Source organism: Bos grunniens, chromosome X, assembly GCF_055505025.1.
Source record: "Bos grunniens cultivar Pamir isolate PY7600 chromosome X, Bosgru_T2T1.0, whole genome shotgun sequence".
NCBI classification, from domain to species: domain Eukaryota; kingdom Metazoa; phylum Chordata; class Mammalia; order Artiodactyla; family Bovidae; genus Bos; species Bos grunniens.
In genome coordinates, this window is record NC_141194.1 from 79,604,406 (window position 1) to 79,748,584 (window position 144,179).

The 144,179-nt window shown below is 36.2% G+C and overlaps 1 protein-coding gene and 1 non-coding gene across 5 annotated transcripts; both read left to right on the plus strand.

Annotated features, from left to right (window-relative positions):
- The first annotated feature begins 14,371 nt into the window (after window positions 1-14,371).
- LRCH2 (leucine rich repeats and calponin homology domain containing 2) lies at window positions 14,372-118,927 on the plus strand. 4 transcript variants are annotated; one of them, XM_086386836.1, is made up of 22 exons: window positions 14,372-15,117; window positions 47,437-47,581; window positions 51,240-51,366; window positions 55,654-55,759; window positions 55,842-55,978; window positions 65,972-66,105; window positions 72,471-72,558; window positions 72,886-72,997; window positions 73,154-73,282; window positions 73,442-73,539; window positions 73,636-73,694; window positions 75,613-75,720; window positions 81,341-81,406; window positions 94,060-94,108; window positions 94,187-94,303; window positions 103,852-103,896; window positions 105,920-105,970; window positions 108,229-108,286; window positions 109,030-109,142; window positions 109,315-109,452; window positions 109,605-109,682; window positions 116,179-118,927. In XM_086386836.1, exons 1-22 carry the CDS (start codon window positions 14,697-14,699, stop codon window positions 116,296-116,298), a joined length of 2,499 nt encoding a protein of 832 aa, XP_086242962.1. In that variant the 5' UTR covers window positions 14,372-14,696; the 3' UTR covers window positions 116,299-118,927. The 4 variants fall into 4 exon arrangements, with proteins under 4 accessions (XP_086242962.1, XP_086242965.1, XP_086242963.1 ...); XM_086386839.1 differs by lacking the exon at window positions 73,154-73,282 and adding an exon at window positions 79,449-79,526 and having other exon boundaries at window positions 14,682-15,117; XM_086386837.1 differs by lacking the exon at window positions 73,154-73,282 and having other exon boundaries at window positions 14,682-15,117.
- On the plus strand, window positions 106,301-106,429 carry LOC147340752 (small nucleolar RNA SNORA35). Its single transcript, XR_015160010.1, has one exon. It is a non-coding gene; the product is annotated as a small nucleolar RNA SNORA35 (small nucleolar RNA).
- Window positions 118,928-144,179: the final 25,252 nt, after the last annotated feature.

Here is a 144,179-nt window from a genome sequence, read left to right on the forward strand (position 1 = left end):
CTGGTGTAATAATCCAAGAGAGAGATGACTAGGGTCTATTGAGGATGGCAGAAAGGGAATGGATTTGAGTTTGAGACTATTTAGAAAGAGTTTTGTTGTTGTTGCTCTTTTGTTTTGATCCAAGACTGAGTGTGACCTTGAGGTCAAAAGGGTTAATGTGGTGGCAACAGAAAAAGAGTAATGGGGTGGCGTGATGCAGCATCAAAAAAGATTATTTCAGAGAAGATATTTGTTGAAAATTTCTTCTGAAAGTGTTATTTTCAAAAAATATCCTTCTCAGCTTTCGAGGTAACCATTTACTGGAGATTGTTGCTTAATCTGTTGAGGGTTAATAACTCACATGTTTTAGCATGCTTTAGGCTAAATTGTACAGTGGGAATAAAGAAAGTTAGGGTTAGTATGAGGGAGACAGGCTCTGTCAACTATCTCTTTTCCTTCTCTCACAAGGCACAAATATCCTGTAAGCGATCTCACACACACACAAAAAGGAGCTTTCTGTGCCAGAAATGTTTATTTTGCAAAGGGAGAGTCCAGAAGACCATATGGAATGCAATAGATAATGATATCAGTTCAGAATGTACAAGAACAGTAAGAAGTAACTAGAATAAAAGGTAAATTGTTAGTGATTTGCACTGAATCACAGAGAATAAACTTTAAAATATTAACTTTTTTAAGATAAAGGTTGATATATACATTGGAAAATGAATCTTGTGTAAGAAAAAAATCAGAATAAGCAGTGTATCAGATTGTGAAATAAGGTTATAATAGAACATAATTATACAAAGCACATCAATGAAACTGAACTCAGAATTCTTAATACTGAATAAATTAATCAAGAAGAATTAGATGATATATTATGCTTGGATAAGAAGAGAAAAGATCCCAGGCTTAGACTGCATAAATGTGACTATGCAATTATTCTTGAATATAGATGTGAAAGGAGATGTAAATGTTAAATTATCACTAAATATCTATTAATGTCAAGGAAACAAGGAATAGAACTAGGGAATAAATGTCTAATCCATCTCCAAATCCTGTTAAGTCTTCCTGTAAAACCTCTTTTAAATTTGTCTCCTAAACATTTCTCTAACACCACTACCTTAGTCTAACATCACAATTAATTTCCCCCACTCCAGTTTCCTTCTGCCTAAAATCATCGAGCATAATGATGCCAGATCCTCTGAGAAATTTATCTAATGAATCCAACCTAATCACCTCTTTCTGACTTTAAGACCAACCATAATCCAGTTCCATCTTACTTAGGTAAGCTTATTTTCCATTATCCCCAATATGTCCCCTTTGCTCTGGTCAGGCCATGTTGAATACTGTTCCTAAAACACCACATGTTTACTTCTGTGTTTGCCCTTTCCTGAGATGTCATGTCCCTTCTGCTCTGTCTAGGCCATCACTCTTCAAGATTCAGATCAAGTTCCTCCATAAATATTTCCTTAACTCTATTCTCTGATTTCCCAGTACCATTATAAATGGAATCAATTATTACATGCAAGTTTTGCTTCTACAACTACACTGCAAACTCATCAAAGGGATATAATTGACAATTGCCTCAATAATCTCAATTGGAGCTAAACCATTTTTATTCAAATATTTTGGGCCATATTGATACAGTAGATATTTGGACTCTAAGGACATATTCATTTCTTAATTATATACAAACATTTAATTCAGAATTACATTTCATTATTTTTGTCAAGAAAGCATATTGAGAGTAAACTCACATGGTTGTATGGCATAAACCAACACAGCACTGTAAAGCAATTATCTTCCATTTAAAAATAAAAATTAAAAAAAGAATAAACTCAACTCACTAAATTTAATTCTTTGGTCAATTTATATTAAATGCTACTAAAACATGTAAATATTTTTGTATTCACTTTCAGTTCAGTTCAGTTCAGTTGCTCAGTCGTGTCTGACTCTTGCAACCCCATGAATCGCAGCACGCCAGGCCTCCCTGTCCATCACAAACTCCCGGAGTTCACTCAAACTCATGTCCATCGAGTCGGTGATGCCATCCAGCCATCTCATCCTCTGTCGTCCCCTTCTCCTCCTGCCCCCAATCCCTCCCAGCATCAGAGTCTTTTCCAATGAGTCAACTCTTCGCATGAGGTGGCCAAAGTACTGGAGTTTCAGCTTTAGCATCATTCCTTCCAAAGAAATCCCAGGGCTGATCTCCTTCAGAATGGACAGGTTGGACCTCCTTGTGTCCAACAGACTCTCAAGAGTCTTCTCCAACACCACAGTTCAAAAGCATCAATTCTTCGGCTCAGCCTTCTTCACAGTCCAACTCTCACATCCATACATGACCACAAGAAAAACCATAGCCTTGACTAGATGGACCTTTGTTGGCAAAGTAGTGTCTCTGTTTTTCAATATGCTATCTAGGTTGGTCATAACTTTCCTTCCAAGGAGTAAGCGTCTTTTAATTTCATGGCTGCAGTCACCATCTGCAGTGATTTTGGAGCCCCCCAAAATAAAGTCTGACATGGTTTCCACTGTTTCCCATCTATTTCCCATGAAGTGATGGGACCAGATGCCATGATCTTCATTTTCTGAATGTTGAGTTTTAAGCCAACTTTTTCACTCTCCACTTTCACTTTCATCAAGAGGCTCTTTAGTTCCTCTTCACTTTCTGCCATAAGGGTGGTATCATCTGCATATCTGAGGTTACTGATATTTTTTCCAGCGATCTTGATTCCAGCTTGTGTTTCGTCCAGTCCAACGTTTCTCATGATGTACTCTGCATAGAAGTTAAATAAGCAGGGTGACAATATACAGCCTGTATTAACTTTAAATTTATTGAAATTTTAATCTTAAAAAAATCTTTTCCATGTTCATTTTGCAATGAATAATTTGTCACTTTAACATTTTTCTAGAGGTATAATTGACATCAAATAAATTGCACATATGGAATATGTAAATTTGATAATTTTTGGCATATATACATACCCATGAAACTATTATCACGATTAAGATGTGAATATTCCTATTACCCCCAAGAATTTTTTAATGCTCCTTTGTGATTTCTCTTCCCATGCTCCCCACTTCTACATGCCTCCAGAAAACCACTAGTCTGCTTTCTCTCCATAGAGATTAGTTAGCATTTTTTGAGTTTTATGTAAAGGGAATCATACATTATGTACTCTTTTTTTTCTGGCTTTTTTCATTCAGCATATTTATTTTGAAATTCATTCACATTGTTATGGTGTATCAATAGTTCATTCCTGTCTATTACTGAAAGGTATTCCACTGTATGGAAATAATCCAATTTGTTTGTCCATTCTTCTATTGATATACATTTAAGCTGTCTTCAGTTTTTGACTATTTGACTAACAGTTTTTACTATTCCAGACAAATACTCTGTTAACATTCATATGTAAATCTTTGTATGTATGTGAGCTTTCATTTCTCTTGAGTAAATATCTAGAAGTGGACCAACTGAACCATAGGGTGGATGTTTGTTAAACATTTTAACAAATTGCCATACTGTTTCCAAAGTGGTTTTACCCTTCTACATTTCCAACAGCAGAGTATGAAGGTTCCAATTTCTCCACCTCCTTGTTAACATTTGGTATGGTCAATGTTTTTAATATTAGTAATTCTAAGAGAGGTATAGTAGTATCTCATAGTTTTATTTTTCATTCAGTAATGAGTAATGATGTTGAGCACATTTTCATATGCTTGTTTGCCATCCAGATATTTTCTTTGGTGAAGTATTCAAATCTTTGGCTCATTTTTTTATTGGGTTGTTTGTTTTCTTAATATTACTTATGATTCTCATTACTCTGGAGAGTTATGTACATAGTGTAATCATGAGTCTTTATCTTATGTATGGTTTGAAAATATTTTCTCTCATTCTGTGTGTTTTTTTTTATTCTTTGAACAATCTCTTTCAAAGAGCAGAGGTTTATAATGTTGATGAAGTCCAATTTATCAACCATTTCTTTTATGGATTGTGCTATTTGTGTTATATTTGAGAAGTCTTTGTCTAAATCAAAGCCAGAAATATTTTCTCCTTTGTCTTAACTTTTCGATTTTACATAAGTCTATGATGGATTACTGGTAAATTTTTAGATGTAATGTGAAGTATGGATTCAACTTTGTCTTCTTTTGCATATGGATATTCAATTGTGCTAACAGTATTTGCTAAAACTGTCTTTTTCCTACTGACTTGTCTTTACACCTTTGTCAAAAGTCATTTGCCCATAAACAAGACATTATTTTTGAGCTTTCTATTCTGTGCAATTGATTTATGTATCTATATTTATACCAGTACGACACTATCTTAGTGTAGCTTTGTAGTAAGTCTTGCATTTTCATAGTCTTAGTCTTCCAATTTTGTTTTATTTTTCCAAATTGTTTCCACTATTCTAGATTTTTTGCATTTTCATATGAATTTTAAAATTAGCTTATCAGCTTCTCCTAAAAAAGGCCTGCTGAGACTTTGGAGAGAACTGGCATCATAGCAATATTGTCTTCTAATCCATGAAGATGATATATCTCTCTATTTATTTATTTATGTCTTATTTAATTTCCTTTAGCCATGGTCTGTAGTATTCAGTGTGCAGGTCTTTCACATCTTTGTCAGAGTTTCTATCCTTTATCTTTGCCAAACTCATTTATTTGTTCTTGTAGCCTTATTATAGATTCCATTTATTTTCTAAATAAATGATCATATTATCTGTGAATAAAGACTCCTTTCCAATCTGGATGCCTGCCTCCTTCCCTTCCTTCTTTCCTTTCCCACTTCCCTTCCATCCTCTTACCCTCCCTTCTCTCTTTTCTTTACCTTCTTCCCTTCTTTCTCTCTTGCTTTCTTACTCCATCTGGAAACTTTAGTACATTATTCATGAATTGGACACCCTTGAACACCCTTATTTTGTTCCTGATCTTAGAAAGAAAGCATTCAGTCTTTTGCAATCACAGCTCAGTGGTCAAGAATCTGCCTGCCAATGCTGGAGACATAAGAGAGGCAAGTCAGTCCCTGGATTGGGAAGAACCCTCAGAGAAGGGAATGGCAACCCACTCCAGTATTCTTGCCTGGAGAATCTCCTGGACTGCAAAGCACGGTGGGCTACAGTCCAGGGGGTTGCAAAGAGTCTCACACGACTGAGCACACACTCATGCACATTTCCACCATTAGGTTTATTGTTAGCTGTAGGTTTTTCATAGATCCCCTTTTTTCCAGCTGAAGAAGTTTCTGGAAACTCACTCAAAACACTAAGATTGGGCATTTGCAGGCCTTACTTCTTTTGTGTCTCATACCAGTATTACTGTTTTTGTTTAGTGATACTCAGTATTTTGAAAGTCATCGTTCTATATACATTGTCCAAATTTTTGATGGTTTCAGGTGAGAGGCTAAGTTTTGTCTTTAAAGCAGAAGAACTAACATTTTTTTTTTCTGTGTCATAATATACTAAAGATATTTACAGATAAAACTGACCATTCCCACTACTGGCAAAGATATTCTTAGAAAATTCCCTGGTGGTCTAGTGGGCGGGACTCTGTACTTTCACTAATGAGGGCATGAGTTCAGTCCTCGGTCTGAGAACTAAGATCCAACAAGCCATGTGGTACAGCCAAAAAAAATTTTTTCTTGCTTATATTGTTATTGACAATGTAAATTGGTACAAGCATTTTGGAAATGACTTGGCAATGTTTATTAAGAGGATTAAAGTACTTCTACTCTATGATTGAATAACTTAATTTTTTGGACTCTAACATAAAGGAATAATAAGAAAAATTCTTTATTAATAATAATATTAATAGAAAGCTTATATATAATAAAGGAATATTGGTAAGAACCTAGCTATCCCATAGCAGGTGTACATATCAAGTGGTATGTGGTTATATAATATAGAGTGTTATACAATATATAGTATCTAGCTATAATATCTATAAAGAATGTATAATAATAAAAGTACTTAAATAATTTCATAAAATAAATAAGTTTTGTAAATATTTATAAATAAAATAAAGGTTTGTGTTAATAGGAAAGCCTGGAATCAAATACATAAAAAACTTATCACTAAATATATCCCTTTGGCTGTCTTCATGAATTAGGATTATGAGAAAATTTTCATAATGAGAGAAAAACCTTTAAAAAGGCTGTTATAATAATTTGGTTTATGGCATTTTGAAAAAGAAGCCAGTCAATAGAAGCCCATATAGAAAAGTAAATTGGTCATCATCAAAAAGTCTACAAATAGTAAATGCTGGAGAAGGTGTCGAGAAAAGGGAAACTTTCTACACTGTTTGGTGGGAATGTAAATTGGTATAGCCACTATAGAAAACAGTATGGAGGTTCCCTAAAAAACTAAAATAGAATTAGTTACCATATGATCTAGTAATCCCACTCCTGGGCAAAACCATAATTCAAAAAGATACATGTACCCCAATGTTCATAGCAGCACTATTTACTATAGCCAAGACATGGAAGCAATGTAAATATCCACTGACAGATGAATGAGTAAAGAAGATGTGGGGTGTGTGTGTATATGTGTGTGTGGTGTGTGTGTGTGTGTATATATATATATATATATATATATATGCATGTGTGTGTGTATAATGGAATCTTAGTCTTTTAAAAGTATGAAATAATGCCATGTGCAGCAACATGGATGGACCTAGAGATTATCATACTAAGTGAAGTAAGCCAGAGAAAGACAAATACCATATGATATCACTTGTATATGGAAGCTAAAAAAATGGTGCAAGCGAACTTATTTTAAAAACAGAAATAGACTCTCAGAAAAAACACTTTATGGTTACCAAAGGGGAGAAGTGGGGGGAGGGATAAATTAGGAGTTTGGAATTAACATATACACACTAATATATATATAAAATAGTTAAACAACATGGACCTACTGTATAGCACAAGGAACTATATTCAGTATCTTGTAATAATCCATAGTGGAAAAGAATCTGACAGAGGAGCCTAATGGGCTATAGTCCATATGGTTGCAAAAATTGGACACGACTGAAGAGACTTAGCATGTGTGTGTGTGTGTGTATATATATATATATATATGGTGTGTATATATATATATGTGTGTGTGTATATATATAACTCAGTCACTTCGATGTACACTTGAAACATAAATTATATTTCAATTAAAAAAAGGTTGATTTGAAACTTGATGAAAGTTGTTAATGAATAAACTTAATAATTTTATATAAGTTAACCAGGCAGCACTTAGCAACTGTTTTTTGGAGATAGTTTGGAAGGAATTAAACAGCTAAGAATTTTTGGATTGAGAAAAGATACAAGGCAAATATCAATAGATTACTGCCAGAAGTTACAGTGGTTAAGAGCCTCAATTTAGCAGTCAGGTATGTTTCTATTCAAAGTTTTGCTGTGCCACTTCTCAACTGAGACCTTGAACTAGTTACTTAATTTCTCTGGAGTGTAGTATCCTCACATGTAAAATGGGGATAATAATGTCCACTGCACAAGACTCTTGTGCAATTCAGAGAGATAATTTACCTTTCACTGCTAGATATTATTAGCCAGTGGAAAATTTTAATGATAACAATAATGACAATTATACTAGCTAAAGTTCTTACCATATGCTAGACATGTATTAATTCTAATCCTCATAATATCCCTATAAGGTAGGTAGTATTATCATTCCTATTTTTCAGATGAAAATGAAGGCATGAAGAAACTAAGGTTCTTGCCCAAGGCCACATAATTATTAAGTGGTAGAAGGGTAGGAGTAGAAAAGTCAATTAGGAGACAACTGTAGTAGTCCAGAGAAAATAGTGACTTGAGTTAAGGTTGTGGCAGTGGAGATAATGCTAGTAGTCAAACAGTACGGTACATTTTTATCTTTGGTTTTGTCAGCTTATCAAAAGTCTATTGTCTATGACCAGTGGGAGAAATCACAACCATCTCAGGAAATTTTAAAGTCCTCTGAAACTTTAAGTATGTGTCCTGGAAAAAAAAGAATTTATTCTAAGTAGAGGTATTTAAGATGAAGATTTTATTAAGGAGAGTTTAAGAAATACAAAATGGAAGAAGGGGATGAAGTCATCAAGGATAACCTAACACTTTACTAATTAGTACCTTAGAATTATCTACTCCATTATTTAAGGACTATGGCTAGCTGTTTTAAGAAAGAGATTTTTAAAACCACAAAAGAGTGGCAAAGTATGTTAGTTTCCTACATCAATACACCTATTAAAACCCGGAAGTGTGAAACATGAGGTCATCAGAACCAATATATTTTCTCCTACTTTGTAGAATCATACCATAATTGTAGACAAAGTACTTAAGCAGAAGTAAGTTTCTTCTTAAGGGTCAGCATTGCCAACCTAGACTTATAAGTGAAGGCTGAAATTTCTGACTGCCACACCAAAACAAAATACATCTAAAATATCCTGCAATATTTCATAACACACTCTCTTATTGGAACAGAGCTTTGACTCTTCTTTCTGACAACCCACCAATAGGCTAACTGGGGTCACGATCATGACCATGGTTCAGAAGAAATAGTCTTGTTGCCACATAGAGAGAAGCACTGGATTTTAAGGTCATGTGTGACCCAGTTATCACTTGAGAGCTTCAGGTTAAAGATTCAGCCTTTTAAAGAAGTTGCATCATAAATTAAAAACAAAACAAAACAAAAAAACCTTATAATTTAGGCACACTGCCACCAGGCCTGAAGTCACTTCAGTCACACTCCCACAGAGATTTATTTCATATGTTTATTTGATTTAGAGAAAGAAACAAAACCCCATAAACCTCTAACAGACACACTTTCCCATATATAGTGATGAAGATTTGAAGCAAAATTTAAGGTAAACAAATATAATTAGACTTTGGTAGATGCCCAACTTGATTCTTCATCATTTCATTCCAACTTTCATTTTGTACACAGATTTTGGTCCAGTATTTCTATTTCATTCTGTTTAAGGAAATACAGAATCTAAACCTTTTTGGGATTTATCTTTTCTCCTGGGGTTTTAATCTATCTTGATATTGTAATTCTTTTAATGTTGTTGTTCAGTCGCTAAGTTGTGTCCAAATCTTTGCAACCCCTTGGACTGTAGCCTCCTCTGTTTCTGGGGTTCTCCAGGCAAGAATATTGGAATGAGTTGCCATTTCCTTCTCCAGGATATCTTCATGAACTAGGGGTCAAACCCAAGTCTTCTGCATTGGCAGGTGGATTCTTTACCATTTGAGCCACCTGGGAAGCCCAATTCCTTTAACAGGCTTTACTGAAATGTCATTAACATCTTTTATTTTTTCGCTTACACATATATAGCCTGCTTAGAGGTAACATGACAGTTGCCTAGGTCTTCCTTTTAGGAATTTAGATTTTGCTTGAAAAGGCCCTATTTCATCATTTTCTCTCACATACTGCTGGCAGAGGAAGATAATTATACAAGATTGCCCAAAAGGCATGTGGCTTGTTTCCATGTTTACCTATAAAGAGGAGAATTTCCAATGTAATACCAAAGAAAACTAAAAAATCTTTCTCAACCTTATATTTTCTAATTGAACATAAGAGTCTGAATAATTTAATGTGATATTTTATTTACTTTCTTTTGGCCAAGCTAAACTAAGCAAAAATTCAGCAATCTGTATTTTATACACTAATAAGAAACTCTTCAGGATTCTTTCATGTCTGACTCTGTGACCCCATGGACTGTGGCACTCCATGCTTCCCTGTCCATCATCAACTCCTAGAGCTTACTCAAAATCATGTCCCTCAAGTTGGTGATGCTGTCCAACCATCTCATCCTCTGTTGTCCCCTTCTCCTCCTGCCTTCAGTCTTTCCCATCAGCGTCTTTTCCAATGAGTCAGTTCTTCATTACCTCCACCATAGTTTGGCCTCAGGTCAAATAACAGAGAGGGAACACAGCCCCACCCATCAACAGAAAATTAGATTAAAGATTTATGAAGCATGGACCCGCCCATCAAAACAAGACCCAGTTTCCCCCACAGTCAGTCTCTCCAATCAGGAAGCTTCCATAAGCCTCTTATCCTTATTCATCAGAGGGCAGACAGAATGAAAACCCACAATATCAGAAAACTAACCAAATTGATTACATGGACCACAGCCTTGTCCAACTCAATGAAACTATGAGCCATGCCATGTATGGTCACCCAAGACAGACAGGTCATGGTGGAGAGTTCTGAGAAAACGTGGTCCACTGGAGAAGGGAATGGCAAACCACTTCAGTATTCTTGCCTTTAGAACCTCTGTGTTGTTTACATAAAGCAAAAACATTTAAGATATATTTTAAATGAGGATTTGGAACAGATACTTAAATGGATTTCATGATATCAGGAGCCCCTTTTTGGTGGGGAGGGGGCAAGACTACTGGAGTGGGTTGCCATTTCCTTCTCCAGGAGATCTTCCCGAGCCAGGGATTGAACTTGGGTCTCATACTAGGAACACAGAGGTCAAAAACCTGGGATTGCATTAGAGACAGTAAGCAAGAATTGGAATCAAGTTACCGGATCATATAGTGAAAACACAAAAATTAGGAGAGGCAGAAACCTGGGGTGAATCAGTAAGGATGTAACTTCAAGAGCAACACAGAAGAAAAGGTCTATTAATACTGGTAGCACAGTAGTACAGAGGAATTTAAGAACTGCTGTGCTGATAATTCATCATTCACTTTGCTCAGTGTTCTACAGGCAAAGTAAACAAAAAAAGGTAACAACTGTTATACGTGCTTTGTGTAAATATCTCATGTAATCCTTACTACAGTCTTCTGAGATATCTAACAATGTTATGATCCTTGTTTGATAAACAAGAAATCTGAGACTTTGAGAGCTTAAATGACTTGTCTATCTTGCATCTTGTAAGCATCATAGCAGGGATTCTAACCAAGACAGAACATAATAGTGCTTACTGACATCACCATTAAAGTTTAGTTATATAATAGTCTCTTTTAAGTAATAGTAATCATTCTATATTTCTCCAAATCCCTTTTGAGTTAAGAAATATTAACTTTTGGATTAATGAATGTGTTAGGATTGGTTAAAGCAGTGCAAAGGGGGAATTACCTGGTGGTCCAGTAGTTTGGACTCAGTGCTTTCACTACCAGGGAACCTGGGTTTGATCCCTGATGGGGGAACTAAGATCCCATCCAGAAAGCTGTGTTCAGTTCAGTTCAGTTCAGTTCAGTCGCTCAGTCATGTCCAACTCCTTGCGACCCCATGAATCGCAGCACGCCAGGCCTCCCTGTCCATCACAAACTCCCAGAGTTCATTCAAACTCACGTCCATCGAGTTGGTGATGCCATCCAGCCATCTCATCCTCTGTTGTCCCCTTCTCTTCTTGCCCCCAATCCCTCCCAGCATCAGAGTCTTTTCCAATGAGTCAACTCTTCGCATGAGGTGGCCAAAGTACTGGAGTTTCAGCTTTAGCATTATTCCTTCCAAAGGACACCCAGGGCTGATCTCCTTCAGAATGGACTGGTTGGATCTCCTTGCAGTCCAAGGGGCTCTCAAGAGTCTTCTCCAACACCACAGTTCAAAAGCATCAATTCTTCGGTGCTCAGCCTTCTTCACAGTCCAACTCTCACATCCATACGTGACCACAGGAAAAACCATAGCCTTGACTAGACGGAGCTTTGTTGGCAAAGTAATGTCTCTGCTTTTCAATATGCTATCTAGATTGGTCATAACTTTTCTTCCAAGGAGTAGACGTCTTTTAATTTCATGGCTGCAGTCACCATCTGCAGTGATTTTGGAGCCCAAAAAAATAAAGTCTGACACTGTTTCCACTGTTTCCCCATCTATTTCCCATGAAGTGATGGGACCAGATGCCATGGTCTTCGTTTTCTGAATGTTGAGCTTTAAGCCAACTTTTTCACTCTCCTCTTTCACCTTCATCAAGAGGTTTTTTAGTTCCTCTTCACTTTCTGCCATAAGGGTGGTGTCATCTGCATATCTGATGTTATTGATATTTCTCCCAGCAATCTTGATTCCAGCTTGTGCTTCTTCCAGTCCAGCATTTCTCATGATGTACTCTGCATAGAAGTTAAATAAGCAGGGTGACAATATACAGCCTTGACGTACTCCTTTTCCTATTTGGAACCAGTCTGTTGTTCCATGTCCACTTCTAACTTTTACTTCCTGACCTGCATACAGATTTCTCAAGAGGCAGATCAGGTGGTCTGGTATTTCCATCTCTTTCAGAATTTTCCACAGTTTTTTGTGATCCACACAGTCAAAGGCTTTGGCATAGTCAATAAAGTATAAATAGATGTTTTTCTGGAACTCTCTTGCTTTTTCCATGATCCAGCAGATGTTGGCAATTTGATCTCTTGTTCCTCTGCCTTTTCTAAAACCAGCTTGAACATCAGTAAGTTCACATATTACTGAAGCCTGGCTTGGAGAATTTTGAGCATTACTTTACTAGCGTGTGAGATGAGTGCAATTGTGCTGTAGTTTGAGCATTCTTTGGCATTGCCTTTCTTTGGGATTGGAATGAAAACTGACCTTGGAATAGTTCAGTATGATGTAATTAATATTTTCAGGGTTTCTAATATATATGTCTTTTAAAATCTTAAGTGAAGTAGGTTGCCATGCCCTCCTCCAGGCGATCTTCCTGACCCAGGGATAGAACCCAAGTTTCCTGCATTGCAGGCAGATTCTTTACTGCTGAGACACCAGGGAAGCCCCCTTGATATGTCTTGATGATACTCAACATCTCACTGTTTCTTCTCCCCTGAGTTTAGTATTTAGCTGACGTTAAATACTAAAGTTTTCAGGAAACAAACTGCAGAGACTCCCTTGGCTTTTTCCTGCATCATGATCAGAATTTTAACAAAAATTAATATTATAATTCCATGTAGTTCATCCTCAAGTTCATTGCCTTCTTCTAGATCCTGAAATAAAACATCTCACTTTTAATTTATTTGTAGGCTGATAAGAACATCCTGTAGTCTATCCCAATAATCTTGATGTCTAATAGAAGAATTTGGAGCTTTGGACTCTGCGTCTTCTTCTCTATATTATTTATAAATGTTGGGTAACTACCAATTTGCTTGGTTCTCTTGAATACAAATCACATTTGTAGTTGGCCAGTGCTTTATTCAATAAAGACTGCATATTTTGTTCAAAACTCTTTGTCAAAGAGCTTCAGAATGTGTTATTTTGCCTGATTTTCATGTATATCTAGCCTGCCTTGTAGGCTTTCTGTTTTTTCTACTTACACTATCTTTTAAATTCTTTGAAAGATTACTTTTCTTCTGAAATTTGTTGTATAAGGCCTTCTCTTGACAGGTATTCTGAGGACATACTTTTCCTGGAGTCCAATATATTGTTTTAAATAATCACTAATTTTTTTTATTGCCTAGTTATTAAATATTCCTTTCCTAATCTTATCTCTATCTAATGCATTTAGTTTCCCTTTCCACCCTTTTTGATTCTGGGAATTCTCAATTAATACCTAATTTGATTTGTGATGTAAGAAAGATGAGATATAAGGTAGAATGTTCTTTTTTGACACCAGTGAGTTTAAATAATTTGATTTCGCTTCCTAATATGTTGTGGAGGTCTAATTTTCAGTACTGGTCCTTCTGGGGGTCATGCATGTGGCAAATGTGATTTCTTGCACCATAGTTATCTTAGTTAACCTATATGGCCACAAAGCAATTTAGACAAGTTGTAATTCTTTCCTGTATTTTTTCCCCAAAGTAGTGATTTTTGTGGAGCTTTCTCCAAGAAAATGAGACTGTTGATAGATTGTTTAAACTGAAGTGGATGTAAAAGAGATGCAGAAGATATTCTAATTAATGATAACTGAATATGATCAAGTATTCTGATAGTTTTCTTGTGTAACGTTTCTACGAGTGAAAAAGATTTGAATAACTCTGAGTGCGAGTGGAGGGATGGCAGTGACCTATCTAAATGGTTGGCTTCAGGTTCCAAGAATGAACTCGGAAAATCCAAGATTGATTAGCTTCCTATCCACAGCATTAAATCTTCAGAAAGCCTGTATATCAAAAATAAACTTTAAGGTTGTTTGATGATTAGAGTTTTCCATCAGCCATACTAACATGATGCGAAGAAATTCCAGATATTTTGGAGACCTTGGCAGCACTTCAAAGAGTTATAGAACAGAATGTAGAGAACTTTTCCAAGTTTTGGAAGGCAGCAGTTTGGCTGAGACATACACACACTGAAATGAGAGGCTTCCTTGAAAACATTTTAAAATGCTTTTCTTATTTTGGAATTCTAAATTATGGCAAAATTCATGCAGGCTTAAAACACAATTCTGCACCCATATTCCTCCCCGAAGTTTCTCTCCGTGTTAACACTGCTAAAGGATTCCTGAGGCATTTGCAGTAAGCGTTTCCATCAGGTAGCTGATAGTCCTTCTAAATGCCGCTTCAAAATATTCTAAAACGAATCTCTTTCATCTCTAATATATTTACTTTTGTTTTGCAGATCTCAAAAGGTGAAGCAACTTAGAGATCTGGGGTCACATCCCTGACGACCTAGAGTTAAGCTGGTGTCGCTTCGCAAGATTTTGGTACCCAAAGCAGCGGAACCGGGATTTAGCATCCTTCCTCTGATAGCACATTTCTTAAAGCAAGCATTCTGCACGTTTGAACAGCGTCTCTTCCATACCCAACACCTCCTCCCAGCCCGCCCCCTGGTTCCTTCCCACCCTCTACCTCGCATCCCCCACCTCCCGCCCCCAGCCTGCGCATGCGTCCTAAGAACCCCCTACACTCGCGGCACAGGCTCAGAGTATTGTCGGGGGCTATTCTCTATCCCAGGAACATGGCGGCGAGTCAGGGAGGTGGTGGTAACAGTGGGGGCGGCGGTTGTGGTGGAGGTGGAAGTAGCGGTGGCGGTGGTGGGGCCGGCGGGGGAGGTGGCGGAGCCGGAGTGGGAGGCGGCGGCGGCGGGACCATGGTGGTGCCCATCCCGGTACCGACTCTCTTCGGTCAGCCGTTCCCCAACGGGCCGCAGTGGAACCCGGGGAGCCTGCAGCCTCAACACACCGTGAGGAGCCTGGACCGGGCCCTGGAGGAGGCGGGCAACTCCGGCATCCTGAGCCTCAGCGGTAGGAAGCTCCGAGACTTCCCGGGCAGCGGCTACGACCTGACGGACACCACCCAAGCAGGTGACAGGGCGGGGAGGGGGAGGGGAAACTGGGCGAGGAGGTGGGGGCAGTGGGTTTCTGGGTGGTTGCGTGGCTGCGTTGTTAGACTCTGCTGATCTGGGCGGGTGCGCGGGGGCGGCGAGACTGAGTCGGAGCAGCCAGTTCTGAATGTGAGGGGCAGAGCAGGGAAGTGGCGGCGGGGGGCGGGTGGGGGTAGTGGGGGGTGGGCAGGAATGCTGACTGAAGGGTCTCTGGAAACCTGGTGGGATGTGAGGAGTGAAAGAGCATTACTGTTAAAGCGAGTTTCTCCACTAAAGGGATGGGGAGGGAGGTATTGACACCTTCCTGAATGCACTTCTTCCAACTCTCGTGAATGTTCCGGTCTTTCCTGGAGGGAAAAAAAGACAATACATGAGACCATAATCTATACATATTCTTTAAAGCCATGCGTGCCTCTAGGAATGGTATATCCCTTTTCCTAGTGCAGCAGCAGTATTGCCACGGTTTTTTTCTGTGTTCTTATTTTGTGTGTGTTTTAATCATCCTATAATAGTCTTGGCTTCTTGTCACGTATGCCTTTAAATACTGAGATTTGTCATTTTCCTGGTGTTGAGGTAGTGGTGCTTAAATTAGTATTTGCTGCAACGGCAAATTAAATCATCAATCACTTATGTGTCTTCTTTACTAAGGGAAAGAATCCTTGTTTTGAGTTGTGTTGGAGTCTTAATTTTCATTACAGATGTAACCAAAAATTGTAAGGGCATTTTTGAGAATCAAAATTAACTCCATTCTTTTTGGAGTTGTGGGTTAATGGCTTATCATTTTGGATGGGAAATTGGGTATTGTAATGTTCTTCATATACTCTCTGGTACTCTTTGTTGTGGATGGCATTTTTTGTTATGAGCAGTCTCCCCTCTGCCTTATAAGCCAATGATGATTATTTTAGTTGTGTTTTGATTTGATGAAAGACTTTTCACTTTTCATAATCTTCAAATATGTTATTTATGTATCTGTTTTCATCTGCTTTGCTGAAAGAAATCATGGACAAAATGATCTTAATAAATTTAGTGATTTTGAGGCAATGTAGTAAGTAAATTCACTCATAATGGGAGGTAATAAAAGACCTCTTATTTTCAGAATAACACTATTTCATTGTATTGTGTTTCTAGATATTAAATCAAGATGTGTGTTTGGATGAGGGTGGTGCGAGGAAGAGAACCTAAAATTGAAGCCTCCTATCCAGTTATTCTCTTAGGAGTTATCCTAAGAACCATCAATGATTTTGTGTGTTGGAAAGCATATTTGAGTATTTACTCTTTCACTCTGAACAGATTTCCTAAACAAGATGTTCACATATTCAAGATATATTGGCAAGACATTGTACTACTAGGTATGTTCTTCAAAGGCTTCAAGAAAAATGATTTCAGACTGCATCATTATAGGGATTTGTTGTTTTGCTTGTTGGTTAGCTATAAAAGATTTATCTATCTATAGTGCAAAGTTGAAGCATCCTAGGTTGGCATTCTGGCCTTTCATTGTCTGGCTTCTGTTTATTGTTGTAACCTTAAGTCCTCAAATGCTCCTACATAGAACCCTCTGTTCCAACTAGGTCAGCTCCCAGTTCCTCAAACATAGTTTATGAATTTCTGCCTCATCTTTGTAGAAGATCCATATTCATGAGATTTCCTTTTCTCCACCTATTTAATTTTGTTCAAGCCCCAGCTTTTCCAAGATGCTGTCTCCACCTCCCTTAGTCCAGGGCAGTCTTCTGTTTCTTTGAATTCCCATGGTACTTAATGTCTTTACCACTTACGTGCTAGTGCTGGCTTTATTTTCTTTTTTACGTTTTGCTTTCCCTGGGAAGATGGAAAACTGCTTAAGGGCAGGAAATAAGTAATACAGTTCCTTAGTTTTCTCATTATATACTGCTTATATTGTACTTAATATTTTTCGTAAATATGAATATCATCTTATGTGATTATAACCATTGGCTTTTAAGGCTTCAGTTTGTTTTCTGAGGCAAGTTTTAACACAAATCAGAACCATATTTATTCTTGGTAAAATTCATTTGTCATAAACTTTATCAGTGTCTACAGTAACAGAGAACTTTTTGAAATAATTTCACCTCATTTTACTTTTTAAAGAAAATTGAATTGGTGTTCCTTGTGGGAACACATGAGAATTTAAATTAGAAATCTGTGGGTGATTCATTTGCCATTCATTTTTGACCAAATTCAACCACAAGAGACTAGTATCCATTGTATATAAATGGAATTGAAGAAAAATAGAGCATGTTTGAGATTATACATACATACCTGTATATATACAAACATATAAATATGTATATGCAATATAGTCTCTGCTCAATGAAAACAGTTCTGTTTGTTGTTATTGTTATATTTAAAATGACTCTCAGTGGAATAATGTTTCAGTACCAAATTGATTAGTTAGACAGCAATGGTTTATTGAGTTGCAAAGAGACTGGAAGAAGGGAAAATAGGTAGGAAGCTATTTGTTAATCTAGGTGTGAGGTGGTGAGAATCTAGGTTAAAACAAAATTGGATTAGAAGGGGAAATTGATACATTTAAAGGAAGGGAGATAGCTCTTCACATTGTTTGCTGTTCCTTACCATGTATATAAAAGATGAAATAGACCTGTGGCTTTCCACCTTGCCTGCATTTTAAGATAGCAAGGGAGTTTTTTTTAATCTATTCCCCGGGCTCCACCCCAGACCAATTAAATCAGAGTCTCAGGGGCAAAGAGATGTGTGTGTGTGTGTGTTGTGTGTGTGTGTGTGTGTGTGTGTGTGTAAATATTCCCAGGTGATTCTTCTGTGCAGTCAGGGTTGGGAAACTCTAGAATTTTTTAGACATTTAAGAAATATTTATTGTTTGAGTGAATGAGAACATTGATAAAAGTTTGGTGACTAACCTAAAGCTAATTGTCAAGAAGGTCAAAACCAAAGCTAGGAAGGAACTAAATGCTCACGTTCTAGTTCAGTACTCTTTCAGATAGACTTGTGTGAAGCAGACTCATTTTTTTTCATCATATTATGTCTGTAGTGACTAGGAACTTACAGGAAACTATAGTTTCTCCAGTTCCCTTGAATAACTGTTTTACATTTAACATTGTTGGATAAATTTGTGTTAAAATACTGACTGTAAAATATGTAGCAGCAAAGTCTTATTTTCTCTATTAATAGTCTTCCTGTGAGGAAATGTGGATTATATGTAGCTGATGGTAAAGTTTATCTTTGGTATCTTTTTTATTTCTCTTTGCATTTCTGGTGTCTGTTCTTCTTCACCTGTCCCCTTCCTCCTGCTGCCCTCCTTATTTCTTTTCCCCTCTTCAGCCTCACTCCCTTTTCTTTGCTGGGATGGAGCTCAACTGCTAATAACTAATTATGGCAGCCTTTCTAGGCGATTAACATTTAAAAGAGAGAGTTTGCCAATTTACTTGATTCTCCATTTGGTTGTGCTCATGACCTTTTTTGAATTGATAAGCCTTCCAGATACTTCTTAATTAAAATCCTCATCCATATAAAAACATGAAATCAGGGATCAGAAAGTTTCAGGAAAGTAGCTAACTCTGGTTGTAATGTCTTATCTTTGCTGGTCTGTGGGTAGACTTGGCAAGACAAAGGGAAATTGCCTAGAAAGTTTTAGTCTATCTGGATACTGTGATACTTGTTGACTTTAAGAGAGCTTAAAAATGATAATGGGTAATGGCTATGAAAACAAATTTGGAAACTTTTCATATTTGACTGTCACCAGTACTACAAGTAAGTCTCAGTCTATTTGCAGCTGCCCTCTCTGCTTATTCATACTTCTTTATGCCCATAAACAATAGGTCTGTGAAACAGATTTAGGAATTCTTTACATACATCAGATTGTGCTGTGTCCTGGTGAATCACATGTTTTCCTGTAAACCTGGAGTCAACTCTAGTATTTCCTACATGTGCTGGTTCACCTCTTCAACTGTGGAGCATGATGCATTGTATCTGCTTGTAAAATGGAGCCAGTTAAACTTTGCAGTCTCTGATTTTGTTACACAGGTGAAGGCCATCTTAGTGCATTCGGTGGAATAAGCTTGTGATTTTGTTGCCAGAGTCAAATATCTGTCTTGGTTTATGTAATAAATATCTTGCTGAAAAATTGAATATGAAGGACATTTTTGTTGGTTGACTCATATTTTAATTGGTTCAGATTGAATTTGAGTTGCTAAACCTTGCAGTGTTTTTATTCAGTGATGAATTCTCCTAGAGCATAAATAGTTGCCCTTTCTTTCTTTTGCAAGTTCACATTTTAAAATGTTAAAAAAAAAAAACCCAAACCCACGGTAAATAAGAAACACAAAATAAAAAAAAAGTTATCTTAAATCAGAGTGTATGTTTGTCATTAAACTCATACCATTTATACAGCTCCTTGTAAATTCTAAGCACTTTCATATATATTACCCTTTTGTATCCTAATAATAACCCTGTGAGCTTTGTAGAGTGCATAGTAATTACCCTTTGTTGTTGAGAGAGATTAAGTGATTTGCCAGAAGTTAAATGCCTAGTATATGTCAGAGTGTGGGTCAGAGGCTAGATTTTCTAAATTTAACACTATTCCAGTGTTATTTCTGTTGCAATACTTTCTCTTCTTATAACAAAGCTATTAATAAACACTGTGCTAATAAATGGGTGATTTAGTCTGAAAGATGAACACTTACTTAGCTTCATAGATTATATAGTTTCTGTTTATGGTCCAGTGTGTTTTGTTTTGCACATGATATTTGCATAGCTTGTCTTCATGGTATTGGTTTTACAATAGGTACATTAAGCAAGCTTTTATTAAACTCTAACTCTGGAAACATGATCCTCTAAAGGTTTATAAAATAGGTGCATGTGTTCAGTAATATATGTAATTATTAGAAAAGAGATGTAGCAATATTAAAAATATATATTTTAATAAACTATACAAATAAGTTATATGGAACTGTGGCATACGGCTTAATTTTATTGGGAGTTAAGTTAGTTTGAGAAAATTTCCTATAAAGTTAACTTGCTGAATCTTGAGTTAAATGATCACTATGGGATCAGCTTCAGTTCGGTTCAGTTGCTAAGTTGTGTCCCCCTGTTAGCGACCCCATGCATGCCGAGTTGGTAAGGATTAAGCAGAAAGGGACAATTGCAGGCTTTCAGGGGAGAAATTACACCCATATGGAGTTGAGAATGGCATTGCATATTAAGGGCAGATGTTACCTGAAAGTTCACTCTGTATTTTTTCAAACATACTTGGAGGCTGAGAGGAGGGAATTGGTGGAGAGTTCAGTGTTAAAATACAAGATGGGGAGGGAGGATCTTCATGGACTGGGTGGAGAGTCCTTAGCAATGGAAGGGAGGGGTTACCTAGTTCCCTGACTTTTACTAAGGTGGACGGGAATGTAGATCCGTGGGGATAATAATGTCTTAAATTTTAATGTTAATCGATGCAGTGTCATCTGGGAAAACAAGTTTACAAGCATAGGAATAGGTACTCAATAGAGCAAAATGCTTTAAGGAGTCATTATGGAGAATAAGCCACAGTTTAGAATTAGGACTGTGTGATAAGCAGCTAGATTAGTTGCATTTGAAAAATATGAGCTTACCATGTTTTCTGAAAAAAATTACCATATATACTACATGACAGGTAAAAGAACAGAAGTGGTTGATTGGAATATTTTAGAATTGGGATTATAGAGACACTGGCTTAAAGTTTAAATTTTAATATTTTGATTTAGATTGTTTGTAACATAAACTCTGAAGTATTTATTTATCATCAAAAGCATAAAGATATACAAGATCCAGAACCTCATTGACAGCATGAGAAGTAATGTTCAGGACACTTTTCACAAATAAAAGTAATTGAAGACTTAGAGCATATTGATTTCCTGGGAGGTGGTATTTAAGTTCCAAGGCATACAGTCACACTTTGCAAAAGGGTATATCATTCTTCTAGCCCATCCCAACAGTACACTCTAAGGGATACTTAAACTGTGTGATGCCCACCCCCATTGTATAGAGACTGTTCATCATCATGAACAATTTAGAAGGGGAAACCTTTTACATTTCTCTATACTTTGTGTATGTTTAGGTAGTTCTTGAAGCATTGTAATACAATCAGTTCTCTGAAAAGTTTCAGAAAGTTTTCTCTGCTTCCCTTTTTCCCCCCATTTCCCTTTTATAGAAAAAAAAATACCTTATACTCCAGGGAACCATTTAATGTAATAAAAGAAAACTGTACAAGTGAGTTTTATAACAATAGTTTAAGTTTGTGTTTAGTTTCATTTTAAACTAGTATATTCAGTCTGCTAAAGGTCTTTTAGTCTTTACATTTCTACTGTTTCAAATAAATTATAAATTTATAGCATTCCACTTATAGACTACCAGTCAGTAGACTGTAATGGATAGTTAAACAATAGATATTTTCTAATATATATTTTGATAAAAAAATTTTTTTTAAGTTTTTTTTCCAAATAGGAAAGTAAAGTCTTACCTATTTGTGGACATTGTTTATCTGTATACTCTTATAATTTGAGGCATGGATTAGTGTTTAAATTAATTATGCTTCTTTCGGTGAAATTTTATGCATAATATTAGGGATGTAAGGGGACAAAAGACAGAAATAAAATGACTGTGTGTACACTTTTGTTTGAACTGTATAGAGACTAACCAATTCTAGAACATTTGTGAATTTGGATTTGATTCAAAAATGACTTCGTTAAATGATTATGTCCCTAAGAGACTCCAGAACGTGCAGCATAGAAATTTTCCCCTCTTAAAAAAAGAATTCCAATAAATAAATCCTTAGTACTTTAGCTAATTGATTAGAGATGCCTGTGTCAATGGGAAATCAATTACTTTTAAAGTTATTTATAAATTTAAAAATAGTAAATCAAACATAGATAACTATCTCCTTAATCTACCTTGATGAGTATGTAAGAATACATTTGTCATATCTATTTTATATAAATGGACAAGATGGTAAAGTTGCTGCCTTTAGGGAATTTATGATTTAAAGTGGTGGTATAAATTAAGTATTCATGTATCTATTATATAGGCTAGATCATGGTTTTAAGGAATGGGAAACTTGCCCCCAAGAGATACTTGGTAATGTTGGGGCTTCCCTGGTAGCTCAGATGATAAAGCGTCTGCCTGCAATGCAGGAGATCTGGGTTTGATCCCTGGGTTGGGACGATCTCCTGGAGAAGGAAATGGCAGCCCACTCCAGTACTCTTGCCTGGAAAATTCCATGGATAGAGGAGCCTGGTAGGCTACAGTCCATGGAATCGCAAAGAGTTGGACACGACTGAGCAACTTCATTGGTTTTTGGAAACAGTTTTGATTGTCATAACTTGGGGATGCTACTGACATTTAGTGGGTAGAAGCCAGGGATGCTGCTAAGCATCCTAAAATGAACAGGACTGCACACACAACAAAGACTTTCCAAGTCCAAAATGTCAATGGTGCCAAGACTGAGCACTGCTTGGCTAAAGTAAGATGAATGTCATAAGCGAAAACAAAGCAGTGTGCAAATTTGAAGAGGGAATGGTGACATCGATTATAGGATAGGCTTTGAAGGGGAAAGGATCAGATTTTATATTTAATCATGAAAAGAGGATCCAGTTCTCTATAGCTTACCAGTCTCCTCTGTCCATGGAGTTTTCCAGGCAAGAATACTGGGGTGGGTTGCCATTTCCTCCTCCAGGGGATCTTCCCAACCCAGGGATCGAACCCATGTCTCCAGCACCTCCTGCAGTGGCAGGCGGGTTCTTTATCACTGCACCACCTGGGAAGCCCATTTAAAAAAAAAAAAAAGAGGATACTACATGAATATTGACATCCCAGAGTCTCTTGAAACTCAAAATGTCAAAAAAAAAAAAAAAATCAACTTTTGTATTTACCCTAGGACCTCTGGTCTTGCAGACCAGAAACTTGGGAATTGTTCTTGACTCTTCACCTTCCCTCACCCTCTATATATGGTTGGAACTTAAGGGCTGTTGATCATAACTCTTTGAATAGCTTTCAATTCTGTTCCATTCCTGTCTAATCTCAGTGTCAGTTGTTGTTGTTTATGTCCTTCTCTCCTCACCTTTAACTGACTCTATCAGCAGTTTTCCCAAATGATTTCTCTGCTTCACGTTCAGTTTGCTTCAAGTCCAATTTGTTCTTCATACTGTAGCATGAGGACTCTTTCTCATAAGCAAATCTGCTTGACACTTGTTGCTACTAAGACAGCTTCGAGCCAGTAAGCTAGCTCCTTAATAATACATTGCTTAGTTCTTGTTTTGAACTTTTAAAAAATGTAATTCATAACTCTGCTTTATATAACTGGTAATTTTAATATTATATTACTTACTACTAAGTTGCAAAGATATAAATTGTTGTATGAAACTGTAGTTCATTCTTTTTGATGGCTGAATTATCTTTCATTGTGCAACTATAGCATACTTTATCCACTTTCTCACTGGTAGCCATAATATTATTAACATATTTTTACTCTTGTGAACAGTACTACTATAAGCCTTATTATTCATGTGTCCTGTTGTACATATGCAAGAATTTCTTGTGTGTATACTTGTGAATGAAATAGCTGGGTTATATAATAATATTTGTTGTTGTTCATTTGCCAAGTTGTGTCTGACTCTTTTTGACCCCATGGACTGCAGCATGTCAGGCTCCCTATCCTTCACCATTTCCTGGAGTTTGCTCAAACTCATGTCCATTGAGTTGTTGATGTCATCCAGCCATCTCATCCTCTGTGGTCCCCTTCTCCTCCTGGCTTCAATCTTGCCCAGCATCAGGGTCTTTTCCACTGAGTCAGCCTATCGCATCAGGTGGCCAAAGTATTGGAGCTTCAGCTTCAGCATCAGTCCTTCCAATGAATATTCAGGGTTGATTTCCTTTAGAATTGACTGGTTTAATCTTCTTGCAGTTGAAGGAACTCTCAAGAGTCTTCCCCAGCACGGCAGTTCGAAAGCATCAATTCTTCACCGCTCAGCCTTCTTTATGGTCCAACTCTCACATCCATACATGACTACTGGAAAAACCATAGCTATGACTATACGGACATTTGTTGGCAAAGTGATATCTCTGCTTCTTAAAAGCACTGGCTAGGTTTGACATAGCTATACTTCCAAGGAGCAAGAATCTTTTAATTTTGCAGTCAACTTCTGCATTGATTTTGTAGCCCAAGAAAATGAAATCTGACACTATTTCCACATTTTCCCCATCTATTTGCCATGAAGTGATGGGACTGGATGCCATGATCTTAGTTTTTTTAATGTTGAATTTTAATCCAGATTTTTTCCTCTCCTCTTTCACCATCATCAAAAAGCTCTTAAGTTCCTCTTCACTTTCTGCCATTAAAGTGGTGTCATCTGCATATCTAAGGTTATTGATATTTCTCCCACCAATCTTGATACCAGCTTGTGCTTCATCCAGCCCAGCATTTCGCATGATATACTCTGCATATAAGTTATATAAGCAGGGTGACAATATATAGCCTTGACATACTCTTTTCCCAATTTTGTTCCATGTCCAGTTCTAACTGTTGCTTCTTGACATGCATACCTACCTCAGAAGGCAGGTAAGGTGCTTTGGTATTTCCATTTCTTTAAGAATATTCTGCAATTTGTTGTGATCCACACAGTCGAGGGCTTTAGCATAGTGAATGAAGCAGAAGTAGATGTTTTTTTTTTTTTTTAAATTTTAATTGGAGCCTAATTACTTTACAATATTGTGGTTTTTGCCATACATTCACATGAATCAGCCATGGGTGTACATGTGTTCCCCATCCTGACCCTCCCCCGACCTCCCTCCCCATCCCATCCTTCAGGGTCATCCCAGTTCACCAGCCCTGAGAACTCTGCCTCATGCATCAAACCTGGACTGGCGATCTATTTCACATATGATAATATACATGTTTCAATGCTATTCTCTCAAATCATCCCACCCTCACCTTCTCCCACAGAGTGCAACAGTCTCTTCTTTACATCTGTGTCTCTTTTGCTATCTTGCATATAGGGTCGTCATTACCATCTTTCTAAATTCCATATATATGTGCTAATATACTGTATTGGTGTTTTTCTTTCTGACTTACTTCGCTCTGTATAGTAGGCTCCAGTTTCATCCACCTCATTAGAACTGGTTCAAATGTATTCTTTTTAATGGCTGAGTAATATTCCATTGTGTATATGTACCAAAGCTTTCTTATCCATTCGTCTGCTGATGGACATCTAGGTTGCTTCCATGTCCTGGCTATTGTAAATGGTGCTGCAGTGAACATTGGGGTATACGTGTCTCTTTCCATTCTGGTTTCCTCGGTGTGTATGCCCAGCAGTGGGATTGCTGGGTTGTATGGCAGTTCTATTTCCAGTTTTTTAAGAAATCTCCACACTCTTCTCCATAGTGGCTGTACTAGTTTGCATTCCCACCAACAATGTAAGAGGGTTCCTTTTTCTCCAGACCCTCTCCAGCATTTATTGTTTGTAGACTTTTTGATAGCAGCCGTTCTGACCGGCATGAGATGGTACCTCACTGTGGTTTTGATTTGTATTTCTCTGATAATGAGTGATGTTGAGCATTTTTTCATGTGTTTGTTAGGCATTTGTATGTCTTCTTTGGAGAAATGTCTGTTTAGTTCTTTAGCCCATTTTTTGATTGGGTTGTTTATTTTTCTGAAATTGAGCTGCAGGAGTTGCTTGTATATTTTTGAGATTAATTCTTTGTCAGTTGCTTCATTTGCTATTATTTTCTCCCATTCTGAAGGCTGTCTTTTCACCTTGCTTATGGTTCCCTTCATTGTGCAAAATCTTTTATGTTTAATTAGGTCCCATTTGTTTTTAAGGAATTCGCTTACTTTTTCTATGATCAGCGTATGTTGGCAATTTGACCTCTGGTTTCTCTGCCTTTTCTAAGTCCAGCTGGTACATCTGGACATTCTCTGTTCATGCACTTCTGAAGCCTAGCTTGAAGGGTTTTGAGCATAATCTTGCTGGCATGTGAAATGAGTGCAATTGTACAGTAATTTGTACATTCTTTGGCATTGCCCTTCTTTGGGATTGGAATGAAAACTGATTTTTTCCATTCCTGTGGCCACTGCTGAGTTTTCCAAATTTGCTGGCATAATGAATGCAGCAGTCTAACAGCATCATCTTTTAAGGTTTGAAATAGCTCAGCTGGAATTCCATCACCTTCACTAGCTTTGTTTGTTGTTCAGTTCAGTTCAGTTGCTCAGTCGTGTCCGACTCTTTGGGACCCCATGGACTGCAGCATGCCAAGCTTCCCTGTCCATCACCAACTCCCCGAGTTTTCTCAAACTCATGTCCATTGAGTTGGTGATGCCATCTGACCATCTCATCCTCTGTTGTCCCCTTCTCCTCCTACCTTCAATCTTTATCAGCATTAGGGTCTTTTCCAATGAATCAGTTCTTCACATCAGGTAGCCAAAGTATTGAAACTTCAGCTTCAGCATTAGTCCTTTGTAATGAATTGAATTACATCACTTTTGTTGTAATGCTTCTCAAGACCTACTTGACTTCACGTTCCAGGATATCTGGCTGTAGGTGATTCACCACATCATCGTGGTTAACTGGGTCATTAAGAGCTTTTTTGTACAGTTCTGTGTATTCTTTCCACCTTTTCTTAATTTATTCTGCTTCTGTTCCATCATTGCTGTTTTATTCCTTTATTGTGCCTATCTTTGTATGAAATGTTCCCTTGGTAACTCCAGTTTTCTTAAAGAGATCTCTAGTTTTTCCCATTCTCTGGAACTCTGCATTTAGTTGAATATATCTTTCACTTTCTCCTTTGCCTTTCATTTTTCTTCCTTTCTCAGCTATTTGTAATGCCTCCTCAGACAACCACTTTGCCTTCCTGCATTTCTTTTTCTTGGGGATGGTTTTGGTCATCACCTCCTGTGAAATGTTATGAACCTCCATCCATGGTCCTTCAGGCACTCTGTGTACCAGATCTAGTCCCTTGAATCTATTTGTCACCTCCAATTTATAATCATAAGGGATTTGATTTAGGTCATAATGAATGGCTTAATGGTTTTCCCTATATTCTTCAATCTGAGCCTGAATTTTACAATAAGGAGCTGATGATCTGAGCAACAGTCAGCTCCAAGTCTTGTTTTGGCTCACTGTATATGTCTTCTCCATCTTTGCTGCAAAGAATATAATTGGTTGACTTTGGTACTGACCATCTGGTGATGTCCCTGTGTAGACATCACTACATAGGGATGTACATATCTACTACATCACTACACAGTAGATGTACACATCTACTCCCTGTGTAGAGTTGGCTTTTGTATTGTTGGAAGAGGGTGTTTGCTATGACCAGTGTATTCTCTTGGCAAAACTCTGTTAGCCTTTGCCCTATTTCATTTGGTACTCCAAGGCCAAACTTGCCTGTTATTCCAGGTATCTCTTGACTTCCTGCTTTTGCATTCCAGTCCCCTATGATGAAAAGACATCTTTTTTTGGTGTTAGTTCGAGAAGGTCTTGTAGGTCTTCGTAGAACCATTCAACTTCAGCTTCTTTGGCATTAGTGGTCGGGGCATAGACTTGGATTATTGTGATATTGAATGCTTAGTCTTGGAAACGATCAGAGATCATTCTGTCGATTTTGAGACTGCACCCAAGTACTGCATTTCGGACTCTTTTGTTGACTAAGAGGGCTATGCCATTTCTCCTAAGATATTCTTTCACACAATAGTAGATATAATGGTCATCTGAGTTAAATTCGCCCATTCCAGTGCATTTTAGTTCACTGATTGCTAAAATGTTGATGTTCATCCTTGCCACCTCCTGTTTGACCACTTCCAGTTTACCTTGATTCATGGACCTAACATTTTAGGTTCCTATGCAGTATTGTTCTTTCCAGTATTGTTCTGGAAGTAAAACATTGGACTTTACTTCCATCACTTGTCACATCCACAACTGGGTGGGTGTTGTTTTTGCTTTGACTCCATCTCTTCATTCTTTCTGGAGTTATTTCTCCACTCTTCTCCAGTGACATATTGGGCACCTACTGACCTGGGGAGTTCATCTTTCAGTGTCATGTCTTTTTGCATTTTCATACTGTTCATGGCAAGAATACTGAAGTGATTTGCCATTCCGTTCTCCAGCATCCCATGTTTTGTCAGAACTCTCCACCATGACCTGTTTGTTTTGGGTGGCCCTACATGGCATGGCTCATAGTTTCATTGAGTTAGACAAGGCTGTGGTCCATGTGATCAGTTTGGTTAGTTTCTGTGATTGTGTTTTTCATTCTGTCAGCCCTCTGATGAATGAGGATCAGAGGCTTATGGAAGCTTCCTGATGGGAGAGACTGACTGGAGGTGGGGGGGGGGACTGGATCTTGTTCTGATGGGCAGGGCCATGCTCAGTAAATCTTTAATCTAATTTTCTGTTGATGGGTGGGGCTGTGTTCCCTCCCTGTTTGTTGGCCTGAGGCCAAACTGTTGACCCATGCCTCCACTCCTGGACACTCACAGGCAAGTCTGACTCAGTCTTTTGTGGGGACACTGCTCCATTCTCCTGGCTCCTAGTGCACACAGGTTTGGTTTGTGTCCTCCAAGAATCTGTTTCCCCAGTCCTGTGGAAGTTCTGTGATCAAATCCTACTGGACTCCAAAGTCAAATTCCCTGAGGGTTCTCAGTCTCTTTGCTGGATCCCCAGGTTGGTAAATCTGTTGTCAGTCCTAGAACTTTCTTAACAGTGCAGGAATTTCTTTGATGTAGTTGTTCTGCAGTTTGTGGGTCATCTGCCTGGTGGCTTTATGGTGCAGCTAATGGTGACCTCCTCTAAGAGGGCTTATGCCACATGCTGCGTGACCCAGGTCTGCTGCAGTCCGAGCCCCTGTCCCCACGGCAGGCCATTGCTGACCAGTGCCTCTGCAGGAGACACTTAAACACTCAAAGGCAGGTCTGCCTCAGTCTCTGTGGTCCTGGTGTGCATAAGGTTTTGTTTGAGCCCTCCAAGCATCTCTGGCGGGTGTGGGGTTTGATTCTAAACGCGATTTTGCCCCTCCTACCGTCTTTTTGGGGCTTCCCCTTTGCCTTTGGACATGAGGTATCTTTTTGGTGGGATCCAACATTCTGTCAATGGTTGTTCAGCATCAAGTTGTAGTTTTGGAGTTCTCATAGGAGAAGATGAGCGCACATCCTTCTACTCTTTGATTGATTCCTGTGCTCATTTACACATCTGAAGGTTGTCAGGGGGCCTGCAGATTCTAGACACTAGGGGGACCAGCAGCTTTTAGACACATTCCCTAAGCATGGGTCACACACTTGTCATCAGTTACTTAAGCCAGACTGGTTCCTCCTCACCCTGCAGATCTTGGTGGCCGCCATCGGGATTCTGGCTGTGACAGCTCTACCAACCCAGCTGGGGTTTAGAGTGGGTAGCCTATCCTTTCTCCAGGGGATCTTCCCAACCCAGGAATCTAACTGGGGTCTCCTGCATTTCAGGCAGATTCTTTAGCAGCTGAGCTACTAGGGAAGCCCCTGTAATATCTTTGAGAACCTTTAAAATGATGGGCAAATTATAGTGTCTTATTCTTTACTCTTCTTTTGATTAACAGTGAGGTTGAATGTATTTTCACATACATCTTGGTCATTGATAATTTTTATTTTTGAATCTATTTATGTCCTTGGCCCAGGCTTTATATATGAACTGTTAGTATCATTTTGCTTAAAAAAACTTTTTAAAATTTATTTTGCTGCACTGGGTCTTACTTGCAGCACTCTGAATCTTCGATTTTCGTTGGCAGCATGGGGATCTTTAATTGCAGCATATGAACTGTTAGTTTCAGCATGTGAGATTTTTGCTGTGGCTTGTGAACTCCCAGTCGGTGCATGTGGGATCTAGTTCCTTGACCAGGTATTGAACACAAGCCCCTGCATTGGGAGCACAGAGTCTTAGCCACTGGACCACCAGAGAAGTCCCTCATTTTGCTCTTTGACAGACTGTAGTTTTCTTTATGTAAAACTTATGTAGCTAAATCTAGAAATCTTTTCATTTGTGAATTATTTCTTCATTTGATGCTTTGAAAGTCCATCCCCAATTCTAGAATTGAGTGACTGTTCACTAAAATGTTTCTCTAGTTTTCTATGATTCATCTTTATGTTTATCTTTTTCTTCCATCTGAAACTTATTTTAGTAAAAGTTATGTGATGAGACTATAACATTTGTCTTTTGAAAATAAAGTTTTTGAGAACCATTTAATAAATAATACAACATGAGTTCAAAATGCTAAATTTATAGTATAATCAATTTTATAGGGGCTGAAGTAGAGTGCCATTCTCAAACATCACTTTGATGTTTGAATGTCATTATACTGCATTATTTTTTTGTGAAATTGAAACAATATGTAGAATTTTCTACAGACAGCTGTGTGTAGAGCTTGCCCTTCCCCCCTTAAAAAATAAAGTCTTGTCTTTCCACGTGGCTTAGTAATTGTATGACTCAAAGTCCTTTTCTCACTGAGCATGCATGTAATCTGTCCTCTGGTTAGCAGCTGTGGTTTCTCCTTGCAGCATCTGTTTTTGTTTGCACCCTTGTTTCTCAAAGCGCCTGTGCTCAAAAAGAAGTCTTCCATTATTGGTTGCTGCGGGTCACTGAGGTCTGCTTGTTATTGTTTCTCATAACTGTTGGCTTTAAAGCATTTTTATCCACTTTTTTGAATATCTACATCACTTTTTTTCTCTCCACTGTACTTATGGTTAATACTTTAACTCATCATGAAGTAGCTTATAAATTCTTGAGCTGTGCATCTTATTCAATAAGGCTTCAGTGCTATAGCGGAGAAGGCAATGGCACCCCACTTCAGTACTCTTGCCTGGAAAATCCCATGGATGGAGGAGCTGGTAGGCTGCAGTCTATGGGGTTGCTAAGAGTCGGAGATGACTGAGCTGCTTCACTTTCAGCTTTTCACTTTCGTGCACTGGAGAAGGAAATGGCAACCCACTCCAGTGTTCTTGCCTGGAGAATCCCAGGGATGGGGGAGCCTGGTGGGCTGCCGTCTATGGGGTCACACGGAGTCGGACACAACTGAAGTGATTTAGCAGCAGCAGCAGCTATAGACTGATTTTTCATTATCTTGTTCAGAATGACAGCACAATACCCTTTTAGGGAATACTGAATCAAGAAATCACCTGTCTTTGCTGAGGGCATCTGTTGAAAGCAGATGCCAGAGCCATGGGGTTGTCATTTCCCATCAAGTTCCAACATCAGAGTCTAATACTTCAAAGATATTCTCCATTCTTTTATCGACAGACAGCTGTGGTGCCTCGTGTTTTCTTGTTGCTTTTGTTTCTACTCCTAACATTTCTTTTAGATAAGAAAATAGATAAGGAAGCATTAGTATTTTAGAGCATATTAATCAGATATCATGTACACCAATTACTGAAAAGCACAGAAAATTTATTTTTTTCATTTTCATGTTGGGAAATAAGTATTTAAGTTAGTTGATTTTATGCACTTTCCTAAAGACATGTAATTCTAGCATATATTTTTCATGTAAATAAGAACTAAGTATAATAGTTTTCAGCATTTTATTTTGTGCCTTTATGAACATTATACATCATTGGCTGCAAATTGATAATTTTCCTTTCATTTCTTTTGCTTATTTCCTCCAGGGATTTAAGAATGTTTACTCATTTCCAGTAGCTCTGAGGTAGTGAGGAGCAGTAATTAAGTGATTTGGACAATCTTTTATAGGTAATCATGAATAGAATTAGAATATAGTTCAGATACAGTCTAGTGCTCATCTACTAAGTAACAGTTATACCTAATTTTTCAGTCTACAGGACTTCTGTAAACTGTGAGATAAACCCCAAGGATGATGAAGTATTGGTCCCATCACAACATGTTTGTACAAATCACAATTTTAGTCAAACTAAGTGGGGGTATTTTTTTTTTTTTGCATAGTTCCTTTTACCGAAGTGTTATAATCTGAGCTGATAATATTTGGTGCTAGGAGGGAACCATAATTAGAATTTCTTAGAGGTGATATCTGATTGGCTTTTAACCTACCCTAACATGTAGTACCTGATTTGGTCCTTAAGGAATTTTGAATGAATGACACAGGTTATGATTCAGTTTAGGATGCTGCCTGGGAAATAAGAATGAGACTTGGAAGGTGAGAATGAGGATTTGCCTGCCTCTGTCTCAGACTCTGAGTGCAGAACTACAGAGAATTTGGTGCTTATGATATTTATTTTACCTTGTATATTTTCTGTGGTGAGGCTGCAACTTCTAATCTCTGGTCAATAAGGAATGTACATGGTAGAGTTGGGAGATAATATTCCATGGGTCTCGTGTTTTTACACATCTTACCAATGAAACACTAACAGCCCTTTTGTTCAGGACCATCTTTTGGAAGAATGAGATAATTTCTGTCTCGAGAGCAAAGGACAATTATGCTTATTATCAAGAAAAATAATGTTTCCTTTTGAACACAGTGCAGGCATATGTAGTAGTATAAAAGATTTGAGTTCCCTTAATTCGGAGCTCCTTTTCTGTAGTGTGGTGTATTTTAGGTGCAGGTATCCATCTATACCCATATATGTTGCCCCTGTGAGATTTGGGGAGAAAGAGGAACTGCTACAGATATGCTGGTCATGCCACTTGCTTTGCTATGAGTAAATGAGTCCTTTGACTCACACAGGGGTTTCATGCCTTCTGCCAGCACCCATTAAACTGTTAGGCTAACTTGTTGGCTGACAAGTAGGTTGAAGTCTCAGATCCTTTAGAGTTCTTGACAAGTACTCAATAGAATGGTTTTGCCTGTAAGATGTTACAAACTTTTTGAAGAAACTTGTTTAATTTTTTTAATCCTTGTTAATTGAGTTGGTTAAAATATTGAAAAATTAGTAAGGGTCCTCTCTTTTAAGGAGCCAAGAAAGCTGTGTGTTGGCTCAGACTAAGCAGTTCCGAAATGCTAAATTGGGAACAGCTGAAAGTTTTATAATGTTCATTATTTTCTTAACTAACAATTGGTGCTTGAAGTAAGATTTTTGTTCTGCTTCCTATTGCAAGAAGAAACCTAGGATATGAATGTAGTTAGGAGATTTAGACTTTCTTTGACTCTACTTTGGGGTTCCAATGGAACAGAATATTTGAAGTCTGAGACAGGAAGTCACAGTGCATAATGTGTTGGAGGAATGGATGAGCACACATAAAACATGGACTTTGAAGTCATATCTGAGTTGGGAACCTCTGTGCTGTCAATTATTAGTAGTAGTTTTTTAACATTAGACATGCCATTCAATATGTCTTTGATTCATGTGTATAATGAGGAGTAGTGGCTACCTCATAAGGTTGTTTTGAAGATTAGAAATTGTGCAAAGCCTATAGCCTTCAGATCTAACATATATGGAAGGTGCGTGTTTATGTTCATGCACGCAAGTGTGTGTATGAGGTATTTGCTTTAGTTCCACTTAGGTTATTGTTGATGTGAATTTACAATACTGATTTCAAATTATTTCTCTACTTAACTGTCATATTTCTTTAAGCAGAAAATTCTCTATCTCTGTTAATGATGAGCCTTTGTTTTAACAACACCCATCATTTGTTAGACATTTTTCCATAGGTGAAAATGTGACAGTTTTTCAAAGATGATCTAGGACTTTTTTTAAATAAGAGCAACTATAGCAGTGTGTACTATTAAATATCACTCAGAGAAGACTCATGTATCTTAGTTCATTTTAACAATTTGTGACAAAAGTCATACAGCCTTTTGTACAGTGAATAAGACAAAACTGAAATTAGTATAGTATAATAGTATACTTTCTGAAAATAATTTGCTGTACCTTGGCAGAAATGATAGCCAATGGGCCAAGAATTGTACTTGGTGACAGATGGACCCATCTATGGCTCTTGTGGCTGCAGCTTGGGAGGCAGCAAACAGATTTCCATTCCATCTGACTCCTTTTCTCCCTTCTCTAGCTTTTCTGACCTCTGAAACTTGAGTGATACAGAACATAATTTGGATCAGATTATTTAAAATGATCTATTAACATCTCTAACAGGCTCCCAGCAGTTTTACAAGGAGCAGTTTGAAGGAAGGCAAGAAACAGTACACAGTCTGTCTACTGTTGAGTTATTGCCAATACTGCTTGATATGATTTATAATAAAAACTAAGATGAAACCTAGTTCACTGGTGATACAGGTTTTTATCCTCAAGGATACTAATTAATTGAGTTATCACCTTACTACTTAAGAAAAAAAATGTACAACTATTAAAATATTTTTGCGGGCATTTTCTCATTAATTCTGATAAACTATTTTTGAGAAATGTGTTTGTTTCCTGTGGCTGCTGTAACAAATGACCCATAAACTTGGTGGTTTGAAACAACAGAAATTCACTCTCTTACAGTTCTTGAGACCAGAAGTCTAAAATAAGTCTTTTGAAGCTAAAATCAAGGTTTCAGCAGGGCTATAAACCCTCTGGAGACTTGATAGAATCCACTCCTCACCTCTTCCAGCGTCTAGTGACTGCTGGCATTCTGTGACCTCATCACTCCAGTGTCTGCCTCCATCTTTCACATGGCCTTTTCCTCAATGTGTCTCTCGTTTCCCTCTGTTGTCTTCCTATAAAGATATGTGCGATGGCACTTAGTACCCACCTGGGTGATGCAGGATAATCTCCACTGCAAGACACTTAATTATATCTGCCAAAAAATTTTACCTTATATAAGCTAACATTGACAGGTTCCAGGAATTATTAGGACCTGATATCTTTGAGGGGCACCATTCAGCTCGCTACAGGAAGATAAAGAGCAGAATTTAATTTCTTTTCTTGTGTGTGTGTGGGAAAGGTGAAACATTTTTACAATTGTCTTTTCCCAAGTCTTACTTGTCCCCTGAGAAGGTAGACTTTAAAGCTGTTGTGAAATAAATCTCACCATCAGGAAGAAATTAAAAGTGTGTTTTCCATCTTTAGATGGAGCCATATTAAATAAAATACCAATTTTGCATGTATTTCTTGACTATAATATGTTGTTTCTTTATATTATTCTAGTTGCCTTAGTGCATGTGTTCATTAAATGATTTTTAATGTTATAAAATCTTATTTAATTGTACATCACAAGATAAAAAATTAAATCAGAGGTTAAATTTATCCATTATATCTATGTAAAAGTTAATTTTTACTTTTTTGAAGGAAAATATGAGATACTGTTAGTGTGAGATAGATCAAGAAATTAAAATACAGATTGTTTTGTGTTATTGGCTACCTTTGTCTCTATGGTTGTATTTTTCTTTTGGCACTGTTATTCTGTTTACCCCATTCTTAGAAAAGATGTTTATACAGATTTAAAATATTGGAAAAGCCTAAATCAACTATACTCCACTTAACAAGTAAACAAATAATGCAATGAGCCCCCTAAAATAAAACAAAACAAAAAAGAAAAAATATCTGAAAAAGCCTAGAACAAGATTTTCTTAGAGCCTTTATAATGGCTTGAGTTTTAATTTTGACTTTATTATACTTTATTTGCTTTACTCAATTATACCTGAAAAATAATTGTAATTTTAAGTGGTGTTTACTAAATAAATGTATTAGCTCATTCAGAAAATAGTTTATGAATGAAAATTCATTTGAATTCCCTAAGGGAGCTCATAATATTACTTTGTAATTTAACTGAGTCTTGTTTTTGGAGGGGAAGGAATATAAAGCATCACACAATAATAAATATGCAAATTATTAAAATAGTACTTTGGTTTTATTTAAATTATTAAAACCATTGGTTATTAATACTGACACTTTTGCTTTTTCTCCAGTTGCTTCTTTGAATGTTCTCTTTTTTATGGTTCTTGTATTTTCTGTTGACTATTATTTTTAGTCTCCTCTGCTTGCTCTTTTTTTTTTTTTTCTCTGCTTAACTTATAAACATTGGTCTTCTGGATGGCCCAGTCTTGAATTTCTTTTTGACTTAGTACTCTGATTTTAGGTGATGTCTTCCATTTCTATAATTTTATAGTACTAACCATATTCCCACAACTTTCAATTTTATGTATCCATCCCAGACCTCACGTATGAGATCCAGAATGATCTGATTAGCTTGCCATTTCACAATCCCTTATCTTTCAAATATCTCAGTTTGTACAAATGTGAAATTGAACCCTTGATTCTATCCTCTTCTTCAAAAGGCAAAACAAAGCTGTATAGCAAAAATAAGAATAAAAATCCTGTTCCACCTCTCACTTTTCTGTTAAGTAGCATCATGTAGTTGCCTAAGCCAGAATTCTGGATTCCATTCTTTTTTTAAAAAAAAAAAATTATTTATTTTTTAATTGAAGAATAATTGCTTTACAGAATTTTGTTGTTTTCTGTCAAACCTCAACATGAGTCAGCCATAGGTAAACCTATGTCCCCTCCCTCTTGAACCTCCCTCCCTTCTCCCTCCCTTTCCCACCCCTCTAGGTTAATACAGAGCCCCTGTTTGAGTTTCCTGAGACATACAGCAAATTCCCATTGGCTATCTGTTTTACATATGGTAATGTAAGTACTCTCTGCATACATCTCATCCTCTCCTCCCCTCTCCCCGTGTCCATAAGTCCTTTCTCTATATCTGTTTCTCTATTGCTGCCCTGCAAATAAATTCTTCAGTACCATCTTTCTAGATTCCGTATATATGTATTAGTATAGGATATTTATCTTTCTCTTTCTCACTTACTTCACTCTGTATAACAAATCTACCTATTTTGAAAAATACTCCTTTATATTGTGGTGAATGCATATCATAAGATCTATCCTTTTAAGATAGATAGGTTCATGTACCTCATTAGAACTGACTCAAATGTGTTCCTTTTTATGGCTGAGTAATATTCCATTGTGTATATGTACCACAACTTCTTTATCCATTCATCTGTTGATTGACATCTAGGTTGCTTCCATGTTCTAGCTATTGTAAATATTGTAAATAGTGCTGCAGTGAACATTGGGGTACATGTGTCTTTTTCAGTTTTGATTTTCTCAGGGTATATGCCTAGGAGTGAGATTGCTAGGTCGTATGGTGACTTTATTCTTAGTTTTTTAAGGAATTTCCATACCATCTTCCACAGTGGCTCTATCAATTTGCATTCCCACCAACAGTGCAAGAGGGTTTCCTTTTCTCCACACCCTCTCCAGCATTTATTGTTTGTAAACTTTTTGATGATGGGCATTGTCACTGGTGTGAGGTGATACTTCATTGTAGTTTTGATTTGCATTTCTCTAATGATGAGTGATATTGAGCATCTTTTCATGTGTTTGTTAGCCATCTGTATGTCTTCTTTGGAGAAATGTCTGTTTAAGTCTTTTTCTCACTTTTTGACTGGGTTGTTTGTTTTTCTGGTATTGAGTTGTATGAGCTGCTTGTATATTTTGGAAATTAATTCTTTGTCAGTTGTTTCATTTGCTGTTATTTTCTCCCATTCTGAGGGTTGTCTTTTCATCTGGCTTATAGTTTCCTTTGCTGTGCAAAAGCTTTTAAGTTTAATCAGATCCTACTTGTTGACTTTTGTTTTTATTTATATTCTTTAGGAGGTGGGTCATAGAGGGTCTTGCTTTGATTTATGTCATCAAGTGTTCTGCCTATGTTTAAGAATTTTGTAGTTTCTGATCTTACATTTAGGTCTTTAATCCATTTTCAGTTTATCTTTGTGTATGATGTTAGTGTTCTAATTTCTTTCTTTTGCATGTAGCTGTCCAGGTTTCCCAGAACCACTTAATGAAGAGGCTATCTTTGCCCCATTGTATATTCTTGCCTCCTTTGTCAAAAATAAGGTACCCATAGGTGTATGGGTTTATTTCTGGGCTTTCTATCTTATTCCATTGGTCTGTATTTCTGTTTTTGTGCTAGTACCATATTGTCTTGATGACTGTAGCTTTGTAGTATAGTCTGAAGTCAAGAAGGTTGATTCCTCCAACTCCATTCTTCTTTTTCAAGACTGCTTTGGCTATTTAAGGTCTTTTGTGTTTTCATATGAATTGTGAAATTTTTTGTTCTAGTTCTTAGTAATTTGATAGGGATCACATTGAATCTGTAGATTGCATTTGGTAGTTATAGTCATTTTCAGAAGGTTAATTCTTCCTACCCAGGAACATGGAATATCTCTCCATCTGTTTATGCCATCTTTGATTTCTTTCATTAATATTTTATAATTTTTTGTATGCAGTTCTTTTGTCTCCTTAGGTAGGTTTATTCTTAGATATTTTATTAGTTTTGTTGCAGTGGTAAATGGGATTGATTCCTTAATTTCTCTTTCTGATTTTTCATTGTTAGTATATAGAAATGAAAGTCATTTCTGTGTATTGATTTTGTATCCTGTGCCTTTGCTAAATTCACTGATTAGCTCTAGGAATTTTCTGATAGTTTCTTTAGGATTTTCTATGTGTAGTATCATGTCATTTGTGAACAGTGAGAACTTTACTTCTTCTTTTCTGATCTGGATTCCTTTTATTTCTTTTTCTTCTCTGATTGCTGTAGCTAGGACATCCAAAATTATGTTGAATGATAGTGGTGAGAGTGGACACCCTTGTCTTGTTCCTGATCTTAATGGGAATGCTTTCTGTTTTGCACCATTGAGAGTAATGTTTGCTTTCGACTTATCATATATGGCCTTTACTATGTTGAGGTAGGTTCCTTCTGTGCCCATTTTTTTAAGAGGTTTAGTCATAAGTGGGTACTGAATTTTGTCAAAAGCTTTTTCTGCATCTATTGAGATTATCATATGGTTTTTATCTTTCAGTTTGTTAATTTGGTGTATCACATTGATTGATTTGCATATATTGAAGAATCCTTGCAACCCTGGGATAAACCCAACTTGATCATGATGTAGCTTTTTAATGGTGAGCTTTTTAATGTGTTGTTGAATTCTGTTTGCTAGAATTTTGTTTAGGATTTTTGCATCTATGTTCATCAGTGATATTGGCCTATAGATTTCTTTTTTTGTGTTGTTTTTGTCTGGTTTTGGAATCAGGGTGATGGTGGCTTTGTTGAATAAATTTAGAAGTGTTCCTTCCTCTGCAATTTTTTGAAAGAATTTTAGAAGGATAGGCATTAGCTCTTCTCTAAATGTTTGATAGAATTCACCTATGAAGCCATTTGGTCTTGGGCTTTTGTTCTTTTGGGAGATTTTTGATCAAAGTTTTGATTTCAGTGCTTGTAATTGGGTTGTTCATAATTTCTATTTCTTGCTGGTTCAGTCTAGGAAGAGGTCATGTATGGATGTGAGAGTTGGACTATAAACAAAGCTGAGCACCGAAGAATTGATGCTCTTGAACTGTGGTGTTGGAAAAGACTCTTGAGAGTCCCGTGGACTGCAAGGAGATCCAGCCAGTCCATCCTAAAGGAGATCAGTCCTGGGTGTTCATTGGAAGGACTGATGTTGAAGCTGAAACTCCAGTACTTTGGCCACCTGATGTGTAGAGCTGACTCATTTGAAAAGACCCTGATGCTGGGAAAGATTGAGGGCAGGAGGAGGAGGGGATGACAGAGGATGAGATGGTTGGATGGCATCACCAACTCGAGGGACATGGGTTTGGATGGACTCTGGGAGTTGGTGATGGACAGGGAGGCCTGGTGTGCTGTGTTTCATGGGGTTGCAAACAGTCAGAGACTACTGAGTGACTGAACTGAACTGAAGAATGTGTTTCTTCCAGGTTATGCATTTTGTTGCCATATAGTTGTTCATGATGGTCTCTTATAATCCTTTATATTTCTGCATTGTCTGTTGTAACCTTTCCTTTTTCATTTCTAATTTTGCTGATTTGATTCTTCTGTCTTTTTTTCTTGATGAGTCTGGTTTGTCAATTTTGTTTATCTTCTTGAAGAACCATCTTTTAGTTTTATTAATCTTCATTAATTAATAATTAGTAAACCTTTACTAATTAATCATCTTTATTTATTTTTCCTTTATTTCTTTTTCATTTATTTCTGCTCAGATATTTATGATTTCTTTCCTTCTGCTAATCTTGGGTTTTTTTTTTTCTTTTTCCAGTTGTTTTAGGTATAAAGTTAGATTGTCTATTTGATGTTTTTCTTGTTTCTTGAGGTAGGGTTGTATGTCTACAAACTCCCCTCTTAGAACTGCTTTTGCTGTATACTGTAGATTTTGAACTGTCATGTTTTCATTGTCATTTGTTCCCAGGATATGTTTGATTTCCCTTTTTTATTTCCTCAGTAACCTGTTAGTTATTTAGAAATGTATTATTTAATCTCCATGCGTTTGTGTTTTACAGTTTTTTTTTTCTTGTAATTGATATATGCGTTTGTGTTTTACAGTTTTTTTTTTTTTTCTTGTAATTGATATCTAGTCTCATAGCATTGTGGTTGGAAAAGATGCTTGATACAATTTCAGTTTTCTTAAATTTACTGAGGTTTGATTTGTGACCAAGATGTAGTCTATTTTGGAGAATGTTCCATGTGCACTTGAGAAGAAGGTGTATTCTTGTGCATTTGGATGGAATGTCCTGAAGATACAGTGAAATCTGTCTCATCTAATGTATCATTTAAGACATATTTCCTTATTAATTTTCTGTTTTGGTGAACTGTCCATTGGTAAGTGGGGTGTTAAAGTCTCCTACTATTATTGTGTTACTGTCCATTTCTTCTTTTATGTCTGTTAGTGTTTGTCTCGTATATTGAGGTCCTCCTGTGTTGGGTGCATAGATATTCACAATTGTTATGTCTTCCTCTTGGATTGATCCCTTGATCATTATGTAGCGTCCTTCCTTATCTCTTGTAGTATTCTTTATTTTGAGGTCTACTTTTTCTGATATGAGGCTTACTACTCCTGCTTTCATTTGCTTTCCATTTGCATAGAATCTATTTTTCCATCCTCTCACTTTCAGTCTATATGTGTCTTTAGGTCTGAAGTGGGTTTCTTGTAGACAGCATGTATATGAGTCTTGTTTTTGTATCCATTCAACCAATCTGTGTCTTTTGGTTGGAGTATTTAATCCATTTACTTTTAATTATTGATATATTTGTTCCTATTTCCAGTTTCTTAATTGGGGTTTGTTTTTGTAGATCTTCTCTTGTATTTCCTGACTATGTAAGTCCCTTTATCATTTTTTGTAAAGTTGATTTGGTGGTACTGAATTCTCTTAACTTTTGCTTATCTGAAAAGCTTTTAATTTCTCCATCAATTTTGCATGAGATCCTTGCTGGGTAGAGTAATCTTGGTTCTAGATTTTTCCCTTTCAGTACTTTTAACTATATCCTGCCATTCTCTTTTGGGCTGCAGAGTTTCTGTAGAAAGATCAGTATAACCTGTTCAAAAATTTTGTCATACCCTTTCTTTTTCTCTTTTTTTTTTAATGGGACCCCTGTAATTCAAATGTTGATGTGTTTAATATTGTCCCAGCGGTCTCTGAGTTTATCTTCAGTTCTTTTCTTTCTTTTTACTTTATTCTGCTCTTTAGCAGTTATTTCCACCATTTTATCTTCCAGCTCACTGATCTTTTCTTCTGCTTCAGATATTCTGCTATTGATTCCTGCTAGAGTATTTTTAATTTCAATTATTGTGTTCTTTGTTTCAGTACATTTACTCTTTAATTCTTCTAGGTCTTTGTTAATTGATTCTTGCATTCTCTTCATTCTATTTTCTAGGTTTTTGATCATCTTTACTATCATTATTCTGAATTCTTTTTCAGATAGTTTGCCTATTTCTTCTTCATTTATTTGGACTTCTGTGTTTCTAGTTTGTTCCTTCATTTGTGCATTATTTCTCTACCTTTTCATTATTTTAAAAAACTTACTGTGTTTGAGGTCTCCTTTTCCCAGCCTTCAAGGTTGAATTCTTTCTTCTTTTTTGTTCCTGCCTGTCTAAGGTTTGTCCAGTGGTTTGTGTAAGCTTTGTGTAGCATGAGATTTGTGCTGAGTTTATTATTTTTTTTGATGGGCAGGGCTGAGTGAGGTGATAATCCTGTATGCTGATGATTGGGTTTGTATTTTTGTCTTGTTTGTTATTTGGATTAGTAGTAGCACAGGGTGCTACTGGTAGTTGGGTGATATTGGGTCTTGTATTCAAGTGGTTTCCTTTGTGGGAGTTCTCACCATTTGATATTCCCTTGGGTTAGGAGTTCTCTGGTAGTCTAGGGTCTTGGAATCAGTTCTTTCAGGGCTTGATCTCTGGCCAGGAACAGAGATTCCACAGGTAGTTTGTTACGGCATTAAGTGAGATTAAAACAGATACCCAAAAATGAGAAACCCAAGATGATCCCCAGACAAATGGCAGTTACAAAATCATGCAAATAATAATTAAAATAGTGGAATATGCACATATACACATACACACATAAGCAAAATCAAGATAGTCCAACAAAAATAAAGTACAATAGATTGACCCTGCAAACACTAGAAACCAAAAATGATATCCACCAGTTAAGAACACTAACTGAAACACAAACTAAAAAACAAAACTAAAGCAAGGTGCCAACTGGGGATAAAGCAATGAAAACAAAACTAACAAATATGAGAAAAAAGAAAGAAAAGAAAGGAAGAGTAGATATGCAAAGTTAAATAGAGGTAGATAAAGAAAATTTATATATATTAAAAATTAACTGCAAGGGGAAAGGAACAGTAGAAAAAGCAAACAAAGGAATAAATGTAGAAAAAATAATAGGTTTAAGAAATTTAAAAATTAAAATTAAAAAAAGAGGGAAAAAAAAAGAAAACTCTACAGAAGTGCAAAAGGCCAATGTAGAGGTAGAGGTTTATAACAGGAATAAAAAGTGTGATTGAAAAAAAAAAACCCTCAAAAGCTTAATTATATTTCATAGTGCTAATAAAATCAACAACTACAACAGAGGAAAAAAAAAAAGGAAAGAAAAAAAAAAAAGAAACTACAGAACAAGTCAAAATATAAGAAGAATAAATGTTTTTCTTGAGTCACTGCTGTCAGGGTTCTTTCCCTTGCTGGGAGTCACAGTCCACCTCGTCTACCTAGGATGCCCTCCAGCACTGTTCTGGTCTCCAGATCTGCAGTGAGGGCAGCTCAGACTCTAATCTGATCCTGCTCCTTTGTGTTCTTGCCTCCAATGTCCACAGCTCTCAGAACTAGTGCATTTTCTCTTGTGGGAACTCTCAATGTCCTTTTATATATTCCATAGACATAGGCTGCCTAGTTGATCATGTGGATTTAATCTGCAGCTTGTACCGCTGGTGGGAAGGTTTTGGGTCTTCTTCCTTAGCCACACTGCCTCTAGGTTTCAATTGTGCTTTTATTTCTACCTGTGTATGTGGGTTGTCTACTGGGGTTTGCTCCTGAGCTTGCCCTGGAAGACTTGTGTCTGCCCCAGTGAGAGTTAAGCGTGAAGGTGGCACAGCTGCTTGGGTTGCAGGGACCCTGGCTGTGCCAAGTGTGCAGGGACACAGACTGCCTCAGCCACAGGATTTATGGCCCTATCAGAGTCTTTTTTTCTAGCCTCTGGTGATCAGAGGGCCTCTTTGGCTAGTATTTCTCCATAGCTCCGCCTGTTCAGGCACTTAGAAGGTTCCATTGTCTAGGGTCCTTCTCTGTTGTTGGGTGCATCAGGTGCTTGATGGGCCAGCCTCTCTATTATTCAGTTGCTGGCGATGGCCTGTGGGGAGAGAGAGACTGTGGTGATGGTTCCACCCCACTATGCATGACTCACAGTATCACCTTGCTTCCATGGCTTTCCTCCACAGGCATTTCCCACCACAGTCTTCTCCTTCAGGTCCCCTTGATCCATCTCTCTGCAGTCAACAGCAGCCCTCACCCTGGGATTGCTTTACAATCCCTATGCTCCAGCTCCCACTGCTGCACCTTGTAGGGGACCTGTGTCCCTTTCTGGGGTACATATGGCTGTGGCAAGGACTGTCTGATTCTCATTCCATTTAGGCTACCACAGATCAGCTGCTTCACTCTCAGCCTTAAATGTTTCTCTTGTGACCCAGATAATTACCTTGATGTGGGAATTGGACCCCTGTTTCAGTTCCCCCACCCACCGAGGGCAGGTCCAGTCCTACTAACACTCCTGTTTTCCCTCTTAGTTCCTTCATCCTACTGAGTTTTGTTTGGTTCTATATATTCTTTTCTGGTGGTCAGGTACTCCTATCAGCTCTCAGCCGGTGTTCTGCAAGCACTTCTATCCTACTTCTCTGCCATCTTGTTCTCCTTCCAGTCTTCTCTGGATTCCATTCTTGATTATGGTCTCTTATTTATCCCACATAGACAATTACTTGCCCAATTCCTGTAAGTACTAATATCAAAATATATTTCAAATTCTATTTTTTATCTTTATTCTTGCCATCTCCATGCAAGCTACCATCATCTAATTCTAGGGCACTAGAATTTATGTATTATTTATGAGTATTTACTAAATATTATACAGAATAACAAACTGGGCAGAATTTGTTTTTAGGATTTCAAATTAACTGTAAACAGTAATTTTCAACTCCTAGAGTTCTGAAGTTATAAGGATAAGAGGTAAAAGTCAAATGTAAAAGAAATATTCTAAACTAAAAAAAAGAAGTCTTAATTTTTCTCCCTCAATAGAACTGCATGATGCCTGGGTATCTAGAGGAGGTGAGCCAGTAAATTGAAAACTTCTATTTCAGGTTCAGATTTTGATTTCTAATAATCCCATCTATCCTTTTATTTAGTTATTCAGAGTCTTTTGGTGAGAAGAAAAAGAATCCAAATTAACTTTTATATTATATAATCATAACTAAAATTTTCTTTAGCCAGTTACAAAATTTTGCATTAGGTGAATGAATGTGTGCATGTATACACACATATGTAAAAACATACATAGATATTAATATTCTGAATAGCAAATTATTATGCTGCTAAATAAATAGATGTCATCCTTCAGAGTGAGAAATTTTAATGTTGGTAGGAAGCTGTTCTTATGTGGGCAGACCAGATGAGGAACAGCAGCCTAAGATACACCATAGATGTTCTTCTTTTAACTTTTTGTGTTATATTGGAGTATAGCCAGTTAACAAAGTTATGATAGTTTCAGGTGGACAGTAAAGGGACTCAGCTGTACATATACATGTATCCATTCTTCCCCAAACTCCCCTCCTATCCAGGCTGCTACATAACATTGAGCAAAGTTCTCTGTGCTATACAGTAGATTCTTGTTGGTTAACCATTTTAAATATAGCAGTGGAGAAGGAAATGGCAACCCACTCCAGTACTCTTGCCTGGAAAATCCCATGGACGGAGGAGCCTGGTAGGCTACAGTCCATGGGATCGCAAAGAGTCGGACACGAATGAGAGACTTCACTTTCACTTTTCACTCTCATGCATTGGAGAAGGAAACGGCAACCCACTCCAGTATTCTTGCCTGGAAAATCCCAGGGACAGAGGAGCCTGGTGGGCTGCTGTCTATGGGGTTGCACAGGGTCAGACACAACTGAAGTGACTTAGCAGCAGCAGCAGCATCAGTGTGTACATGTTGGTTCCAAACTCCCTAACTGCATAGATGTTTTTCTTGATAAAGGTAAATGATAGTCTTATGTTTTTAACCAAATAAGTATAATGAAGTACTGTTAGCAAAGTGTGTGTGTGTGTGCATGAGTGCTAAGTTGCTTTAGTCAGATCTGACTCTTTGTGACCCTGTGGAATGTAGCCCTCCAGGCTCCTCTGTCCATGGGATTCTCCAGGCAAGAGCACTGCAGTGGGTTGCCATTTCCTTCTCCAGGGAATCATTCCCACCCAGGGATCAAACTTGCATCTCTTAAGTCTCCTGCATTGCCAGGTGGGTTCTTTACCACTAGCACCACCTGGGAAGCCCTTAGCAAAGTATATTCCTATGGTAAGATAGCTAATTTGATAATTGTTCAGGCAGAAGTTCTCAGGGGTAGGAGGGCTTATATTCCATGGGATGTTTTTTGACTACCATGACCAGAGGGTGTTAACTGGCGTCTAGTAGATGTTAGGGATGCTGCTAAATATCCTATAGTGCCCATGACAGCCCCATACAACAAATAGCTATACAATGCAAAAAGTCAATAATACTTTGGTTGAGAAACTCTTTTAGGGTATTTTTTTCCTGCCACATGATATCATAAGTATTTTTCAAAATTTCATTTAACAAAGTATCAATAGATGTATAATAGTTATAATAATTCTATTTGTGTGTGTATGTGCATGTGTGTGTGAAAACTTAAGTGAATAGAATTATTTATTTGTACTTGGAATAGTTTAAGAGAGGAAGGAATCAAGTGTAAATGCCAAGTTTCTGGCTTGAGCAGCTCATGAGGAGAATGTTGGTGATTATGACATTATGTAAAGTGAAAGAAACAGATATGTGGAAGAAGATCTTCAATTAAGATTTTGCACTTGCAGAATTTGAGGTACCTGAGAGATATGAAGAGGAAGTCCTAAAGATTAGCACATAGGTGTTCAAACATATATTTAATTTGAAATTGTCAGCATATGAATAGTAACCCTAGTTTTGGATTAAATCATCTAATAGAGTATGTCTTAAGGAAAAACCTTGACTTCTCAAGCTATGGGCCCCAGAGGATTTGGATCTAGTGATCTAGCTTTTGGGTGTAGGAAATTACAGCTTCTAGGCCTTTAAAAGCGGAGAAGGCAATGGCACCCCACTCCAGTACTCTTGCCTGGAAAATCCCATGGATGGAGGAGCTTGGTAGGCTGCAGTCCATGGGGTCTCTAAGAGTTGGACACGACTGAGCGACTTCACTTCACTTTGAGGAAAGAGTACCTTATATCAGAGTCCTTAGGAACAAAAACATTCACAGTATGGGTAGAGGAGAATCTAGCAAGAGACTTAGTAGAAGCCAGGGAGATAATAGGAAATGATCCAGAAGTGTAGTTTTCCAGGCCAAGGGAAGAGAAACATTTCCAAATGGATGAGTGGTGGTTGATATGGAGGCTTAGTGACCTTGGTGGACATAAAAAATGAATAGAAGGCAAATTATAATGGGTTGAAAAGTCCATGGTAAGTATGAAATATAGTTATGTTGTAGATTTATTTAAGTTTTGTTGTAAAGGAGGAAGAGGTGGATGGAGAGGGATGTGAGATCAGGGAAGGTTTTATTCATATTTTTAAATATCAGAGAGAATTCTTCATTGGTATTTAAAAAAAACAATATTTAAAGATATTGAAGTATTTCAAGTGCAGTTTGTTAATGAACAGACTTTCCATTGAGTATATTTCTATATTTTTTTTGCCTTCAAGGTGAAGGCAAAAGGTCAAGGTCAGTATTTTGAATAGTTGGTTGGATTCTCAGTAATTCAGCAAGTATGTAAATAGTTCTGTTAATTACCACAAATGTAGGTGTGTGTTTGACATGCAGACATTGCTTTTATTTTTCAGATCTTTCAAGAAATCGTTTTACAGAAATTCCTTCTGAGGTCTGGTTATTTGCACCTCTTGAAACATTAAATTTATACCATAATTGCATCAAAATCATTCCTGAAGCCATTAAAAACCTGCAGATGTTAACATACCTTAACATTAGGTAAGGAAGCAATTTTGGGGAGAATAAATTTTGTTTTTTTTTTAATACAGTTCTAATGATTTTTAGTTGCAAAGGAATGTAATTGGTTTGGCTATGTAACCTATGTCTCAACAGCATCTTATTTGTATTTTCTATATGTCCATATTACTTTATAGATTTTTGGTCTTGTTCTTGAGAGCAGTGCTTCTCAAACTTCAGTGCCCAAAGGAACCAGATGCAGATTCTGATTTCATAGGCCAGCATTTCTAACAACTCTCTGGTAATGCCCATGCCTGCTGGTCCTTAGGTCACTTTGAGTACCAAGGCTTTAGAGCAGAAATATTTTGCTGAAATCATAGTACTACAACACAGGTTTATTTATTAGCACCCCCAATTAAAGTGGAACATTATAAAGAAACAGTTCTTGAGTTATATTTTTCACTCTTGTGACTTCTTGTTGCTACCTCAAGGATGGATAGATTGGGATGGGATTATTGGAAGGTTAGGAAGTGGATAATAGTTGATGTTAATAATAATTTCTTACTGTGTGCCAAGCAGTGTTAAAAATACTTTACCCATATTACCTCATTTCATCTTCACAACATTTTCAGATATGTGGTTATTATCCCTGCACTGCAGATGAGGAAACTGAAGCACAGAAGTTAACTATTTGCTCAAAATTACACATGCTGCAACTGGTAGAGCCAAGATTCTAATCAAAGCAGCAGTATGGCTGTAGAACTCTCATTCTTAGCTTTATGCTGTTTTTATAATAGACTGAACATTGAATAAGTATAAGAAAAAAAATGCCCTACCAAATGAGTGACAGTAAATGGGAAGTGGTATATTGTGACTTAATTTTAGAATCTTATTCTTATTTTTGTTTTATGTTTTGAATTATAAGGGAAAACTTCTTCCTTAATGAAGTTACTTGTCTAAATTCTCAAATAGGGAAGTAGTAAATATAATTAATATACGTCAATGATAATGTTCCTTTCTCTGTGATATTGATCATGTATATCTCCCTCAGTGGGGTCACCTGGCAGTACATATTACTTTAACTGAAACAATTTTAACCTTAATATGTGTGAGAGTAATTTCCTTCCATAGATATTGGTCATTTGGGTTGCTCCTTTCTCTAACTGGGTACATAATCTCCTTGGCCTGGCTTGGGAAAGGTTTGAGGAAAGTGAGGTATTTTTAAGTTTTTTGTCTTTATTATCATTTTATTATGTTCTTTTATGGAAAAAACAATTTGTCCAAAATTGAATTGCATTTATATATTAACATTTATGGTATATCTTAGAATAGCTTTACTAAAACTTTTTGTGATTCTTTCCCATTTTGATCTCTAAAAGTTGACTTGTAATTTTTATTTACAGACACAATATTAACATAACACTTGTTCTAATGACTGGCTTCCTCTGGCTGTCTCTAAAGCATGTGGGAAAAGTGAAGATTTATGATTATTATCTATGTATAAAGAAATAGAGAGCTGACTTCTAATTCAATAAACCTGCTTCTTAAGGGAAGAAAAGAAACCAATTTTTAAACTTTCCTAGTATGAGGGAGATTAGATTGAGTTTTTATGTGCCATTCTTTTTCCTATTTATTTATTTTTTATTTTGGTGAAAAGATTTTAAGAAACTTGTAAGATAATTTTTAGCTTATTCTTTCTTCCTGTATACTATGCTTCTTTTCAGTAGAATCCTCAGGAAGACCCTCTGTGCTCTAGACAGACCACTTTCCCAAGGATTGTACTTGATCCTTAAAGTGCAAGAGTTGTGACAAACACCTAGCATATTTGACATTCCAACAGTCTGGCTAGGATTTCTGGTCTTGGGGCATTAGCCTTTTTTATTGAAGTCTGTGCCATGTGATTAAACCAGTCTAGTTTTTCTGGACATCCTCTGCAGGCATAAAATGGGGCAAAAGGGCTTGAAGTCCCTCTCTTGGGGTAACACTGGAGTTTTATTGCTGTGTATGTTATATAAAATGCTATGTACAAGCCTATAAATATCACTTTGAAAAGCAGGGAAAATAATAGCAAATTGCTAATGAATGCTTGATAGTATGTAAATGTAGTGGTACACTTTATATATATTTTGGTAGTAGAGTTGTCTTAGTCCATTCATGGCACTATAACAGAATACCATAGACTGGGTGGTTATAAACAACAGAAATTTATTTTTCATAGATTTGAGGGCTGGAAATTTCAAGATCAAAGTGCCAGCTGATTCAGTGTCTGGTGAAGACCAGTTTCCTGATTTATATAGGTAGATGACTCTCTTCTAGCTGAGTCCTTACATGGAGTAAAGAGCAAGGGAACTCCCTGGGGTCTCTCTTTAAGGCCACTAATCACCTCCCAAAAGCCCCACCTCCATGTACCATCACGTTGGGGATTAGGCTTCAATATTATAGTTTTGAGTGGAGAGAACACAAACATTTAGTCTATAGCAGGGATAGTTTAGGTCAATCTACATTGGCATGCAAATTTGGCCAAAATTAGTTTGAGGGTAAGGGACCCAAAGCCAAATCGCCTGGATTTGAATCCTGGTTCTCTCACTTACCAGCTCTGTGACTTTGAGCAGTTTACTTAATCTCTTTTAGACTTTTTCTTCATCTGTAAAATGGGCATTATGATAGTATCTATCTTCCTAAAGTAGGTTGTTGTGAGGATTAGTCAAGTTAATTCATGTGAGGTGCTGTGAACGTGGCCTGCTGCTGCTGCTGCTGCTAAGTCACTTCAGTCGTGCCCGACTCTGTGCAACCCCATAGAGGTGCACCCCACCAGGCTCTCCCGTCCCTGGGATTCTCCAGGCAAGAACACTGGAGTGGGTTGCCATTTCCTTCTCCAATGCATGAAAGTGAAAAGTGAAAGTGAAGTCGCTCAGTCGTGTCTGACTTTTAGTGACCCCATGGACTATGGCCCACCAGGCTCCTCCATTCATGGGATTTTCCAGACAGCAGTGCTGGAGTGGGGTGCCATTGCCTTCTCTGGAACATGGGCTGCTACATAGTAACAAATGTTAGTTGTCCTTATATTTAAATAAATCTGCAGAGACGGGAATGTTGTATCAACTATGAGCTGAAATGAAGGTGCTAGTAGACTGTTCTACCATAAACCTGCAACAAAAGAGAATGGGTTAAGGTTACTATGTATTTTTAAAGGTATAATTCTATTCATTCTTTCATAAATTTGAACACAGGGCATGCAAATTTATCCTTGGAGCCTTCCCCTAGTGAGAGATGTAGAGGTATTGAATATAGTGAAATTATACCAGAGAGCAAGGTTCTGGCAATTCTTTAGCTCGGAAGAATTTTGAGAATTCTGTTAGAATTTTCTCTAGCTCAGAAAAATTCTGAGTTTTGAGAGCTGGTGATGTGTAGGACAGTATTACAGATCACAGTTCAGGCTTGTGCCTGGGCACGTGACTTAACCAAATTTAACCTTTAATTTTATTTGTATAATGCAGGTAATACCACCTGTCTTGTTAGGTTAATATGAGGATTTAATGAGACAGTGCATGTAAAGATATTAGCCTGTTACAAAGTAAGCAATAATTAAATAATAGTTGTTATTCAGTGAAAAATTCTTAATTTTGAAGTGATTTGTTCTTTTTCAACATACTTCATTTCAGACTTATTTCTCATAATGAGACTTTCTTATTCTTTTCAGTCGAAATCTTTTATCAACATTGCCAAAATACCTATTCGATCTTCCCCTTAAAGTTTTGGTCCTCAGTAATAATAAACTGGTATCCATTCCAGAAGAAATCGGAAAATTAAAAGATTTAATGGAATTGGTGAGTAAAATAGTTGTATCGATTGTATGTAATGTGCATAACACATATCTTTATATTTCAGGAGATTAATTCCTTTATGTAATTTCACTTTAATTAAAAAAAAAATCTTGGTATATGCCTAAGTTCTCTTTAATGATATTTCGAGATACCCTTGCTTATGTCTGATTTTAGCTCACAACTACAATAAAAACCTTGGTTGTTCCTTAGTCCTAGTGAGATCAGAAGACTTGCTTACAAATCTTAAAAAATACTTTCAGACAAATAAGCAATTGTCTATCCTTTTTGTAGATAGTAAAGTTCTTAGATCAGAAAAAGGTAAGGTTATTTTTTTTAAGGTTTTACAGGACTTCAATGAAGTCTTCAGAGAGAGGAGATAAGAAAGAGAGTACAATGCCTACATGCAGTAGAATTAATAAAATGACCTTTGTCTATATCCCCATGTAATTTTATAACACTTTTGAAATGAAGATAAATGGAAAGAGGCCTTTATATATAATTGATTGTAGAAATATAGGAATAATTTAAAGTAATTACTTTGAACATATCATTTTAGGTATTATAGGACAATGAACTCAGAGAAACATAATCAAATCTTCAAAACAGTGAGCTATTTTCACATCTTTCTGTTACTTCTACCTTACACAATATACCATGCTGTTTTTTTTTTTTTTTTCTGTTTTATCTTGAGTAATGCTTTTCCAATACATAGATTTTTTTCAAGTGTTCATAAATATGATTTTTTATGTGTGGAGGGCAAAAAGTTTTCTTGAGGAACTTGTGTATTAGTTTATAGTGGGAAATTAATGTACAAATAGAATGTAATGAACAGAAATTTCAGGAATGCCTTTTTTAAAATTCATAAGCATATGCAGTTGTAATGCAAGGAAACTTCCTTGAGTTTAGTCTTATTATGTTGTAGAACCACAGAATTTTAATATTGTAAGAAATCTTGTAAGTAATCAGATAAAACCACTTCCTAATGCAGGAATCCCTGACACATCTAGTTGTATAGTTTCAATGGTGGACAAATCTTTGTGTTTGTGTATCTGAGGCAGCCCTAATTCTCTTTTGCAAAATTTTGTTAACTTTCTTATTTTGAACTAAGATACATGCCCCATCACTTTTATCCATTGGTCTTGAGACTATCATGTGAAGAAGTATAGATACTGATAACTTTTATTCCCTTCAGATATTTATAATTTATTGTGTGTGTACTCTCCATTTTACCAAACTCTTAAGACCTGTTTTTCTGTGGCTTAAATATTTTTATTACCTTTATTCCTTTTTATGGTTTCTATATTTCTATTCTTTATTGCCTTTTATTTTTAGCTATTTCTATCCTTAAAATGCTCCCTTTTATTATAGTCTCTTTTAATGTAACACTCAGAAATGAACAGAAGATGCCAGATGTGATCTAACAAATTCATAATATAAGGGGTTCATTACTGTCTTTGGCATGCACACTGTTAATGTTTTTAAAGATTTTTATGTACATTCTCCTTTAAGATTCTATGATTCTGGGACTTCCCTGATGGTCCAGTGGTTAAGAATTCACCTTGCAATGCAAGGGATGCAGGTTCCATCCTTGATCAGGGAACTAAGATCCCACATGCCATCAGGCAAGTAAGCCCACTTGCCACTAGAGAGCCAGAGCGCTGCAAGGGAAGATCCTGCATGATGCAACAAAGATCTTGTGTCTGCAAATAATACGGGAAGAAGCCAAATAAATATTTTTTTAAAAAAGATTCTATGGCTCTGTAATTTCTTTTTTTCTTTCTTTTTCATTCAGTTTTTAACCCTATGTTTTAAATTACATTACATGAGATAGTTTTTGGATAAATGAAATTTCAAAAATATTTAGGATTTTGAGATTTAGTGTAGTATTTTTATTTAAACAGAATATTAAAACATATTAATCATTGTTTTACTAGCACTGTAAATTTATTGCACTTTCAACTTTCAAAATCAGTAACAGTGGATAGATTGCATTAGGGTGGCTAATTGATAATTTTATTTTTTGAATTGACAATTTACATCACAGAATTAATTTGTGGATATTACCTGTCATTGGAATGTTTTCCCAGGACAGTATATCCTAGGAATGTCATAGCCAGCTATAGTGAAGTCTGTCATTAGATCTAGGAAATACTCTCAGGCCTTCAAATCCCAGCTGAGTATTTTGTAGAGTACCCATTGGTGAGTAGTTCAGTATCCTGTGCCGGGTTTGTTTCTTCTATGAAGTGGCAGCTGCCTGTCAAATTTTTATTATTTTTTTTGTAGGGACATCTTCAGTATTAGGCTCTTTTGGGAGGGAGCCATAGTATCTAATGGATGTTTTTCCGAAGTTTTCTTATCCATCATTTGGACTATCCTCAACACAATAGCTAAGATGATGTTTGTCAAAACATAAGTTAGATTGTGTCATACCTCTGTTTAAAAGTTTCTGGTACCTGGCCACATTTCTGAGTAAAAGCCAAAACTTTTCCCTCCATCCTAGTCTTCCCCTTGCCCACTTTTCTCTAGCTACACTGGATTCATTGCTGTTCTTAGTACATGTTACATATGCTTTGCTTAAGAGCCTTTACATTTATTGTTCCTTCTGTCTGGAATACTCCTTTCTTATGTATTGGCATGGCTCATACTCTTAATTCCTGTAATAGTGCTCAAATATTAACTACTTTATGAAACAATCTAAATTCCTATTCTTCTCCAATATTACCAACACTAATTTTCCTTTACCCTGCTCTGTTTTTTGCCTCCATAGCACTTCTAGCATATTGTGTAATCTACTCCTTTTGCTATAATGCAGTATCCATAAGGAGCTATGAGGGCAGGACTTTTTGTTTGTTTTATTCATTGATACGTCCCCAGCACCTAGAAGAGTGCCCAGCAAATAGTTCGTATTTGATAAATAGTTGTTGAATGAAGATGGCATGTAGATATATTTTAAAATCTATAGATGATTAGATATTATTTAATATTCTTTAGGGGCTTCCCTGATGACTCAGTGGTAAGTCCACTTGCCAATGCAGGAGATGAGGGTTTGATCTCTGGGTTGGAAAGATCCCCTGAAGAAGGGGATGGCTACCCATTCCAGTATTCTTGCCTGGGAAATCCCATGGACAGGAGAACCTGGCAGGCTACAGTCCATGGGGTTGCAAAAAAGTTGGACACCACTCAGTGACTAAACAACAACAATATTCTTTTGAATTTACCCTCCTGCCTTTTTTACTTTTGATAAAACAGTACATGTATGTGCCACCCCTTTCCTTCCAAGCTAAATGTCATTTCCAGTCAAAGTTGGAAATTGGGGGCAGTTGCAGTAGAATATGAATTTCATTTGCAGTGTGTCTAGAATGACTTCTGCCTGAGATCTTGCAGATTCTTCTTCCCTTTCTGTTGATGTGATAAGAAAGGGGGAGAGGACTGCACAGTTTAATAACTTAAGCTGTTCCTTTCTTCTATTATTGTGGAAATGTGGTATTGTTTACCTTTAAATTGAGGTTTGCATTTTAACATAACCATGAGGCAGTTCTGACCAGATCTCTTAGAATGTCTTTGGGTTATGATGTGAGCCACCAAATTTTGAGCCTGTAATCCCTCATAGAAACAGGTTTTGTTAAATCAGTTCTGACCATGGGCTTTGATTCTCCAGCTCACATCTGTAAATCCTTGCCTTTCTCACCTCCTGCCCAACCAGGTATCTCAAAACAACTACTTTTTGTGCTTAGTCACTCAGTCATGTCTGACTCTTTGAGACCTCATGGACTGTAGCCCACAAGGCTCCTCTGTCCATGGGGATTTTCCAGGCAAGAATACTGGAGTGGGTTGCCATGTGCTCCTCCAGGGTGTCTTCCCAACCCAGGGATCAGACCCAAATCTCCCACATTGAAGGCAGATTCTTTATCGTCTGAGTCACCAGGGAAGCCCAAACAACTACTATAATTGACAAATTATCCCAGTGATTGATAGTTCTCTTTCATTTTACCTATGAATGAAGAGCACCTTCTGGTTTTAGTTGATAAGAGTGGTCTTTAGTTGAGATTTTCAAAATGCTGACTTGTGTATTACTAAGTTATAATCTCACACTTTTACACAAAAAAATTTATGTTAATTGTGCTGGATTGATTTCATGATGTAAATATAAATCTGCCTGATAATCCATATTTAGAGAAATGACATTGGAGGTGACTTGCTAGCTATTAGCCATGTGCTCTAATTAAAAAGTAGAAATATAGCTCTCTTTCTCCATTAGTTTGTTATAATTTTATTTTCTTTTTTCCTTAGGATATTAGCTGCAATGAGATTCAGGTTCTTCCCCAACAAATGGGAAAATTACAATCACTTAGAGAGCTAAACATAAGAAGAAATAATCTTCAGGCATTACCAGATGGTAAGATGCTCACTGTTCTTACTCACATGAATAAGAGAATAACTATATAGAATTTAATTAAATTATTTTTGTTTCTGAACAGAATTAGGAGATCTTCCCTTAGTCAAGCTGGATTTCTCTTGTAATAAAGTGACCGAAATTCCAGTTTGTTACAGGAAGCTGCATCATTTACAAGTAATAATTTTGGATAACAATCCTTTGCAAGTACCACCAGCACAGGTTTGTAATTTAAAACAATGATACTTGCTTCTTTTATTTTTATTCAGAATTATATGTTTCTGGTAAATACAAAAGCATCAGAATTAGGAGTCAGTTTGTTTTTGAGGTATTACTCTCAAAAGTGTTTTTTCTGGGAAGTGGCTTTTTCACTTGCATAGGAGGTTTAGCTTTGTTTCTAGAGAATAGGATTTGGATAACCCAGATACCAACTTTCTGCTGTGAACTGATAATTCTGGTTGTTTGTGTTGTTTTAAAAGGATAGACTAAGAATTCTGTCTACCTCTGTCCTACTCAGGTATATATATACTTGAGATTTGTTGTGTGATTGATTGGAATACATTTTTAGCACCAATAGGTGGAATCATAACAGAAAGAAAGATTCAAGTTGAAAAGTATTAATTCCTACTTTTTTGTTCAGTCACTCAGTCATGTCTGTCTCTTGCAACCCCATGGTCTGAAGCATGCCAGGCTTCCCTGTCCCTTATTGTCTCCCAGAGTTTGCTCACTCATCTCCGTTGAATCGATGATGCCATCCAACCATCTCATCCTCTGTTGCCCCCTTCTCCTCCTGCCTTCAATCTTTCCCAGCATCAGGGTCTTTTCCAATGAGTTGGCTCTTCGCATCAGGTGGCCAAAGTTTTGGAGCTTCAGCTTCACTATCAGTCCTTCCAGTGAATATTCAGGGTTGATTTCCTTTGAGACTGACTGGTTTGACTTTAAGTTTGAGAATTAAATTCATGTGGAATCCACTAAAATGATAGTAAAGGAGTACACTAAACTCTAAACCCATGAAGACAAAGATTGAGAGAGAAGAGGACAGCAGGGGAGAGATGGCAACAGAATTTTGGAAAATGGAAAATAGGTGAAATAGTGGTAACTAGGATCTCCACTTACACTGCTCAAGAGTATCTGATTGAGGAGGCGCATGGTAGTTAAATGCCAGCCTGTACTCTATTTCCAAGCTATGTGCCCTGGCACTGGGTTTGTATACATCCAGAAGAGTTGCCTTTTTTTCCTCTTTTCCTACTAAGGTGCATTCCACTCATTGCAAACGAGTGCCTTTTTTCTAAATTCAAATACTAAAAGCTGGCTGGAGTCTTGGTAGTAGCTACCATAGCAGGATGGGGAAACCCAAAACCTGTGTCTGCTATGGGAGAAGGCAACAAGAAGCGAGGTGATTTAACTGTGTTAAATTTGGGAATGGCTTGGGTGTTTCCTTGGTGATTATTGAATGAAACATGTAACTAAATAGAGGGATGAAAGACTTAAAACATGAAGGTCTGTAGAATATCTAAGGCTCTGCTATTTAATAGGACTTTCTAAATAATGGAAATGTTGTATAATCTGTGATGTCCAATACTATTGTTCATTCACTCAGTCATGTCAGACTCTTTGTGACCCCATGGACTGCAGCATGCCAGACTTCACTGTCTTTCACCATCTCTCAGAGCTTGCTCAAACTCATGTCCATTGAGTTGGTGATGCCATCCAAACATCTCATCCTCTGTTGTCCACTTCTCCTCTTGCCTTTAGTCTTTCTGAACATCAGGGTCTTTTCCAGTGAGTTCACTCTTCACATCAGGTAGCCATGTATAGGAGCTTCAGCTTCAGCATCAGTCCTTCCAATGAATATCAGGATTGACTTAATTTAGGATTGACTGGTTTGATCTTCTTGCTGTCCAAGGGACTCTCAAGAGTCTTCTCCAACACCACACTTCAAAAGCATCAATTTTTTGGCGCTCAGCCTTCTTTATGCCATGAACTTCCAGATGTTCAAGCTGGATTTAGAAAAGGTAGAGAAACCAGAGATCAAATTGCCAGCATCTGTTGGATCATCGAGCAAGCAACAGAGTTCCAGAAAAACATCTACTTCTGCTTTATTGACTATGCCAAAGCCTTTGACTGTGTGGATCACAACAAATTGTGGAAAATTCTGAAAGAGATGGGAATACAAGACCACCTGACCTGCCTCTTGAGAAATCTGTATGCAGGTCAGGAAGCAACAGTTAGAACTGGACATGGAATAACAGACTGGTTCCAAATCGGGAAAGGAGTACGTCAAGGCTATATATTGTGACTCTGCTTGTTTAACTTCTATGCAGAGTACATAATGAGAAACGCTGGGCTGGATGAAGCACAAGCTAGAATCAAGATTTCTGGGAGAAATATCAATAACCTCAGATATGCAGATGACACCACCCTTATGGCAGAAAGCGAAGAAGAACTAAAGAGCCTCTTGATGAAAGAGGAGAGTGAAAAAGTTGGCATAAAGCTCAACATTCAGATAACAAAGATCATGGCATTCAGTCCCATTACTTCATGGCAAATAGATGGGGAAAGAGTGGAAAGAGTGGCTGACTTTATTTTTGGGGGCTCTAAAATCCCTGCAGTTGGTGATTGCAGCCATGAAATTAAAAGATGCTTGCTCTTTGGAAGGAAAGTTATGACCAAACTAGACAGCATAATAAAAAGCAGAGACATTACTTTGTCCACAAAGGTCTGTAGTCAAGGCTATGGTTTTTCCAGTAGTCATGTATGGATGTGAGAGTTGGACTGTAAAGAAAGCTGAGTGCTGAAGAATTGATGCTTTTGCACTGTGGTGTTGGAGAAGACTATTGAGAGTCCCTGCAAGGAGATGCAACCAGTCAATCCTAAAGGAAGTCATTGCTGAATATACATTGGAAGGACTGATGTTGAAGCTGAAACTCCAATACTTTGTCCACCTGATGCGAAGGGCTGACTCATTTGAAAAGACTGTGATGCTGGGGAAGATGGAAGGCAGGAGGAGAAAGGGATGACAGAGGATGAGATGGTTGGATGGCATCTCCAACTCAATGGACATGAGTTTGAGCAAGCTCCAGGAGTCGGTGATGGACAGGGAAGCCTGGCATGCTACAGTCCATGGGGTGGCAAAGAGTTGGACATGACTGACTGAACTGAACTGAACTGAACTTCTTTATGGTCCAATTCTCACATTTATACATGATTACTAGAAAAACCATAGCTTTGAGTAGATGAACCTCTGTCACAAAAGTAATGTCTCTCCTTTTCAATATGCTGTCTGGTGCTGCTGCTGCTAAGTCACTTCAGTCATGTCCAACTCTGTGTGACCCCATAGACGGCAGCCCACCAGGCTCCCTCATCCCTGGGATTCTCCAGGCAAGGACACTGGAGTAGGTTGCCACGTCCTTCTCCAGTGCATGAAAGTGAAAATGAAAGTGAAGTCACTCAGTCGTGTCTGACTCATAGTGACCCCATGGACTGCAGCTCACCAGGCTTCTCCATCCATGGGATTTTCCAGGCAAGACTACTGGAGTGGGGTGCCATTGCCTTCTCCTGTCTAGGTTTGTCATAGCTTTTCTTCCAAGGAGCAAGTGTCTTAATTTCATGGCTGCAGTCACTATTTGCAGGGATTTTGGAGCCCAAGAAAATAAAGTCTGACACTGTTTCCATTGTTTCCCCATCTATTTGCCATGAAGTGATGGGACTGGATGCCATGATTTTAGTTTTTTGAATGTTGAGTTTGAAGCTGGCTATTTCACTCTCCTCTTTCACTTTCATCAAGAGGCTCTTCAGTTCCTTTTCGCTTTCTGCCATAACGGTGGTGTCTTCTGCATGTCTGAGGCTATTGATATTTCTCCTGGCAATCTTGATTTCAGCCTGTGCTTCATCCAGCCCGGTATTTTGCATGATGTACTCTCTATATAAGTGAAATATGCAGGGTGACAATATACAGCCTTGATGTATTCCTTTCTCGATTTGGATCCAGTTCACTGTTTCATTTCTGTTTCTAACTGTTGCTTCTTGACGTGCATAGAAGTTTGTCAGGAGGCAGGTCAGGTGGTCTGGTATTCCCATCTATTTAATGTTCCACAGTTTGTTGTGATCCACACAGTCAAAGGCTTTAGCATAGTCAATGAAGCAGAAGTAGATGTTTTTTTGGAATTCTCTTGCTTTTTCTATGATCCAACGGATGTTGGCAATTTGATCTCTGGTTCCTCTGCCTTTTCTAAATCCAGCTTTGAACATCTGGAAGTTCACAGTTCATGTACTGTTGCAGCCTGGCTTGGAGAGTTTTGAGAATTACTTTGCTAGCATGTGAGATGCTTGCAGTTGTGCCATAGTTTGAACAGTCTTTGGCATTGCCTTTCTTTGGGATTGGAATGAAAACCAACCTTTTCCAGTTCTGTGGCCACTGCTGAGTTTTCCAAATTTGCTGGCATAATGAGTGCAGCACTTTCACAGTGCCATCTATTAGGATTTGAAATGGCTTAGCTGGAATCCCATCACCTTTACTAGCTTTGTTTGTAGTGATGCTTCCTAAGGCCCACTTGACTTTGCACCTGCAGGATGTCTGGCTGTAGGTGAGTGATCACACCATCGTGGTTATCTGGGTCACTAACATCTTTTTTGTATAGTTCTTTTGTGTATTCTTGCCATCTTTTCTTAATATCTTCTGCTTCTGTTAGGGCCTTAACATTTCTGTCCTTTTTGTGCCCATCATGGCATGAAATGTTCCCTTGGTGTCTCTCATTTTCGTAAAGAGCTCTCTGGTCTTTCCCATTCTATTGTTTTCCTCTGTATGGATGGAGGAGCCTGGTAGGCTGCAGTCCATGGGGTCACGAAGAGTCGGACACGACTGAGCGACTTCACTTTCACTTTTCACTTTCCTGCACTGGAGAAGGAAATGGCAACCCACTCCAGTGTTCTTGCCTGGAGAATCCCAGGGATGGGGGAGCCTGGTGGCTGCCGTCTATGGGGTCACACAGAGTTGGACACAACTGAAGTGACTTAGCAGCAGCAGTAGCATTGCTATGGAGCACTTGATATATGACTAGTGTGACTAAGGAACAACATTTTCCATTTAATTTCATTTTGATTAATTGAAATTTCAATAGTTTTACATGACTAGTTGTTAATATATTCAACAATATAGATCTAAATTTGTACTGATTTTGCCCCTTGCCTTAGCAGAAACCTAGGGTTTTCTCTGAAGAGTAGGTGGATTCTCTCAGATTCTCTTCCTCAGCTCATCAGTGAAATGAGTATCATTCCTTCCCTCAGCATAAGCCTGGAATTTACTCTTTAGAGCAGCGCTGTCTATTAGAACTTTCTGTAATGATGGAAATGTTCTATATTTGTAGTGTCCTATATGGTAGCCACCAGAGAAGGCAATGGCACCTCACTCCAGTATTCTTGCCTGGAAAATCCCATGGACGGAGGAACCTGGTAGGCTGCAGTCCATGGGGTGGTGAAGAGTCAGACATGACTGAGTGACTTCACTTTCACTTTTCACTTTCATGCATTGGAGAAGGAAATGACAACCCACTCCAGTGTTCTTGCCTGGAGAATCCCAGGGACAGCGGAGCCTGATGGGCTGCCATCTATCGGGTCACACAGAGTCAGACACGACTGAAGCGACTTAGCATAGCATAGCATAGCATAGCATAGCATAGCATATGGTAGCCACAAGTGGCTGTTGAGCACTTGAAAGTATATAGTGTGATTGAAGAATTGCGTTTTTAGTTTTATTTAGATTAAATAGCCACATGTGGCTAGTGACTACTGTATTGGATAGCACAGCTGTAGAGAGACTCAACCAGAGTTAGGGGCTGCAGGTACAGCTATGGACACGAATGAGATCCCATACTGACAACAGTGAATGCATACATACTGAATATTGGGAGTGTCAGTAGACTTCTCTTGCTTGGCTCCCAGAATGCTGGCAGCCTCTCTTATGTGACTTAGGATGGTGATTTCTCTCTTGGTAGACTGATTGAACTAGGAGAAAAGACCTATAGTTATACTGATCATTGGCAGTCCCTGAAGCACAAGTCACAATCTGTTCTCTAGACATGGGCTGACCATTGATAAACTTCTCCCTCTTACAAAGAGCTTCCATTTGACTTCTTATCATTTTTCTTTTGAAAATGAACAGACAGCCATGGATCACTAGACATTGTAGAAATAATTTCTAACATGAAAGACAGAGACTGAAAGGCTTCCATGAAGACAAAATGGGTCACATTCATAGTGGTGGTAATCAGAATGACTTCTCAGCAGCAGCATGAGGAACTAGAAGATGTTAGAATGATGCCTTCAGTGACTGAAGGAATATTCCCAAATTTGTAATCTCAAACTGTCAGTCAATTTTAAGATAGAAAAAAAAAAGACAGTTTCAAACATGCAAGATCTCAGAAATTTGACACAACTGAGCGACTGAACTGAACTGAACTGAACTGAACACTTTACTAGAAAGCCAGCCAGTAGAGGGTGTACTATATCAAAATGAAGGAACAAATTAAGAATTCTTCATGTCTAAGATAGATTGGTATGCATGGACCTAGAGTCTAGCAACCAATCAGTTTGGTCGGGGGAGGGTTGTCTCCCAGAAGAAAATAGAAAAAGAATAAAGAAGTTAATAGTTGAGTTGATGTACATGTCAGTATGGAGAGACATTTTACAATTCTGTCAGAGTCAGGAATGAATTAGTAGTAGGCACACAGAAAATTATCAGTTCAGTTCAGTTGCTCAGTCATGTCCGACTCTTTGTGACCCCATGGGCTGCAGCACACCAGGCTTCCCTGTCCATCACCAACTCCCAGAGCTTACAGTCATGTCCATTGAGTCGGTGATGCCATTCAACCATTTCATCCTCTGTCGTCCCCTTCTCCTCCTGCCTTCAATCTTTCCCAGCATCAAGGTCTTTTCCATTGAGTCAGTTCTTTGCATCAGAAAATTAAACAAAGTAGAAAAATGGGGCAAGTAGTCACTTTAGGAAAAACAAAAACTTACAAGAGAAAGGAAATGAGTCTAACTAACCTCTGTGGTTCATCTGTGACTACTTTCTTGGTCATATTGTTGTAAATACTAGATTTTGATTTAATGAAAAATTGTGACATAGATGTAATGATAGCAAAGATTTATATGGCACTTACCATGCTCCAAGCACTGTATTGAACATGCTTTACGTGCATTCACTCATTTCTTATAGCAACCCTATAAAATAGGTACTGTCATTATACTTCATTTTATAAAAGAGAAAACAGAGCTGTAGCTGTTTTCTGTCTTTTCTAAGGTCACATGACTAGCATGTAGTGGAGCCTGGTTTCAAACCAAGGCAATCTTAACTCCAGAGTTCATGTTCCAACCACTATGTTATGCTTCTGAAGAGGGAGGAAGTATGTTTATATGAGTTGATAGGTGTTGGTGATGGGAGAATGGTGGTTTGATGATATGTGATAGTGGTGGTGATCTCATGCAGATGGCAGTGAGCAGTGGCTTGCAGCAAGATCTTAGTTCCCTGTCTAGGAATTGAACCTCTGCCTAGAGGCTAGAAGCAAAATTTAGCTGTCTCTTGCCCCTGTTTGAAAGTAAGAATGTTTCAAGGAGGCAAAAACTGGAAAAACAGGTACATAGTTTGTTATTAGAGACACAGCACTTCCCTGGTGGCTCAGACGATAAAGAATCTACCTAAAATGCAGGAGACCCAGGATCGATTCCTGGGTCGGGAAGATCCCCTGGAGAAGGGTATGGCAACCCACTCCAGTATTCTTGCCTGGACAAGTCCATGGACAGATGATCCTAGTGGGGTACAGTCCATGGGGTTGCAGAGTTGGACACAACTCAGCGACTAACACACACAAGTCGGAGAGCACACAGAGAAACAGTTTGTTTAAGAGAGAAGCAAGGCAGAGATACATACTGGAGAGAAAGTGTGTGTGGTCGACCCTGAGCACCACCCCCCTGCTCCCCCTCCCCAGCCAGTGAGGAGGAGCACACCAGCCCTAAATCACTCATATAGGGCACTTTTTCCAAGTCTCCTTTGGCCAATCATCTGGCTTTTGCCTGGCTCTGAATCCCTATTTGGTTTAACTCAGGGTCTTCCCCTGTGTGTGTGTGCATCTCTTAGCCAAGATGGATTCCAAGGCAAGGGCTTCTGGGAAGAAGAGCATATTATGGTCTGGTGCTCCCTCCCTTCTCTGACCTACTGAGGAACCTTTCTGCACATGTATAGTCAGAGAGGCCTCTTTGACCTTAAGAATGAGAAATATGTGGTCTCTTTATCTTCTATCCAAGTTCAAGCAGGACTCAGTTCCTCCTTGTTCCTGCCATTATCTTTATCTTGAAGTATCTATCCACAGAGGATTTCAGCTGCTCAGACTGGGGCCCATCTATCTGGTACGTCAGTGGTGTTGATAACAAGAAATCTAAGTCCTCATCCTCCTTAGTAAGATCTTGATAAATAAAATCTATAATTGAAAAATAAAAAATACCACTAGAACCATGTTATTTATAAATATGAAGGTAAAAAGCAGAAACCAACTGAAAGAGTTAAATGTGGGGACTGGGTCTCAGTTGTGTACGACTCTTTGCGACCCCATGGACTGTAGTCTACCAGGCTCCTCCCTCCATGGGATTCTCCAGGCAAGAGTACTGGATTGGGTTGCCATTTCCTTCTCCAGGGGATCTTTCCGACCCAGGGATCGAATCCGGGTCTCCTGCATTCCAGGCAGACACTTTAACCTCTGAAAAACAGGTGCATAGTTTATTATTAGAGACACAGCACAGGGAAGCCCAAAGGGGTGGAACAGGGGATTAATTTTTTGTTAACTGTTTTATAATTCTCTTTGATTTTAAAACTGTATGTGAATTATGATGATATAAATTAAATTTACAAAAGTAATTTTTCAGCATTTAATTTGGAAATAGATAATTTTTATAAATTTGGATAGATAATAGGATACATTTTAATTGGTAATATATTTATGTTCTAAAGCACAAATGGTTTACATTTTCCTTTTAAATGAAATTTTTCAGTGGTCAAGTCAGATCTGGTATCTATTAGATTTACCTAAGAACCATTTTTCCTTTCTACCTGGAATGATAATTACGTTTTAATGTGCTATCTCTGTTGTTTTCTTTGATTGTTTTTGTGTGTTGCTAGGTTATGTACATCCATAAAACAATATTTTCTATTCTAAATTTTGAGAAATACTTATTTGATAACATTTATGGTGATTGCAGTTATCCTTTGTAAAGCCAACTTATTGTTTCCCTACTGCTCATTGTCTATCTTTTTTATATAAAGTACTTTCTTTCACACAGTATTTTCCCCCTTATTATTTTTTTTAATTTATTGTCAATGAAAATAATTTTCCTGGATATTATATTAGTTGAATTGACGATTTAAAAATTTGTTTTGTTTTATTTTAAGTGGCTTACCATCACACCTTTCAACAAATTTATCCTGTATTTGCATTCTTTTGATTAACTTTCTTCCAGTCTTTAGACTTAGTGGTTCTGATGAGGTTACTTTAAAGAATTACATGGGTTATTTTTTTTCTTTCTGTTCTTACCACTATAAAGAATATATTTCTTTTCATTTTTTCTGGAGAAGGCAGTGGCAACCCACTCCAGTACTCTTGCCTGGGAAATCCCACGGACGGAGGAGCCTGGTGGGCTACAGTCCATGGGGTTGGGAGGAGTCGGACACGACTGAGTGATTTCACTTTCACTTGTCACTTCCATGTATTGGAGAAGGAAATGGCAACCCACTCCAGTATTCTTGCCTGGAGAATCCCAGGGATGGAGGAGCCTGGTGGGCTGCTGTCTATGGGGTTGCACAGAGTCAGACACGACTGAAGTGACTTAGCAGCAGCAGCATTTTTTCTAGTGAAGGCAACTTTTATGAATTATAAACTTTATATTGCTTAGTGGTTTGTACATTGTGCTTTTAACAAAATAGTTCAGGGAAATACAGAAAAATTAACTTAGTTTTTTATAATAAGAACAGAGACTACAATAGTTTTAGTTATTGTCAGTTCTGTCAGATTTTTTTCACCTAGTGTCAGAAGTACAAAGTATTTAAATATGTAAAGTATCATGATTGTTATATCTCAGAGTAATTTGAAGTTATTAAAATTTATTAATAAATTAGTAAATGACTTTATATATTTGGAACTATAATCTTACTCTATTATTTATTGACAGATATGTTTAAAAGGTAAAGTACACATATTTAAATACTTAAATATCCAAGCGTGTTGCAGAATGGATAAGAAACCAGATTCTCTGGATCTTCCATCATTGAGTAAAAGAATGCCCTCCCAACCTCTCACAGACAGGTAATGTAATATTCTGTAAGATTCTAATTTCATGATGATGGTGTCTTCTCTCTATATATAGATGATATTTGTTTATTTTGAGTGAAATGAATATAGTTAGGATGATTGGTCCAGTGTTAAAATCAGTAATTAGCTGAAGTGAAATATCACCATCATAGAGTGAACCTCTGATAGTAGAATAAATTTGGAGTTTTCTCAAAAAATTTATTATTAAAGCTTTTAGTAGTAAAATGTAAAGTAAAAGTGTACTTCTGACATTCTAGTACAGAAGAACTAATTTCTCAGCACTTGACAACTGTTAATGTTCTACTGTAATCACTATGCTGTAAATTTGGAATAAGTAGAATTTGACTTTGAACTGAGGTTAGTGGAAGAGTAAGACATTTGTGGTTGGTTACGTTTCACCTCTGTTTTCTTGATGCATTTCTATATGGATATTTTTTTATTCAATTCTTTATGGATAAGGGATGATTTATCATTGATATTCTGTTTGATATTGGTATTTTTTCCTCAAAAGATTTTGAAATGTTAGATTTGATATTTTGTTTTTAATTCATCCTTTTGAGACGTAGATTAGACTGAAAGATTTTATGAAAACATAATTCCATCCAATACTATGGAAAATAATTTGGAGTGGCATGAGACTATACAAAGGGAGACTGTCCCTGACTTAAATACTTAAAGATTTGTTATTGTATTTATGGCATAGTTTAGACTACATGGAATGCCAACATAGTAAGTATTATTGTTAACAGTGCAAGTTTTTGAATCTGAAATAGGATTTTTCTCAAATATTTTTGTTGCCTTAGAATGATTAAGAATCTGAGCATTAAATTTAGTTGCCAAAGATTAGTTTGCTTAATATTATAAATGATAGTAGCCCAAACAATTCTACAAAAATTAGAATTAATTCATATACTAATCTCTATTAGTATGCTTTTATATTTATTTCAAAATTACTTTAGTAATGACATACATTATATTAGTCATTTATTTATTTAAGTTGAGTGCCTACCAGTAGATTCAGGGTTTGTTGAATTACATATTGGCCTCGGCCCTCATGGAGCTCACATTCTAGTGGAGGAGTTGGTTGTTAAATAAAACAAGAACACAGACACACACACATAATTTTAAATTTTGGTGAGTGCTTTGAAAGGAAGGAACATGTTTCAGGAGTGTGGTTGAGGAGTGTCTCTTTGGGAAGGTGAGGTTTTAAGTCAAGACCTGAAAGGAGAAAAGTTAGCTGTGGAAAGAATGAGGGAAAGAGCATTTCAGGCAGAAATAATGGCATGTGCAAAGGTCTTAAGTTAGAAAGAAACTTGGTATGTTAAAAAAAAAAAAAAAAAACCTGAGAGGAGGCCAGCATTGTGGTACAAGTTGACTTTGGAAAGTTAGTCAGGGCTGAAGTTATACGGGGGCTTTGGAGGTTGTGGTAAGAAGTTTGAATTTTATTTAAAGTACAGTGGGTAGTCATTGGACAATTATAAACAGGAGGATAACATGATTAAATTATTTTTAAAGGAACTATTTTGGCTCTTATAGAGAGAATACATTGGAAGCAAACAAGTGAAAACACAGGGACTAGTTAGGGTGTTGTGGTACTACCAAAAGATCAAGGGGTCTAGAATAGGGTTATTGCAGTAGAGATGAAAAGGAGTGGACAGAATTGAGATAGATTTTGAAGATGGTGTCTAGCAGTGCCATCCAATAGAAAGGCAATATGAGCCACATTGGTAATTTTTAAATTTTCTTGTAACCCATTTAAAAAATAATAAATTAATTTTAATAATGCATGTTACATTACCCAATATATTAAAAATGTCATTTCAGTATGTCAGTTCAGTTCAGTTGTTCAGTTGTGTCCAACTTTTTGTGACCCCATGGCCTGCAGCATGCCAGGTTTCCCTGTCCATCACCAACACGTGGAGCTTGCTCAAACTCATGATCTTCGAGTTGGTGATGCCATCCAACCATCTCATCCTTTGTCGTCCCCTTCTCCTCCTGCCTTCAATCTTTCCCAGCATCAGGGTCTTATCAAATGAGTCAGTTCTTCTCATCAGGTGGCCAAAGTATTGGAGCTTCAGCTTCAGCATCAGTCCTTCCAATGAATATTCAGAACTGATTTTATTTAGGATTGACTGGTTTGATCTCCTTGCAGTCCAAGGGACTCTCAAGAGTCTTCTCCAACACCACAGTTGCAGAAGCATCAATTTTTCGGCACTCAGCTTTCTTTATGGTCTAACTCACATCCATACATGACTGCTGGAAAACCATAGCCTTGACTAGATGGACCTTTGTCAGCAAAGTAATGTCTATTTTTTATATGTCTTTTAAATATGCTGTCTAGGTTTCTCATAGCTTTTCTTCCAAGGAGCAAGCATCTTTTAATTTCATGGCTGCAGTCACCATCTGCAAGGATTTTGGAACCCAAGAAAATAAAGTCTGACACTGTTTCCATTGTTTCCCCATCTATTTGCCATGAAGTGATGGGACTGGATGTCATGATTTTAGTTTTTTGAATGTTAAGTTTTAAGCCAACTTTTTCACTCTCCTCTTTCACTTTCATTAAGAGGCTCTTCAGTTTTTTTTTGCTTTCTGCCATAACGAGGGTGTCATCTGCATATCTGAGGCTATTGATATTTCTCCTGGCAATCTTGATTCCAGCTTTTGCTTTATCCAGCCTGGCATTTTGCATGATGTACTCTATATATAAGTGAAATATGCTGGGTGACAATATACAGCCTTGATGTACTCCTTTCTTGATTTGGAACCAGTCCGTTGTTCCATGTCCAGTTCTAAATGTTGCTTCTTGACCTGCATAGAAATTTGTCAGGAGGCAGGTCAGGTGGTCTGGTATTCCCATCTCTTTCAGAATTCTCTACAGTTTGTTGTGATCTACATAGTTAAAGGCTTTGGCATAGTCAGTAAAGCAGAAGTAGATGTTTTTCTGGAACTCTCTTGCTTTTTCTATTATGCAATGGATGTTGGCAATTTGATCTTTGGTTCCTCTGCCTTTTCTAAATCCAGCTCTGAACATCTGGAAGTTCTTGGTTCATGTACTGTTGAAGCCTGGCTTGGAGAATTTTGAGCATTACTTTGCTAGCGTGTGAGATGCTTACAGTTGTGCCATAGTTTGAACATTCCTTGTCGTTGCCTTTCTTTGGGATTGAAATGAAAACTGACCTTTTACGGTCCTGTGGCCACTGCTGAGTTTTCCAAATTTGCTGGCATATTGAGTGCAGCACTTTCACAGCATCATCTTTTAGGATTTGAAATGGCTTAGCTGGAATCCCATCACCTTCACTAGCTTTGTTTGTAGTGATGCTTCCTAAGGCCCACTTGACTTTGCACCTGCAGGATGTCTGGCTGTAGGTGAGTGATCACAGCATCGTGGTTATCTGGGTCACTAAGATCTTTTTTGTATAGTTCTTTTGTGTATTCTTGCCACCTTTTCTTAATATCTTCTGCTTCTGTTAGGTCCTTAACATTTCTGTCCTTTATTGTGACCATCTTTGCATGAAATATTCTCTTGGTATCTCTCATTTTCTTGAAGAGATCTCTAGTTTCCCATTCTGTTGTTTTCCTCTATTTCTTTGCATTGATCACTGAGGAAAGCTTTCTTACCTCTCCTTGCTATTCCTTGGAACTTTGCATTCAGATGTATATATCTTTCCTTTTCTCCTTTGCCTTTAGCTTTTTTTCTTTTCTCGGCTATTTGTAAGCTTCCTCACCCAACCATTTTGCCTTTTTGCATTTCTTTTCCTTGGGGATGGTCTTGAATACTGCCTCCTGTATAATGTCTTGAACCTCCATCCATAGTTCTTCTGGCACTCTATCAGATCTAATCCCTTGGATCTATTTGTCACTTCCACTGTATAATTGTAAGGGATTTGATTTAGGTCATACCTGATGGTCTAGTGGTTTTCCTTATTTTCTTCAATTTAAATCTGAATTTGGCAATAAACAGTTCATGATCTGAGCCACAGTCAGCTCCCGGTCTTGTTTTTGCTGACTGTATAAAGCTTCTACATAATTGAAATTTCAATATATAATTACATATAAAACACTAGTGAGTTATTTCACTTTCTTTTAAATCTTTGAAATCTAGCATGTATTTTACATTTGTAGCATGTCTCAATTTGGACTAGTTACATTCAAATGCTCTGTTGCCAAGCATGACTAGTGGCTACTGTATTGGACAGGACAGATCAATAGAGTTTATTTGTGGCTCTTGGGTGTACTTATCTCTCACACAGAGCTGGTATTGAATTACTTAGTTCTTGTATGTACTTTCTAGTTTCTCACTCATGTTCTTGGCTATATGGTTCTTACTACTTAGAATACCTTTCCTTGATATTTTGTAAACTCTTTATTCTATATAGGCATTGCAGTAGTTACACTTATCTTCAGCTTTTGCAGTCAGACATAATATCCTTGTGAAGCTCTTCTCCAACTCTTAATAACTGTATGTCCTTGTATCATATCATCTCTGGTTTTTAGCTTTCTTGTATGTGAAAAGGAAAATAATCATACAGATGTTGTCAGGATTGAATAAAATAATGCATGTAGAGTATTTATCATGGTGTCTTATTAATTCCTCAACAAATAGCTTATTATTATCATTGTCATCTGTTTCAAACACACCAATGTATGTTAGTATAGTATATGGATGTATTATTGGGTGGTGGAGTCAGATGGATTTCAGTTCTAATCATGGTTTAATGATTAATTCATTAAACCTCTTAGTTCCTCCTTGGCCTATGTAAGTTATTTAATCTCTCTGAGCCTGTTTCTTTATTTAAAATGTTAACAATACATATTTCAAAAGCTTGTTGTGAGAATTAAATGTGTGCCTAGCAACTAGTTCAGTAAATGATACTCAGTAAATGTCATAATATTTCCCCTTGGAAAGTTAACTTTTATTAGCTTTATTTCTTCATTTGTAAGAAGAAATAATAATGCATAAATCGTACAATTTCATTATAAATAAAATATGAGGTGCACCTGGCATAGTATCTAATACAATGTAGACACTCAGCAAATGCTAGCAATTGTTGTCTTTCATCCTTCAAGATTAATCTCAAATGCTTCTTTCTTGGGTGAAGCCTTTCCTCACCTTCCCAAGGAGAAATTTATATTTACCTTTGTTCTTGTTGTTTATTTGGTAAGTTGTGTCTGACTCTTTTGTGACCCCATGGACTATAGCCTGCCAGGCTCCTCTGACTGTGATTTCTCAGGCAAGAATACTGGAGTGGGTTACCATTTCCTTCTCTGGGGATCTTCCCAACCCAGGGATCAAACCCTCGTCTCCTGCTTGGCAGGTGGATTCTTTACCACTGAACCATCTGGGAAGCCCCGTTTACCTTTGTCATATCCTTCAGAACAGATAAGCATACTCCCCCGCTGGGCTGAGAATGCATTGAAAGCAAACATTAAAATTCATCTCATCTCAGGTGTTCAGCATAGTGCCTTAACCCTTGGTAATTGCTTCCCTAAGTTTGTTGATATACTCCTGAAAAGTATAAAATCAGTATTTGGGGAAGAAATATAACAGATCAGGGACTTCAGTGTTAGATAATCTTGGGATAAAACTTAGACTTCCATTTGCAAGTTGTATGTCATTGAGTCATTTTTTCAACCCTTTCTGGCCTCAGTTTCTTTTTCTGTAAAATGAGAAAGCACCAATAACCTGCTAGAATTTTCACAAGGAATATGAAGTATTATCTTTAAAATACTTTAAGAAAAACTTAGCCCAGTTCTTGGCATATAACCAGTGGTCAATGTACAGTATATGATAAATTTGCAAATTAAAGTGAAAACTATTTTGTAACTTCGGTGGTATTCTGTAATTCAGAAATTTACAAGGACAGCTCTTTCCTCACACCAAAACAATTGCTTATTCAATGCTTTACAGGCGTTTTTTGACCTTTTTTCTCTTAATTACTTAATGGTCCTTATTTATGAAGCTAAATATATTTTTAGAGATAATGAAGAAGAAATGGTTGTATTAAGGTTAAAAAACATTTCAGCATTATATGGTAAAATTTGACAAACTCATAAGAAAAATAGGTCTTTATCAAGATGATTTTCTAGCGGGACTATCTGCTTTTCTGAATCTCTCAGAATAAATAATAGGCTATTGTTAAGGCTATTGTAACCTATTTTACAATAGAGCACATGAAAATATTACATGAGGGACATGAATAAAGTGTTTTATATGATCCAGTATTTTTCTCCTCATGTTTTTAAGGATCTTACATATCAAAAATGTATATTCTATATTATCTAGCAAAATTCTAGGTCAATTATGTATTATCTATTTAAGAAGAAAACCTTAACTGCCCTTAGAATTTGTATTTCCATAGTATGGAAGATTTTTATCCAAATAAAAATCATGGTCCTGACTCTGGAATTGGAAGTGATAATGGAGAGAAACGATTGTCTACAACAGAAGTGAGTCTTTTCTATTACTGAACTATTTTATTTTAAAATTTTATTAGAAAAACAAACAAACAATTTACTGGAGCTTTGAAGTAGATAGGCACTTGCACACATTTCATTTATTTTGCTTAAAAATGTGATCAGCATTGCATTTTATGACCTCAAGTTAAAAAAAAAAAGACGTGCAGTTTTAAAAGCAAAACAGTAAACCTCATATTAATTTTTGGTTTTAAAACTGGAGATTTAAATCAGGTGTTCTGTACTTCATATATGTAATTAAAACAATCCTTATCATATATTTAAAATGCCTCATTTTTACTTTTTACTTATTGCATTCAGCCATCAGATGATGACACAATCAGCCTTCATTCTCAAGTCTCAGAATCAAATAGAGAGCAGACATCAAGAAATGACAGTCACTCAACAGGAAGTAAACCTGATTCTCAGAAAGGTAATTCATAAAGTGTCTGCTGTTTTTATGTCATGTATATATATCCCTTTTTAAAAATGAATATATTTTTTAAAGTGGGCTTTAAAAATAATAGTGTGTGCGTGCTTGCTAAGTTGCTTCAATCATGTCCGACTCTGTGCAACCTATGGACCATAGCCTGTAAAGCTCCTCTCTCTGTGGGATTCTCCAGACAAGAGTACTGGAGTGGGTTGCCATGCTCTCCTCCAGGGGACCTTCCTGACCCAGGGATCGAACCAACATCTCTTGCATCTCCTGCATTGGCAGGTGGGTTCTTTACCACTAGCACCACCTGGGAAGCCCCCAAATTATAGTATCTTTGATCAACTCTTTTATTGAGAAAAAGATACTTTTTTCTAAGCACTGCAGTGGCAGAGCACACTGTTTACTATTCATGTTTTCTAATAAGTATTAATCTATACTTAGACCAGGAGGTGTATGATTTTACTGACGCCAACACAAATGATGTAGTAGTTCCTGAACAAGGAGATGCACATATTGGATCATTTGTTGCTTTCCTTAAGGTAAAGAAAACTTTGAACAAATATCAATACCAAGTTCTCCTTAATCTCACAAAAGTGAACCATATAATTTAAAATGATAACTTTCTTTTGTATAAGGGAAAAGAGAAAGGTCCTGAAAAATCTCAGAAAAATGAAGAATTGGGAGATGCAAAAAGGTAAGCACACCTGAATTTGCAAATTGAAGTATTGCTTATTAATACTTGAAATATCATAGATATTTCTGAAGCTTGAATGAATAAATTCTTTGTTCATTTACCTGTTAAGTTCAGATAGTTAATTTGTGAATATTTCATCTGCCTGCTTTCCTCAATGAAGCTGAAAATTATAGTAAACATATAAGTTAAATGTAGTATATACACTGTTTTTCTCCATAAGTGTAATTATAATGTCCCCTATTACTATTATTGAAGAAAATGATACTTTCCCATACATTGCCTCATTTAAGCTATTTAGCTGTTCTTTAAAACAGATGGTATTGGTATAATTTGACCAATTGGGAAACTGAGACCTGGAGTTTCAAGTGTCTCAAACTGAGGTGTTCTGACTCTTGGTTTAATAAACTTTACATTACATGAGACTGGTTATGGTAATTTTAAGGGTATTTACTTCTTTATTTTATTAAAATAATTTACTTTGGATCTTCTCTGTATCCTTTATCTTATGAAATGATAGAAATTGACCTACCACATTTTTTCAGAAAAGAAAGAGTGTTTGTTGAATACCTACCATCTACCAGGATCTGTGCTACATGCTTTGCTATGTTTCTTACTTAATCTTCACTAAATCCTGCTGCTGCTGCTAAGTCGCGTCAGTCGTGTCCAACTCTGTGTGACCCCATAGACGGCAGCCCACCAGGCTCCTCCGTCCATGGGATTTTCCAGGCAAGAGTACTGATGTGGGTTGCCATTGCCTTCTCTGTCACTAAATCCTACAGGGTGGATATTGTCCACATTTTTACAGATAAGGAAGGTAAAGCTGGGAGACTATAAAGTTTCTTATCTAAAACCACTTAGCTAGTGTCCACTAGAACCTTGGGTTTGAGTCTAGCTTTCTGATCCCCAAGTTTTTCTCTTTTCTCTGTATTGTGCTTCCCTCAAATGACCTCATTGGAAACTTTTTAATAGTCATTAATTAATCATCTCTGGTGCTCCATAAGGAGATACAGTGCTTTGTTTTACTCTCTGTGTTTCATTTTTCTCTTACTTTCTCATGTTATTGCATGAGGACAGTTGTCTTACCTTGAGAGACTCCAGTAGCATGTAAGATATGGTAAAGATACAGAGTCTTAGGTTTGATACCATTGTTTATTTATTTACTTGCTTACTTGCCTACTTACCTTACCATGCAGCATGCATGATCTTAGTTTCCCCACCAAGGATTAAATCTGTGTCCTCTTCAGTGAAAATGCAGAGTTTTAACCACTGGACTGCCAGGGAAGTCACTGACACCATTTTTTAAATGAAATGCCTTTGGGATAAGATTGCTAGAGTTTAGAGAAAAATTTTAAAATTTCTTTGTTTTCTTTTGAATGATAAAAAAGATACATATATTTTAATGAATTTTTCTTGCAAATTTTCCAATCTTATCTGAATCTATTTTGCATTTCTACTACTTAAACATTTTACACAGAGATTTTAAAAATCAAAATAAATGAACTGATAAAAGCAGAGTGGTTTGATAAAATGAAAAATTTTCATAACATTTTCTATTTATTTCTAAAGATAGGCAAATAGAGCTCGGTGGTCCTTATTATACTCAAGATGGAGAATATGCATTGTTAAATTACTATGGCCATTTCACATTTCAGAAATTACAAAATGGTAATGCAGTTTACTTTGTTAGCCATTAATTATATTAATATAACCAGAATGCGACATTTCCTATTGAGTAGAGAGGATAGATATTAATATGTTTGTATATTCCTTCAATATTCTTTATTTCTTATTTTAACATTTTAAATACAAGAACATTTCATGTGCTATTAAAAACAAAAAATGGTTTCTACATCTGAAAGCTGGCATAAAATATCATCTGCCTTACTTTTTGGATAATCATGTTTATGTTACCTTTCAGACTTGGGAAAGAACAACTACTTACTGAGGAAGAGGATGATGGTTTGAAGGAAGTAACTGATTTGAGGAAAATAGCTGTTCAGTTATTGCAGCAAGAGCAGAAGAACAGGTATTTTTTTCAGTAATGAGATTTAAATGGGCAAATTTTATAATCATTAAATTTGATATTTAAAGATTGTCAAACAGTAAACAAGAAGACCGTCTACTAAAAGATAATAGGAAATACTTAGGAAAGAAATATAAAATTACATATATAATTAACAGAATACTTTATCCTCATATAGTCATTCTATTTATTGCTTCAGTATCTTTTTTATTCCTTTGTGCTAAATAATAATAATTGATATTCATCTTAGCTCACAATAGCATGATATGTTATAAGCATTCTTTCCAAGTACATGTCACAAGTATATAGTGTGCTTTTTATCTGATTTTGAGTTACTCGGGATATGTGTAAACTCCTTAAAATTGAATTATATAATCACTGATTAAATCAGTGTGACAGTTTGAGAATCACAGGTTCACTTTAGTCTGTGTCTTGGTCAATGAGCATTTCTCCCTCTGGCTAGGCTTTCGCCAAATGCATGTTATTGGCAATGAGCAGGACCTTGTGTTAATGAGTATAAAATCAGTGCAAGTCCATTTTTTATACAGAGAAGGTTCTGCGTGCTGCTGAGGGTTGGCTATTATTGCCATCTTCATGTATTGAGAGTGCTACATTTATATTAATAATTTCGAAATAATAAAATAGAACTGAGATTTTGTTTGTTTGTTTTGAGAAAATTAAAAGAATAATTTTGGTGCATTTAACTTGGATAACTGGTATGTTTTTTACATATTCAAAGCAATAAATGTTTATGGATCACAGGACCATGTTTTAGGATGTTTAAAAAAGTATGTTGGCATTTTCTTAAAGATGTTTTGAAAAATAATTACTATTAAAACTTATTCAATGACTGATGTGTGGTATTAGGGGCCACTATAATAGTTTTTAAAATAACCACTAAGTATCTCTTTTTGCACTGCTACTACATTTATAGAATTAAAAACCATACTAGAAAATATATTTATCCCTTCTATATCTAATGTATCCTCATTCCCAATTGACATTTTTCTTCTGTCATAACTCTCTATCACGCTTTTCTGTCATCCTTTTTGAAGCTTATCTTCTAATCTTTCCTGTGATTCATTTCTAATGGGCCTTTTTAAAAATTGACTACTTATGAGGTTGTATGTGTTTTCTCCCCTTCAGTATAATTAAAGTATTGATGGCCCCATTGGTTTAAGAGTTTTGATGAAGCAAGCCACCACCTGCTCTATGTAGTTTACAAAGTAGTTAAGTTTATACCTCCCCTACTTGGCAGGTGAAAAAATTGGATTTATCATTATGAACAGAGAATATTGATTTTATAAGAACCCACAACAATATGTATTTCCCTCATGTCAAGAATTGCATTTGAGTGTATAATTTTAGATTTTAATATAGCCATATATATCATTTCTATATTTTCATTTTTCTCCTATTGTTGTATTAGTTTTACATCTATCCCTCTGACTTAAATTACTCTTTCAACCTAAATACATCAAATGATGTTTCATAGGTCTTGCTTTTTGATCGTTTGTAATAAATACAAAGCAGTACCTAGCTCTGCCTTGTACATAGTAGGTATTTGTTAGTACTGTTACTGGTTAATTACTTGAAAATGAGATCAAATTTAAAGCTAGTAGGAACCATTAATTTAGTTAATATGTTCTCTCTACATAATTTTTGTTATTTTTGAAATTTATGCAAAATTAATTTCTTTCTCTGAACTGTTTTCCATTCTCCTTTTCAGATGTTAGTGCATATAAATATAAGAGCTTTTTGGATTAATAATCAGTGACATTAATATTATAATAACTATGTCTAATTTTTGAAGGCATTAAAATTGTATGATATCTGGACATAAAGTAAGGAGTACATTTTACTTTTAAAATATGTAATCTATAGACAGTTTAGATCCCTAGCCAATTCTGTTCATGGCTAAACTTAAACTGGGCTCAGAATTTTCTTATGCTGAATCTATTATTTTCTCCATTAAATCATATCATCCTTCCTTCTAAAATATCCTGCTAATGCTTATATCTCTTAGATTTAGATAATTAAAATTATTGTTTACTGTTACAACACATAAATTTTAGTGAGTCTAAAAGTCAAAAGTAATCTTCTAAAAGAATATATTCCTTAGAGGATTTGAGTTTTTATACCTTCTCTGGCTGTAGATTTCCCCTTTCACAAAGTATTGTTTTAGATTCTAGCTTTATTAAATGAATCTGAAATGCTATTTAAAATTGCAAATCAACCAGAAGTTTTGATATTTCTTTTTAAGTTTTAATATAATTGTTGCAATGTTTTTGTCTGTTTATTGTTAGTCTTGATTTAAAATAATTTATCTGGGGTAAGATTATTCTTGTATAGCAAGAAGTACCACTTAGGATTTCTACTTTGACTGTATGCTTATTATATAGCTGTTCTTTAGCTAGCTATTCGTGGAAAGTAAATGCAGTGTTAACTCTCAGCTAAATCTAAAAGAAGCCAGCCATTGTTCTTCAAAATTAGAGGGAATTTAAAAACAGCTTATGTTGAGTTCAGTGATGATTTTCTTAGAGCATCTTTGCCACTTTAGTTCACACTGTTTTTTTAAAAGATATATGTAATTCTTTAATAAGGTTTATACTAGTACTTGGTAGATGAAACTATCCTAGGAAAATAACAAGAGAATATTGCACAGAATTAGTAATCAAAAAGGGTGGGAAAAGAGATCACCAAGTAAACCATCAAGTAGATAAATCCTAAGTGTTCAAAGTCTGAAACCTAGTTATTTATAATACTGCCCTTCTTTGTCTAATTGAGATGCATATATTAAACTACTTTATATTGACATTTTATTGTTAAAATTTTAAAGCTAATCTTTATCCTCTTTCTTAAAAGATCGGATTATTTTTACTTGTATTTGAGTGTATTGAAGTCCCCTTGAGTCAGTGACCTTGTCTATATTAAAATAGCTGTTCCACAAATCATAATTTTATTTTTATTATAATTTTGGAAGTTAAATAAAAAACTATTATCTTAAAATAATATTGCTCTGTAAATTATTTAACCAATTCTTCAAATTTCCACCAACTCTACTTATGTATCTTAGTGTTAGAGAAGTGGCTACTGTTCTTTCTTATACTGATTTTCTTACTATGTGGCTTATTAAGTAAATGTTTAGCTGGCTTCTTAAAATTTGATTTTCATGCTAAGAAATGATTATATGAAGACTTTTGCAATGAATAGCTTCCGTTGATTGGTTCCCACAGCATGTTCATTCCTGTTAGCTTATTCTGTAGTATTTTCTAATATATATTTACTTTTAATAATTATTTGATTTGCTTTTATGTGTGTCCTGAGAGTTTTTACTTACTGTGGAAAGATGTACTTCTGAGTACTATGTAATACAGTTAAATTTTAAAAAGTAATTATGAAAAGTTTTATTGAAGTATAATTATTTAAGGATCATGTAAAGCAAAATCAGATTTTGAGCAGTTTAGTATTTTAGTTTTGAATTATAGAAATTATGTACATTACTTTTTCATGTGATTTTTTTTCTTTTTCTGATCATATGAACTCTTAATTTGAGGAGCATTATGTTAACTTCTAGCTTGTTATAACTAATTAGGTAGTTCTCTCAACCCTTAAAATCTATCCATTCTTTCTTTTCTGCTTGCTTTACTAATGACTTCCCTATCCTCTCCCAAAACATCTTACTTCTTCCATCTTTTGGTTTGGTTGATGTACGTGAAATATGAATACAGACGGAGGCCTTTATGTTATAGAGCATCATTCAGTGAAAAATTCTTCCAGAGGACCAGAGCAGCAGGACGTGCATCAAGGTATCTAGAGTTTGTGGACACCTTAAGTATTAAGTGGCCAGGTTAATGCAACTGAATTATATATATACTCTTTTACCTAAAATTTAGTATTGGTACCTGGATTAGGGAAGTGTTTTAATAATCTAGAATAGATATTTAGATAAAACAGACATTTATTTTGACTCTGAGTATCACACAGTAAAACATTAAATATCAATGTACAGAGTAAAATTTTTCAGAGAATTTTTAATATAAAATATATTATATCAGTAAGTAGAGCTCAATATTTTTCTTTCTCCTCTAATGTGACTCATGCACATTATTAGTCACAACACTAGTGTGTGTGGTGTGGGGAGAATTCCGAATTTACTGCAGTGGGGAGCATTGTAGTTTGATGCCCCCTTCCAAGGGAATAATTCTGACCCTCCCCCTCTCCCAGGAACTTTGCAGTGTTAAAAAGGATACATCTCCTTTTTAAATCAATTTTTTACTCTTTCAGTTTTATCGAGATATAATTAACATACAGCCTTGTATAAGGTGTTTGGTATAATGATTTGACTTCCATAAATCATGAAATCATTATCATAAGCAGTTTAGTGAACATCCATCATTTCATACACAGATAAAGAAACAGAAAAAATATTTTTCCATGTGAAGAGAATTCTTAGGATTCACTTCCTTTTTAAAAAATTAGTCTTTAATGATATATTTTTTCCTGATGTTCTTAGATATTTTATTATCTAAATTCCTCTGCATTTGGGGATTCAATACAATTTTAGTGCCTGTCCACACAAAGAAGAATAAAGATGTCAGTAATCTAGAAATTACTTGGTGCAAAGCTACACTGCTTTGTATGTGATGCTTGTCATTTGCCTCTCTCTGTAGCTTCCTCCTGTTGAGGCTCTACTAGATCTTAGCTAGTGAGAAAAACTGGGGTAGTGGAAATTGATTTCTTTATGAAACCATCTTTCTGTAATTATGAACTTATATTTATTTCATTATATATTTTAATAGTCAATATGTATCTTTAATTTGAAATTCTCTTCTTCTGTGTACTCTTTTGATAGTTGACATCTGGTTATATTATTTTGAATAAAAGGCAGATATTCTACTACCTATAAAACTAAACTTTAAAATGGAAAATTAACATTTATATCCATAGTAAATAGATAAATATTAATTCAAATATATTAGTTACTTATATTAAAGATAGATTATTATTCATTGCTTTTGACTTTGAGATCAATACTTAGAATTCTATAAAATTATGAACAAATGGTTCTCTCATGTAATGGTTTATCAGTCTTTATTTTTCTTTCTTTTTTTGGTTTTCTTCAAATATATTGTTTCATTCTGTTATTAAAAGTTTTATAGACTTGTGGATTTTTTTTAAAGAATTGAACCTTAGCGCTGACTTTGCATTTGGAATTAAAGTTTATTATTTGGCAAAATGATTGTTTATTACTTCTACATGGCCTTATCATTTGCTATGCTGGGAAAAATGAAGTCAGTTATGATGATACTTAAACAATCTGCATCTCTTTATCTTCTATCTCAGCTAAAAGTTTGATATGCACAGGAAAATAACATGGCTGGAAAATATCCAAGCCTCGATAAAGGGTTTATAAAAGAAAATGCATGGAAGAATTGGTGAGCTTCATTCCTTCATAATAGCCAGTGAACTTATGGGCATCTGATCTAAATAATATTTAAATATTGTTTTCTAGCAAAGATCTTCATGGACCAGATGCAGTTTATTATCGACATTTTTATATCATGTATATACACTATTCTCTTTAATATATTATGAAATTAATGTGCTGATTTGCTTCTAGGATTCTTAATCATTCAACTTATGTCATAAGAAACAAGCCAAAACAAACTATGGAATGCGAAAAGAGGTATAAAAATATCTTAGTTCTTATGGTCAATATTGTATAATGAGAGTTGATCCTTTGACAGTAATGTTCCTATATGTAGGTTTTAATAGAATAATTGATATCAATTTAATATAATGAGATAATTTAAAGAAGAAATGGCTTTTTAATTTTTTTAATGTATTATACAATATAAGTTAAATTGACTTTTGATGTAAACAAATGCAAGAATGCTGACTTAAACTTTTTGTGCTCATACCTGCATTTTGTTTTGATGACAGAATCATTTATCCACCTGTTGTTGTTGTTCAGTCGCTAAGTTATGTCCTACTCTTTGCAATGCTATGAACTGCACTACACCAGGCTTTCCTATCCTTCACTATCTTCCTGAGTTTGCTCAAACTTGTGTCTATTGTGTTGATGATGCTATCCAACCATCTCATTCTCTTGCTCTCAATATTTATCCATTTAGCAGACATTTATTGTATTAGTATTATGATCAGGAATAATGTGTTATCATTGATTGTATTTGTTCTCTATGTTATAGTTCACTTTTTAATTTCTTTTTCATTAGGTTTTATTCACTTCTTCTATATGAATACATAGTCTAAATCCAGGTATATGAATTCCAGAGAACTAGAGGACCTTGAAAGTTTCTATTTATTCTTTTTGGTGGTTTGAAAATTTGCACCAAACTCAACTTCTGAGTTATTCCTATGGGAATGTAAAAGTTGAAGGCTAGGGTGTGGGTACAGAATAACACACAGAGAGAATTAACATTTGTTAAATGGTTGTTGTATGTATACTATTCTTAGTGTTTTAGCTGTATGATCTCATTTAATCCTCATAATAACTTAAGAAGTTGTTGCTATTGTCATCCCCATTTTATAGGTGAGAAACTGAGGCTCAGAAATTGCCATAGCTTTTCAGGGTCACACAGTAAATGGTATAGTGAGAATTTAAACCCAGGAAGTCTGGCTTCAGAACCCCAACTTTTAATGTATGGAAACAAGAACAGCTTGCTTTCTCCAAATGCATACATTTCATTGATGTCTTTTCCAAACTACCTTACAATCCAAACTGGACTTACTTTTCCCAAATCTATTTCTTCTCCTGTATAGTGCACCTTGAGTGAATGTGCCACTGTTTATATAGTCAACTTTGGAATCATTGGAAATTGCTTTCTCTTACACATTCTTCCCAATCCAGTCAGTCACAGAAAACTTTAGCTTGTTAACATTATTTGTATCTTAACTTCTTAACATTATTTACATCTGTCTCAACCTCTCCATTCCTGTTGCAGTGATGTTGGCTCAGGCCCTGTCTTTTCTACGTTTCTACCTGGACTATTGCAACAGTTCGCAGCCATACCTCGTTTCTCAAGTTTGGCCTACCTTTAAATCTGTTTTCTGTGCCAATGGTGTAAGAGTGATGGTTCTTTTTTTTTTTTTTTTTTTTAGAGTGATGGTTCTAAAGCACAGGCCTGACATGTGTTTCCAAGTTATTAATCTTCTTTTTCTAACTTTTAGAATAAAACTTAAAATGTTTGGCTTAACCCACAAGATTGAAGTGAGTTTCTGCCTAGCTTGTAAGCCTCAGCCTGTGTACTCTTGCACTGGCACGTTTTACAGCTAGGAACCATAGTACTCCTTCCTTTATTCCAACATGATTTCATATCTCTGTGTTCTGTGTCCTGGTGTTTCTGCTGGAATTGCCCCTTCTTCTTCCATTTTTCACTTCAGTTCAGTTCAGTTCAGTCGCTCAGTCATGTCCGACTCTGCGACCCCATGAATCGCAGTACGCCAGGCCTCCCTGTCCATCAACAACTCCCTGAGTTCACTCAGACTGACGTCCATTGAGTCGGTGATGCCATCTAGCCATCTCATCCTCTGTCGTCCCCGTCTTCTCCTGCCCTCAATCCCTCCCAGCATCAGAGTCTTTTCCAGTGAGTCAACTCTTCGCGTGAGGTGGCCAATTCCTCCCAGCATCAGAGTCTTTAACAGTGAGTCAACTCTTCGCCTGAGGTGGCCAAAGTACTGGAGTTTCAGCTTTAGCATCATTCCTTCCAAAGAAATCCCAGGGCTGATCTCCTTCAGAATGGACTGGTTGGATCTCCTTGCAGTCCAAGGGACTTTCAAGAGTCTTCTCCAACACCACAGTTCAAAAGCATCAATTCTTCAGTGCTCAGCCTTCTTCACAGTCCAACTCTCATATCCATACATGACCACAGGAAAAACCATAGCCTTGACTAGATGGACCTTTGTTGGCAAAGTAATGTCTCTGCTTTTGAATATGCTTTGGGTTGGTCATAACTTTCCTTCCAAGGAGTAAGCGTCTTTTAATTTCATGGCTGCAGTCATCATCTGCAGTGATTTTGGAGCCCCAAAAAATAAAGTCTGTTTTTTTCTTTAAAAAAAAAAAAAAAAAACTGTTTCCACTCTTTCCCCATCTATTTCCTATGAAGTGATAGGACCGGATGCCATGATCTTCGTTTTCTGAATGTTGAGCTTTAAGCCAATTTTTTCCCTCTCCTCTTTCACTTTTGTCAAGAGGCTTTTTAGTTCCTCTTCACTTTCTGCCATAAGGGTGGTGTCATCTGCATATCTGAGGTTACTGATATTTCTCCCGGCGATCTTGATTCCAGCTTGTGTTTCATCCAGTCCAACGTTTCTCATGATGTACTCTGCATAGAAGTTAAATAAGCAGGGTGACAATATACAGCCTTGACGTACTCCTTTTCCTATTTGGAACCAGTCTGTTGTTCCATGTCCAGTTCTAACTGTTGCTTCCTGACCTGCATATAGATTTCTCAAGAGGCCGGTCAGGTGGTCTGGTATTCCCATCTCTTTCAGAATTTTCCACAGTTTATTGTGATCCACACAGTCGAAGGCTTTGGCATAGTCAATAAAACAGAAATAGATGTTTTTCTGGAACTCTCTTGCTTTTTCCGTGATCCAGTGGATGTTGGCAATTTGATCTCTGGTTCCTCTGCCTTTTCTAAAACCAGCTTGAACAATTTTTCACTTAGGCTTTAGAATTCAGTTCAGGTATAAGATAACTTTTTATACCCAAATCTAGAAACATTCATCTGTCTCAAATTTCACTTGTGTGTATGTGTGTGCTCAGTCATTCAGTCATGTCCAACTCTTTGTGATCCCATGGGTTGTAGCCCACCAGGCTCCTCTGACCATGGGATTCTTCTGGCAAGAATACTGGAGTGGATTGCCATTTCCTCTTCCAGCAGCTCTTCCTGACCCAGGGTTTGAGCCCTCATCTTCTATATCTCCTGCATTAAACTGGATTTAACCCACTCTCTCCCTTTTTGAATACTGATTCTTTATCTCACATGTTTTTTGTCCTTGAAGTTTCTGTTATTACCTTCCTTCTCAGTTTCTTTCCTTTTTTAATTTATTTTAATTGTAGGCTAATTACTTTACAATATTGTAGTAGTTTTTGCCATACATTGTCAGTTTCTTTCATTTCTATCTTAAGCTTCCTCACCAGGTTCCTAACATTCTCTTGAGAAAGCCCCAATTACCCAAACTTCAAAATGGTGATATTCAATCTTGGCCTTTTCTTTACAAAACTCTTACTTTCACTTTTCTCATTTTCAGAACAGTCACCTAATTTCTTCTTTAAAAACAAAACAAAATTTTAGTTTTTTCCTGTTTATCAGAATAATGTAGCTTTATTGTTTAAAAATAGGAAAATTTTGTCATAAAGGAAAAAAAGAATCATCTATTATCCTACTCCCCAGAAATGACAAGCCTTAATATTTTGGTATTTTCCCCTTAAACCAGTTTTCTGTATATATGCATGAACATCTGCATGTGCATGTGTATTTCTGTGTACATATGTATATATATACATACACACACACACAGCAGAGTTGTATTGCCTGTTACCTACTCAACAGCTCTGCTAGGATGTATGATGCATTTGAGACTTAACCTTCCCATATAGCACTTTTAATCATTCTCTTTGTCCCTCAAAACTTAACTCTTCTTGCATTTTTCCCCATTTCAGAAAATGTCAGCTCCATCCTTCTATTAATAGTTGCTCAGCTCAAAGACCTCAGAGTCATCTGTAACTTGTCACTTTCTTTCACATTCCACAACTAATCCTTTAGCAAATTCTATTGACTCTACCTTCAAAATATGCCCAGAATCTGATCATGTCTTACCACCTCCACAACTATCACCCCAGCCCTAGAAATCTCTTACTTCAGTTATAACAGCCTTCTACCAAGTCTCCTTTCCATCCTTGCTTCTTTCTAGTCTGTTTTCAATTAAAAAAAAGAAGAAGAATCAGATTGGTATTTTTAAAATGTAAGTTGCATCATGTCGTTCTTCAGAATTTTCTAATGATCTCTCATTTCATTCAGAATAAAAACTAGGGTCTTTTAAGGACTTGTGAACCTTTGCATTATTTGGCTCTCTACTGCATTCCTTTTGCCTTGTTCTTCCTGCTTGTTAATTCTTCTCTAGTTATATGGGCCTCCTTGTTGACTCCCAATACTCCCAAGTTTCCCACCCCCTCAAAGCTTTTGCCTCTATTGAAATGATTTCCTCTCAGAAAACCATATGGCTTATTCCCTTGTCTTTACGTTTCTGCTCAACTTTCATTGCTTCAGCACGAGATTCCCTGGACAGCTTAGATAAAAGAGCGTCTCTTCCTCATTCCTTCTTCCCTTTTCGCATACCCTGCTTTACTTTTCTCCACAGAACTTAGTACTGTCTGACATTGTAAATATATACTTTTTTACCATCTGACATTCTCAGTACTTTATTATTCATATCTCAGACTTCTTTATTTGTTCATTGTTTGTCTTCACCACCCTACCACCACCTGGGTGCAAAACAGTGTTTCTTTTATCAATTAATCAGATCAGATCAGATCAGTCACTCAGTCGTGTCCGACTCTTTGCGACCCCATGAATCGCAGCACGCCAGGCCTCCCTGTCCATCACCAACTCCCGGAGTTCACTCAGACTCACGTCCATTGAGTCAGTGATGCCATCCAGCCATCTCATCCTCTGTCGTCCCCTTCTCCTCTTTTCCCCAATCCCTCCAAGCATCAGAGTCTTTTCCAATGAGTCAACTCTTCGCATGGGGTGGCCAAAGTACTGGAGTTTCAGCTTTAGCATCATTCCTTCCAAAGAAATCCCAGGGCTGATCTCCTTCAGAATGGACTGGTTGGATCTCCTTGTAGTCCAAGGGACTCTCAAGAGTCTTCTCCAGACCACAGTTCAAAAGCATCAATTCTTTGGCACTCAACTTTTTTCACAGTCCAACTCTCACATCCATACATGACCATAGGAAAAACCATAGCCTTGACTAGACGAACCTTTGTTGGCAAAGTAATGTCTCTGCTTTTCAATATGCTTTGGGTTGGTCATAACTTTCCTTCCAAGGAGTAAGCATCTTTTAATTTCATGGCTGCAGTCACCATCTGCAGTGATAGGAGACTATTTGAAATTTCCAACACTGTGAATTTGTCTTTCTCTTTAAAGTTCTTTCATTTTTCCTTCATATATTCTAAAGCTGTTATTAAATACATAAATGTTTAGGATTATAATGTCCTTTTGGTGGATTTACATCTTTGTCATTATAAAATGACTTTTTAAATATTCCTGGTTAGGGTGGCTTTTTTGTGTGTGGTGTACAGGGTCTTAGTTCCTCAATCAGGGATCAAACCCATGCCCCCTTCAAGAGATGCACAGACTCTTAACCATTGGACCGCCAGGGAAGTCCCCTGGTTATATTCTTTGCTCTGAAGTATACTTCCCTGATAGTATAGAGTCACCTCAGCTTTCTTCTAGTTTAGTTTCTTTCTGAGTGTTTACATGATATATCTTTCTTCTTCCTTTTATATTTAACCTATTTGTGTCTTTATGGAGAAAGGCAGTTTCTTGTTGTTAGCATATGGTAGCATCTTCCTTTTCTATCAAATCTGACAATCTAACTATTAATTCCAATGTTAGGATTTTTAATATTTAATTGAAACTACTGGTATTAATGGATTTAAGTCTACTCTATCATTAGGTGTTTAAATTTTGTCTTATGCATTATTTTTAATATCTTCCTTCTTTTTCTCCTATCTTTTGAATTACATTTTAAATTCCTATTTATCTCTGTTGTGGGCTTATTAGACATAACTAGTTGTTATGTTAGTGATTGTTTTAGGGTTTAAAGTATATTTAATTTATCACAGTCTATCTTTAAGTGCTATTATGCCATATATATATTGGATAAGAACAAGAGTATACTTCTATATCTTCCCTCCTGGCCTTTGCAGTATTGTTGCCATACGTTTTACATTTGTGTTAACATCAGTTCATTTCAGTTCAGTCGCTCAGTCGTGTCCGACTCTTTGCGAACCCATGAACTGCAGCATGCCAGGCCTCCCTGTCCATCACTAACTGTCAGAGTTCACTCAAACTCACGTCCATCGAGTCAGTGATGCCATCCAGCCATCTCATCCTCTGTCATCCCCTTCTCTTCCTGTCCCCAATCCCTCCCAGCATGAGAGTCTTTTCCAATGAGTCAACTCTTCACATGAGGTGGCCAAAGTACTGGAGTTTCAGCTTCAGCATCATTCCTTCCAAAAAACACCCAGGACTGATCTCCTTTAGAATGGACTGGTTGGATCTCCTTGCAGTCCATGTGACTCTCAAGCGTCTTCTCCAATACCACAGTTCAAAAGCATCAATTCTTCAGCACTCAGCTTTCTTCACAGTCCAACTCTCACATCCAATAATGACTACTGGAAAAAACCACAGCCTTGACTAGACAGACCTTGGTTGGCAAAGTAATGTCTCTGCTTTTGAATACGCTGTCTAGGTTGGTCATAACTTTCCTTCCAAGGAGTAAGTGTCTTTTAGTTTCATGGCTACAATCACCATCCGCAGAGACCCTGGAGCCCCAAAAAATAAAGTCTGACACTGTTTCCACTGTTTCCCCATCTATTTCCCATGAAGTGATGGGACCAGATGCCATGATCTTCGTTCTCTGAATGTTGAGCTTTAAGCCAACTTTTTCACTCTCCTCTTTCACCTTCATCAAGAGGCTTTTTAGTTCCTCTTCACTTTCTGCCATAAGGGTGGTGTCATCTGCATATCTGAGGTTATTGATATTTCTCCCGGCAATCTTGATTCCAGCTTGTGCTTCTTCCAGTCCAGCGTTTCTCATGATGTACTCTGCATAGAAGTTAAATGAACAGGGTGACAATATACAGCCTTGACGTACTCCTTTTTCTATTTGGAACCAGTTTGTTGTTCCATGTCCGGTTCTCACTGTTGCTTCCTGACCTGCATATAGGTTTCTCAAGAGGCAGATCAGGTGGTCTGGTACTCCCATCTCTTTCAGAATTTTCCACAGTTTATTGTGATCCACACAGTCAAAGGCTTTGGCATAGTAAATAAAGCTGAAGTAGATGTTTTTCTGGAACTCCCTTACTTTTTCGATGATCGAGTGGATGTTGGCAATTTGATCTCTGGTTCCTCTGCCTTTTCTAAAACCAGCTTGAACATCTGGAAGTTCACGGTTCACGTATTGCTGAAGCCTGGCTTGGAGAATTTTGAGCATTACTTTACTAGCATGTGAGATGAGTACAATTGTGCGGTAGTTTGAGCATTCTTTGGCACTGCCTTTCTTTGGGATTGGAATTCTAGTCCTGTGGCCACTGCTGAGTTTTCCCAATTTGCTGGCATATTGAGTGCAGCAATTTCACAGCATCATCTTTCAGGATTTGAAAGGGCTCAACTGGAATTCCATCACCTCCACTAGCTTTGTTCATAGCGATGCTTTCTAAGGCCCACTTGACTTCACATTCCAGGATGTCTGGTTCTAGATGAGTGATCACACCATTGTGATTATCTTGGTCATGAAGAACATTTTTGTACAGTTCTTCTGTGTATTCTTGCCACCTCTTCTTAATATCTTCTGCTTTTGTTAGGTCCCTACAATTTCTGTCCTTTATCAAGCCCATCTTTGCATGAAATGTTCCCTTGGTATTTCTAATTTTCTTGAAGAGATCTCTATTCTTTCCCATTATGTTGTTTTCCTCTATTTCTTTGCATTGATTGCTGAAGAAGGCTTTCTTATCTTTCCTTGCTATTCTTTGGAACTCTGCATTCAGATGCTTAAATTTTTTCTTTTCTCCTTTGCTTTTTGCTTCTCTTCTTTTCACAGCTATTTGTAAGGCCTCCCCAGACAGCCATTTTGATTTTTTGCATTTCTTTTCAGTGGGGATGGTCTTGATCCCTGTCTCCTGTACAATGTCACGAAGCTCAGTCCATAGTTCATCAGGCACTGTCTATCAGATCTAGTCCCTTAAATCTATTTCTCATTTCCACTGTATAATCATAAGGGATTTGATTTAGGTCATACCTGAATGGTCTAGTGGTTTTCCCTACTTTCTTCAATTTAAGTCTGAAGTTGACAATAAGGAGCTCATGATATGATCCACAGTCAGCTCCCGGTGTTGTTTTTGTTGACCGTATAGAGCTTCTCCATCTTTGGCTGCAAAGAATATAATCAATCTGATTTTGGTGTTGACCATCTGGTGATGTCCATGTATAGAGTCTTCTCTTGTGTTGTTGGAAGAGGGTGTTTGCTATGACTAGTACGTTCTCTTGGCAAAACTCTATTAGCCTTTGCCCTGCTTCATTCAATATTCCAAGGCCAAATTTGCCTGTTACTCCAGGTGTTTCTTGACTTCCTACTTTTGCATTCCAGTCCCCTATAATGAAAAGGACATCTTTTTTGGGTGTTAGTTCTAGAAGGTCTTGTAGGTCTTCATAGAACTGTTCAACTTCAGCTTCTTCAGCATTACTGGTTGGGGCATAGACTTGGATTACTGTGATACTGAATGGTTTGCCTTTGAAACGAACAGAGATCATTCTCTTGTTTTTGAGATTGCATCCAAGTACTGCATTTTGGACTCTTTTGTTGACCATGATGGCTACTCCATTTCTTCTAAGGGATTCCTGCCCACAGTAGTAGATATAATGGTCATCTGAGTTAAATTCACCTATTCCGGTCCATTTTAGTTCGCTGATTCCAAGAATGTTGACGTTTACTCTTGCCATCTCCTGTTTGACCACTTCCAATTTGCCTTGATTCATGGACCTAACATCCAGGTTCCTATGCAGTATTACTCTTTACAGCATTGGACCATGCTCCTCTCACCAGTCACATCCACAGCTGGGTATTGTTTTTGCTTTGGCTCCATCCCTTCATTCTTTCTGGAGTTATTTCTCCATTGATCTCCAGTAGCATATTGGGCACCTACAGACCTGGGGAGTTCCTCTTTCAGTATCCTAGCATTTTTCCTTTTCATACTGTTCATGGGGTTCTCAAGGCAAGAATACTGAAGTGGTTTTCCATTTCCATCTCCAGTGGACCACATTCTGTCAGACCTCTCCACCATGACCTGCCCGTCTTGGGTGGCCCCACTGGGCATGGCTTAGTTTCATTGAGTTAGACAAGGCTGTGGTCCTAGTGTGATTAGATTGACTAGTTTTCTGTGATTATGGTTTCAGTGTGTCTGCCCTCTGATGCCCTCTTGCAACACCTACCGTTTTACTTGGGTATCTCTTCATGGCTGCTCCAGCAAAGTGCAGCCACTGCTCCTTACCTTGGATGAGGGGTATCTCTTCACTGCTGCCCCTCCTGACCTTGAACATGGAGTAGCTCCTCTTGGCCCTCCTGTGCCTGCGCAGCCACCGCTCCTTGGACGTGGGGTAGCTCCTCCCAGCTGCCGCCCCTGATCTTGGACTTGGGGTACCTCCTCTCAGCTGCTCCTCCACAGTCGCAGCCTGGCACTCACGAATGCATCCCCTGACCTCAGACACGGGGTAGTTCCTCTCGGCTGCCGCCCCGACCCCGGACTTGGGATATTCAGTTCAGTTCAGTCCCTCAGTCATGTCCAACTCTTTGTGACCCCATGAATCGCAGCACGCCAGGCCTCCCTGTCCATCACCAACTCCCGGAGTTCACTCAGACTCACGTCCATCGAGTCAGTGATGCCATCCAGTCATCTCATCCTCTGTCGTCCCATTCTCCTCCTGCCCGCAATCCTTCCCAGCATCAGAGTCTTTTCCAGTGAGTCAACTCTTCGCATGAGGTGGCCAAAGTACTGGAGTTTCAGCTTCAGCATCATTCCCTCCAAAAAAATCCCAGGGCTGATCTCCTTCAGAATGGACTGGTTGGATCTCCTTGCAGTCCAAGGGACTCTCAAGAGTCTTCTCCAACACCACAATTCAAAAGCATCAATTTCTTCGGTGCTCAGCCTTCTTCACAGTCCAACTCTCACATCCATACATGACCACAGGAAAAACCATAGCCTTAACTAGACGACCCTTTGTTGGCAAAGTAATGTCTCTGCTTTTGAATAGGCTGTCTAGGTTGGTCATAACTTTCCTTCCAAGGAGTAAGCGTCTTTTAATTTCATGGCTGCAATCACCATCTGCAGTGATTTTGGAGCCCCCAAAAATAAAGTCTGACACTGTTTCTACTATTTCCCCATCTATTTCCCGTGAAGTGATGGGACCAGATGCTATGATCTTCGTTTTCTGAATGTTGAGCTTTAAGCCAACTTTTTCACTCTCCTCTTTCACCTTCATCAAGAGGCTTTTTAGTTCCTCTTCACTTTTTGCCATAAGGGTGATGTCATCTGCATATCTGAGGTTATTCATATTTCTCACGGCCATCTTGATTCCAGCTTGTGTTTCTTCCAGTCCAGCGTTTCTCATGATGTACTCTGCGTAGAAGTTAAATAAGCAGGGTGATAATATACAGCCTTGACGTACTCCATTTCCTATTTAAGACCAGTCTGTTGTTCCTAACTGTTCCTAACTGTTGTTCCTAACAGTTCTAACTGTTGCTTCCTGACCTGCATACAGATTTCTCAAGAGGCAGATCAGGTGGTCTGGTATTCCCATCTCTTTCAGAATTTTCCACAGTTTATTGTGATCCACATAGTCAAAGGCTTTGGCATAGTCAATAAAGCAGAAATAGATGTTTTTCTGGAACTCTCTTGCTTTTTCCATGATCCAGCGGATGTTGGAAATTTGATCTCCGGTTCCTCTGCCTTTTCTAAAACCAGCTTGAACATCAGGAAGTTCATGGTTCACATATTGCTGAAGCCTGGCTTGGAGAATTTTGAGCATTACTTTACTAGCATGTGAGATGAGTACAATTGTGCGGTAGTTTGAGCATTCTTTGGCATTGCCTTTCTTTGGGATTGGAATGAAAACGGACCTTTTCCAGTCCTGTGGTCACTGCTGAGTTTTCCCAATTTGCTGGCATATTGGGTGCAGCAATTTCACAGCATCATCTTTCAGGATTTGAAATAGCTCCACTGGAATTCCATCACCTCCACTAGCTTTGTTCGTAGTGATGCTTCCTAAGGCCCACTTGACTTCACATTCCAGGATGTCTGGTTCTAGATGAGTGATCACACCATCGTGATTATCTGGGTCGTGAAGATCTTTGTTGTACAGTTCTTCTGTGTATTTTACATGGTTATTATTCTTACTTTAGTCAATTTTTTCTTTAAAGAGATTTAATCAGAATAATGTCTTCTATCTTTACCCCTTTAGTTACCATCCAGTAGCCTTAGTTCCTTTGTGTAGTTCTGTATTTCCATGCATATCATTTTCCTTCTATCTGAAAGAACTATTTTCACATTACTTTTACTGCTGGTCTGCTGATGTTGAATCCTTCAGTTTCTGTAATGTTTTAAAACGTCTTGACAATTCCCTGGTTGTCCAGTGGTTAGTTCAACCCCTGGTCAGGGAACTAAGATCCCATAAGCCACATGGTGTGGCCATAAAAGAGTATTTCACTTTCATTTTTGAAAGATATCTTTGCTAGTATACAAAACAAAGTTATCAAATGAGAATTTTATACTAGCATATATATATATATGAGAATGTATTTGAGAATTTCGTTTTCTTTTGGTACCTTAAAGAGGTTTTTCTCCTGTCTTCTGGATTGCAGTGTTTCCTTTGAGAAATCTCTTGTCAGTTTACTGAGCCTAATGTGTATTTTTTTCTCTGGCTGCTTTTTATATTTTATCTTTATCATTTGCTTTTAATTTAATTGTGATGTATCTTATTGTAGTATTCGTCTTTTTTTTTTTTTGCTTGGAGTTCATTGTGCTCAAATTTGTGTGTTGTGTGTTTATTGTTTTCATGAAATTTGAAATTTTGAAGTCTTTATTTATCTTCATCATTCCTATCACATAGCATATATTATTTTGGAACTCCAATTATATTAGGTCACTTGAAGTTTCATGCAGATCATCTAAAGAAATTGCATTTTTTTTTTTAGTTTTTCGTAATGAATTAATATAATAAATATCCTATAATATTTTTGACTATATATCTCCAGATACTACATTTCTTTTGGGCTCAAAAGTCTTTAGAGTAGCTCTATGCATAGGGTGTTATTAAATAATAAATGCATTTTGATGTTTTTTAAACGAGCATAAGTTAATCAGAATTGAATACGGTTTGTAAAAGTTTTATGTTATTAGTTCAAAGCATAGGCATGGGTAAATTCTTTAGATTTCTGGTAAAAAGAAAAAACTGATAATTTTATAATGTTAAAAATGTATACCTAAGAGTAATTCTAAATATTTTAAATAATAAGCCATTTTTAATTTTTTAGTGTCTCAGCAGATGAAGTTAATTCACCATTATCACCCCTCATATGGCAGGTAAGAAGAAATTAAATTTCTGTTATATCTAATATTTTTTTCTCATTTATTTCATTAAAATAAATTATCTTGTTACAGCCCTTAGAAAATCAAAAGGATCAAACAGATGGGCAGCAATGGCCAGAATCTCACCCTATAATCTGGCAGAGTGAAGAAAGGAGGCGGAGCAAACAGATTAGAAAAGAATATTTAAAGGTACTTTATTCAATTATAAAATGTACTTTGTAATTATTAGTTTTGATTTTACCCATTTTGTTTTACATCAATATGACAGAATATAACTCTCTAGTTAAATATAGTAAATGTGTTATTTTATCTTGATTTACTACATGCATGTGGTATAATTATATGATCCAGTTATTTCCATAAAATTTCAGCCATTCAAAATAATTAAGAGTAGATCAGAGTGAATTGTGATTTGCCAGATACTTTACAAGAAATATGAATGTTTACTACACTGATTGTTGTAGCTATATGTAATAATGTTTTAAAAGAATTGCCTAAAAAGGTCTTTCATTGAGTTTGTTTCAATAGAGTTGACACATTTTCACAATTAGCATTTAACTGTTTCAATGTAAATAAATGCTATTTATATAATTCTAAAAAGCCTCTCCCCCATTTTCTTATTACCTTAATATATTTCTTAGGATGATGTTTTGTCTCAATTAAAGGCTCAGGCCATCTGAATTATCTCAAATTTCTAGTTAGCAGGATTTTAATGAAATTTCATTGCATACGCCTTCGTAAACATTGAAATATTTTTTGTCTATTTGTGATTCAGGTCTGCTGTATTTGTAGTGACCAGTCATTAGAATTGGAGTACTCTTGAATTTGTTATTGGAATTTCTGATTCAAATGAACAGTGAAAAGAAGTTCCTGCTCTATTCAGCAAATGTTGTTGTCTTTGTGGACTTTTTCTGTTTCCCCAAACCTAATTTTGTCTAATAATAAATACATATATAAGTACATAGTTCTTATTTCATGCTGTTATCAGTTTGATAAAAGTGGATCTCTATGCACATTGATCAGTTTTCTTTTTATGTATGTGTAACATATATTTGGAAGTAGTATCATATGCCCAAAACAAAAATGTTATATGTCTTAGTCTGTGTAAGTTTATGCTGTCAACAAATAATTACTGGATCCTTTTAATGAGCCTCATGTTACCTGGTCAATATGAGAGATAATGAAGAAATAAAAGACAAAGGGAAAAAGGGAAAGACATTCTAGGTAGAACCCTGGTCAATACCCTTTACAAATCTGCAGTTATATTTACATTCTGGTATTTATTAATTTAAAGTCCCCTTTTTTTGTTTATGGAACTTGAACAAAGGCACTAAAGGAAATTTGTTAACAGATAAAACTTGATGAGTAACTGATGATGTGGTATAAATTTTAATATTTTTAACTAATAAAAGAGATTTGATATTTATTTGATCATTAGTGTAGTAAAAGCATACAGATTCTGTTTGTCAAAATACTTATATGTGACAGTTAGTAAGTGCCAGGCACTGTTCTAAGTACTTACTTTACAAATATCAACTCATTTAATCTTTATAACAACCCTATGAGTAAGTACGTTTATTACCATGTTTACTTTATAGATGGGCAAATTAAGGCACAGAGAGGCTAAGTAATATGCTCCAGGTCACTTAGGGTAACAAACGTCTGAGTTCATTGAACCCAGAGCCTATGCTGTGCTGCCTGTTGATCTACTGGGATAGCCTAATACCAAATGAACACTTTTGTGTTTTTAATTTATTGTAACTCAAGTAAAACTCTCAATAAAAATCTTAATATAAGCCTCAGTGAACCTTAAAAAATAGTTGTTTGATTTAATTAGAATAATTTGTTGTTTAATATTTTGTTTTCTATGGCTTAAGTATACCTTCCATAATATTACCATTTTATAAGTTGCTAAGGGATCAAATAAGATAATATTTGAAGAGTCCATAATCATCATTCAACAAATGTGAATTTCTACTATAGTTAATAAAGTAGGTGCAAAGATAAGCTTCAAGTACTGGGAAATGTTTTAAGCAGATATGTAGTTCTCCTCAATAGTCAGAAGATGTCAGTGTTAGGACACTGTAAGAAATTGAATGTCAACAATTTTTTCCTAAGATGTTAAAAAAACTGTAAAATTGAGATACTACTGCTAAGTTGCTTCAGTCGTGTCCGACTCTGTGCAACCCCATGGACGGCAGCCCACCAGGCTCCCCCATCTGGGATTCTCCAGGCAAGAACACTGGAATGGGTTGCCATTTCCTTCTCCAATGCATGAAAGTGAAAAGTGAAAGTCAAGTCGCTCAGTCGTGTCCGACTCTGAGCGACTCCATGGACTGCAGCCTACCAGGCTCCTCCGTCCATGGGATTTTCCAGGCAAGAGTACTGGAGTGGAGTGCCATCGCCTTCTCCTGAGATACTACTAAGTGAAGTCAAAAGTGTTGTTCAGATTTGCCAGTGTTTTCATGGTTAAAATATCATCGATTTCTGTGAAGTATCTTTCTTTCAAAAAGAAAATTTCTTTTAATCACTTATCCCTCAGGAATTAAAAGGCTTACTCATAAGATATAATATTGAACTTAATTTAGATACATAGTTAATGTATACTACTCTAGAGATATATATCAAATTATCACTAAACTCACTCAGTGATGGCTCCTTTAACTTGCTTTGTTATGAAACATAGAGCTTTTGTGCAACTTTACCCCAGCACATATAAATGACTGAACCACAGGATTTCTTTGTTTGTGTCCCATGGTAAATTATTCATGATGCTGTTATTTAGGAGATTTATTGAAAATGTGTGTGTGTAAACTCTAGCTCTCCAGTTTCTTAGTTGCTGGGACTGGTTTGGGGAGGTATGTTTTTCAGGTAAGCCCCTGAGACGAAATTAAAAAATGTTTCAACATAATTGGCCAGATAATGTGAGTAAGAAGATAATTTAGGTCAAACTATATGAGTAAGTAGATCATTGTAGGAGAGTTATGTTAACTTTTAGACTCTTGGCCACCCTTGTTTAGATTACTATTCTAGTAAATAAAATTTAATGTCATTGTTGCTGAAATAAAACCACTGCATTTCTCAAAGTAAAGGTATTCCAGAAAATACATTACTTTAAAAAAAAATCTTAGAGAAATGTGTTAGTATATAAACAAGGTATGAAAATCTAACCTTTTGTTGATAATGTTCAATGTAAATTATAAGCTTTCATTTCTTGTAATGAAATGATGGAATATTTCATCATGAAATATTGGAATGAAATAATGGAATGACAATACAAATTTCTAAATGCATTTGATTTTTTTTTAAATAAAGTTAAAAACACTAGATAACTGTTCTAAATTAGTTTTTTAACATAGTTTATTTATTTTAATATAAATTTATTTATTTTAATTAGAGGCTAATTACTTTACAATATTGTATTGGTTTTGCCATACATCAACATGGATTATTTGATTTATTTAAATGCCATATATATATTTGTCTTCAAATGTATCTCGTTACTTTTGTGATAAAGCATTATGACTCTTAGAATACTTATTTAATTTTGTAAATATAGTACGATAGTTTAATTAGGCTTAACCTGAAGGAAAATATTTTTTCTGACTGTGTTTAACTGTACCAGAATAGGGAAGCCAGCTGGGCTTGTCAAGTGAATTGATTTGTTCTGAGTAAGTTTGTGCACAAGTACTGTCTTTTCTGTGAAGTTAATATGAGCTTCAGAGATGAACAAACTGATCTTTGTTTTTTAAATAGGCCTTTATTGTATAGTATTTGAATTTTGAATTTTGAATTAATGAAACTTCAGTTTTTCAAACTAATATTAACTGAGGATAGCTGAGGTGAATTAGTAAGAATTTGGACTTACAGAATACTTTAAATCTATGTATATTTTCAGATTTGGGTTTTAGGATATTTAAATATGTACAGTAATGCAAAACAAATATCTTTCTAAGTTTTTGTGTATAATGGATATTTTAAATTAGAATAGTACTTGAGTAACAATAATATAAGTCTCATCGAGTTTTTGACTGCATCATCCTCTGTTTCTTTCCTTTATCAATTATCTGCTCACTCTTCTATGTCCTGTCTCTTTACCTTCCATCTTATAAATGTGCTCAGACCTCTACTGTTATCCCTGATTCCCTTTTCAGCTATTGCCTTGTTTCTTTGCTTTCTTCTGGGACCAAACTTGCCTTTTCTAGATCTGCAGTTTTTGATCACTCCTTAACTCACTGTGGGCTTTCCTGGTAGCTCAGCTGGTAAAGAATCCACCTGCAATGCAGAAGACCCCGGTTTGATCTCTGGGTTGGGAAGATCCCCTGGAGAAGGAATAGGCTACCCACTCTATTATTCTTGGACTTCCCTGGTGGCTCAGATGATAAAGAATCTGTGTGCAATGCAGGAGACCTGGGTTCAATCCCTAGGTTGGGAAGATCCCCTAGAGAAAGAAATGGCAACCCATTTCAGTATTCTTGCCTGTAAAATTCCGTGGACAGAAGATGCTGGCAGGCTATAGTCCATGGGGTCTCAAAGAGTCGGACACAACTGAGCAACTTTCATTTCACTTAACTCACTGCAGTGCAGCTTTTACTTCCATTTCGCCATTAAAATAGTCTCACTGCTTCTGCTGCTGCTGCTAAGTCACTTCAGTCGTGTCTGACTCTGTGCGACCCCATAGATGGCAGCCCACCAGGCTCCACCATCCCTGGGATTCTCCAGGCAAGAACACTGGAGTGGATTGTCATTTCCTTCTCCAATGCATGAAAGTGAAAAGTGAAAGTGAAGTCGCTCAGTCGTGTCCGACTCTCAGTGACTCCATGGACTGCAGCCTACCAAGCTCCTCTGTCCATGGGATTTTCCAGTCAAGAGTACTGGAGTGGGGTGCCATGGCCTTCTCTGAAATAGCCTCACTGGAGCGTAACATACCTATTAACGGCAAAATTCAGTTCAGCGTTTGACAGTGATGAGACATCTTTCTTCTCAAAACCCTTTACTTGGTTTCTTCCTCATTTTCCTTCCCTGATTCTTCTTTTTTCTTTTTGATGCTCCTGGCTAACTTTTCTTCTGATTTTTCTCCTACTTGCTCTTAGGGTCTTAGGGTCTTAGGGTCTTAGGTCTCTTTCCTTACTCTCTCTGAAGCTTTTATGATTTCAGATGTCTCATATTCTCCTGGGTCTAAATTTACGTCTCATAACTTTTTTTCACTTGTCTCTGTACCTGTGTTTCTAATTGTCTGGATACCATGTGTTTCATATTCATCGTGTCTCCCTGTCCCATGCCACCACCATGGAACTTGCTCTTCCTCTCTATTCTTTATTTTAGTTAATAGCAGTATTACCCATCCAGTTTTCTAAGCTCTGTACCTCAGTCTTCCTTGATCTTGCTCTCTTTCTTTCTCCTCACCTACTTGTTCACCAGAATGCTAACTATACATCTTTCTCCAGTTCATTACCTCTTCTCCATATCTACTGCCCTTCCTTGTGTTGGAACACATATTCTTTCTTTTATGGGCAGTTGTGTTAATAATAACTTCTTAATGATTCTGCTTTCTCTAGTTTCACAGTTTGTAGAGAAATCCCTGGCTTAAAATTCTTTATTGGCTCCCCATTAGCAATAACAAAATATGGACTTTTAAAAAGCATCATGTCCATCTTTACCTAAGTTCTATTGCCTGACACAGTCTCATTAGCAACTCTTTGACTTTTTCCAAGGCTGAACTTTTTTCCTTTGTGCTCTCCTCTTTCTGAGCATGCTCATTTCCTTATTCCTGAAAAATCCCTACTAATCATTTAGGATTTAGGAATGAGAGTATAGCATAGTGGTTAAGAGCCTTGTCCTCAGAAATCAAACCACTTTGGTTCCAGTTCTCACTTAGATATCTAATTGAGTGACTTTGGTAAATTTGGTAAATTACCTAATCTTGCTGAGCTTATTATTTTTATCTTCAAATGACTCTTTTGGTATCTTCCTTCACAAGATTATTGTAGCTACTGAATTATTTAATGAATAATTAATTATTTAATGAATAATGTAAAGTGCTTAAAACAGTACTTGCCACAGCTACTGCTGCTAAGTCACTTCAGTCGTGTCCGACTCTGTGTGACCCCATAGACAGCAGCCCACCAGGCTCCCCCGTCCCTGGGATTCTCCAGGCAAGAACACTGGAGTGGATTGCCATTTCCTTCTCCAATGCAAAGAGTGTATACTTAATTAGCATGTGTGTGTGTATGTGTGTGTGTGTGTTATTCACTCAGTCGTGTCCTTTGCAACCCCATGGACTATAGCCCGCCAGACTCCTCTGTCCATGGGATTCTCCAGGCAAGAACTAGAGTGGATTGCCATACCCTTCTCCAGACTTCAGTTCAGTTCAGTCAAGTCACTCAGTTGTGTTCAACTCTTTGCGACCCCATGGACCACAGCTCGCCAGGCTTCCTTGTCCATCACCAACTCCCGGAGTTTACTCAAACTCATGTCCATCAAGTCAGTGATGCCATCTAACCATCTCATCCTCTGTCATCCCCTTCTCCTTCTGCCTTCAATCTTTCTCAGCATCAGGGTCTTTTCCAGTGAGTCACTTCTTCACATGAGGTGACCCAAGTATCGGAGTTTCAGCTTCAGCATAAGTCCTTTCAATGAATATTCAGGACTGATTTCCTTTAGGATTGACTGGTTGGATCTCCTTGCGGTCCAAGGGACTCTCAAGAGTCTTCTCCAACACCGCAGTTCAAAAACATCAATTCTTCAGTGCTCAGCTTTCTTTATTGATAAATCTCTCACATCCATACATGACTACTGGAAAAACCATAGCTTTGACTAGACAGACCTTTGTTGGCAAAGTAATGTCTCTGCTTTTGAATATGCTATCTAGGTTGGTCATAGCTTTTCTTCCAAGGAACAAGCATCTTTTAATTTCATGGCAGCAGTCACCATCTGCAGTGATTTTGGAGCCCAAGAAAATAAAGTATGTCACTGTTTCCATTATTTCCCCATCTGTTTGCCATGAAGTGATGGGACCAGATGCCATGATCTTAGTTTTCTAAATGGTGAGTTTTAAGCCAACTTTTTCACTCTCCTCTTACACTTTCATTAAGAGGCTCTTTAGTTCTTCTTCACTTTCTGCCATAAGGGTGGTGTCATCTGCATATTTGAGGTTATAGATATTTCTCCTGGCAATCTTGATTCTAGCTTGTGCTTCATGCAGCCTGGCATTTCGCATGATCTATTCTGCATATAAGTTAAATAAGCAGGGTGAAAATATACAACCTTGACATACTCCTTTTCTGATTTGGAACCAGTCTGTTGTTCCATGTCCAGTTATAACTGTTGCTTCTTGACCTGCATACAAATTTCTGTATGTATTTCCCCATACTTATTTAGCTTATTATTTACTAAAATGTCATTCTTTTGTTTTTGGTTTGTTTTTCTACTAGTCATCTTTTATCAGGTGTTAATTCTCAATTAAAATATGAAAGGATGCAGTAAAGATCAGGGCTGTTGGGCAAAGGTAGTCATGGTCAGGAATGCAGACTGTGTCCTCTTCAGTGGGTACTTGTATAACTGCTCATGTTTGAGTTCCTTTTAAGAAAGGCAGTAGTTGAAAAGCACGGAAGCATAGAAACTCCAGTGACATGCTTGTAATACCTTTTTGAAAACCTTTTTGAAACTCTTCAACAGTGCCTTTAGAGGTGAAATCCTGCAGCAGTAACAAGCTTGGGCAGTTCCTCTGTTTTGACGTCCATGAGTTTCTTCTCCTTCAATAGTGTGACTGATGCTATTTTGGGGTCCTGGTGTTCACTCTCCAGGTGTTACTCTTTTATTGAAATAGAACAAGTGCCATCAGTGACATCATGCTTAAGGGTGGAAAATAGGTTTATTCACACATGCCAGCTCTGTTCAATGGCTATCTGGAACACTGGGTTGAAAGTGTATTGAGGCTTTGTCTGGGATTGGCTGCAAAGAACACCTTGGTAGATTACTGATAGTTTTTGTAAGCCACAGGAGAGACAGTAGAGGAATTTAGGTCTTATATTTATAATCCCTGATGCTGTTCATCCTCCAGTTTGTGGTTGAGTTACCAGGTAGGTTATCTATTTTTCCAAGAGTTATGGAAGATAATTCTGCATAAGTAAAGGTGGGGGGCATTAAATAGAACCTTGAATGCCAGCAGAGAAATTTGGACGTAATTGGAAAGTTAGTGTTTTTCCAATAGAAGAGTTAGTGTTTTGAAAAAGGTCAATCTACCACTGATTTGCAGGAAAATTTCTGTGATGGAGGAATCAGAAGAACTTTCAGTTCAGTTCAGTTCAGTCGCTCAGTCGTGTCTGACTCTTTGCGACCCCATGAACTGCAGCACGCCAGGCCTCCCTGTCCCATCACCAACTCCCGGAGTTCACTCAAACTCACGTCCATCGAGTCAGTGATGCCATCCAGCCATCTCATCCTCTGTCGTCCCCTTCTCCTCTTGCCCCCAGTCCCTCCCAGCATCAGAGTCTTTTCTAATGAGTCAACTCTTCGCATGAGGTGGCCAAAGTACTGGAGTTTCAGCTTTAGCATCATTCCTTCCAAAGAACACCCAGGACTGATCTCCTTTAGAATGGACTGGTTGGATCTCCTTGCAGTCCAAGGGACTCTCAAGAATCTTCTCCAACACCACAGTTCAAAAGCAGCAATTCTTTGGCGTTCAGCCTTCTTCATAGTCCAGCTCTCACATCCATACATGACCACTGGAAGAACCATAGCCTTGACTAGATGGACCTTTGTTAGCAAAGTAATGTCTCTGCTTTTCAATATGCTATCTAGGTTGGTCATAACTTTTCTTCCAAGGAGTAAGCATCTTTTAATTTCATGGCTGCAATCACCATCTGTAGTGATTTTGGAGCCCAAAAAAATAAAGTCTGACACTGTTTCCACTGTTTCCCCATCTATTTCCCATGAAGTGATGGGACCAGATGCCATGTGTCAAAACTGTATTTCCTTGATTATTGATCCTAGTAAAAGCACTTTTTACATTCCAGCACTTGTGATATTAAGCATATTACCTCTGTTCCTCATATAAGATGGAGATAATAGTATTTACCTCAGAGTTGTTAAGATTAAGTGGGTGTATACATATAAGACACTTCAGTCAGTGCCAAGTATATATTAATAGTAAGCACTAGTATAAGTTAGCTGTTATCACTGTTACTATCATTGTATAGTCAATACATACATGTCATGTAGTATTTCTTAACCTAAAATCAGTAGGTTTCTTAAAAATGAATGACATTTTTGAATGGTGAGATTGCAAACTAATCATGAGGTAATAAGGCCTAGAATAGACTAATAGTTTAATAGTTGAGAGAATTCAGAAGTCTGAGAGGCTTTTCAGAAAGAACTGATCTGATGTTTTGTATATAGTGGATTAAGAAAAAGGAGGATTTAAGACAAGACTCAGCAAACCTGAATGAATGGGAAATAGATTGGTTTAGGAAATAAATGTTACTTGATGTATGTACTTAGAACAATGCCTTGCATGTAGAAAGTACTATTTGTATTTGCTATTAGTAAGTAGTAGGACTGTTTAAAATGATTATGAAATTAAACAGTTTAAAGATATTTACATACAATTTACATTTTACATATAATTTAGATAATTTAAAAGTATCAAAATGTGAATAAACCTCATATATACTTTACTAGTTAGAGAATTCATGTCCAAGGAAAAATAAAGTATGTGTTTTATGTGTTTTTTTCAGTATAAATCATCAAGGAAGAGTTCAAGTGGCAATGAAAACAATGAGGTGAGAAAAGAGTGTAATATTAGTAATTATTTAAAACATTTATTTTCATATGTAATTGGCTCAATCAGAGTAAAAGATAATCCATCTTGTTATTTATTGATTTAATGCATGGGTTTTATCCAGTAATAAAAAAATTAGCATGATTAGACTGTTATTAGTTTGATTATATAATTTCCACATGTTCTTAGTAGTTTGGTCTTAGAATTTTATTAACATTCATATTGAAACTGTGATTAAAATTTTTGCATATTTTATCTTAAATCAGCATGGTGGTCAATTGAGATTTTTCCTTTGAAATTTATTAATCTCTTTTCACAACTCTGTATACTATTTTAACATTTAAAATTAGATTTCTACAGTTTGAGCATTACTGTAAATTTTTATACCTCATCATTTTAACTTGTACAACAGCCTGGCATTTTTGAAATGATACAGTCTCATCACCATAAATACTTAAGTAACTCTATGTACTTTTGTTTGGACAGATTGGTAATTAATATGATGTTGAATACTTGGGAGGACTTCTGAAAGCTCTTTTAATTTTAAGATATGAAATCACCCAAAAAGTGTGTGTTGTACTGTAGGTTAGAGGTTCTGCTTGGATGCTTTCTTTGTTCCTTTTTATGTTTAATCCACTTTGGTCCTGCATGCTTCAATATCTAATCAGTTACCAAAACCTACTCTCTTTTTTTTCTGAATACAGAAATATTTTGAATACATTCTCCATCTGCATTTCTGCTCTGGCACAAGCCCTTATCATTTCTGGCCTGTACTACTGCAATAGCGTACTTGATCTTCTCCCTTTCTCCAATCCGTTTTCCTCTCTGCTGCCAATGATTGTTTCAAAGAACGCAAATATGATCAGGCCATTCCTTTGCTTAGAAACCTTCTCTGTCTCCTCATCACTTAGATAGTAAATTCAGGGTTCTTCTTGATCAAGCTTCGGCTTCCCACATCAGCCTCAATTCACAATTTACCTTCCTTTCACCATACTCTTCAAAAATACAAAACTACAAGGTTTTCTACTAAGCACAGCACAGCACAAGGTTTTCTGCACTCATCCTTATATTTATTGTTTCTGTGCCTTTGTCCTTGTCCTCTTATCTTGGAATATTGTTAAACATCTCAGTTTTTAGTTTCTCAGGAAACTTGCCTTTACTTATCAGCCCCACCATTTCCCCGTGTCCCTTATCTGTGCCTAAAATATGTTATGCATAGCTCTATTATTGTTCTGAGAAGTTTGTATTGCTTCTGTAAATGAATCTATTTTCCCCCTAGACTGAGAGATCCTTGAGTGGATGATATTTTACTAAGTTTCAATATTCCCAGGGTCTAGCACCAGTATCTGACATATAGTAGACAGTCAGTAATCATTTGTTGATGATGAATGTATACTCTATGTTGTATGTATATTCAAGGTTAAATGTTAAGATTTTTGTATTTGTTTAGTAGTAGTCATTGAGAAAAAACATGAACCATTTAGTAGTATTTTATGCAGTTCAATTCTTTGTCATTATTTCTAAGCTTATATTAGATAAACGTAATTTTCCAGGTAAATGTTATTATTTGGGGTGATGGAATTTTTGCATGCATCCATGTGTCTGTCACACATTAGAACATATTGCTGCCATTTCCTATCAGGAATTAATCTTAAAATGTGGCTATTTTCTAAGAATTATAGAAAGGTTTTTCATTTGTGATATTTAAAGGAAATAAACTTGTAAGAAAATATTTGATGTAAGTAGATACTACTTATAAAACTTTAAATTGCTTATGAATCACCTGGGGATTTTACTGAAATACAGATTCTGATTCAGTAGGTCTTGGGTGGGGCCTGAGATTTTGCATTTGTAACAAGCTCCCAGAGGATGCTGATGCTACTGGTCTACAGACCACACTTTGGCAAGGTGGTGGATGGTATTTTCCAGATCCTTCCTTTAGTAGTTTCAGTTTTCTTTTTACATGTCTGAATCATCATTCATATTTTAATTTCATGTTTCATGTTTTTATTTTTATATTTTAGCAAGACAGTGATAATGCTAATATGTCACCACAATCTCCAGTATCATCTGAGGTACAAGTTCTGTTTTTTAAATGTGTTTACATAGGTTTTCTTTGTCACTTCTCTCTAACCTCATCTTTCTTTTTTAAATGTAGTTTATTCACCCATATTTAAAAATACATAGTAGGTTAATTTGTACAAAACTAGCCTACAAAAACTTCTAAGAACACCATGTTTTGGTACAAATATTCATAATGAATATCACTTAAATTACTTATTGAAAAATGCCTATAGATCACATGGAATAATTCACTTTATAAATTTTTATGTTTTATAATTCATCCATATTTTGAAATAAATGACAAGAGTAGCTTTCAGATTTTAAATTTGAAAAAAATACTTCAGCATTGTGCAATGACCTTTGGTTTTTCTCATAACCAATTAGGTCTGAAAGCAATGCAAGAAAAACTTCCTTTTTCCACGAGAAACATCCCTGTAGTGGGTTGTTCCTATCGACAAGAGGGCACACTTTTCCTAGCATCTTAGACCTAAGGAGGGGGCATGGGGAAAAGGGCTAGATGAAAGTTAAGAGTTTTTGAGATCTCAACCAAATATTCTTTTGGTTTGAATGATTGACTCTTCTAATTTAGTTAAACGTGTTGCTTTTAATATGTTGTGAGATAAATTTTAAAAATTCGAAACGATAGCTCTTCTATTTCAGATTACTTAGTATTCTAAAACTATACTGGCATTAGTAAATCGATGATTTTTTATTTATTTGGTGAATTCAGGACTTTAAATACAATAAATTTATATTGTGTGAATTAAATCACAATATAATTTTGGTTAATTAGACAGTATTTCATTTTATATAGGTAGTATTATTTTTTTTTTAAGCCAGAATTGTTTATGTATTGTTTTGGGTGAGTTGCATTATAAAACTTTAAGATGGACTTGGACATTAGTTTCATAAACATGTTTCTAAATTACTTATATGGCAGGTAAACTGGTTTACATTCTTTTTTCAAAACAGTTTAAATTAGGATATTCTAAAATTCGTCTTTGTCACATGCTTTTGTAAATCCTTTCTTTTACATTCAGTTATAACAAATGTAGGTGATGACTTATTTACTTAGACTTTTTTATGATTTTATGATCTATGCTCAATGAGAAGAGGATCAGTGCCAATTTTCCCAATTAATCTATATTGCTTTTGTAACACATTTTCCTTACATTTGGATAAGCTATATTTGTGTCTGGAAATTCATAATACTTTAACTGAAATAATCAAGACAAACAGGCTTGTGGATGGATAGGTGGTGAGCATGTATTTTGGTAGCTCAACTGATGTTCCAGTTGAATTGCTTATCCCATATTAATCAGAAAATTAAGAGAGTCACCAGAATGCTGATTGTTTCAGTTTCATCAGTGAAAGGAAAATGGTAAAAACAATTAGTATTGTGCTTTACTATTAACAAAGTGCTTGCTTATACATTTAAACCTAAGAGCAGTCCCATGAGCTGGGTATTATCCTCATCCTTTTACAGCTCAAGAGTGATAAGTTTTCCTAAAGACTTCAGTCAATAAATGGTAGAGGAGTGACTGAAGCCCAAACTCTTAACAACGTCACAGTTGTTGTACAGATTAAATAAGATGCTATTAAAATTGCATTATATTTCCATTTTATAATTTACAAAGTGCTTTCTTTTAGTTATCTCAGTTAATTTTTACAGCAGCCTATTTTAAAGGTGAAAGGATAGTTACAGAAAAATTAAATGTTTTGCTTAAAACTTAGTCTAAACTTTCTGACTCTAAGTTCAGATTTTTAAAATATACCACGTTTCTTTTCACAGTACACTACTGTTTGAAAGCACTTTGAAATAATGTGAATTCAGATAGAACAAATAATGCTTTATTATCTATCACTCTGTAGCCACTGTTAGTTTGAATGTGTATATTTGCCTCAGATTATTCACTAAGAGTCAAGTCCATAGTGGACAGTGAGTAAGTGTCACTAATTTCACTTATCTTTTCATTGAAACTTTTTTCCATTTTTCAGGAGACTTTAATATGGTTCTTCATTCAAAAAAAGAGTATATGTTTATTTGATTCACTTCAATAACTTTCATTTCCCTTATGCTAAGAGAGAGGTTAATTAGCAAATATTTGTAGACCTTTTAAAAATGAAACATTATATATTTGAATTAAACTGCAGTTTACCTTTCTCTACTCCACTAATTATGGAAAAAAATAAATACTTCTCAAAATTGGAATGGATATAACTACTTTATTTTGAAAGAAAAAAGATTTTATTTGTTTTTTGTTTTTAGGAGTATGATAGAACTGATGTTTTTTCACATGGTCCCTTTGGCTTGAAGCCTAGATCAGGTAAATATATATTCACAAATACAATCTATTGGTTATATATAAAACTAGAGTTTCTCAGCTTAAATGGGATTGATTCCTTAGTTTTAAGTACACGTAGATTCTTTCCCCTCTCCTAAAAGTAATTTTCTCTTAACCTTATTTGTCTTTCCAATTCCCATCCCCCATTTCTTTCTTCCTCTTTACCTTCAAGCTCCTGAAAACTCAGCTTTTTGCCTTAGATATACTGCAGTCTTATTTCTACTCTACTGTGACTGCTATTAGAATGACCACTCTGCCAGCAGACCAAACACTGTTTGAAATTATAGCACTCCATTATATTGTGGTTTTAAAAAGGGATCTTTTCGCAATTGGCAAGCCCAAAAGAAAATGGATCCATGTTACTTGGCAAGGTATTGAATTATAGTTTTTATTCCTGAATAACTGTATTGACCGTCAAGAATAATTTCCTTTTCTTTAAAGATGATAAAGGCTGATTTCTTAACCTGGATCATGTTTCTAATAACATATGTTTAAGTAAGAACATCTATAGGTGGTAGCAGTTGTTACACTTGTCTTCCCTATTGTTTTCAATTATGCAGATAAGTAAATTTCAATTATATTCTGTAAAAAATATTTAGAATTCATTAATAATGAAAGTGTTTTATGTCATTTTGTTCTAGTTCTTTGTATCATGCCTTTTCCCCGCCGATGGTTGATCCTTCCGATTAGCTTTGTAATAAGCTAGGAAATTTCTGTTTTTATAGCTTTCAGCCGCTCATCTCGCCAGGAATATGGGGCAGCAGATCCAGGTTTTACAATGAGAAGAAAGATGGAACATCTACGGGAAGAGCGAGAACAAATACGACAACTTCGCAATGTAAGTCACATTGACCTTTGAGGTCTGCTTTATAGAAATGGGTTTAACTTGGAAAATTAAAAAAGAATATATTATTTTCAGTACTCTTTAAAATTTTAGATTATGTAATGATTAGTTATATACACATATATTTAAATAGAATGTCTGTGATTTATACCCATTTCTTTTATAGAATCTTGAATCCAGGTTAAAAGTAATTTTGCCTGATGACATAGGAGCTGCACTGATGGATGGGGTTGTTCTTTGCCATTTAGCCAATCATATAAGGCCACGCTCTGTAGCTAGTATTCATGTGCCATCACCAGCAGTGGTAAGTTTTGGCTACAGTTTGTTAGTTCTCTAAAGAAAGATAAAGCTGCTTGAAACAATCTTTAAATAATATTCTTCAATAAATATAATTTTCAGTTTTTATAAGTTTTGTACAAATATACCTGAAAATATACTATTTCTTTTACTTTACAGCCTAAGCTTAGCATGGCGAAATGTCGAAGAAATGTAGAAAATTTTCTTGATGCTTGTAAAAAGTTGGGTGTCTCACAGGTAATTATTTTTCTAACAAAATGATCATTTAAATATGAATTTATTACATGCAAACTGGCTTCTTCACAGTAGGCGTGAATAATGCTTTCTGAACATGCAAATGAATACCTTCCTTTTCACCTTCTACTGAATTCCATATTTAAATGTAAAAGCTATCTACTGAATGATTTTTAAGCTGCTTTTGAAGTAATTATAAAATAGCTACATATATAGAAAAATTTACTAATCATGCACATCATTGAATAAACATAATTTACTGGTCATATGACAAGTTGATTATGATGCTGTTGCTACTCTTATTTTTCCTGATAGAGGATATTTGGATTCCTTTAATCTAAGAATAGACTCTGATTGGAAGATTTGCATTCAGTGTGAACAACATTTAAAACTTTATTTAAAATGTCAATTTGGAAATCTTAGCGACATTATGATAATACCTCACTGGATAAACTTTTTCTGACATTTGTAGAAATTAGCTTATATTTCATGTAATAATTGTAATAGTATTAAATTAACAAAGCAATATTATAAATAATGAAAATGAAAAATAAAAATATTGCTTTTTTGATAACATTATAAACTTAACAACATGATGGACTGTTGAGAGGACTTGGAATTGTTAGCAGGTCACAATGTAGTTGTACTTTTTTTCCTGTTATTTTTTAAAGTGTATTTTATTGAGATATCATTGACATAACATTTTGTAAGTTTAAGGTGTACCGTGTGTTGTTTTGATACACTTAAATATTGTGATTATTAAGTTCTCTTTTCAATAGTGTCATAATAATCTGGTTTACAAATTCTACTGTAACTGCTTCCTGCAAGTGAATATATATAATTTATATAGAGAGAATCAGTTGAATTACTGTTTAATTTGGAAGCTATATTCAGTTCTCCTCTAGTTACTTCTTGTCTATGCTTGACATGATGTTTAGAAATTTTAATTCCTAAGCATTTTTGTGTTAGTTCTTTCTTTTTGTACTCTTAATCTCTTAGTGAGAAAGTAGAAAAATTAGGAAGGTTTTTTTGAAGTTTGTTATTGCATTGTATATATTTTCCTGTTTTGTCAGTTTTTGTTTTAAGAGTTTTTTGATGAGGGGTTCTCAGTCAACATTTATTAAATGAATGACATTTTACAGATGAGGAAACTGAGGCACAGAGAGCTTAGAAAACTTATCCAAGTTTGCTAAACTTTACTTTTACTAAAACTTTAGTAAACAGTGGAGGCAAACTATGAACCCCAGTGATCTAATTCCAGAACCCACCCTCTAACTTGGATATTCTCTATTTCTGTTCTTTTACATGAAATGAAAGATAGTCTGACTTACTCCTGACACTTTCTTTATACACTAGCCAAGGAGAATGACAGGAAAGGTCTTATGAAAACTATTCTACTTAGCATGCTGTCATCTTTCTCCTGCTTGTTTGTTCTATGACAGAGTTAGTGACTCACCCATCCTCACCATAAGGGTGGCTTACCAGCTTTCATTTTCAAAACTCTCCAGGTATTGGTAACAAAAGGAGAGATTTTATTTTTAGCTTCAATTTGTTTTTCCCTGACTTGAAAATGATAATATATAGTCAGTTTTTAAATTTAACTTTTTAGGATATTTTTGTATTTTTAACAGTTTTATTGAAGTATAATTGACATACAATAAAGTTCATATAAGTAAAGTATACAATTTGATTAATTTTGACATATGCATATAGCATGAAATCATTACCATAGTCAGGATAATGAACATATCCATTACCCTCAAAAGTTTCCTTTTATCCCTTTGCAATCCTCTAGTCAACCACTAAAAGCTGTTTTCTGTTATTATAGTTTAGTTTGTATTTTCCATCTGGAGTTATATATAACTGGAATGATAAAATATGTACGATTTTTTTTCTGGCTTCTTTTGCTCAGTGTAGCTATTCTAAGACTCATCAATGTTGCATGTATAAATAGGTCATTCCTTTTTATTATTGTATAGTATTTTATTATATGAATACATCACAATTTGTCAGTCCATTGACCCGTTTGTTGATGGCCATTTGGGTTGTTTACAGTTTTAGGGACTACTATAAATAAGGCTGCTATGAACATTTATGTACCAGTCTTTGGATATATACATTCTTTAATTTTGGGTAGGCACATGAAAGTGGAATGACTAGAACATATAGGAAGTGTATGCTTAACATTGAGTATAAAACTTTTCCAAAGTGGTTATATCATTTTACATTCCCGTCAGCAGTGTAGGGGAGTTCCAGTTCCTCCACATCCTCAGTAATATTCAATATGGTCAGTGTTTTTTTAAATTTATTCATTTTAATAGGTATGTACTGTTTGTCAGTGTGGTTTTAGTTTCCATTTGCCTGAAGACTAATGATGTTGATCATTTTTTCAAGGTCTTATTTTCCATTTGTATGACTTTTATGAAGTGTCTGTTCCAATCTTTTGTCTATCTTTTGAGTTATTTCTTATTGAGTTTGAGATTCTTTATAAATTGTAGACAAAGTCCTTTATTGGATGTGTGGATCAAGTCCTTTATCAGATGCAATATATGATTTACAAATACTGTATCCCAGTCTTTGCCTTGTCTTTTCATTTTCATTATAGTATCTTTCAAAGATTAGAAATTTTAAATTTTTTGTAATTTTTCATTTAAAAAAATTGATTGTACTTTTGGTGTCAAACCAAAGAAATCTTTACATAACTTAAGGTCACAAAGATTTTATCCTATATTTATTTCTAGAATTTTTATGGTCTTAATTTTTACATTTAGGTCTATAATCAAATTTTAGTTAATTTTTATATATGCTGAAAGGTATGGATTGAAGTTATCTTTTTTTTAGGCCTGGGCACACACATTGTTTTTTATTTAAAAAAATATTTAATATTTCATGAAATTCACCCATTTAAAGTGTATAATTCAATGGTTTTTAGTATAGTCACATAGTTGGGCAGCAAACTATTAATAATAGTAGAATATTTTTATCACCCCAAAAGAAACCTCTTAGCTGTTAGCAGTCCCTCCCCTTTTTTATCTGTATGAATTTGCCTATTCTTGACATTACATATTAATAATGTCATATGATATGGGGTCTTTTGTGTGTGGCTTCTTTCATTTATTATATGCTCTCAAGGTTTATCCATGTTGTAGCATAAAGCAGTACAGACATACTCAGGTTTATTGCACTTCACTTTATTGTGCATCACAAATACAGCATTTTATATGAATTCAAGATTTGTGACAACCTGCACTGTCAGATGATGAATAGTATTTTTAGTAATAAGATATTTTTTAATTAAGTGTTTTTAAAAAGATGTAATGTTATTGCACACTAAGAGACTACAGTATAGTGTAAATATAACTTTTATATACATTGGGAAACAAAAATTCATGTGACTTACTTTATTGCAATATTTGCTTTATTTGGGTGGTCTAGAACCGGAGTCTCACTATCTCTGAGGCATGACTGTACTTCATTTTTTGGGGTTGAGTAATAGTCCATTGTATGTATGTACCACATTTTGTTCACCATTCATCAGTTGATGGATATTTGGGCTGTTTCCACTCATTGTTTATTATGAATAATGCTACTGTGGACATTCATGAACATGTTTTTGTGTGAATGCTTGTTTTAATTCTCTTAGTTAACAAGGTTATATGGTAGGTTAAATGGTTGCTCTGTGGTGGGTTATATGGTAACTCTCTATCTTTTTGAGGAACTGCTAAATTATTTTCCAGTTTACATTCACAGAAGCAGTGTATGTGGATTCTAATTTCTCTGCATCCTCACCAATTATTATTGTCTACCTTTTTGATTCTAGTCATCCTAGTAGGAGGTCTGAAGTGGTCTCATTGTGGTTTTGCTTAGCTTTTCCTTAATGGCTAATGATGTTGGTCATCTTTTTGTGTGCCTGTTAACTATTTGTATATATTCTTTGGAGAAATGTCTTTTCAAATTCTGTGCTCATTTGTTAATTGAATTAGTCACCTTTTATTATTTCTTTATATATTCCAGATACAGGTTCCTTGTGAGATACATGATTCTAGTTTGCTGAGAGTTCTTACCAGGAATGAATTTTGTCAAGTGCTTTTTCTACATCTACTGAGTTAACATTTTTTTCTTTCACAGCATTGTTAATTACATTGGTCGATTTTCAGATACTACCTCACTCCTTGACTCCTGGGATAAGCCCCACTTGGTCATGATGGATTTTGTTGTTGTTGCTATTTTTATGTTGTTGGATTCAGTTTGTTAAAATTTTGTTTAGCCTTTTTGCATCTATATCAATAGGGTTATTGTTTGTTAGTTTTCTTTCTTTGAAAGTTTTTGTCTGGTTTTGGTGTCAAGGTAATACAGACTTCATGGAACATGTTAGGAAGTATTCCCCACTCTTCACTTTTATTGAATATTATGGATAGAATTAATATTACTTACTCATTAAATATTTAGTCACAGTCATTATTGAACTTTGAATCCATCTAGGCAGGGGGTTTTCTTTGTAGGAAAATTTTTAACTACAGTTTAAATTTCTTTAATAAATATAGGGCTATTCTAATTTTCTATTTCTTTTTGTATGAGCTTTGATATATGGTGTCTTTCAAAGACTTTGGCCTTTTCATCTAGTTTGTCAAACTTGTTGCTATAATGTTGTTTATAATATCCCCCTTTTTATCATTTTAGTATTTATAGATTCTCTTGTGGCATCACTTCTTTTATTCCTGATATTGTTAATTCGTGTATTTTTCTCTCTTTTTCCTGATTAATCTAGCTAGGGATTTTGTGAATTAAAAAAAAAAATTCTCAGTGAACTAACGTTTGGTTTTATTGATTTTTTTCACTAATATTTTCTGTTTTTTAATTTTACTGGTTTCCTTTCTTATCTTCATTATTTGCTTCTTTCTGCTTACCACTGGTTTAATTTGCTCTTCTTTTTCTAGTTTCTAAGGTGGGAGCTGATGCCATTGATTTGAAACCTTTTTTAGTTTCTGATATATGTTGGTGACTTTTTGAATAAACAAGCAAAATATTAGGAGGGCAATAAATGTTGCAGTGAAAATGGAGTGAGAAGATAGTTTTTCAGAACTGTTTTAATAAATGGGATAGTATCAGTAGTATTTGATGACTGAGTTAGGGGAATAAGGAAGAAAGATGATTATGATTCCCAGGTTTATGTTGAGAGAGACTGAATAGTGTATTACTGACTGAGGTATAGAATACAGACAGAAAATTTAATTTAGTAAGGAAGTAGTTCTGTTGTGGACATATTAATTTTGATATGTCTGTTGGACATCCATTTGCCTGTATCAAGTTGACGTTTGTATCTGGAGCTCAGTAGAGAGATCTTGGCAGGAAATAAAGATTTGAAAATTAACAGAATGGAAGATATAGTTGTTACTCATTGGGGTTAGGGGCCTTATCTTGCCAAAGTTTCCAGTGTTTCAAGAAACACTGGATTAAAAAAAGTAATATTATAAAACACTATGCTAGTCAACTAAAACAAATCATGGACCATATGGGACCTATAAATGGTCTGTTTGGCGCCTACTCTATCCACTACTAGCTTATTTTCCTGAGATGAGTGAGTGTTCCAACTGAAGCAGTAGACTGTATCATTTCTTCAAAAAATGCCACCAAATTTATTTGATGCTGTGCACATTCATGCAGATCTTCAATTAAAATCCTTGTGATTTTGATGAGGCTTTGAGAATACCAAAGAGAGAATACAGTACAGAAAGAGAAGAGGGTGAAGACAGAACCCTTGGAAACATTAAGAATGTTAAAAGAGGATCACTGAAGGCTAATGAAACCTAATGCAAAGTTGTCTCTAAGCCCTCTTTCTCATAGAATTGTGAAGAAATGACATATATAATGACTTAGAAGAGAAGACAGTTGTTATTTACCAAATTCTAGACTATTTTAACTAAGAAGCAACACAACATCACTAGAAGCTGGAGGGAAGTCATCTTAATGACAAAAAAAGTACTGAAGTGCTATATACATCACAGACCATGTAACCTAAGAACTGGTAGAAGGAAGGAGAGTGGCTAGTTTTGTATAGGACTAAGCAGGTTACAAAATGCTTAAAATGCTTCCATATATAGATTCTTCTATTTGTTTCTCACACAGTTCCATTTTCAGGATGAAAAAACAGTATCTCAGGGAATTTTAGTACCTTTAGTACTCCATATGACCCTTAGATCTCTTGGCTGGAAGCATAGTGCTCTTTCTGCTCTAGCACAAGGGCTTAGGGAACATCTAGCACCACCGTCTCACTTAAAAATATTTTCTTATTGTGTAGATCAGGTCAACCTCAGATAAAAATACAGCCCATAAGAATCTATTGAAGCAGACATCTTAAAGTTTATTTCATTAGAATTGTATAATTTTTACCTGGAGTTTTATAAAAAAGCAGGATTTAAAAACCCAGTTCTGACTTACTGAGGTTTTGCTGTACTATTAAAAAGCACATGTTTAGATATCATTTGTTTTGTTTTTTCAGGAAAGACTCTGTTTGCCTCATCATATTTTGGAAGAAAGAGGTCTTGTGAAAGTTGGTGTCACAGTTCAGGCTCTTCTTGAATTACCTACAACCAAGGCATCTCAGCTTTCTACGGCTTGACATAACATTTAAAAATCCTAAATGTCTAGTTTCATTTATTTGAAGTGATTTCAAATATCTCAAATTTATGAATAAGGATGTCTAGTCAAAAATAATTTTATTATTCAAGCCTTAGATTTAAGAAAAATCATGTTAAAACATCAAATTCAATTTTGAATTGCCCAAACTTCTTTTGAGGGAAAACTAGATCAATTTGATAAGAGTTTTTGATAAATTCAAATTCTCTTTTTGCTAAGTTAGCTAATAATCTTGATTATTTTTCAATAATCAGATTAACACTAAGTTTAAAATGTGATTTCAATTTAATAATCACATTAGGTTTATTTTGTTTTATCATAGCATACTGGTAAACATCTGGACAAGGTAATCATTTTTTTACCAATTTAAAACTAATTCTATATTTGAGTTATTTAATATACTTGTGATTCTAGTTTATACATAATTTCTTCCGTCTTTGGTCTTAGTTTTATAGAAAAAAGTGAGTAGAAGTTACAGAACTCTGGCTTTATATTGAATTCTTTTAGTATTATAGGTTGGTGCCAAAATATTTTCAGTTGTACTGTAGATTGTTTACATGTGAAGTGCCTGTGTAATTGATGACTCTCATATAGTCTTAAACATTTTTGCAGTTTTTTTAAATGTATTAATGGAATTTTAAAATATTTTAGTAGATTTTGTAAGTTCAGTAATATGTGAGGATAAATGTGCCTCACATTGTGACATTTGTGTTTTTTATTTAGTCCATTGCAGTTTTCTTAAACTGGTTATTTCATGTTGTCAGAAAAACGATGTTAATATGCTTAATTTATACTATTTAATTTTGCAAAACTTAATCATCTTTTGAAATATATTATTTGAAGAGTATTTTATTTCTGTATTGAAAATGTTACACAAAGCAGTAAGGTTTTTGAGAACTAGCAGAGTATTTAATTATCAAGAACATTTTGATAAAACTGCCAAAGTTTGGGTTTATGTCTTGACTTTCAGGAACATTACTACATCAGTATGCTGCCTTTGGTTATATTCAGATTCAGAGAGCAGCAGCTGAGAAATAGGTTTTTATTAGAAAATATGTCCATTTGTGGATCCTGTAAATCTTAACTTATGCTCAATTAACATGATGAAATAAATACAGACCACTCTATAAATCTTTTCATAAGCATACTATTATATAAAGTCCTTGTTTAATTTAAGGATGGATAAATTGACATTTGTAGTAGTGCAGGAATTTTTCAAAAACATTACTGTAATGAATAATCAGTTTCCTACAGAAAAACTTAAGTATAATTACTTTTGTAGTAGTCAAGCAAGTATCATATCTTAAGTATGTGATTATTTGCACTTGTTACCTCTTAATATGGATGCAACTTATTAGAAATGTTGGCCTGGGTGTTTCAATGATATCTATAAAAGGTAAAAACTATTGTGCCAAATGATATAATAAGGATTGGTTTAAGAGCAACTCTGCTTTTTTTGATCAGTTGGCATGAAGCCATATAATTAAGTTTTGGCTTTAGGATACAGATGTGTTTTTACATTCCCCAAGGGTCAAATCGGAGCTTTTAAAGAACTAAAGCTTTTTATGACTAAAAGTTTTAAAAATTAAATCATTGATAATTTATTACTTTAAATATTTGAGCTAATTAGTTATTTTTCAGTTGGATCTAAAAAAAGTCATTGACAAAAATCTCTCTCTAGTGAAAAATTGGGTAATAAAGTAAGAAATTACAAATATATACCTTAATTATTAGTTTTTAATGTAAAAATTTGACAGTGTTACAAATGAAGTGATCATTAAAAAGCTACAGCAATCATTCATACTGCTTTCATAGTTATCATGCTGTAGAATTCCTCTTGTTAATTAATCTAGATGTTAATTATTTTACAAGTATGTTCATGTTTTGTATCATTGAAATATTAGTGAAATTATAGGCCATTTCCTTATTGCATTTCACTTACTTGTCAATTAATTATTACTTTAAAGAGAAAATAGACCAGAACCTCTGTAACATTCTTTATTGCAAAGTTCCATTTAAGATGGGTCTATCTGAGGTCCATACCATGGCAGTTTTATTTACTGAGTGACAAAAAGAACACTTCTCTTGCTCAGTTTCTCAGCATAGTCCCCAAGCAAACATTATACCAAGTCTCTGATGTATTTCTTTTAGTAGTTTTTGAGTAAGTGTAAAATTTATTCAAAATAGTTTGTATGGTTATTATATATTTACTTCACCAGTTATTGAATAAGGAATGATTATCATTATTTGAATTGGATTTGTGATTTGAAGAACGTTAAGTAATCAAACTAAAATATTTTATTAGGCCCTAAAACATACAGTAGATGGCTTTCTTCCTGCTAAATTTTATTCCTATATGGCACAAGAAAGAAGTGATGTTGGATATGTTAGAACTGAAATAAGGAGTAAAAATACATTACCATTTGTTTAATAATTATCTTTACAGAAGTGCTAGTTTATTGACTTTACTAACTGAATTTTTTGAATTCAGAAATGTTTGTATTGGTCACAGATCTATCATGATTGATTTTCTGATGCATTTAAAAATAAATGGAACACTAAATGTATATTACCGATGCGAATTGTGTATAAAGTTGAACAAAAAAATTAAAGGCTGAGATTTCTTTTTTCCATTTCTACCTCTTCTCTTAACATCACAGCATCCATTTTCTGTAGGTATTTGATAACTTGTGTCTATGTTCCCTAGTATGGAAAAATAGACTTTGAGAGGATATTCAAAGTAAGTTTAGTCTAGATTTTCTGTACATCATGATATTTTTAATAGGCAATGTTTTCTTTTAGAAAAATGGTTTCTTTGGATATCTTTAGAAAATGATGTCATCTTAATCCTGTATGGGACTCTCTGCGCTTCCTGTCGTTCAAAGTTAGAAATAAATTTATTTTTACTGTGCTCCATTAGTATGCATCAAGTAGCTACCTAAATAAATAAGAAATGTATTATGTACATGTGTAAATACATGGGAAAAAATAGATTTTTCAGTTAGCAAGTTGAATTTTCTAGAACTTTGTTTAGATATCTCAGTCATTTCTAATGCAGGGAAATACAAAGTAATGTTGTATAATTTATAAAGTAGTAATTGAAATTATACCCTAGGGCTATTATTCTTTTTCATTATATAAGTTTTAGGTATACAGGATTATAATTCAACATGTATACATATACTACAAAGTGGTCACCACCACAAAGCTAGTTACCATCCATCACTATACAGTTTACCCACTCCAGCTATATTGCCTTTCCCCCACCCCCTTACCCTCTGATAAACCACTAATCTGATCTTGAAATCTGTTTGTTTTTGTTTTATTTTCTTTTGGATTTCACTGGACTAATACCTTCAAGGTCCATCCTTGTTGTGTAAATGGCAGAATTTCATTCTTTTTTATGACTGAGTAGATTTTGTTGTGTATATAAACCATATTTTTATTCATCCATCAATGGATACTTAGTTTATTTCTGTATCTTGATTATTGTAAATAATGCTGCAGTTAACATAGGGGTGCATATATTTTTTTTAAATTAGTGTTTTGTGTTCTTTAGATAAATACCCAGAAGTGGAATAGCTGGGTCATATGGTAGTTCTAGTCTTAATTTTTTGAGGAATTTCTCTGCTGTTTTCCATAGCGGCTCTATCAATTTACTATCCCACCGACAGTGTACAAGTGTTCTCTTTTCTCCACATCCTTGCCAACACTTATTATTTCTTGTCTTTTAAATAATAGCCATTCTTACAGGCAGGTGATATCTCATTTTTGTTTTGATATGCAGTTCCCTAATAATTAGTGATGTTGAACATCTTTTCATGTACTTATTGGTTATCTGTGTATCTTTGGAAAAATGTCTATTTAGATCCTCTGCACATTTTTAATCAGTTTCTTTGTTGTTATTGTTGAGTTATATGAGTTCTTTATTTATTTTAAATATTAACCCTTTATCAGATATATGATTCACAAATATCTTCCCCAGTCAGGAGATTGCCGTTTTATTTTGATTATGATTTCCTTTGTTGTGTGGAAGCTTTTTAGTTTGATGTAGTCTCATTTGTTTATTTTTGCTTTTGTTTCCCTTGAGTCAGATCTGCAAAAACATTGCTAAGACTGATGTCAATGAGGTTACCACCTATTAAAATTTAATTGTTTTTCATGCTCATATTTTGCAAGTTTAATTTTTGAAATTTACCTCTCAGTACTACGCTTGTCATTGACTATTAATTTCTGCTAGCTGGTTCTGACAGTCATATTTCTTTAAAAAATAATTATTTTGAATGATAGTATGCTATATTTTCATGGAGGAAATTGATATATCTATTCCATAGATTTGTAAAATATTCTATGTAAAAAACAATGTATTTCATTAAGTTTTATATTTTTTAAAATAGTTTATTTCTAAAGCAGTTAACTCTGACATCTTTCTCTGTGTTAAGTTTTAGAATATTTCACGTTAGCTTAAATATAATGCTTTTATGTTTATGGTTCTGTTGCAGATAAATCATTAATATTACTCAGAAGCTCTGGTAATTTTGGCCTATGAAAATGTTAATCAAAAGTTTTTTTTTAAACAAATTATAAAGTAGCAGGAAATTTTTCACTATTTTCTGTACTTGTTTGTAGATACTTTTGATATTATTTGAAAATTAGTTGGTAAGATTTATATCAGTTGTTGTTTAGTTGCTAAGTCGTGTCTGACACTTTGCAACCCCATGTACTATTATAGCCCACCAGGTTCCTCTGTCCATGGAATTTTCCAGGCAAAATTACTGAAGTGGGTTGCCATTTCCTTCTCCAGGGGATCTTTCCAACCCAGTATCAAACCCATGTCTCCTATGTTTTCAGGTGAATTTTTTTACCACTGAACCACCAGGGAAGCCCCATGCATAGTTCATTGATGGCTCCAATCTATATATTCACAGTCAAAAGTTTTTCATTATTTTCTGTAAAATTCTTATGTAGTTATTAAGTCTTCAATATTATGAAAATAAAGAGTTAAATAATAGTTAAAAGGAAGCCATTTCTGTTTTTTTAAGAGCATTTTTGAGAGGTGGAGAGAGAAAGGAGAGAAGAAAGGACAATTTGGAGATATTTAGAAAATTGATAAATTGTAATCTTGGAGAGGTAAGGCTTTAAGAAATGGGATAAACTGTACTTTGTTCTGTATTTGTTGCAAAAAGATCAGTTTTTTAAAAAGTGAAAATGTTATTATGGCTCTTCATCTTTCTTAAGGTTGGCATAGCAATTTGTGGGCTTTTATTACATTGTGTACATTTTTATTACATTTATTTACTTTCTTTAAAAATCAGCTGAGATTTTGGTTGAGATTACATTGAATTTAAATATTAATGTGGAGACAATTGATATATTTATAATAAGTCTTCCCATTCAAGAGCATGGAATGTATCTCTATTCAGCTCAACTGTTTCCTATGTTCCGTTCAGTTCAGTTCAGTCGCTCAGTCATATCCGACTCTTTGCGACCCCATGAACCTCAGCATGCCAGGCCTCCGGGTCCATCACCAACTCCCGGAGTCCACCCAAACCCCTGTCCATCAAGTCGGTGATGCCATCCAACTATCTCATCCTCTGTCGTCCCCTTGTCGTCCTGCCCTCAATCTTTCCCAGCATCAGGGTCTTTTCAAATGAGTCAGCTCTTCACATCAAGTGGCCAAAGTACTGGAGTTTCAGCTTCAACATCAGTCCTTCCAATGAACACCCAGGACTGATCTCCTTTAAGATGGACTGGTTGGATCTCCTTGCAGTCCAAGGGACTCTCAAGAGTCTTCTCTAACACCACCTATATTTCCTATATTAGAGTTAATAATTTTCTCCATAAAGGTATTAGGCCTACCTGATTAAGGTAATGCCTAAGATATTTTTAAATTTTGATGCAATTGTGAATAGTATATTTTCTATTAATTGGTTGTTGCTGGCATGGGAAAATGCTGTTGATTTTGTATCTGAAAGTCTTGCTTAACTCTTCATAGTTTTAATGATTTGCTAATTCTACACATTCTTCTATGCAAACAATCATATAATTTGCAAGTAATGATATTTTTAAGGTCTTCCTTCTAATCCGTAAACTTCTTTATATTTTATGTATTTTTTATAACATTGTCCAGGACCTGCAATACCATGTTAAACTGCGGTGACAGCTGGCTGCTTTGTACTCATTTTGGTTTTAATGGAAATATAACTAATGTTATTCCATTAAGTATAATATTTTCTATAAGTTTTTGAACATTTATCAAGTACCCAGCTTTTATGACTTTTAAAAATAATCATAAATGGATGTTGAACCTTACCAAATATATTTCTGCATCAATTGTAATTTAATCCAGTAGTCTATTATGCAAAGATTTATATTAACAGATTTTCTGATGTTGACTCAACTTTGTATTCATAGGATAAATATTTCTTTATAATGATTTTTTAAACCTCATATTTTATTTGGCTAGCCCTATGTAATGCGTATTTCAAGGAGATGCAGACTAGAGACAAAACCAAAACATAAACCTCTTCTTTTCCTAACCGTTTCCCTCATTGCTGCCTCCAACTAACCTTTGCACCAGACTTCAGCCCCTTGTCACACCTTCACAGGGGGTTTTCAGGGATTTCTTAAAATTAGTTATTTGGGTCTATGTTTACCTGTATAGTTTCTTGAAAATTAATGGGAAAAAAAGCTAGTAATCTTGCTCGTTTTCCATCATTGATAGGACCTTTGGAAGTCTTGTTTAGGTATTTTATATATGAACTACTATTAAACAAGAGTCCCCTCTTTTGTGTTTGTACAGTTTAGTTTTTGAACCTTTACATTTCTTCTCAATACATTTTATCTTGTTATTTGTCAGACCTTTCCAAAATATTTTTTGAATTTTGATTCTGCAGTCCAAAATTTTATAATCACACCATTTATGTCTTCATCTAAGTCTTTATACATTGTGATGTTCAGCATTTTATGAATGTGGTAGTCTGGTTGAGATCTTATTCACTATTGATAGCAGTCAACACTGTGAATGTCATTTGTCAACCAGTTACAAACCTACCAGAGTCACCTAGGTCAGTGCTTCTCAAACTTTAATGTGCACACAAATTACCTGGAAATCTTGTTAAAATGAACTGATCAAGTAGGTCTGGGGAAGAGTCTGAGATTTTGCATTTATAACAAGCTTTTATGTGAGGTTGTTGCTGATGGTCTGTGGAACACTTTGAGTAGCAAGGACCTAGGCACATTTCTTAATCACAAATAAAGTAATCATGAGCAGCTTTGTAAATAACTTCTTCAGGAATAAGACACATTAAAAATAAGACTTTCCCTGACTTGCCTGCCAGGAAAAACCATAAAAAGAAATTAAATTTGCTCTATAAACTGGCACAGAAAGCTGCTTACTAATCTCTCTGTACATTGCCAGGATTCCGAAAACACTGAAGATGCAATTTTTGGTTAACAGTATTATTAATAATGAGCCCTATTTTGGACCAGCTTAGTTTCTGCCAAGTCTTCAACAAACTCAGACAGACTGACAAATTAGACCAAAATACTTTGAAATTCTCATTCACTTACTTCCATCTATTTACCTGCATGTTTCTAGGCTCTTGGTTATGATGAAAATGTGGAGGAATGCTTGATATACAGATATGATTGATTTAAAAATCATCTAGATAATGGTAAGTAGGTGTTTCTAAAGTTTCAGGGTGCCTATAATTAGTTTCTACATATTTTAGACATGCCATGAAAAGCTACTTTTGCTTAGCTTAATTCATTTCAATTATTTATGAAAAATATTAAGCAAAAATAAGAGTTAAAATTTTGTCTGGAATATTGATATCAGTGCAGTTCACATATTTTAATGAGATGTAGATGTTTAGAACAGTACTTCAAGATAGTCTGTTTCCTATGTTATTATAAGTGAAATAACACGAGAACCATCCACCTCCTTAAAAGTGCTTGATTATATATATATATATATATATATATATATATATATATATATATATATATAAAATAGTTACGAGGTCATACTACAAAAATAAAATATATTGCTTAAGACATTGCTGAGCTAATAATAAGGCACCATAGCTGCAGATTAGCCTGATGTTTTCTGAAAAAAATCCTGTTTTGACAGTTGCATGGGACTTGAGGATAGGAGATAAAATCTGAGATTTTTCAAAGTTGGCATTCCAAAAGGAGAATGTGGCATAAGGCTTAAACTTCAAAAGGTTGTGTAATAAGGAGTAAAAGGAAACTTGCCTGGCTTGACTTTGACATTAAGTAGAAAAGAAAAAAAAAATCTCTCGTAAGTATTTAAAACCTCAAATTAACCATCTCCAGCATGGGCTTGTAACTTATTGCACATTTTTTTGTGTATATTGCAAAAGCCTCACACATAGAGTTTAATTGAAGTGTACTCAGATTGGTAATGTTTTCAGGTAACTTAACAAAGCAAAAGAGTATCTCTTCTGGAGGAGTGAATCTTCAATGACAAATTCTCAGAGTTTTATAGAATATAAACTCACAGTCAAATTTCAAAAACAAACCACAAGAAAACAAGGGTTCAACAGAGATAATAGAAAATAGACTAAGAAGTGAAAAGACTTTAGATGTTGAAATTACTGAGCACAGAATATAAAAGATTTTTGAAAGTGTTTGGAGATATTAAATATGGAAATTGATAGTATGAATAAAGGACGAAAGACTATAAAAAAGACCAAGCAGATGTTTTTAAAACTATCAAAATGATCCAGAAATAAAGTTATAATCACTAAATTTTAAAAATTCAGTCAACAGATTTTGGAGCACAGAGGTAGCTGAAGAGAGAATGAAGAAGAAATTACCTGGAATTTATCAAAGTGAGGAAGAGAGAAATTTAGATATGGAAGATAAAAGTGAGGAAGAGAGAAATTTAGATATGGAAGATAAAAGTGGGAAGGTCTAATCTCTATAATGGGATTTCCAAAAGAAGAGGTGAAAGAAAATGGGCGAGAGGGAATAATTGAATAGAAGAAACCTGAAATTTACCAAAATGGAATAAAAAATAATTCTTAGAGAGACCAACAAATCTCAAGCAAAATAAATAGATATCCAAACTTACAAACAAATATAGAATGCCAGAGGTAAAGCAAAAGACAAAGCACTAAGAGTGAAATGAGCTACAAACCATCAGTAATTATGCTGATTACTTATTTCTCTAAAACAACAATGAAAGCTAGAAGACAGTAGAATAATATCCTCAGTATCTGTTAGAAAATCATTATCAACCTAGAACTGTATAGTCAGACTGGTTTTTAAAAACTAGGACAAAATATTTATAAAGGAAATCAACCCTGAATATTCACTGGAAGGACTGATGCAGAAGCTGAAGCTCCAATACTTTGACCACCTGATGTGAAGAGCTGATTCATTGAAAAAGACCCTGATGCTGGGAAAGATTGAAAGCAGGAAGAGAAGGGGACTACAGAGGATGAGATGGTTGGATGTTATCACCAACTCAATGGACATGGGTTTGAGCAAACTCCGGGAGGTGGTGAAGGACAGGAAAGTGCATGCTGCAGTCCATGGGGTCCCAAAGAATCAGAAACGACTGAGTGATTCAGCGACAACAACAACTAAGATTGTTTACCACTCATAGAATCACATTAATGAAAAATTTAAAGGAAGCACTTTAGGCAGAGGGAAAATGATGTGAGATCATCTGAGATTCAAGAACAAATGAAAAGAGTAAAGCTAAACATATGGGTAAATCAGAATAAACATTGACTATTAAATTATAACAATGATGGCTAAAAAGACTATATATGATAAAATACCAGACCATATTTAACATACCTTGAGAGGAAAGTGTTGAGTTAATGTTCTATGATGCTTATCTTTTCAGGAGAAGGTAAGATTTTTTTTTAACTTTGTACTTTAAGCATGTATAAGAAAATACAGTAACAACTAAAAGATTAAAGAAAAAAATATTCTAAAATAAGAGGAGGAATGGTTTGAGAAAAAGAGTCAATCAAAATAGAAGGATGATGAGAGAAGCACTTCCACATTGGTAGTGTATGGACCTCTGGAAATCAGTTCCTTCATAGAAGAAATGAGAACAGCAAAATTTGTCGAAATTAACTCTTTCACAACTCTGAAAATTTACCAAAGCCTTGTGACAATCCAAGAAGCATTTATTTAAGAGAAATGAATGAATCTCAGTAAAATAGTAAGCATTATGAAATTTTGACTTGCCCTGTTTCCATTCTCCTTTGGTGAGCTCTGGGATAGCCTTGAAAATCAACAGCCTTAGGACCATGTGAGCTGTGAATAACTACAGCCTCCCATACTTAAAAAGGGACAGAATGGATTTGGAGCTCCCCAAAGAGCCTCATTCCCAGAACATTTGACCTTTCAGTATTTCTCTATGAAATCCTCATTATCAGAACTGGCTTTTGTTTGACCTGACTCTGGGCTTGCTTGATGAGTAAAGTCTATCCTTAGAACACTTTTCATTAAAAACATAATTAGAAGCAGTTGTTTAACATCACAGTCTCTTCAGGGGGCATCAGTGGATGGGACAAATAGGCAGCAAGCCAAAAACTTAAAAATCTGGGGAATGAAATGTCCATAGGAATATTTGAAAAGTTCTGATGTATCCCTGGGGATCTAGATGGCCATGAACATGTGCACGTCTGAGCAAATACCCAAGAAAGAACTGAGAAGACCTAATCTCTTATCTGGCTGACCTTGAAGTTATGCAAAAGCAGGAAGTAAAGGCTAAGATGGGATTGTAAACTGCCAATATTGAAGGCATTTGTCAACAAACCTCCTACCTCAGTAAAAGGTAGGAGGCTTACTAGTTTGAGGTGGTTGAGGTAACTGCTGTTCAGTCATGAGCTGACCACTCAGATATCTGAACAGAGGCTTCAGTGGCCACAAAAGGCTAAGAATACAATCTCTGAAGAATTAGTTAAGGGAAGACACTAAACAAATATCAATAACACACCCTGGGGAAGGAAAATCTGATTTCCAGAGTTGCCACATTATTTTATTTAAAACATCCAATTTTCAACAACAAAAAATTACAAGACACACAAAGAAATGGGAAAGTATGGTACATACACTTAAAAAATGTAGTCAGTAGAAACTATCCCTGAGGAAGCCCTGAATTTTGATATACCAGTACTATACAATGAATACAAATAAGCAATTATAAATATGCTCAAAAAATTAAAGGAAACCGTGTATCAAGAGTTAACAGAGGTATGAAAATGATGTCCACCAAATAGAGAATATCAGTAAAGAGAATTTATAAGGCAGAACCAAATAGAAATTTCACAGTTGAAAAGTGCAGTTCATTAGAGTCAGTCTCAAAAGCAGATTTGAACTAGCAGAAGAAATAATCAGACATGTTTAAGATAGGACCGTTGAGATTATCCAGTGTGAGGAACAGAAAAAAAAATAGATGAAAAAAATGGATAGAAACCTGTGCTGCTGCTGCTGCTGCTGCATCGCTTCAGTCGTGTCCAACTCTGTGCGACCCCATAGACGGAAGCCCACCAGGCTCCCCTGTCCCTGGGATTCTCCAGGCAAGAACACTGGAGTGGGTTGCCATTTCCTTCTCCAATGCATGAAAGTGAAAAGTGAAAGGGAAGTCGCTCAGTCACGTCTGACTCTTAGCGACCCCATGGACTGCAGCTCACCAGGCTCCTCTGCCCATGGGATTTTCCAGGCAAGAGTACTGGAGTGGGGTGCCATTGCTTTCTCTGAGAAACCTGTGGGACACCATCAAACATACTTACATATAAAACTTCTCAAATTTGATGAAAACATTAATCTACACATCCAAGAAGTTCAACAAATTCCAAGTAGGATAAACTCAAAGAGATACACTCCAAGACAAATCATGATCAAAGTGTTAAAAGAAAATGAGAGAAACTTGAAAACAGCAATTAAAAAATGACTGATTATGTGCAAAGGAACCTTAATAAGATTCATAGCTGATTTCTCATCAGAAAGAATAGAAGCCAGAAGGCAGTGGGAGTTTGGTGCCACAAAATGTGAGAGTTGAAGATAACTGACAACAGAAGGTTGAAGTGTTAGAACATGAAATCTAAATTTTATAGGAGAGAAAAGCAAATACAAAAGGTTTATATGGATTAAGTAGATGGGTCTGTGAGATGGTTGAAGAACTGATGTCTTGATATTTGTAGGGTGAGAATCCTGAAAATATTCTCAAATGGTATAGTGACAAATTTATTTCATAAGTAATTAGTTCTGGGTGACTGACTGCAAGGTCCTGAGGGTTGTCGTGGAAGTGCACAACTGAAATGGGGTAGAAGTTATGGAAGACAGAGATTAAGGTCCCATCACTTACCCAGAGGTAAATTGAATATGGGAGAAATAATAGTCTCTACCTGATAGTATAGCAGGAGAAATATTATCCAGAGATAAACCTGTTCAAATCAAAGTTAGAGAAGGAAATTACAGTCAGTGAAGAAGCTTCAGTTGTAGCACAGTTAAAATATTCTGAAGGTTTTGAAGAAGTAAGAGATAGAGATCAGTGGTAGATTCAGTCAGGTGAAAAGAATAGGTAAAAGGTGAATAGAGAGCTGAATGAACTTAGGTTCATACAGAAATGATACATGTGTGAATTAAGTTGCTTGACAGTTATAAGAAATCCTGACTTTTCCTTTAGTGGATGTTGACAAACAGCTGTAGGTTCTTTGCACTTCTAAGAGGATTTGAGTCTTGGATTCAAGGGAGGGAGGGAGTTATTTTCTGGCTTGAATTTCTAAGGGGTCTGGCTCATAGCTCTAAAGATTCGGAGTGGATATGAGGCTCCCATTACCTCTTTTTTCATTTCACTAATTCTTTTGAAGAGTCCAGATATTCTGGATGGAAGAGTCCAGTAGATGTTCTCCAGAATTCTGGATGTGTTTGATTTCCTTATAATTACTTTCAGGTGAAACATCTCTAGCGAGAAGATGATGTATATTAGTTGCTCAGTCGTGTCCGACTTTTTATAAAGCTATGGACTATAGCCTGCCAGGCTCCTCTGTCCAGGGAATTCTCCAGCAAGAATACTGGAGTTGGTAGCCATTCCCTTCTCCAGTGGATGTCCCTTTACCATCTGAGCCACTGGTGAAACATATCTAGTGAGAAGATAACATGAGCAGTGTATAATTCTCACAGCATCACATTAGGATGCATATCATGTCAAGCCATTCCATTATTGTTGAGGTCTAGCTTTACCACTAGGTTAATGTGACCACCAGATCTGTCTATTGTAAAGCACTATTTCCCTTTTGGTCTAATCAGCCACAGCTTGAGGGTGAACAGGGTCATTTGGTATAGACTATGGTGGTGTATACCCAGCAGGGATGTGAAAAACAGGCAATAAGTCATCACTGGTATATACAAATACTCCAAAGATGATAATAAATTGAAAAGAACTGTAAGAGAATTGCTTATAGAAACATACACAAGGGAGCAATCATTTATGTGTGCCTAGAGTGGAGATGGAGGCTGTGGAGGAAATAAGGGAAAGCTGTGGAGCAAAGGTGATATTTGAAAATTAAGTCTTTCAATATGAGTTGGGGTTTATTAGTGGTTGAAAGTTATGGGGGGGAAAGCATGAGGGAAAAAAAGGTAGAGGCCTGAAATTATATGGTTTAGCTGTGAGAAAAAAGTCCTGAGTGCTAGCATATATGATGCATGTAAATGAGTGACTGGGAGATAAGGTTGGAAAGGTAGACTAGGATAGGTAGTGAAAAACCCTGAACTCCATGCTAAGGAATTTAGCCATGATTCTGTAAGAAATGATGCTAAGGAATGTTTCTAAGCAAAGGAATATTCATATTGGGCTTTTGGAAACAAGATTGACAAGAAGTCTGAGACAGGTTTTTGTGAGAAATGTTGAGGACACAGATTAGGTCAGTGGAAGTGGGTAGGAGAGGAAAGGACTAATATGAGAGAGATTTTAGGGTGAAATCAACAGAAGTTGATGAGTGGTTACATATAGGCATTGGAGGGAAAGTCAAGTATATTCTAGGCTTTCTGACTTGAATCATATTAATGGTGATGCCCTTACCAATATAAGGAATATAAGGAGAAGCAGATCTGGAACAGGACAGTTAAGTTCCACATATATTGAATTTGAGTTACTTATAGTTTTCTAATGTAATTTCTGTTGAGTTTTTCCTCTTTCTAAACTTTTTTCCTCCATTTTATTCCATATTCGTATTTGGATTACAGGGAGTAAATTCGAGTGATGTGAACAACACAAGTTCCAAGTAGGCCTGCAAGATATGTCCTTTGACTTAAAAGATAACCAGGAAGGAATCAATCAGTTGTTCCCTGGGGGTATACATTGGCATATCTGAACAAACTTGAATTAAAATTCTAGGGAAGACCTGTTCTTAAAAGATTTGTGTACCTACTCATTGATGTGCTTTATGAAGTGACTAGAACCATTTAATTTCCCAGTCAAATGAGAAAATCAACCCACAGATCGAACCTTAAGTAGCAGATAAAATGTTTCTCATTCTTCAGAAGCTAAGGATTTGCTATATTAGCCCCAATCAAGACAAATCAAGTGTTTCCTTTTTCTTGAATTTCTTTGTTTTTCTGACAAAGCTGTTTTTATTTATTATATCCAATTCCACTGAACTCTCTGATTTCAATAGACACTAAAAATAAATTCCCTAGAGAAGAAAAAACTAATGTACAAAGAAAATAAGCCAACATTATGACATGGAACTGCATGCACAGCTGGCTACACACTAATAAACAACATCCAAAAAGACTTGTGTTCTGAAGAACATTTCCTACATTATGGACATGATCTGTGCCTTCCAAGAATAATATAATGTATGTAGTATTTTAACAAGGGTAGAAAAGACATTAGTAACAAGATCTCTATTTTTATTAGAATTTTTCAGGTCATGACATATATAAAAATGTCTATCATATATTTCTAGGAAAGTAGGATAAGAAATATTTAAGCTGTAATAGGATGATAATTTTGAAAATATTTTAAAATGGGAATGGTAGATTTATGAAACTTTAAATAAAACCTCAAGATTTCTAGAATGCTCAGGAGTTTCAAGGCATGGGTGTCCCCCCACCCCCCATTAAAGCAAGTTCCTTCTTTGGAAGTTTCACTGCCAATTACCTTTTTGTTTAATTTAGGATATGTTGTGTAATGGACAGGGTTTATAACTCAGTCTTCCCAGATATATTTTAATTTAATGTTCTTTCTCTGGACTATGTCCTAGTTTTTTCTAGTCTAACAATTATCTAATATAACTTTGAATGTCACTTGAGGTATGAAAACAAACTGAGATTAAAGCATTCTAATGGGAAAAAAGAGCCATAATACATGTTTGCCTGTACTTCATATTTTTCTGTTTATTATTTGGCTTTCATTTTGTATGCTTCCTCTATTTGTGCCCAGAAATTACCCACTGATTCTTCCAATCTACTAGATCGATCCTGTCTGGATTAGAAATTAAAGAACAGTGATTAGGAAATGAAGTATAGAATGAGAAATCTGCAGAAAAAAGGGAAACTTGAAAATTTGGAGATGGAACTAATCAAATTTATGAAGCAGACAAACATGTTTCTTTCGTAGCTTCTGTTCTCCTTGTTCGGCCTCTCTCCCCACCTCCATTATCTTACTTTTGCTCTTTCATCCCCTTCCTGTCTTGCTTGATTTTACTTCCTATAGGGCCTTGCCCTTTGCTAGCTTGACAGCTGTATCCTCTAAAATAATAATGGATGCATCTAAAAGTACCCTTTGTACAAGTATTTGCATTTTGCTAAAAGGAAGTCAGTCCTGAATATTCATTGGAAGACTGATGCTGAACCTGAAGCTCCAGTACTTTGGCCACCTGATGTGAAGAACTGACTCATTAGGAAAGACCCTGATGCTGGAAAAGACTGAAGGCAGGAGGAGAAGGGGATGACAGAGGATGAGATGTTTGGATAGTTTCACTGACTTGATGGACACGAGTTTGAGCAAGCTGTGGGAGTTGGTGCTGGACAAGGGAAGCCTGGTTTGCTGCAGTCCATAGGGTTGCAAAGAGTTGGACACTACTGAGCCACTGAACTGAACTGAACTGAAAAGTCTGTTACAGAGTGGGATTCTCTCTAAGTTCAGTAATGAGTTCCTATGTCTTAATGGAATTTGCTCCACCATTTGTATATGGGTGTACTTCGTGCTCCTAATTTTCATACTTCTCACTCTCATATCTGCTTCCCCCTCAAACTTCAGTCTTCCAGCTACCCCAGTCTGACCAGGCTTTGTACATGTTCAGTTCCCAGAAGATATTGCTACTCTCACCAGGAGAGTCAAAGTGAAGTGTGATGAATATGTGTATGAGGAGAGTGAACTACACCTAAATGTGTATACACAAACATGCAGGGACAGGTTTGCAGACTTTACTGAGAACTATAATTCCAGTCTGTAAGGAATGAAGACTCTCCCAATCAATATAAATAACAATATAAGAACCTTTCTCAAGGGGGACATCTGCTTGACTACTGCATTCAGGGAAAGAGGATTTTATCTATTTCAGGAAATCTTTTATCTGTCATTATTATTATTTTTGAATTGTTTTCCAGTGAACTATGTCTGTCAGATCTGTGATATAGGCTTAAAAATGATATGTTTTATTAGTTACTCTGAAACTACTTAGTAAGTGTCTCTCTCTACCTCTCTCTCTCTCTGTGTATTCCCTTTGAATTAGCTTTTCTGTCCTTTTCCATGGGAATAGTATGTATTTTCAGGGATCAAAACTATTCCTTGGTGCTGTAGGGAAGATAAGACATAGCTAAGATGGCCTTGGGAAATATGGGATGGAAGAGAGAATACATAAAGGCTTTATTCTTTTGAAGGCCACTCTGGTCATAAAGATAGACTAGGGAAAAAAAAGAAGAAAAAATTCTAAACCTTGCCAGGCCATGAGGAAATCATCTCTTTTAGTATGATGTTCTAAAATTCCTGTGGAAAACAGTTTGAATGAACAAAGGTACAGATGGGACTATAGACATAACAGTTTTATTGTGCTTTGCAGATACTGTGTTGTTTTTTTTTAATTAATTCAGTTAGTACAGTTCAGTCCTTTAGTTGTGTCCAACTCTTTGCGACCCCATGAACTGCAGAATGCCAGGCCTCCCTGACCATCACCAATTCCCTGAGTTCACCGAAACCCATGTCCATTGAGTTGGTGATGCCATCCAACCATCTCATCTTCTGTTGTCTACTTCTCCTCCTGCCATCAAACTTTCCCAACATCAGGGTCTTTGCAAATAAGTCAGCTCTTCGCATCAGGTGGCCAAAGTATTGGAGTTTCAGCTTTAGCATCAGTCCTTCCAATAAATATTCAGGACTGATTTCCTCTCAGATGGACTGGTTGGATCTCCATGCAGTCCAAGGGACTCTCAAGAGTCTTCTCCAACTATAGTACAACTCTCACATCCATGCATGACCACTGGAAAAACCATAGCCTTGACTAGACGGACCTTTGTTGACAAAGTAATGTCTCTGCTTTTCAATATGCTGTCTAGGTTGGTCATAACTTTCCTTCCAAGGAGTAAGCGTCTTTTAATTTCATGGCTGCAATCACCATCTGCAGTGATTTTGGAGCCCAGAAAAATAAGTCAACCATTGTCTCCACTGTTTCCCCATCTATTTGCCATAAAGCGATGGGGTTGGATGCCATAATCTTCGTTTTCTGAACGTTGAAATTTAAGCCAACTTTTTCACTCTTCTCTTTCACTTTCATCAAGAGGCTCCTTAGTTCTTTACTTTCTGCCATAAGGATGGTGTCATCTGCATATCTGAGGTTATTGATATTTCTCCCAGCAATCTTGATTCCAACCTGTGCTTCCTCCAGCCCAGTGTTTCTCATGATGTACTCTGCATAGAAGTTAAATAAACAGGGTGAAAATATGCAGTCTTGACGTACTCCTTTTCCTGTTTGGAACCAGTCTGTTGTTCCATGTACAGTTCTAACTGTTGCTTTCTGAACTGAATACAGGTTTCTCAAGAGGCAGGTCAGGTGGTCTTGTATTCCCATCTCTTGAAGAATTTTCCACAGTTTATTGTGATCCACACAGGCAAAGGCTTTGGCATAGTCAATAAAGCAGAAATAGATGTTTTGCTGGTACTCTCTTGCTTTTTTGATGATCCATCGGATGTTGGCAATTTGATCTCTGGTTCCTCTGCCTTTTCTAAAACCAGCTTGAACATCTGGAAGTTCATAGTTCACGTTTTGCTGAAGCCTGGCTTGGAGAATTTGGAGCATTTATTTATTAGCATGTGAGATGAGTGCAATTGTGCAGTAGTTTGAGCATTCTTTGTCATTACCTTTATTAGGGATTGGAATGAAAACTGACCTTTTCCAGTCCTGTGGCCACTGCTGAGTTTTCCAAATTTGCTGGCATATTGGGTGCAGCACTTTCACAGCATCATCTTTCAGGATTTGAAATAGTTCAGCTGGAATTCCATCACCTCCACTAGCTTTGTTCGTAGTGATGCTTTCTAAGGCCCATTTGACTTCACATTCCAGGATGTCTGGCTCTAGGTGAGTGATAACACCATCGTGACTGTCTGAGTCATGGAGATCTTTTTTGTATAGTTCTTCTGTGTATTCTTGCCACCTCTTCTTCTTCTGTTAGGTCCCTACAATTTCTGTCCTTTATTGTGCCCATCTTTGCATGAAATATTCCCTTGGTATCTCTGGTTTTCTTGAAGAGATCTCTGGTCTTTCCCATTCTATTGTTTTCCTCTATTTCTTTGCATTGATCACTGAGGAAGGCTTTCTTATCTCTCCTTGCTATTCTTTGGATCTCTGCATTCAAATGGGTATATCTTTCCTTTTCTTTTTTGCTTTTTGCTTCCTTTCTTTTCACAGTTTTTTGTAAGGCCTCCTCAGATAGCCATTTTGCTTTTTTGCATTTCTTTTTCTTGGGGATGATCTTCTTCCCTAACTCCTGTGCAGTGTCACCAATCTCCATCCATAGTTCTTCAGGCATTCTGTCTATCAGATATAATCCTTTAAATCTATTTGTCACTTCCACTGTATAATAATAAGGGATTTGATTTAAGTCATATCTGAATGGTCGAGTGATTTTCCCTACTTTCTTCAATTTAAGTCTGGCTTTGGCAATAAGAAGTTCATGATCTGAGCCACAGTCAGCTCCAAGTCTTGTTTTTGCTGACTGTATATAGCTTCTCCATCTTTGGCTGCAAATAATATAATCAGTCTGATTTCTGTGTTGATCATCTGGTGATGTCCATGTGTAGAGTCTTCTCTTGTGTTGTTGGAAGATGGTATTTGCTATGACCAGTGCATTCTCTTGGCAGAATTCTATTAGCCTTTGCCCTGCTTCATTCTGTACTCCAAGGCCAAATTTGCCTGTTAATCCAGGTGTTTCTTGACTTCCTACTTTTGCATTCTAGTCCCCTATAATGAAAAGGACATCTTTTGGGGGTGGTAGTTCTAGAAGGTCTTGTAAGTCTTCATAGAACCATTCAACTGCAGCTTCGTCAGCATTACTGGTCAGGGCATAGACTTGGATTACCGTGATATTGAATGGTTTGCCTTGGAAACGAACAGATCAACATGTCATTTTTGAGATTGCATCCAAGTACTGCATTTCAGACTCTTGTTGAATATGATGTCTACTCCATTTCTTCTAAGGGATTCCTGCCCACAGTAGTAGCTATAATTAATTTGTTTTAATTGAAGGCTAATTACTTTACAATATTTTGGTGCTTTTTGCCATACATTCACATGAATCAGCCATGGGTGTACATGTGTTCCCCATCCTGAACCCATCCCTCCTCCCTCCCCATCCATCCCTCAGGGTGTTTTCTTTACAAACTTTTTTTGTTTGTGGCAACTCTGCTTCAAGCAAGTCAATTGGTGCCATTTTTCAAACAGCATTTGCTCACTTTGTGTTTCTGTCACATTTTTGTAATTCTCACAATATTTTAAACTTTTTCATGATTATTACATCTGTTATGGTGCTTTGTGATCAGTGATCTTTAATGTTACTATTGTAGTTGTTTTTGAGTGCCATGAACTCCACTCATATAAGATAGTGAACTTAATTGATAATCATTGTGTGTGCTGACTCTTCCATCGGCCGGCCATGCCCATATTACTCCCCCTCTCGTCAGGCCTCACTATTCCTCCCTATAACAATATTGAAAATAGGATAATTAATAATCTTACAGTGGCCTCTGAGTGTTTAAGTGAAAGAAAGAATCACATTTCTCTCACTTTATGTATATATTTGGTTAGTTATTTCCCCTACCAGGAATAGAATCTAGGCCCTGGGCAGTGGAAGTGCAGAGTCCTAATCACTGGACCACATTTCTCACACTTTAAATCAAAAGCTAGAAATGATTAAACGTAGTGAGGAAGATGTGTGTTGAAAGCTGAGACAAGGCTAAAAGCTAGGCCTCTTGTGCCAGTTAAGTTGTACATGCAAATGAAAAGTTTGTGAAGGAGATTGAAAGTGCTACTCCAGTGAGCACATGAGTGATAAGAAAGCAAAACAACTGTGTTGCTATGCAGATGTTTTAGTGACTGGATAGATGATCAAACCAGCCACAATATTCCTTTAATCCAAAGCCTAATCCAGAGCAAGGCTCTAAATCTATTCAATCTATGATGGCTGAGAGAGTTGAGAAAGCTGCAAAAGAAAAGTTTGAAGTTAGCAGAGATTGGTTCATGAGGCTGAAGGAAAGAAGTTATCTCTATAACAAGTGCTGCAGCAAGTTATCCAGACCATCTACCTAAGATGCTTAATGAAGTTGGCTCAACTAAACAATAGATTTTCAATGTAGATGAAACAGCCTTCCATTGGAAGACAATACCATCTTGGACTTTGATAGCTAGAGAGAAGTCAGTTCTTGCCTTCAAAGGACAAGGTGACTGTCCTGTTAAGGGCTAATGCAGCTGGTGACTTTAAATTGAAGCCAATGTTCATTTACCATTCTAAAAATCCCATGTATGTTATATCTACTTTGCCTGTGCTCTGTAAATGGAACAGCAAAACCTGGATGACAGTACATCATGTTTTTAACATGGTTTACTGAATATTTTAAGCCCACTGTTGAAACCTACTGCTCAGGAAAAAAAGATTCTTTTCAAAATATTCCAGCTCATTGAAAATGCACTGGGTCACCCAGAAGCTCTGATGGAGACATACAATAAGATTAATGTGTTTTCATGCCTGCTAATATATCAAGTCTGCAACCTGTGGAGCACGGAGATATTTAGACTTTCAAGTCTTGATTTAAAATTTTTGTAAATCTATAGTTAACCATAGTGATTCCTCTGTTGGATCTGGGCAAAGTCAACTTAAAACCTTCTGGAAAGAATTCACCATTTTAGGTACCATTAAGAACATTCCTGTCATGGGAAGGGCGAAATATCAGCATAAACAGGAGTTTGGGTAAAGTTGGTTCCAACCCTGATGGATGACTTTGAAGGGTTCAAGACTTCAGTAGAGGAAGTCACTACATATGTGGTGAAAATAGCAAGAGACCTAGGATTAGACATAGAACCTGAAGATGTGAGTGGGTTGCTCTAATCTCATGATAAAACTTTAATAAATGAGGAGTTGTGTCTTATGGATGAGCAAATAAAGTTGTTTCTTGAGATGGACTCTACTCCTGGTGAAGATGCTGTGAAGATTGTTGAAGTGACAGGAAAGAATTTAGAATATTACATAAATTTAGTTGATAGAGCAGTGTCAGGGTTTGAGAGGACTGACTCCAATTTTGAAAGTTCTACTGTGGGTAAAATGCTATCAGACAGCATCGCATGTTGCAGAGAAATTGTTCATGAAAGGAAGACTCACTTGACGTGGCAAACTTCATTGTTGTCTTATTTTAAGAAATTGCCACAGCAGTCTTCAGCAAACACCACCCTGATCAGTCAGCAGCCATCAACATCAAGGCAAGACCCTTTACCAGCAAAAAGATTGTGACTTTCTGAAGGCTCAATTGATTGCTAACATTTTAGCAAATAAAATATTAAAAATTAAGATAGATACATATTCAACATATATTTTTCAGACATAATGCTATCACACACTTGATAAACTACTATGTAAACATAACTTTTATATGCACTGTGAAATTTTTTAAAGTTTGTATGACTAGCTTTATAGCAATACTTGCTTTACTGTGGTGATCTGGAACCAAACCTTACAGAATAAATTGGAAGATATGTAAACACAGTGATTTGGTTGAGAATTTTTTCTCCAATAGCAGTAGTGTATGTTCCCCCAGCCTTTCTATAAACTCTGATCCCCTGTACATACTGTACAGACATTGTTGTCTTTTTTATGTTTGTTCAGAAATCAACTGCAAACTGGTGACTATCTACCAAAGTCTGTTCTACTCTCCTTCTTGGGCACCTAACTAGATTATATTTCCCAGCTTCCCTTGCAGTTAGGTTAGGCCATCTGACGAAGTTCTTTCCAGTGGAATGGGAGCAGAAGTTACAAACACCAGTTCAGGACTTGCCCATAGAACCTTCATGTGTGCACTTCCAAATTTTATTTGCTTTTCCAAAATTTCCAAATTTTATTTTATTCCTTTCAATGGGAAGGAATTATGACAACCAAAGGAACCTTGGAAACAATATGTTGAAAGTATTAATAGAAAGATTTCTTGGTGACCTGAATACCCACTCTGGATTGTTAAGTGAACAAGAATTAAGCTTTTGTTACATTTGAGCAATTATATGTTTGTGTTTATTTGTTAATAGCAGCTTCACCTACACTTTTATGGCAGTTCTTCCCTGGTGTAGTTCTTCCCAGGAAGTTGTAGGGCTTCCCTGATGGCTCAGTTGGTAAAGAATCTGCCTGTAATGAAGGAGACCTGGGTTCAATCCCTGGGTTGGGAAGATACCCTGGAAGAGGGCATAGCAACCCACTCCAGTATTCTTGCCTGGAGAATCCCCATGGACAGAGGAGCCTAGCAGGCTGCAGTTCATGGGGTCGCAAAGAGTCAGACATGACTGAGTGACTAAGCACACACTATGTTGTAATAGGAGAGGACTGTATTCCCTATAAAATGTGGCACAATGCTGAGCATGGAGTTAGTACTCAATAAGTATTAGTTGAATGAATGAGCCAGTTGTTGTTCAGTCACTCAGTTGTATCCAACTCTTTGCTACCCCATGGACTGCAGCACACCAGGTTTCCCTGAAGTGAAGTGAAAGTCACTCAGTCGTGTCCGACCCTTTGTGACCCCTTGGGCTGTACTGTCCATGGAATTATCCAGTCCAGAATACTGGAGTGGGTTGCCTTTCCCTTCTTCAAGGAATCTTCCCAACCCAGGGATCGAACCCAGGCTTCCCTGTCTATCACCATCTCCCAGAGCTTACTCAAACTCATGTCCATTGAGTTGGATTTCCTTATGGATTGACTGGTTTGATGTCCTTGCAGTCCAGGGGACTCTCCAGAGTCTTCTTGAACCACAGTTCAAAAGCATCAATTCTTTGGCACTCAGCCTTCTTTATGCTCTAACTCTAATATCCGTACATGACTACTGGAAAAACCATAGCTTCGACTAGATGGACCTTTGTTGGCAAAGTAATGTCTCTGCTTTTTAATATGCCATCTAGGTTTGCCATATTTTTTCCAATGAGCCAGTACATTAGCAAATTCATGAAAGCTCTTCCAGAAAGTATAATTACCAGGAGCCCAAGGCTGAAAATTTTGCTCCATTTGCACATAATTTTATTTATTTTAAATGATAATTGGTATTAAGTTATTGAGTACTTACTGAATGACATGTTTTGCACATGAAAAGTCCTGATGCAGGGGGATGATACTACTTCCACTTAACACTTGAAGAAACAGGTTCAGAAAATTAAGCTACTTTGCTGAGGCTACATAACTCCTAAATGGCTAAGCTGGGATTTAAATTCAAGCCTATCTGACTTCACAATTCTTTCCATTACATCATACTTCCTTAAGTATATTTGGCTTAATACACCATGTTCATTGTTTATATTTATGATCTTGAGAATATTAATGATTCAAAGCATAGTCACTTGTAACTTAGTAAGTCCATAGATAAAGTAATAACACATGAGATATGTAATCTTAGCCTGTTAATGTTGTTGTTTAGTCACTCAGTGGTGTCAGACTCTTTGCCACTCCATGGACTGTAGCCTTCCAGGCTCCTCTGTCCATGGGATTCTCCAGGCAAGAATACTGGAGTAGGTTACCGTTTCCTTCTCTAGGGGATCTTCCTGACCCAGGGATTGAACCTAGGTCTCCTGCAATATCCATTCCAGTATTCTGGCCTGGAGAATTCCAGTATAGTCCATGGAGTCGCAAAGAGTCAGATATGATGCAGCGACTTTAACTTTCACTCCTGCAATATTGGCAGGCGGATTCTTTACCACTGAGTCACTAGGGAAGCCCTAGACTGTTAATAGAACCATTTAATTAGTATGGGACCCAGTTTTTGACAATCTCTTACACTCATTCTTCCTAAATGAGCCTTAACATTATAGAGTAAATATAGTAAAAGCTCAGCTAGAAAGCATAGATGTTGAATTTGAGATACCATGACTAGACAATTTTCTAGTTAGGGATCAGAAAGCAACAAAAAACACTTTTTAGTGTTTTTGGATAATATTTGAAAATTTTGAAATTCCTTTTCTGACCGTTGCATGGACCAGTACAGTGTTATCTCAAGTTAGAGAAATATACTCTAGGGGTTGTTTTAGATGGACATTGATGTTGAGTATACATATAAGAATGTCTATATTTATTTTAATCAAAAATAATCTGTTTTATTATATATAATAAAATACTATGTATAATTATTTATATATGATGTCATCACTTGGTCTGTTTGATAACAGAGGGTCATTTATATATGATGTCATCACTTGGTCTGTTTGATAACAGAGGGTCACATGTGATGTCATGTAATATCTCTGAGGTATCCCAGAGTAAAAGTATAGAGGAATGCATCAAAACAGTTATTTAATAGTTTAATTTCACAGTAGTACAAGATGCTGTACATTACATGTTCCCAGTTAGATTTCTTAATCATATTATTTAAATTTTAAGCAGACTAACCTTGACAAAGAATATTGATGATATTGCTAATAATGTAAACATGATAAAGAAATTGACAGTATTCTTTGTTAACTGTATTATTAGTTTAAATACAAAAGAAATCCAAGAAACATGATGATCTAATAAGTCCTGCTGAAATGATGGCCTACAGCATTCAAAGTTAACAAGACTCTGATATATGAATGTATTAATATATCCTGCATAGTAATAGTGAACTTCACCTTCAAAATATTTTTTGCCTTAAGAGATTAGCTAATTATGACACTATGTGTATAACTTATAATTGAACATATGTACTGAGAGACTGTATTCAAATAAGAAAACATAGTGGATTTTATTATCTATGAGCTTGGAGATCACCATCTTAATACAACTTCTTACCATATTAGCAATTTTTATTTACATGTCTGTTTTCCATTCAGTTCAGTTCATTTGCTCAGTCATGTCCAATTCTTTGTGACTCCATGCACTGCTGCATGCTAGGCCTCCCTGTCCACCAACTCCCGGGGTCTACTCAAACTCATGTCCATTGAGTCGGTGATGCCATCCAACCATCTCATCCTCTGTCATCCCCTTCACCTCCCTCCTTCAATCTTTCCCAGCATCAGGGTCTTTTAAAATGAGTCAGCTCTTCTCATCAGGTGGCCAAAGTATTGGAGTTTCAACTTCAACACCAGTCCTTCCAATGTATATTCAGGACCTGTTTCCTTTCGGATGGATTGGTTGGAACTCCTTGCAGTCCAAGGGATTCTCAACAGTCCATTCCAACACCACAGTTCAAAAACATCAATTCTTCGGTGCTCAGCTCTCTTTATAGTCCAACTCTCACATCCATACATGACAAATGGTAAAACCATAGCCTTGACTAGATGGACCTTGTTGACAAAGTAATGTCTCTGTTTTTTAATATGCCATCTGGTTGGTCACAACTTTTATTCCAAGGAGTAAACATCTTTTAATTTCATGGTTACAGTCACCATCAGCAGTGATATTGGAGGCCCCAAAAATACAGTCTGTCCCTATTTCCACTGTTTCCCCAACTAATTGCCATGAAGTGATGGGACCAGATGCCATGATCTTAGTTTTCTGAATGTTGAACTTTAAGCCAATTTTTTCATTCTCCCTTTTCATTTTCATCAAGAAGCTCTTTAGTTCTTCTTTGCTTTCTGCCATAAGGGTGGTGTCATCTGCGTATCTGAGGTTTTTGATATTTCTCCCAACAGTCTTGATTCCAGCTTGTGCTTCATCCAATGCAACATTTCTCATGATGTACTCTGCATATAAGTTAAATAAGCAGGGTGACAATATACAGCCTTGATGTACTCCTTTTCCTGTTTGGAACCAGTCTGTTGTTCCATATCCAGTTCTAACTGTTGCTTCCTGACCTGCATACAGATTTCTCAAGAGGCAGGTAAGGTGGTCTAGTATTCCCATCTCTTTCAGAATTTTCCACAGTTTATTGTTATCCACACAGTCAAAGGCTTTGGCATAGTCAATAAAGCAGAAATAGATGTTTTTTCTGGAACTCTCTTGCTTTCTTGATGATCCAGTGGATGCTGGTAGTTAGATCTCTGGTTCCTCTACCTTCTCTAAAATCAGCTTGAACATCGGGAAGTTCATGGTTCACGTACTGTTGAAGCCTGGCCTGGAGAATTTTTAGCATTACTTTACTAGTGTTTGAGATGGGTGCAATTATGCAGTAGTTTGAGCATTCTTTGACATTGCCTTTCTTTGGGATTGGAATGAAAACTTACCTTTTCCAGTCCTGTGGCCACTGCTGAGTTTTCCAAATTTGCTGGCATATCCAGTGCAGCACTTTCACAGCATCAGAGCTCAACTGGAATTCCATCACCTCCACTAGCTTTGTTCGTAGTGATGCTTTCTAAGGCCCATTTGACTTTGCACTGCAGTATATCTGGCTCTAGGTGAGTGATCACACCATCATGATTATCTGGGTTGTGAAGATGATTTTTGTATAGTTCTCCTGTGTATTCTTGCCACCTCTTCTTAATATCTTCTGCTTCTGTTAGGTCCATAACATTTCTGTCCTTTACTGAGTGCATCTTTGCATGAAATGTTCCCTTGGTATCTCTAATTTTCTTGAAGAGATCACTAGTCTTGCCCACTCTATTGTTTTCCTCTATTTCTTTGCACTGATCACTGAGGAAGGCTTTCTTATCTCTCCTTGCTATTCTTTGGATCTCTGCATTCAAATAGGTATATCTTCCCTTTTCTCCTTTGCTTTTTGCTTTTCTTTTTACAGCTATTTTTAAGGCCTCCTCAAACAGCCATTTTAATTTTTTGCATTTCTTTCTCTTGGGGATGGTCTTGCTCCCTGTCTCCTGTACAATGTCATGAACCCACCTCCATAGTTCTTCAGGAGCTCTGTCTATCAGAGCTAATCCCTTGAATCTATTTGTCACTTCCACTGTATAATCATAAGGAATTTGATTTAGGTCACACATGAATGGTCGAGTGGTTTTCCCTACTTTCTTCAATTTAAGTCTGAAGTTGGCATATCTATTCATGATCTGAGCCACAGTCAGCTCCCTGTCTTGTTTTTGCTGACTGTATAGAACTTCTCTATCTTCGGCTGCAAAGAATATAGTCAATCTGATTTTAGTGTTGACCATCTGGTGATGTCCATGTGTAGAGTCTTTTCTTGTGTTGTTGGAAGAGGGTGTTTGCTATCACCAGTCCATTCTCTTGGCAGAGCTCTGTTAGCCTTTGTCCTGCTTCATTTTGTACTCC

Excerpts from the sequence above, each read along its gene's own strand:
- LRCH2 (XM_086386836.1), top strand. The coding sequence starts at position 14,697 with ATGCGTCCTAAGAACCCCCTACACTCGCGGCACAGGCTCAGAGTATTG. Across the intron at positions 108,287-109,029 it reads TGGCTTGAAGCCTAGATCAG|CTTTCAGCCGCTCATCTCGC; the intron begins GTAAATATATAT and ends CTGTTTTTATAG. Across the intron at positions 109,683-116,178 it reads AAAAGTTGGGTGTCTCACAG|GAAAGACTCTGTTTGCCTCA; the intron begins GTAATTATTTTT and ends TTGTTTTTTCAG.